General features: G+C 40.7%; 7 protein-coding genes across 8 annotated transcripts; 6 read left to right on the top strand and 1 right to left on the bottom strand.

Moving 5' to 3' along the window:
• The first annotated feature begins 21,499 nt into the window (after positions 1-21,499).
• LOC119735549 (double-strand break repair protein MRE11-like) lies at positions 21,500-57,381 on the top strand. The gene is made up of 20 exons (XM_038209284.1): positions 21,500-21,689; positions 24,399-24,494; positions 29,109-29,152; positions 29,928-30,028; positions 31,396-31,556; positions 32,315-32,402; positions 34,027-34,168; positions 34,755-34,869; positions 35,546-35,731; positions 37,624-37,789; positions 40,029-40,109; positions 40,742-40,868; positions 42,343-42,446; positions 43,307-43,474; positions 45,001-45,066; positions 45,853-46,117; positions 46,763-46,803; positions 48,674-48,753; positions 49,991-50,039; positions 51,035-57,381. The coding sequence occupies exons 2-20, from the start codon at positions 24,451-24,453 to the stop codon at positions 51,113-51,115; spliced, it is 2,109 nt and encodes a 702-aa protein (XP_038065212.1). The 5' UTR covers positions 21,500-21,689; positions 24,399-24,450; the 3' UTR covers positions 51,116-57,381.
• A 3,017-nt stretch (positions 57,382-60,398) lies between these two features.
• LOC119735548 (adhesion G protein-coupled receptor L3-like) lies at positions 60,399-112,931 on the bottom strand. The gene is made up of 20 exons (XM_038209283.1): positions 112,786-112,931; positions 110,102-110,230; positions 89,954-90,048; positions 84,703-84,891; positions 82,739-82,810; positions 77,673-77,796; positions 77,295-77,396; positions 76,327-76,414; positions 75,338-75,502; positions 74,567-74,672; positions 69,356-69,456; positions 68,271-68,373; positions 67,354-67,446; positions 66,222-66,346; positions 65,686-65,752; positions 64,086-64,177; positions 62,710-62,836; positions 62,161-62,202; positions 61,417-61,764; positions 60,399-60,706 (listed from the first exon to the last, which is right to left on the bottom strand). Exons 1-20 carry the CDS (start codon positions 112,841-112,843, stop codon positions 60,605-60,607), a joined length of 2,328 nt encoding a protein of 775 aa, XP_038065211.1. The 5' UTR covers positions 112,844-112,931; the 3' UTR covers positions 60,399-60,604.
• On the top strand, positions 94,764-96,004 carry LOC119735546 (otolin-1-like). Its single transcript, XM_038209281.1, is given in 3 exon segments — positions 94,764-94,932; positions 95,388-95,882; positions 95,884-96,004. Coding segments are annotated over 3 exon segments (603 nt in total). The 5' UTR covers positions 94,764-94,920; the 3' UTR covers positions 95,980-96,004.
• Positions 98,999-101,052, top strand: LOC119735545 (otolin-1-like). The gene has a single exon (XM_038209280.1). The coding sequence runs from the start codon at positions 99,338-99,340 to the stop codon at positions 100,139-100,141; it is 804 nt and encodes a 267-aa protein (XP_038065208.1). The 5' UTR covers positions 98,999-99,337; the 3' UTR covers positions 100,142-101,052.
• LOC119735547 (pulmonary surfactant-associated protein D-like) lies at positions 103,647-104,281 on the top strand. Its single transcript, XM_038209282.1, is given in 2 exon segments — positions 103,647-104,130; positions 104,132-104,281. Coding segments are annotated over 2 exon segments (492 nt in total). The 5' UTR covers positions 103,647-103,734; the 3' UTR covers positions 104,228-104,281.
• Positions 106,317-108,339, top strand: LOC119735544 (collagen alpha-1(VIII) chain-like). The gene is made up of 2 exons (XM_038209279.1): positions 106,317-106,546; positions 106,954-108,339. Exons 1-2 carry the CDS (start codon positions 106,535-106,537, stop codon positions 107,785-107,787), a joined length of 846 nt encoding a protein of 281 aa, XP_038065207.1. The 5' UTR covers positions 106,317-106,534; the 3' UTR covers positions 107,788-108,339.
• A 149-nt stretch (positions 112,932-113,080) lies between the features above and the next one.
• Positions 113,081-128,145, top strand: LOC119735539 (double-strand break repair protein MRE11-like). Of its 2 annotated transcripts, none has more exons than XM_038209275.1 (8): positions 113,081-113,184; positions 114,927-115,094; positions 115,768-115,833; positions 116,832-117,096; positions 118,949-118,989; positions 120,411-120,490; positions 121,968-122,016; positions 123,214-128,145. In XM_038209275.1, the coding sequence occupies exons 3-8, from the start codon at positions 115,798-115,800 to the stop codon at positions 123,292-123,294; spliced, it is 552 nt and encodes a 183-aa protein (XP_038065203.1). In that variant the 5' UTR covers positions 113,081-113,184; positions 114,927-115,094; positions 115,768-115,797; the 3' UTR covers positions 123,295-128,145. The 2 variants fall into 2 exon arrangements, with proteins under 2 accessions (XP_038065203.1, XP_038065202.1); XM_038209274.1 differs by lacking the exon at positions 113,081-113,184 and adding an exon at positions 113,904-114,102.
• The last annotated feature ends 2,300 nt before the right edge of the window (positions 128,146-130,445 follow it).

The following is a 130,445-nucleotide window of genomic DNA, read 5'->3' as shown; positions in this document are numbered from 1 at the left end:
GGCTACAGCCGCAGCTACAGACATCACGTGAAGATCGTGATGGCCCAGTTGAATGTTCGATTAGTCCAGCTGTCATAGCTAACGTCTCCCTTTACAGAGTCGATCCCAGTGAGCTACTTGAAGGCACCCTATGATTTATTATTCAGTGAATAAATACACTGTAGTACAATACAGACCCAGATGCTGATGGGGTAATTATATTGAATGACTGAATTAAAAATCAAAATGATAATAGCAAGTGCATACTTTGCTCAGTTACAAAACTTTTAAGAATAAAAACAGCTGTTTCTAAACTTAATTTTTGGCTCTATTGTGTTCTGAAGTTCAGTTTAAGTAAACAGAGTGCCCCCTAAAAAAATGGAACAGTTAGGATTTTAGGAAACTGAAATGGGATTGTAGGGAAACGTAATATTGTCATGATATAAATTTGGTACTGCAAGATGCGCTAGGGCATTATCTTCAATATGACACCAATTGTAAGTTGATCCTTTTCCGGATGGCCGAGTACTCATTGTTTGACTATGGTCTGAAATGCCCACTGCCGCATTTTAGAAGTGGTTATCTGGATTTCACATCTAATATAAAAATCAATAACCTGCTTTCAACAGGAACAATATGAATGTTCACTTTTATCACTCTGTCAAAAGAAGAAACAAGTCTTGATGACACTGCGAACAGTTATTTGGAAGTCTTTTTGCCTATATTCTCTTAATCCTCCACATGTCCAAATGTGGCAATTTTCATTTTATCGTACATCAGTTAAAAAAAAATTGCTCAGCCAACCGGAAAGAACATAAATTGCAATTGGTATCCAATCAAAGCTTATGGTCAAGTGCACTATACACTACCAAAGTTTATATCATCATAGTTTCTTGATTGTTCATAATCACAGTTTTTGAAACTGATGCGTTTTTGGAGGGACACCCTATAACAGCTGTTGAAACTGCTTTTGGGCAGCCAGGGGAGAGTCGGATTCTCAAAGGGAAAACAATGGTGTACATTGAGAAATAAACTCTTCATATGTTCATACACCACACAACAAACATTTCTTATTACAGCTTTAACAAGAAAAAAGTTCTCACTAGATAGGAAATCAGATCTTCATCATTCAAACCTAACTATGAGGTGTTTCACGCGAAAGGGGCTGGGGGGGGGGGTAGAACTTCCAATAATGACTTCTTTTATCAAGTGGTATTAAATTTTTGTTTCTTTTTGTAGAAACCAGTTAAGCACCATGTTTCACAAGCGTTAAAAACATGGTTAGATTAACAACTTTTTTCTTTTTTCATTCTTGCAATAGGTTTCATAGAATTCTCTGAGAAGTTGCAGTTGTTAAGGGAAGAGTTCAAAAATGAAATCTGATGCTTGTCCAGTAGCTTCACAGGAAATCCTGTTGCCGAACAAGATTTGGTCATTGAGTAAAGCCATAATTTGTGTCAAATTAGCATTTTAAAGAGATTTTTACACTTTACATCAAACATTTGTTTGAAAGTGATATTTATTACAGCATATGCAATACAGCAACAGTAACACCCTTGAGAAATGAATTGCCCTATTTGATCATACTGCAATATTCGGTCATTTTGTCAGGCAACACAACCTACATAATGACACACTAGCAGGGCCAATTCATCAAGGCAGCAGAAAGGGACACAGGGGGAAAAAGTGGCTTGAAGAAATCATAGAAGACCAAGCTCTCAGTGAAAGATTTACTCAAACAGGAAAGAGGTACAGCATATAAGGGCAGCCAGCCTCCAGACTGTTATGATGGAAAAGAACCCGTATTTGTACTGTTTCAAGACATGCCAACTTAGTTGGCAGGAAAATGAGCCAACATAGACATTGACTACATCCGTATTATGATTTGCAATGTGTCAAGTTACAAAGACAATTAATCCTCATGACAAGAACAACTTTGCATGAGGTGATTCAAAAGTAGAGGCCAACAATTGCTGTGTTATTGAGTTTTCACCAAGGAGATTAAACATTTATCTTCAGAGATATTTTCTCTTCAAAATGATTAAAACATGTGGCACAGTCTTACCTTTAAAGTGAAACCAGCAACTGGGGCAAGCTCATGTTTTCCATGACTCCTGGTCTCCATTCTGTGCATCATCAGTGACAGGAGATGCTAGTGAGACGAGAGAAGCTGGGGCTATCCTTGAGGGCTGGATGACTCCTGACTCCTTGGCTATGGAGATGCTCCTCACAGAGTACAGTCAATCATTACTGCTCCTCCAGTGAAGGTCAATGAAGCAGGTCTTTGTCCCTGGACCCAGCACAGGAGTAGGATGCCATGGGTATAGAAGACCCGTAGGCTTGCTAAAGTGGGGAAACATTGCTATGGGTGCCGAGTCCTTGGGTATAGGTGACCCATCGGACTGTCCAGTTAGGATGGGCTAAAGCATGTCACCACCAGGAAGGCGATATCTTAGTAGTGGCTCAGCCATAGGAACCAGTGTCAGCTTGCTGCCAATAGATCCTTGCTGGTGCCAGGTTGGGCAGTTTATCACTATCCCGTATCTGCCAAGGGATCTTTATTCACAGAGTCTCGTAGGTGATGTCTTGCACTGCACCACATTCGCAGCAGATTCTCCAAGTCTGTACTTCAGGTCCTGCTTGTCCTTGTGGGATTGTAAAAGGCTGTGAATACTGATTAGTGTGCATGGATTAAATAGCATAGCAAACCACCAAACAACTGGCCAGTGGTAAGGTGGTCTTCCAACTGCCATTCAATGTGGCACAATGCAGAAGGTTCATTGGAGTCAACATTGATTTTAATTTGTTGACTCTCAAGCAATTTGATTGTCAGAGAAAGCAAACCCCAACTTAAGTAACCTACATGACTATTAAGACCTGTTCTGTACCAATACTCCGGTACAGTAAAATGCCACTTTGAATATATTTTCAAAGAGTATGGTGGCATATTGTTCTTATTTAATCAATGTTCGCAGTAACGTTAATCCTTCATCATTGCCTTCAGTATTATTCCCATGAAATATTCACATGCAACTAAACTTTCAACATTAAGCTGATGAGTATAAAGTATTGACTCAGACATATTCAATTTGACTATAAAAGGACTATAAATATTACCAGATCATGCTATGAATCATCAATTATGCGTATGAGTAAAACTGTTTTGAAATCAGTTGAGTACTATGTTATTCAAACATTTCCAGAGTTTTCTAATTTATAAGAATAATTTCACATTTTACTGGTATTTTCAACGGTTTTTGATAGTCGTTATTTGAAGAAAGTAAAATATTTATGGTTAGAAAGTTGGCACAAGATCCATATATCAGAAGAATTAGATTACCATTTTTACTTGTCAAGGTAGGCCTACAGGTATATCGCGTTTAAATGAAATTAATCAGAGAAAAGTTTCCAAATTATATTTCAATGAAACACTGAGGCACACAGAGTACAGTGGCATTAATGTTTAATCTATTTTTGCAGTAACATTAACCCTTCATTGCCAAAGGAATTATTCCCACAAAAATGTTCACGTCCATTTGCAAAGTTAAGCTGGTGAGTATACAGTATAGATTCCGACATATTAGACTTGATGACTATGAAGTGTGTGAAGAACTGCTACCAAGCGCGTCACCTGTTCAGTTTGGTAGCGCACGATCATTGAGGGCGTACTTGTGCGAAGAAGAGGCGTTGCGCATCAGTCTGTGCTAGCAAGGGAAAAGAGCGCTGCATAGACTCAAATTGGGGTAATAACACACCAGGCCCGTCATTTTTAATCCTTGTTTTGTTCTTTAAGTATATTTTACTTTTTTAAGAATGTGGTTTTTTTGGTGATGTGAACATTTTTTTTTCTTGTTTTGTTTTGTCTCATAGTGCAATATTTTGGAACATGTATCTTCTGTGCATAATTCTTATAATTGACTGTTTTACTGTATTGATGTCCTTTATATTATTATATTATTATTGTAACATGTGTGTGTTACTATTTATAGCGACAGCTTCCTATGGTTGTGAGTCCTGGGCCATGACAAGGGCTAACTAGCATAGAGTGGATGCCTTTGAGATCTGGGCGTACAGACGCGTTCTCCAAGTGTCGTGGATGGAGAGGAGGACAAACTGCTGGGTATTGGATACTATATAGGGAGTGAGTTGATGCAGAGACAATAGATGGCTGTGCAGAAGATGCGTTTCTTTGGCCACGTCATGCGCCATGAAGGAATCGACAAAGAAATAATCATGACCAAATTTACAAGCACATGTGCTTGTAAATTTGGTCATGTTTATTCATTAACATGTGACTTTTATTTACACAGGGCCATGGATTTCTTTGCCAACATGTAAATAACCTACTATTTTGTTTAGCAATACAGGACTGACAGGAGCAGTAGAATTCTCTTCCTTTGTGTTACCCATACCAATAGCATGTAATGCCTTTTGTGTTTAAAGGGAATATACAACATTTGCAAACATCGAAAAATAAAACTAACAAGTTTTTGCAAAATACCTTAATAGGATGTTGGTAAATGACAGTCTAAAGCATCCTGTAAAATTATGGCACCTGGTATACTGTCATTTTCAAGAAAAGTGGTATTTTTGTATCAATTTCCAACGCTGATCGGCCGATCAGCGTTGGAAACAACTGGCTTTTTTTTCAAATACTGGCCCCAATTGACCATTGCACTTGTTTGCAATCGATTACAAACCTATGAACGGGTACGAGCCAGCTAGACTGGTTCCCTGACCTTACAATTCCCAAATGTATGTAAACTGCTCTGTTTCTTCTTATATGGAGTCAGGGAACCAGACTACAGGAAAATGATCGTTTTTCTTGGTTTTTATAGCATTTTCGAACCCAAAACCTCCAAAAAGTCAGTGTAACTATATTTGCTTTATATTTCCAACCCCCCAATTCCATCCATTTCTGAAAATTACAGCAAAAGCAAATGATGTATATTCCCTTTAATCGAATAAGCTTATCGAAGCCTTCCCCAATCTTTGTGTTTGAATTCCTTGAGGTTGTAAATGAATGAAGTGGAATGTTAGGTATCAGGTTTGGTTTGCAGTGATTGCTGGTATAAGAGAGATTTTTGGTTGTGCCACGGCAGAGCACATTTGATTTTTGATAGAGATAGATGTCTTGCAATTGATCCTCTGAGCCGCGCGCTTTTTACAAGCCGGTGTAGCTGCCGCATTTGCTGCAACTTGCAGAAGCAGATATTACAGACTGCTTATAAAGGCAAATAGTGGTGTGGAGCTGAGACCAAGAGCGGCTGGATCAGCGAATCCAAGATCGTGAATGACAAGGAAACTGTGAGTTATGTTTATGTAATTATCAAGGAGGTTATGGTTTCTTTTTAGTTATTTAACATGTATCATTGCAGTAAATAATGACCAGTGCCACCTTAAGAAGGTTTTGATGGAATAATTGACATTATTGAGGAAGTTTTTTGTACATATATGCAAGTGTAATTCTTTAAGTTAACAGCCGATTTGTTGTAAAAAAGATTGGAGATTTTGAGGTATTATTGCCTGTATTTTTTGGACAATCTTTCATTGAGTTATTAGATGGCCCTTGGCCCTTGTAGCCTGTAGCCCGAGGTGCATGTCAAATTGAGGTAGATGGTTGATGTGCCGGGATGCTCAAGACGTTGATTTATGCAGTAGCAACCGTCGAGTTTGACGTAGAGTCGCAGAGACGACAGAGGACACCGGAAGGGCTGTCATCTCTAGTGTAACACCACTGAGAGGCTGAAATCAGCAGCAGAACACCAACGTTTTAAAATACGGTGAACTGTATTATTTCTTATTATTTGCAATAACATTTAATTGTTATTGAAATCTATTAAGATAGATTTGTTTGATCATCTTGATTTACAAGACATTTTTTTTGTGATTTATAAATTAAAGAGGTTTTTTTTGTGGCCAATTTGACTGGAAATTGAATTTGGAAGTAGTAGTTAACTGGTCATTGTTGTGTTTTAATAGATCCTTTGGAAAACATCCAAAGTTAGTATACATTGTTTTTTTTTTATGACTTAGTGGACAAACGTAGAAGTGGTTTTGAAAGTATCCACACCTAGTTCAGAAAGTAAAACCAGAGATTCCTTTAATTACTATTTTTTTGGTTGAGTTGTGTTTCAAGTTAAGAGTTTAAAACTGAGAAGAAAGAATACATATAGTTTATTTTGTGAGATACTTTTGTTGTTACCGCATTAATCATCCATTTTATGACTTAAGAGAAATGTATAATCCTTTTTTGACTTAAGGAGAAATATTGTAAATACTGCAAGAAGAAGTGGACTTATAAATTAAATTGTAAATAATAATTGTGTAAATAGAACTGATCTTGTCCATTGTTGTGATTATTTGGTGTTTGCAATCTAATCATTTTATCTTTGCAGCAACAGTCCCTAAAACAAAAGGGTAACTGTGACACATACCTACTCCTGCTAAACCAAACTACAAATCACTTGTAAGTGACCTAAATACCTTCAATCGAGACTTAGAATTGCATTTCTAATGTGTAACAAATGCTCCAAAAACCATCCCTTTAAACTATCGTCAAACTGGCATCCAAAATCATCCCTTAGTGCAACACTAGAAGAATATTTGAAAGCCACAAAATTCAAACTGGCCCACATCAGGCTATTGAAGATACCGAGCTGATACTTGCTCCATGGATATATCGGATGATAACTTACTGCCCGTTTCAAACTTTGCCTGAAACTCCTGGAAGATATAAAAGACCATATCGACACACCAAATGAATATGAAGATTGCAAGATTCTGGTGCATTCTTGAAGCAAAATGGCGACAAATTTTCAAGGCCGGATTTACATTGCATGAACTTGTTATTTCCCTGCAACTTTTCTTGGACACCACGGAAAGGGCCAACAAATCTCTTCAGGATGTTAAGTTCTTGCCAATAAAGTATTTCTAGGACTGCATGCTAGGCATTGAAACACCATAACAAGATTGAGATATTATTTGTACTGTACCTTGTCAAAACATTGCATTAACTGTGCAACATTTGTATTCTTGAAACAATAGCCCTAACAGTCCTGAATCCTCCAATTTTAATATGATTTTGCACAACCCCCGATGCTGATGCAAACGGGAATGTAGGATCGGTGCAGTTCTCTCACTAGTTCAGGATGGGAAAGAAAGAGTTATCACTTATGTAGGTCTGGCATTGTCCAAACTAGGTGCACACCTATGTTCCACAATACATGTTTCCCAACCCTAACTCTTCAGCATCTAACCCTTAAGCATCTTACCCTAATCATCTAACCCTAAGCATCTAACCCTAATCATCTAACCCCTAATCATCTAACCCTAAGCATCTATAAACTTTAATCATCTAACCTTAAGCATCTAACCCTAACCATCTAACCCTAAGCATCTAACTCTTACCCTAACCATCTAACCCTAAGCATCTAACTCTAACCCTAATCATCTAACCCTAAGCCTAACCTGAGGACCTTGGGGAACATAGGTATTGGGGAACATCGGGTGGACCCCATCCAAACCCAAACCTAATTACTGAGTAACAAGGCGTAAATTGCTGGCTGTTGTCCACTTCCTCAACCACTGCAAGCAATACCTCTATGGGCGTAAGATTATAATCCAGACGGATCATGGCTCCCTATCATCCTCACAAGCTTCCGTAATCAAGAAGGGCAGTTAGCATGATGGCTACCACTACACCATCATTCACCGACCATGATGTCAGTGTGGAATGGCTTTGGAAGAAGATATATCTGGAGATGCTGATACCATATCCGAGTCACCTGCACAAGAAGCCATGCAGGCCTGATCTCTACATGCAGAGCCGATCAAAACAAGCGACGCCCTAAGGGAGGCCCAACTAAAGAACACCACCAAAACCTGGGTCCTGAAGGAGAAAAGGGCAGCAGTCAACCAGACATGGGTGCTGTATCAATTAATGGTCCAGCAGCAAAAACTATGTCCAACTGGGACCACTTCCAGTGAGCTGGTGCCAGACATCGACCTTGAGGAGACATTGAGAGGGACTGTTACCAAGGTGACATAAACATTCATCGTCGGCAAGTTTCAGTCCTGCATCGCAACCAAGGAACAGAAGAGCATGTGGGTGTTTGACGTCATCTCCGATGCCAAGCTTAAGAAGACATAAACTGTTAGGTCCCAAATTATTCTTTTGGAGTACTGCTCCCATTAGAGACGTTCCATAATTAAAAAGATTTATCAAAATGTCTTAAATTGTTCTTAAATTATTCTTTACTTGTTAGGAAAACATTCTTAAATTGTTCTGAAAATGTCTTCAAGTATTCCCTTAATATGTGCTCATAAGTAAAGCAAACTATAAAATTGTAGGACACCTCAAGTACCAAAATTAGTAAGAGGTACCTCTGTATATTGGCAAAATTGTAATTTTTATTAATGTAATTTGTTAGTTATTTTGTTTAAGATTTCAGGTCTGGACGCACTGGCTTAAAGAGGGGCAATTGTAACGCAAATAACATCGCTACTAGTGTTGCTATGAAGCCGTCACGTGATCAGTGGCGTAGTGCGGCGCTTTCATTGCTAGCCAGGGCATGGAGCACACAAAGAGTAGCATAGTGCGCTTTCATTGAGGGCATATTTGTGTGAAGAGGCGCAGTACATCAGTCTGGTGCTAGCCAGGGCACAGAGCACACGAACAGTTCATCCGACGGTAAGCATATGGTACGCTATGAGGCATACGCTGTACTGCGTAAAGCTGGAGGTCCAGACTGCACCGCCGTATCAGTGTGATGGGCCAGCATGCTTATTGGTCAGGCCTGTGAGTGCGTGGCTTGGATGCACTGCATAGCGAGTGCTGCATTGACTCAACTGGGGTAGTAGCACATACTGTTGGAGGCATGCAATCGAAGCGCGAGTACATTTCCAAACAAGGCTGCTAAGGATTTCATCTATTGTTTTTTGCGTTACGTTATTTAAATGTGTTGAATCTAGTAACAGCTGTCACTGTCTCTTTATTGCATTGTCCACCGACTCATTCAGTTTTCTTGCCTATAGATGGGGATATGTTTTCTCTAAACGGTGAGAATTACTGGTGACCAACTCAAAAATACTAGTTTCCTAATTCATGTAACTGGAGGAACATAGGGAGCAAATTGCCAGTTCAGAAATATTTTTCAAGCGAAATAATCAATTGAAATAAATCATGTTATAGCCTAACATTGTACTGAATCATTTCTAAAAAGTCAAATAAACCCTTTTGAAATACCGTGTGCCTCAGTGTTTTATCAAAAGATATTTGGAAACTTTTTTCCTAATGATAATGATTATTCAAATGTTCATGTACGTTTACTGTTTTCAGGCATGCAACTTGGATTTTAGAAGAAAAAAAAACAAGGAAACTCCAAAACCACACAAGACTTTGTATGGTATTTTTATATTGTAATAGCAAATTTACGAAGAGTTAACAAGGAAATCAGCAGATCCGAGGAAAACTTGCATGCCTGTGTTTTGACTTAAGTTCAATTTGGTTTTTACTGATTTTTAATACCAAAATAAAATGGAAGACGAAGTAAAGTAATAAACTGCCGACAATTATTTAAATTCGGTCATTACTGTTGAGTAGACTTCAACACTAATTTTTGTTTGATCGGTCACAGACGGTCAAAATTTCAATTCGTTTCCCCTGCCATGCCTTTTACACAGGCTAGTCACCAACAGTCAGATCTTGTTTATAGGCACTGTGACAGTCCATTCCATCAACAGACAAAAGCAGTAGATTGAAAGATGTTCAAGTCACAGTTGGCTTATCAATATACTACAGTCAAAGCATAGCTGTATCAAGTAACATAAACAGTCACAGCCAGTCAATCCTGCTTTTACGAAGGCACGGATCACTAAACTGTTAAAAACAGTCACTTGCTGGGCTGGACTTGCTGAAATTCCCCTCTAGAGAGGGAGGATTCACTGAGCATTTGCTTATAAATATGCCATTCTAAAATGTTTTTTTTTTAATCAGAAATCATGATTTGTTTTTGACATCTATGCCCTCGCACTTACTACGTGGACAAGCCCAAAGTTTTGACTTGAGTAGGCCTACTTGAGGCAACACTTACACTCAATTATTAAGCTAGTGAAAACAGCATAATCCTTCCTACATGTACTTGGGTTTGCCTTCTCTGACCCCAAATTCTTTAAAAGATCAAGAAATGTCAAATGACACCGACAAATTGCTTATCAAAAAGTAGCCAACAATAAAAAGTAACACGAATTTGAAGTTAAGACAAAAAAAGGATTGAAAATGTTGAATGTATTTAAAAAGTAAAGGTAATTTTTTATCAAGTATCAAAGATTTAACGTTGCCATGCTGAGTCACAAAATCATTGGTAGGATAAGGGGAGGGGTGTTTTTTTTTGGGGGGGGGAGGTTCATAGTCCTGTTTTTTATTCTTTTTCAATTTGTTTCAAACAATTTCTTTTTCAAGAGCTCTGGTGAACATGTTTTTCAAAGGAAGTGACAAAATTAAGTTGTTACTCACCATACGCCTGCATGTGCATTACTTGTGTGGCCGTCCACATGAAAGGCAACTGGTGCCAATGGTTTAGCTTTCAAGGTTTACCTAATAAGGGTGATGACCTGCTTGCAACAGCAATACTTGTATCCAGCACAATTAATTGAAATAAAACAAAGTAAAGGGCTGTGGCTTTCAGGGTTAACTTTTAACCAATTTTCTTTATTATGACTACAAAAATTAGCAAGGGATAACTGTAAATACATCTAACCTAAAAAAAAACCTGTTGAACTAGACTTTCAATCCAATCATTGACCTGAAGGCAACTAATTGAAGAAAGAACTACCGGTAGCATTGTGTGTCTAGAATGGAGTGTACAAGAGGCAGCTTCGTTTGGAGCAACATTTCTCACATAGTTATGACAGTATAGGTAAGAAGGGGCATGTTATTATGGCAAGAATGGTAATAAGCCAATGACAAAATGGTGAAAATTGGCACTTAAGCACGAATTGGCAATTGAGCAAGATACTGGCACTGTAGTGTAAGCAAGATTTTGGCACTACATGCAAGATATTGGCACTTTAGGCAAGATATTGACACTTTTAAGCAAAATATTGGCACTATAAGCAAGATATTGGCATTTTAGGCAAGAAATGGCACTATAAGTAAGATGTTGGCACTTTAGGCAAGCTATCAGCACTTTGGACAAGATATCAGCACTTTAGCAAGATATAGGCACAATAGGCAAGAAATGGCACATGAGCAAGAAATGGCACTTAAGCAAGAAATGGCACGTAAGCAAGAAATGGCACTTAGGCAAGATATTAGCACTTTAAGCAAGTTATTGGCACTTTAGCAAGATATTGGCACATTAGGCAAGATATCAGCACTTTCGACAAGATATTGGCACTTTAGCAAGATATAGGCAAAATACGCAAGAAATGGCACATGAGCAAGAAATGGCACTTAAGCAAGAAAGGTGGCAGGCAAGACGGAAATTTACATATGGCAAGAAAGGGCAATTTTTGTTCACTATAGAATGTCAAGTGAGTACATGTACATGATTTTAACTTACAGAGCTGAGTTTTGAGGACAGAGACCCACAGACAAAACAAAAGGGGAACTAGATGTTAACTATTGGTGGAGTGAGTATTGGAGGCCTGTGGAATATTGAGCTGCTAGAACAGCAAAGGACTCCAGATATCGCTGATGATGAAACTGATGTCCTGCAGAAAAATCCTGTGCCAGACATCCAAGGCCTTTCAGACTCGGCAAGGATTGTGGCACTCAATACTTACGATGAGGTGTTATACCCATTGGTGAAATGCTGAATTGTCACAAAATTTCCTGCAATCTCCTCAAAGAACCATGCGCTTTGTGTTCATGAGTCCAGTGCTTAGATCCTCACCGATGTACCCAATGCAGACCTTTCTGTATTCACAGGTGTTACATCAGGTTAGGTCTCTGAGTCTTACTCATCCTTGTAGGCTATTGCAGATCATGTTAGGCATAGAAAACCTAGATGCCAGTGTCATTCAGGAAGGACTAAATGCAATGAGAGCTGCCTATGAAGGGAAGTGTAATGGACAAGATGAACCTGATGGGTAGACCTTGAGTATACGAAACACTTCAGTCGGTGAAAGACTTCGGATCAAGTGTCTCAACTCGATGTGCCCCAAATCGGTTGTGTTGGAGTGTTGCCTTGACATAGCAAAGTTGTCGCCAGAAAGGATCGTGGTCAACGATGAAGGATTGCCAGACAAGGGTGCCAATGACTGATGAATAGATCCCAGGGCACTGGAAAGATTGATTGTGGAGATGCCTATCAATGTGTGTGGCTCTCTGATAGACAAAAGGGCTGAGGGTACTGCCAGACTGCCTGGAGATCTCAATATCCAGGAAGAAGATTCGATCCAAGGTGAGCCAGATGCTGCTGTGTGTGAACCAGCTGAAGTGTTTTAGGAACTGCTGGAGGTACTGTGCTGTGTGATAAAACGATGAAAGTGTCATCCACAAACTGAGGATAACTGTTGCTCTCAAATCCACGAAAGCAGCGCAGAACTATATGATGATATTGGCCAGAACTGGAAATGGGGTTAATCCTGTGGAAGTTCCAGCTGACTGCTTGAAGAATTGACCTGTCCACTGGATGAAGGACGGCAGGATGTAGATGGGTAGGAGATCACAAACCTAATCCAGAGAGAGGGCTTCACACTCACGCAGCTTGTCTTCATGAAGGTTTCCTGACCGAGACCTTGAGACATGCCTCACCCATGGGATTGGTGATGAATACCTGGAGTCTCCACTGAAGCTGCACATGGCTTTGTTGGGATCACGAGTGGAGGTGTTAGCGCAGCAGCAGCAGCGGCGGCGGCGGCGGCAGCAGCAGCAGCAGCAGCAGCAGCAGCAGCAGCGCAGCAGCAGCAGCAGCATGATGATGATGGTGATGATGATGGTGATGGTGAGGGTGAGGGGGGTGGTGGCGGCCGCCGGGGGTGGTGGTGGTGAGGGTGATGGTGGGGGTGATGATCCCAATGACACCATGAGCGCAACCTCACAGTGTTCCCAACTACACCATGGTCAACCCCGATGAAGGCTACCAGATATTCACCGCCTCCCCCACAGGCTACTCATGCCTCGGTGCCAAGGGGGACTCCGACTTGACTACGCCCTGCAGAAATATGAAGCCCTACACTCCAAACCAGGTTCATGACCTCCGACCCACCTACATCCTGCTGTCCTTCTTCCAATGAACAGCCAGTTGTCCAAGCAGACTTCTGGAACTTCCACAGGATCAACTCTATCCCCAGTTTTAGTCAATGCCTTCATATAGGAGTACTGCCTTCGTAGATCTGAGACCAACAGTTTGTCTTCAGTCCACGGATGACACTCTCATCGCTTCATCATACAGCATGGGACCTCCAGCAGGTCCTGAAAGACTTTAACTGGATTTACAGCAGCAGCATCTGGCGCAGCAAGGATCAGGCGCCTTATGAATCTCATCCCTGGATGCTAAGATCTCAAAACAGTCTGACAACACCTTAGACCCCTGAGTCTATTAGAGATGACCGACATACACTGACTGGCAACATCGACAACCAATCCTTCCTGCACCCGGAAATCCAAGCATCAGTCAAAGAGCAACCTTGTCTGGGAAGCCTGCATCGGCAACCACAATCCTGGCCGGCAATAACTTTACCATGTCAAGACAGCACTTCAACACAACAGATTCAAGGCTCATCAAGTCAAGATGCAAGATCCAAAGTCTTTGACCTACCAAAGGGTCCCCTACATCCAAGGTCGAACCCACTAGGCTCACCCCGCCTATTACACAGCCCAACACAGGCAGTTCTCATCACATCCAGTACTTCCTAAATGACAAAGGTATCCGGGCTTTCCACACCCACAAGATCCACAATAGCCCACAGGACGAGCAAGCCTCCAAGACCGAACCTGATGCATCCCCTGCGAATGCAGAAGGTGTACACTGGGTACACCAGCAAGAGACCTCAACACCAGACAGCACAAACACAGAGCACATGGCAGATGGGGAGAATTACAGGAAATCAGTGAACATCCAGCACTCACCAAAGGGGACACCATCATCATGAGTATCAAGCAGCTACATCCATGCTCTGTCTGTCAAGCAATGAAGGTCAGCAAACAGACGATAATTCCACAAAACTTCAGCATCACCATCAGAGACATCTGTTACCCTCTACATGCACGTAGTAGCTCAAATATCCACAGACCTCCGATTCCCTTCCTCCTCCAATTTCTTAGACCTCCTCCTCCAATGTCTTCTAAGGATGTGACATTTTATTTCCTGAATGTTTAACAAATATTAAGAACCACTTCAATCAATGTTGAGCCATTTCACAAAGACTGGTGACTGCCCTTTGTGCAGACCAACATGATCGATGCAATAAATAAAAAATGAGTAACATAATAAAAAGAGGGCCGTCATTGAAATCATTCAAAAAATAAACATGTTTTGTAGCATTTTTTGTAATCAAGTACAGTTTTGGAAAAAATTGCAGATAGATTTAGAATTTTTTATCATTTTAAAAGTTCAAAGGTGTAAATTTTGTCACATCCATAATTTTCTCACTCCACCAATACATAGTTCCCCTTTTGCCTGTGGATTTCAGTTTAATGTCTCAGCCTACAAAGGATGAAATTACTTTTTGATATCAGATTTTATATATTTATTGAATTTGTTATAGCATGGGTAAATTGATGTTCAAAGTTTAACTGGCTAAACTACATTGATGATTTTTTGTCAAAGAGGAGTTTTGTTTATTTTCACCCTCTGCTTCTTGTTTTAGCTTACTTTCAATAATTTAATGTACCCACTGACACCCTATAGTGAACAGAACTTTAATTAATTATTTATTTCAAACCACCTTTAATGAGGGTAACCCATCCAGCAGAAGCTGATCATTTGGGGCCCTCACAAAAATATAAACAAAGACAAGATAACAAGAACAACGATAAGTAATTAAAAAAAAGTAATCTCAAGGACAATTAGTTAAAAATACACCTAGAATTAAAAAATTGAACTGAAACTGACTAGCCCCATCCAAGCTGATCATGTATAAAAGCATGATAAAAAAACAAGACCAAAAATGGAGTAAAAATTAAAAGTGATAAAATTAAACATGTAACAGTACAACTGGCCATTGCATCAACCTTGCGCTAGAATCATGCGTGGGTTTATTTCTATCCAGAATCCTGGAAATGTTTATCCCGAATTTGTTCCTGCATGTACACTCCATTCTAGTTTTTATTAAATATATGGCCACAACTGAAAAATACTTCAGACGGCCTAGGAAGCATTCATTATTATAAAAGATATCAGGTTTCATTATTATAAAAGATGTGAGGTTTTGAGTTGGCCTGCCCCTCTTCTTATTTGTCAACGTAAAAATATGAAGCAAATCAAATAATCCAGAATTATAGCTTTGTAATGGTTCTTTATTTTAGAATAATGGGACAGCCATAAAAAAATCAATGTCTTAAACAAAATCAGGTTTTCCTCAATTGAGCAACTATGATTTTTTCTCTCTTCCATAAAATTAACATGGCTTGTTATTCATGATAGTGGAGAAGAATTCAAACCAAGGATTTTTTTTCAAGTAAACTGTATTCCCCAACAGTGGAGATTTTAAATGAAACAAAATCAATATTTCTTTGGGCCCTATTAAAAAAAACCAGCATTATTTCCTTTAGAAACTTATTTTACCCTCTCTATAGAGACTAACATTACAGAGAGAGATATGTTGCAAGTATTGAATGAAGTCCCTGAAAGCCATCAGCCCTGCATTTGGTATAATAATTGTTCAATTATCATTCGATCAGGCCAATTAAATATGTTAGAGATTCAACATGAAAAAAAAATGCACCTATTGTGTCGTATGTGAGTAACCACTTGCTTGTCACTTCCTCATCATGTTCAACATCCAAAATGTTTAAATCACCTATTATAGTCTTAAGTTTGAAAATCTTAAATCTATGGTTAAAGGCGTTGGTGTATTTAAGGGCCTGGTTCCTATATAATGGAACACACCCACTTACAATTTTTGACCTACCAGTACCAAGCTAGTTGGCGACATTAAAAATATACAGGTGTGTCATAGATAGAGGGCAGGGTTTTAAATTTTCAAGGGAAATTTTGAGGTCAAATGACTATGATGACAAAATGCAACACGAAAATAATGATGGCGATCACCGCGTGATATACCGTGAATGCGCCAGTTGCGCTGTACGGCACCGACCGTAAACTGCATAGGAAAATCATAATTTCTACCCCAAGAAACTGTTCGAAAATATCAAAATGGTGTCATTGCATGGAGAGAAGTCTGCTTTAGGCTGACATAAACAATGTCAGTTTTTAGTAATAAAAAACAAATCTTGATTCTAATTTGATAGAAAGGAAAAAACAAACAGGGGCCCTACACTACACGATCGCCCAGTTTACGCGACAGGTTTGGTAATGCATTGCATGTGATTGCGAACACCGGACTTTGTGAATGCACATCGCCATGATCGCAACCTTGGTATGTGATACTTTCCCTCGGCTAAATACTCACGACCGGACCATGGACGTCTAGCAGTTTTCAGGTTTTTATAACATTGGGTTGACGGCGGACAAAACCAACACAGATCAGCAGAAATACAACCATAACAACGGCTCCAGTTTCATGACAACATGGCGACAGTGCACGTACGGCGAGACAACGGTTTAAAAAAATGGCGGGCTTCAGCATGACAGCTATTCCATTGTAATCGTAATCTTTGTAGCGCACGTGCAATGACGTGAAGAGTAAAACAGGTCCCATTCATTTCGCTGCCTCTCACAAAACAGCAACACCTGTGCGCATACACGCGGGCAGTGGATGCGCATACCTTCGGATTTTTCGCAAACATCGGATTCGTTTGAAATTGGGCTTCCACTTCCAGAGATGTTATTTTGTCACTTTCACGATATACTGGTTTGAATCTTTGTTCTGCTTTGAAAACATGGAATATTTGTTGACAGTCCGAACGTTACAGTTGCTATGCTTGGATTGGACGTGTAATTAGCTGTCGAAATGATCACAGTCATGACTCAGAGTCCGAAGCTAGCCCAAAATTTCAGAAACGCCACTTTTTAGAGGGCGCTGTTAAAGTGACCGGTGTAGCGTGAATTTTCGAATCAATGAAACATGGACACATTAGTATTAGGCCAAAAAAAAAGTATCCGGTTTCTGGTATGCGCGCGCGTCGCCGTAGCCATGCGCGTCGGCAAAATGAAAAGGTTTTTTTTCAATAAAAGATGATGTCTCAAAACCGCCAAACTCACTGGTTTGACTGGAATCCTGCTGCAGCACAATTTTAACGTGTTTTTAGATGGGGGGTATGATCGAGAATAAGCTTTAGGCCAAAAAATAAAAGTATCCGGTTTCTGGCATGGAGCTTGCCCAAAAAAGTGGTGCGGCGACGCGGCTTTTTTTCTTTTTTTTACCTGTTTTTTTTTTTTTGCTTCAAATGTCGGCTGATGACTGCAAATAGTGCCCGACTAAACTTAGTGCAAATATATGGGAGTCCAGAGAGGCCACATAAAGATTATTCTCGATCATAACCCCATCTAAAAACACGTTAAAATTGTGCAGCAGCAGGATTCCAGTCAAACCAGTGAGTTTGGTGGTTTGAGACATCATCTTTTATTGAAAAAAAAACTGTTTCATTTTGCCGACGCGCATGGCTACGGCGATGCGCGCGCATACCAGAAACCGGAGACTTTTTTTTTTTTTTTTTTTTTTTTTGCCTTATATGCTATTTCAAGGATCATAATGGGAGAGTGACCTGTCACATTGCGAGGGATTAACCAATAAAAGGAAAAGGAGTGCTATTTTCATAGGAATCGGATTTTCATAAGACACCGGCACAAAATTTGTACCATACACTTTAGCACCCCCAAACCAAGTTGACTAGCCCCCACCCCCAGCCTCCCCCAAACTATGGGCTCTAGAACTACGCCTGCCCATCCACCCTTGAATCATGTTGCCGATTTCCAAAAAGGGAGCGGAGCTTGATTTTTAAAAAGGGGATGCAAGGGATAAAATACTGAGAACCATATCAAACATTCATTGTCCTGCTTTTTTATGCTTTGAAATAAATTTTTAGACAGGAGATAAAGCATTCTACCATTTCAACACTCATTGTTATCTGTCCATTTTGTGGGCGTGGCCTTAAGGTGTAAAAGGGTGGCGTATATGAGTTGTTTGATCCAATTGTGACAAATCTCGTGCATTTTGGTTGTATAAACCGTGGAAATTAGCGAGCCTGTTTGAACTTGAAAACAATAACGACATCTCTGGAAAACAGGACTCTCACACAAATGATTTATTTGTTATATATCAGCTGTTTTATTTTCAACCAATTAAAAGTGAGCTTTACAGAGTGAGATCTTATACCATTGTACAATATAGTTCAATTTATAACAAGAAAAAGTGCCCGAATTACAAAATGTAACATAATGTGGCAAACCACCGGTGACAGAAATATTCATAAAATGAGCAAGACGGGAAAACACACAGACTAACAAAAGGTTTCTGGACAGGAAAACAAATTGAAATGTGCTCATTATCTATACAATTACACCTCCCAGATTTTCCATAGCAATATATTGAAGATCATGCCCTATGCGCTAAAAAAGGGTAATTTTTTCCTACTAAGAAATTTCAAATATTTATGTTTTGTTTAACAAAATAAAATATTTTCTTCTGATTCTGGGCATATTTAACCCTCTGAAAGCTTTCATTTGAAAATGTAAAGAAATAATTCAAAAAAAGGGCCGGTCTCAATTCATATCTGGGACGAGTTCCAGACAAAATGCGGACATTGTATCGGGTATTAAATTGCAGGATTCACTAAACAACTTCTCCGCAATCTTCCCGCAGTGAAGCTACCAGTATTGACAAATTCCCCGGAATACATCCGGGACAGATGCAGAGTTTTTTCGGTACAAAGTGAACGATTCTACCTTACACTTGTCTGGAACTCCTTCCTGACATGAATAGGACTGAGACGTAATGACGTCACGCTTTTGTTTACACGTGCGCTTTCCTATGTAGTAGACGGTCCCCCCCCCCTTATCTGGCGTCCCGACTTCGCTCCCATAGGAAAGTGCATTATGTAAACAAAGCCATTACGTCATTACGTCTCAGGTCTATTGAGACGCAACCTCGTCCCCAGTGCTTACTTTATTTCCAACCTAGTTTCCAATAGTAAACCCTGGATAGAAAACTTTCTTCCTGCATCCTGATTCGACTCGATACGGCAATTGGCTAGTAATGGATTTTTGTCGTGTACTTGGTGTTGTTATTCACAACGTGCAGTACGTGTTTTCGCGATTATTCGTCCACGCCTTCTCGAAAATACTCATTTCCTTCCCAATTTGTTCATATTAAAATGAAATGTGATACTACATGTTGTCTCGGTAAGATCGTAACAATTTAATTTAAAAAATCGTGTTTTTCGTAACTCACGCCATGCTCGCGCTGCGACGAATTGACTCTGCTTTTACCCCAGACACCGCATACAAAAACAAACGCAAATGTAACGCACACGCAGGCACCAGACTATTCCTCATTTGCATACGTGTTAAAAAATCTTGCACATGCAAATGATTCAATACCAGGGTGAGAGAGCAGGTAGTGATGGGCGCGTACTGCTCGACACCCTGGGGTCGAGGTTGATTGAGACGGGCCCTAAATGCGGGGAAAATGTTTTGGTTTGATATGTCATTCAAAATTGAATAACTTTGATATTGCTAGGAAAATGGCGATTGAAAAAAAATAATAATTTGTTAAACTCGAAATAACCTGGGGAATACATGTATTGCTTTAATGACATAATTATTTGCTTTAATAGCACAGAATAAGCCCCTAATATTTACTTTTAAGACCATGTATACGTTTTCGCAGAAAATACTTCTCGGCTGTTAGTTTTTTTAAGCAGGCATTGAAAAAGTTTCATCCTTTGATTTTTGTTATAGCCTTCCAGTGCAAACTAAGCAAGATGATAATAATACAGGAGACAAAATATGGCCCACATATCAAGCCAATAATGAAAGTATTGCTTGGAAGATCATAAGTCACAAACACAAATCAAGCGAAATCTTGATGCTTACAGCGAGACATGAGCAAGTGGTGCATCTTTGTATACTACGTTAAAGAGAATACACGAGAAAGTGTGGATTCGTAGTTTTGCGCCGAGTGAATTCGTAATTAATAATCTATGTGCAATTGCTTCAAAGGGACGATACTTATTACTACATTTTTGTTTTGATTCTTTTTCTTTCAGCGCTTCCCATCAGCAGTGACATCTACTTGGAAACATTGGGGTTATGTAACCAACAAATTAAGCGTGACACAGTGAATAATTTCTTTGAGCTCAAGATTTTCAATATCTGTAACAGAGCAAGGCATGTTTCACAATTTGGATTGCAATTGGTTTAATACTTGACGACATGTCAAGTACATTTTTTTTGGTTTTTACTTTTATTTTACTGCCACTTGAAAATACTGCATCTTTAGGATCCTTAAAATATCCAAGACATGGGAAGTTAAGAGCGAGTATTTTTTTAATGATCTTCGTTATTAAGCTCTTTAATTTATAGTGTGGCTATCAAACAATTTTGCTGTCAAATTGGATTTGATTCTGATGGCGCATAAATTAGGGAACATTATTTTGGCAGTTCGTGACATTCATGGCGCAGAAAAACAAAATAATTGTAGGAAAAGTGCACAGGTGAAAGCTACATGTCACTTTATAGCACTGTCCTCTTATTGACAGATAATGCTCATGTTGTCCACAGTACGTAATATTTGAGACCATGAAATACGGAGTGCCCCGTTGCACTGCAATTTCCTGAAATGGTCTCTTCTGATGGTTCCTGTCAATTTTCAAGATTCTTGTGTCAAATATCATAGCAAAATATTAGAGGAAATTTTCTTTCAATGCAATGTGTTTATCTTGAGTTTCCCGCGCTTACAATAACTGTGTTTACATCGCGCCGGCGCGCGGTTTCCTTGAACTATATTGCATTCATTCTTGGCGGTTACCGTCCATTTTCAAGATTCCTGTGTCAAATATCATGGCTAAATATTGGAGGAAATTTTATTCAATGCAATGTGTTTATCTTGTTACTTTTCCACTGAGTTTGGGAAACATCAATTGTATCGTCTAATATGGGTGTTCTTCTTTGGGAGAGAATATCTCAAAAAGTCAATGATCAACCCACCAAAAACTGAAAAGAAAATGAAATATGACATGTTGATCATTAATTTTAAGTAGATCCTGATCACCTGTCAGAGTTCTGAGTATTTTTAAAAGAATTATGAAGAGCGGGCATTTATCATTGGTGTCTATGGGCATGATAATACAGGGTTGCGTCCATAATGTTTTCCTGATTTTCGGGGATCCCCCTTGCCTATCCTGGTACGGCGCCACCAACGTTGGAACTCGTCTCATTCGACACGAGTTACTGTCCGCGGCAATGTGCGATCGTCAGATCCCGCCAGCGAAAAAAAGTTTGCGATTTTCAGTCTTTTTATTTCTAAGATCGTGAATTGACGTACGATGTTATCACAAGGGAGACAATTTTAACCAACTAGCTAAGATAGGTTAACTTGGGACCGAGTTGACACCGAGTTGGGACCGAGTGGCGGATACTGTAAGTTGAGACCCAGTTGACTTGGCATGCTGCGCTTGGGACCCAGTAGATCTGGGACCGGGTTGACTTGGGACCGATTCCTATATCTGGCCCTCACTTGGGCGATCGTGAAGTGTAGTTTTGTTTTGATCAAATTCGAGTCAAAAATGTTTTGTATTGCTCAAAAATCACCCTTACAATCAGAGGCGGATCCAGGAATTTTCGCAGGTTTTTTTTTTTCATCAGCCCAAAAATCTGAAAATGTACACAGCCTACAAAATGTAGCTTGAGTAACTCCAGCTGACATGTTCCATATTCATTCACATGTAAATGAATATGGAACATGTCAGCTGGATTTACTCAAGCTATACACAGCCTAGTTTTCTCTGGACACTTGGCCTCCGTAAAATCAAAAACTGGGGCGGGGGGGGGGGGGGGGGGGGGGGGGGGGGGGGGTGCACCAATTTCAATAGGGGGCACTGTTCAAATTCGACGATTATTAACACTCATTACAGAATGGTGTACCGTACCGGTATTTTGAACAGGCGGACATTAGACCAGTATAATTTGGAAAAATTCTGCCAACCGGACACCACTTTTTTCAATTAATTTTCTAGCGCCAAAAGTTACCTCTTTTATGGTTATTCCCTCCACTTTCCCTCCTCTACTCTCACCCCCTCCTTTCCTTAATTTCTATTTATCAATCAGTCACTCACTTCATCGAGATTCGAACCTCGGACGCTTGCTTGATACACGAGTCTCTTAACCGCTAGGCCGCGCACGATCGCTGTTGCAATGATCAATCTTTGGACGTATTTGAAGTATCCATTGAAATAAACTAAATATTCATGAGAAAATAAATATTCATAATGACGTATTGCACTATCATTGGCCGGCTCATGCGACGTCTCATGCGACGTCATGGTTATCGATGTCATGCGTATAACGTACCGCTGTTCCAGACACTTCAATCAGTTTTGACCGGCTGCTTCAACTCGGATCTGCACTACATGTGCATGCAAAATGTGCTCCAAAAACACATTTTTACCAATTTTTTTTCGCATGTCCACTCATTCCTGGATTCCTCTTGGTTGAAATCACAAGGTAAGGTGAAAATTTGGATGTTTGGCGGCAGGTAAGTGGTGTCCGGTTGGCAGAATTTTTCCATTTTTATTTTTTGGGACAGAGCCGGGGGAGGGGTTGGGGTTGGGGGGGGGTGGGGTTTGACCCCCCAAACCCCCCCCCCCTCTGGATCCGCGCCTGAAAATCAAAAGCAGACTTTTCTCAATTCTAATGACACCCGTTTTGCATTTTTGAATAGATTCTTGGGGTAGAAATCACGATTTTCCTGCGCGGTTTGTACCTTGCGATTCAGCGCGCTGTGCGTGCTCACGGTACATCGCGTGGTGATCGCCATCTTTATTTTCGGGTCGCGTGTTTTCGCCGCCCAAATTTCCCTCAAAAAAATCAAAACCCTGCCCTCTATCTATGACATACCTGTTTAATGAGAATGTCGCCATCTAGTTTGGTAGGTCCAGCAGTGGATTTTTGAACCGGGCCCTACACGATCGCCATACATACATGTACAAAAATGTACACAAAGTGCAGGGACACGACCGTGACCTGCTTGGCTGCTGTTGATAAACAAACTCGGCATGCAGATCTGGGGATGCACCAATGACTTTTGCATGGCATGCCAATCACAGCACTGTATAAAAAATAATACATCGTTTGCAACTTCCTGTTATTCTTTTTTAATTGGTCATGATCCTGGCAACATTGGGCCGCTCGCGCGGTACAGTCGTCGAACGTGCTTGCACGCTATGCATGTTGCAGGCGTAATCTTATACCGCACCGTGTCATGAAAAGATGTGATACGTGCCCCGCACCAAAAGCCAGTGTCTTACAGAGCGGGACACATAGGGCCTATCGGGACATGAAACAGTCGTTGGAAAAAATGTTGCTACCTGACCATAGAGCTATATTAAATTACTAGAGCGCTAACTCGATGTACAAAGTAATGCCTGATGGGTGCATCCATGTTTAAACACAAGCCTATGGAGAACTGGCAATTTTGTATGTATTTTGTATGTCTATTTGCATATCTGCGTTTGTATTCCATACCGGTGCGTTATTGAAGCCAATACACCCAAAACCGAAATGCATGATCAGCAAATGAGCGTGTCATTTTGCTCTATGCAAACAGCGCAACGTGTGCGCGTATTCGCTGCAGATGCTTTTTGTTGTGAGGTTTTTTTAACTGTCATGACACGCTTAAGTTGTTTGCGTATGTGCTACTCGCGCATTGCATGTAGAATAAACTTTCAAAATTCAATCCATCTAATTTCATTATGTTCTACAAACACGCACATGAATTCAAAATGACTACGCCCAGGACGGCTTCAAAGCGTCTCCGCGCGCAAGAATGAGGAGTTAGTGCTCTATATCACTCGATGAATCTGACGCTACAATGTTCTTCAGCAGTTGTGTACAAGGTCTATGGAGAGTGAAGAAACAAGGAGTTTTGCAAACAAAATTTCAGCTGCTATATTTGGTATGCCATGGTACTCCCTGCACGTCATGCTTATCTGAGATCCGGGTACTTGCGTGACGTTCAACTTCCATTTTTAGCATTAGTGCGGAGTGCTATACATTTTCAAAAAGGATTGTAAAACTTTCAAAGAGGATTTTACTAGATGCTAACTGTTGCAAAATGTGTTTCATTTCCAGGTTCTGCCAACTGGTTTAGCTCAGTTGTTTTGAGTCGACGCCCATTTCCGTGATGTCATATTCCTTCTCAGACAAGGCGGGCAGTTCACTGCCGAGGTAAATACAAGTCACTGAAATTATCTGGAAAGTTTCCATCTCCCCTTGATTCACAATGCTGTGCACCACCAAGAGTTTGCCATGGAGAGTCCATTTTTCAAGTTTCCGGTCGAAAAAACACTGCCCATTTGAATGAGTGTCAGTAGACAACTTGAGCTAATTTGTTATAGATTGGGGCACAGTGTTCTGCTGCCTTACAAAAAACACCATATTGATACAAAGAAAAGAAAAGGGCAAACATGTACTCGAATCATATGCTTACGGCAGTACTGACGGGAAAAACGAACAATTTCAAATGTCCCGCGCTGCAAATTTGTTAATCACCTCCCACAATGCACTGGGAAAAATGAACTCTCCGAGGCAAACTCTTGGTGGCGTAATGCATTGTGAATTGCCCAAAATTACAGTTTTAGAAGTCTGAACTGTAGTTGGGATTTCTCCTATCGTTAATTGGGACAACGCTGTAGTTGGGACGTAACAAGTCTGTTGAGAGTCCCAAAATGTGAAAATGCAATCAATAGAAGAAAATAAATTGTCACATAAAACAAAGACTCAATTTTTTTCTCCTACAGTACAGCACAAGTCTAGAATTTCTAAACAAACCAAGTGTTCAGAAACAGTGTAAACATTTTGGGATATCTAGTACAGCATAATGTCTGTCTGTATCCTAAATACAGGGTTGTCCAAAAATATTGTTTTCAGACGCACATTTCTCAAAATTGGGGAGATATCTTGAACTTGTCTTAAGATATTCCTTAAAGGGAATATACATCATTTGCTTTTGCTGTAATTTTCAGAAATGGATGGAATTGGGGGGTTGGAAATATATAGCAAATATAGTGACACTGACTTTTTTGAGGTTTTGGGTTCGAAAATGCTATAAAAACCAAGAAAAACGATCATTTTCCTGTAGTCTGGTTCCCTGACTCCATATAAGAAGAAACAGATCAGTTTACATACATTGGGGAATTGTAAGGTCAGGGAACCAGTCTAGCTGGCTCGTACCCGTTCATAGGTTTGTAATCGATTGCAAACAAGTGCGATGGTCAATTGGGGCCAGTATTTGAAAAAAAAGCCAGTTGTTTCCAACGCTGATCGGCCGATCAGCGTTGGAAATTGATACAAAAATACCACTTTTCTTGAAAATGACAGTATACCAGGTGCCATGATTTTACAGGATGCTTTACACTGTCATTCACTAACAGTCCAGCAAGGTATTTCCAAATGATTTGGTAGTTTTATTTTTTGATGTTTGCGAATGTTGTATTTTCCCTTTAACTGACAAGATCTTGGTGGTGTATGGTGAAAATGGCATTGAAAACTGCCCTGAATCCTTCAAAATCCTCTTTGCCAAAGTGGAGGAATTTGAAGGATTGAGGTTACATGGCAATAGTGCGTTACTGATTCCATAGGATGCACTTTGTCAAGGTCTTGGGCCAGACCTTGTGTTGTTTGTGCTCAACCATGCATAAGGGCAATTCTCCATGGGAGAGCAAAAAATGTCAAAAATAAATATTTACATATTAAACCTTTTTTGTACTTTTTCCAGACCTCAATTAAATGTGGAATTCGGTTCAAAAAACGAAATTGAAAACAATACATATTTCTGGTAAAAACAGTGATTTTTGCAATTTATGATTAAAAACGTTCAGATTTGGTAAAAAAATAAAATTTAGTGTATGTATTACTTTCTGAATTATAGGGAAAAGATTTGATTTATTTTATGATGTTACAAGTTACTAACATTACTCAGGGTCATTAAAAAAAATTCTAAAAATATAAATATATATGTATATATAGTGTAGGCCTTCATTTAAAAATGTCAAAATTAGCACGTAATTCCGTTACCGAAAAAATGGCAAAAGTTACTTATTTCACAAATTTTCTTGTTTTTTTTCTTCAAATCATGTATGTTGAGAAAAGACCCTACTATAAACATAAATGAAAAATAAAATCTTTAAAATAGTAATTTCTTGGCATTTTTCCAAGTGGTAACGGAATTACGAAACGGTAACGGAATTACGGTAACGGAATTACGCATGCACAAAGTATGCACATTTCCTCCAGATTATGTACATGACATATTATTAAATAGGAGATTTGCTTGTAACCTTGGACAATAACTTTAAATACTAAATTACTTGTTAAATCATTTCCCTCTTTAATTTGCTATTATATAATTAAAAATAATCAGGTGTTCGATTGATATTTTTTACTTTTACGTTTTCTTTTTAACTATTTAAAAAATGCTAATAGTTGTTTGGATGCTTAAAGGGAATATATACAACATTTTCAAACATCAGAAAATAAAACTACCAAGTTTTTACAAAATACCTTACTAGGATGTTGGTAAATGACAGTCTAAAGCATCCTGTAAAATTATGGCACCTGGTGTGAAGTAATTTTCAAGAAAATGATATTTTTGTATTCATTTCCAACGGTGGTCAGCCGACCACCGTTGGAAAAACCTAACTATTTTTCAACTACTGCTCCAACTTTACACTCTTTCCAGTCCAAATTTTGTTTGCTATTTGTTACATGTTCATGAACGGGTGCAGGCCAGCTAGTCTGGTTCCCTTATCCTCCGAATTTTCTGGCATCTATAAATTGATCCATTTTACCTTTAGTGGAGTCAGGGAACCAGACTACTTGAACAGTTTTGTTTTTCTTGGTTTTTCCAGCATTTTTGAAAGCAAAACTTCAAACATGTCAGTGTAACAATATTTGATCTATTATACTAACCCCTCAAATAGTTCATTACTTAAAATCACAGCAAAAGCCAATGATGTACATTCCCTTTAAATATGTGTTGCCAAAGCCGTTGTCTGGTACCCACAGAAAATGTATTCCACAACAAGTATAAGTTGAGTACCAGACTGTACTTGTACTTCTACTTGGCTCCCTTGCTCAGAGATGCCAACCAGTGCAGTTTTATTGTATTTTCCACGATAAACTAGTGAAATACGATAATACAATTGTTCATAGTAAAATTAGATTTTCGGTAAAAAAAAAAAACATATACATATTGCTTTCATTTGACCTTGACCTTTGACCTAAAAAATGAAGCCCAGACATGTTTAGGCCTACATTTACATTTTGATCTGCTAATTTTCACTTAGCTTTCCCCTTGTGGCATTTTATAAACTTCTAAAATTTGTATTGTGATGAGTTTATGTTGAATTCAATGTAAAAGTATTGCATTTACCTATTACATGTAAACCTATGGCGTAATTCCGTTACCGCCCAGGCGTAATTCCGTTACCGTGATTAAAATGCAAATTATGAAAAGAGTGATTATTTTTTCAACTTTGTTCTGCATTGTAGTTAACAACACCCCTGAACTCTACAAATAACAGGTAGTGTCCAATTTTAAAATTTCAAAACTTCAGAGAGTTTTATTAATTTATGCAAGAACTCAAATATGCTTGTCCTCCGTCCGTAATTCCGTTACCGATATTAAGCTCCGCCCCTTAAAGGGTAATCTTGTGGGATTTTTTTTTTTTAGTGGTCAATCAATTCTATTGGGTCTTGGCTCCCTTTCCATGTTTAGATTAGTTGCCTAGCATAGAACATATTTTCTTGGGAAAGAATAATCCTTGACAAAGTGACAAAATTCCGTAATTCCGTTACCAAAGAATTGCCCATAAATATAGGTCTGGATTATACTTGAAATCCTCCGTACCGCTCCAGGATGTCACTGGCCAAGCCTCAAGATATTGACAGTCACTACTTCTCCTTCATTCATTCACATTCACGATGACTTGATGAGTTGGGCCCAACTGTCCCTGTCAAGCATAGTGTTGGAAAGAGGTGGACCGCTCAGACCAGTTTCCAGCGCGATGGATTTATTCATGGTCATGTTGTTGAGACGACCTTTATGACGAGGGGCATCAGGATTCCAGAGAAGAACTCAACTGGCTGATTCATCGCAGCGTGATTTTGCAGGATTCAGGCAGTGGTCACCCCTCCACGGACCATATTCAAGAAATAATGGAGGAATTTGCAGGATAGAGGCATGTCATTTTTCCATGAGGCGAATTGGAGGATTTTGCAGGATTGAGGCTACATCCTAGCAAAAAGGCCTAGGGAGTCAAGAAATGGTGGCCATTTGCAGGAAAATGGTCACCCGCTAGTTTGTTCACACGCTTGTATGAGATATGTTCATCGTTAAATTGTAATTTTTTGCACACGCAGTGCTATTGTTTCGACCATGTTTCATAGACTTGTGTGTGGACAAACTGGTTTTTGACTATTTTTCTGTAAATGGCCGCCATTTCTTAATTTAGGCCTTATTTTCAGTGCCATTTTTACCATATACAGCCAAGAAACTGCAATTCATGAAAATTTTAAAACAGCTTCAACAAGTCTCCCCAATTTCGCAAAATGTGCATCTAAAAAAGTGTCAACGTTTTTTGGACAACCCTGTACAGGCAAAAATAAGAAAATAGACTAGCAATCAGTCCACCACCTCTTCAATACGGCACAGGTAAAGTATGTCAGTGGAAGGTCTCGCTGCGAAATGAGCCGCATGCATTCACTGTCTGATGCAAAGAGATCTCTATAACAAATTTGGATTTTTAAACTAATGGATAAATTTTTTCCCCCTCATTTTAGGGATGATGATGAAGATGATGACAATACACTCAAGATTATGGTCGGTGAGTTTGTACGTTATTTTTAAGTTGCTTAATAGGCTCTAACTCTGCCTTTTATATTCAGAATACCTTTGATTCATGAATGTTAAAAGGATTAAACGGTTCCTGACGTTAACAGTTGGGTATTCTGGTCCCCGGTCCCGATGCACAGCCATATTTGCTGGATCTGAGCCCAATTTCATGGAGTTGCTGAGCACGTGATTTTCTGCTTACAGAGCCTCTGTCTATGTCATGGAGACCGTAAGCATAAGCACAGCAAAAGGCATGCTTACTTCGGAGGAAAAATTTGCTTTTAACCTAGTGAGGTAACAATAGAAATCTCCATGCACGCGCGACTGTTACCACGTCTTCGCCGTGAAATAGTGCTTAAGGTTAGGCCAAAAAAAGTTCTGCTTCCGATTACATGGCATTCTAAAATAGGGTAGGTAGTAGGGAATTTTAATTTTTTTTTGGCCAATTTTTGTGTGTGTGAACAATCATATGGAGGCGTCTGCGTGTAGTCAATGGTAAAACTTAGAAATTGATGGTTTTGGGTGTTTTTTTTTCTAATTTTTTCCATAAAAAAGTTAGGGTTGTCAGAATAGGGTACGTAGGGAAACCGAAAGCAGAACTATTTGTTTTTTTTGGCCTCAGCACAACTTTTCTGTTAACTGGTCAGCACCGTGAAATTGGACCCAGTACATGGAGACAATGTCAGCTCTGTAATTTGTGCTTCCTTCAGGTTTTTTTGGCTGTTAATACTTTCCCCACGTTTTTCTTCCTTCAATCTTGGAAACAGCGACGGATTGTCATGTGGGTTACGCAGAGAAAGACGGGATCAGGCACAGCGACTCGCTGAACACGTTTGAGGAGATCTTACAGCAAGCCAAGAAGAACAAGGTACCCCAACCAACATCTTAATTTTTTAACGTAGGTGGTTTGTCAGTCCTTCTGTTTTGAGGCGTGCGATCACACTCCCACGCCATCACACGCTTAAATGCTTCCTGAGAAGTGCGAATAATCGCACGCCTGAATCCACCAGTACCGCACACCTCGGCATACATTTATGGCATAATAAATACTTCATAATTTGTGAAAAATAAAGTACGTCGGTGAAGAGAATATGGCTTTATTGTAAACCAAGATGAATATTTTGAAAAACAATACCAGATTGTTCAGTCCCCGCTTGGACCACAGAATCACACACCTTGAAAATCACATGCCTAGAAAAATCACACACCTAGAAAAATCACACACCTAGAAAAATCCATGTGTGCGTTTTCCACCCACCTGTGATTTTCAAATCAGAAGGACTGGTTCGTGTATATTTTGAAAAGTATAAGTAAAAAGCTAATTCCTTTATTAATAACAGAACAATTGTCTAAACTGTTTAAACTTTTTGAAAACCTTCAAAAATCCTCTTTACACAGGGAGAGGATTTTGAAGGATTGAAGCTAAGCAAAAATGCACTTGGTTTAGGAGATGCATTGTGACAAGGTTTAGGCTGTACCCTGTGTTGTTTATGCTTAGCCGTGCTTAAATTTAGGCCGATATAATATTTCAAATCAACCGCACTGCTTCTGGATATCATCAGCACTGCCTCAGCATCTTAACAGTGATTGCTGGGGCATTTTACAAGAGGACATTTAAGATTTTGGAGGATTGAGGATGTATCCAATGTTACATAGAGGCAGCTGGAGTTTTTCAAAGGATTGGGGGTGCACTATTACCAAAAAAAAAAAAGGTCTAGGACATTAGGGTTAACATTGGATGTTTTACATCGTCACCGTTTTCACAAAGAGCCACACATGTGTAAATTTTTTCGATTTCAAGTTTTTTCACTATTTCACTTTAAAACATCGTACTTAACCATTTTGACATGCTTCCGTAAGCAAAACGTCATTAATTTCTCAATTACATTAATGATGCAAGGGGCAGGCATCTCAATTAGTGCATTTTGCGTTTTAATGAAGAGACACGAACATACATGTATGTGCCCCTTGAACGCGTACAAAACGTATTGGACGGAAAGGCGTAAAAGGTTATGCTTTGACTCCGGGTGAGTGATGACCACACTTTGCCTGTTTCGTCTGTTGGCTGAGCTTGACTTGGCACAGTGCTTGCTTGACATATGATCTGACTGTTGGTGACTATCCTTTGTTAAAAGTATAGCAGGGGAAGTAGATGGAAATTTTGGCGGTCTGTGACTTCTACATAGCAGGAGGGTTAAGCATGTTTAAATTGTTAACCTTTGACCTTTGACACAGGTTGACATGATCCTGCTGGGAGGCGACCTCTTCCATGAGAACAAACCCTCCAGGAAGGCCCTTCATGGTGTGATGGCGCTGATCCGCAAATACTGCATGGGGGACCGACCGGTGCAGATTCAGTTCCTGAGTGACCAGAGCTTGAATTTTGCTGCCAACCCGTAAGACTTTTTCCATTCCGTAAATGGGACCGTGCATCTTGTTATTAAATTAATATTAAATTATTCAAACTTGGACTTGATCGAATATTTAATTGCAAACTGCACTGATCAAGTTAAACAAGTGCAAGCCTTGCCACATGCACCTGCGCCTGTGGAAAATAGACAAAGAGCTTATTAACCCTACTCCCTAGACCTTTAGCTGGGATGTAGCCTCAATCCTGCAAAATCCTCCAATTGGCCTCATGGAAAAGTAGCATATATAGCCTCAATCCTGCAAATTCCTCCATTATTTCTGGAATATGGTCCGTGGAGAGGTATGACCACAGCCTGAATCCTGTAAAATCCTCCGGCTATGACTGTCAATAGGTTGAGGCTTAGCCAGTGACATCCTGGAGCAGTACGGAGGATTTTAAGCATAATCCAGGCCTATATTTATGCATGGCTGAGCATAAACAACATAAGGTCCAGCCCATGACCTTGACAAAGTGCATCCTATGAAATCAGTAACGCACTTTTGCCATGTAACCTCAATCCTCCCAATTCATCCACTTTGGCAAAGCGGATTTTGAATGATTCAGGGCACTTAGGGTTAAATCAATATATAGAACATGTTGCAGTGGCTGATATGTGACAAATTTTCCTCATGGAAGCTCCCAAGTCATGCGCGATAATGGCTTTCAACAAAAGTGTGGCATTTGACAAACAATTGAAACGCAGGAAATACCAGTGGCCTGATAATTTCATTTCTCCGTTGGCAGGTTTCCCGTTGTCAACTACGAGGACCCAAACATCAACGTTGAAATACCGGTTTTCTCCATCCATGGTAACCATGACGATCCAGCAGGGGTAAATAATATAGTGTTTTATAAAAGTCTCCCTTGCCCAAACACATAGGGACATTCAATGTATACAGTTTTCGAAAAATGTATTAAATGTGTCAATTGTGAAAATAACCCCTCATGTTGTGACTGTCAATTCAGAAAAAAATTCTACACCTCAATAGAGTACCGAAGTGTGGCGTCATTTTGAACCAGAAAGTGTAGTGCAAACGAATGGAGTATGCGCGCCTGTTGGTTCATGGGCTGAATCACGCGCTAATGACTTTTACACACATTTTGTGCGTGTGATGTATTCACTTCGGTACTCTATACATGTAGGAAAAATGCTATAATTGGGTCTGAACATTGAGAATTCAACTGATATTTTTTTGAAGCATCTTCATGTTGTAGTAAATACAGGGTGAGTCAAAAAAAGGCGAAACCCAAATGTCGGGACTATTTGTTTTAGTGAAGTTCTGCATGTAGCACTTTCAAAATCTAGGATATGAAAGCCCAATTCATAAGTTTTCGTTTAGTACAAGAATCATTCAAATCACTCATGTACTTTTCAAGTTACGGAATTTTAAACACAACCACCATTTTAAAGTTCTATCCGCGAATCAAAAGAAGGTAAGTGTTCTTTCAGCAAAACGAAAACGAATCACATAGGGATGTGTGTGAATTGGTTTAGTTTTGCTGAAGGAACTCACACCTTTTTTGTGATCCGTAGACAGAACTTTAAAACGGTGGTTGTGTTCAAAATTCCATAACTTGAAAAGTACATGAGTGATTTGAATGATTCTTGTACTAAAAGAAAGCTTATGAATTGAGCTTTCATATCCTACGTTTTGAAAGTGTTACATGCAGACCTTCACTTAAACAATAGTCTGACTTTTGGGTTTTGCTTTTTTTACTCACCCTGTAAAAGCACTATATACTCAGTGCTTTCTGAGAGCTAGCGAGAAAACAAAATCACAAACTGCTCATGCAGGACTTGAACCCACAACGTCCTGCTTAGAGTTGTACCTCTGGCACCACAGAGTGTGCCAGGCAGTGTTGTCATGCCAATCACAAGTCCCCACAAGTCCCTACATGTCAATCACAAGTGGGGTGCTGTGGTCCAATGGCTACGGTGTTCGACTCGTGTGTCGTGGTACGTGGGTTTGAATCCTGACGGGGAACATGGTGATTGTGTTCTCGAGCAAGGCACTTTACTATTATTGCTTCGTCCTTCGGATGGGATGTAAAGCATAGGTCCTGTGTGTTGTGTAATGCACATTAAAGAACCCAGTCACACTTATCCCTAAGAGAAGGGGTTCGCCTTGGTGTTTCTGGCAGTGGCTGCAATATGCACCGCAGCACCTTGTATACCCTTATAAAGGTGCTTCATTATGGGTCTCATATTTCTCGTAAACTTCATCTACCTGTATTTAAAAATAGACATAATAACAAGCGCCTTGAGTACCTAGTTGTTTGTAGATACGTGCGCTATATAAGACTCCGGTATCATTAAGTTCTTTAGTCTCAAATCAAGTCATTAGCTATTCAAACATTGCAGTAGTTTTTACCACTCTTATATGACAGAAGTTTGATTCGCGGTGATGCAGTTAAATGTTAGAATTGCTGTTTGTGTGTTTTTTGCTTACTGCTAGCTTGGCAATCTCTGTGCCTTGGACATCTTGAGCGTGTCGGGACTGGTCAACTATTTCGGAAAGTGCAACTCACTGGAAAGCATCGATGTGACGCCACTCTTGATTCAGAAGGGCTCAACAAGGCTATCACTGTATGGAATAGGTGGGTGTCAGTGGGATATGGTGGGTTATGGGTACAAGAAGTGTACTCAACAAGGCTATCACTGTATGGAATAGGTGGATGTCATTGGGATGTAGTGGGCTATGGGTACAACAAGGCTATCACTGTATGGAATAGACGTGTAATTGGGATATGGTGGGTTATGGGTACAACAAGGCTATCACTGTATGGAATAGACGTGTAATTGGGATATGGTGGGTTATGGGTACAACAAGGCTATCACTGTATGGAAAAGACGTGTCATTGGGATATGGTGGGTTATGGGTACAACAAGGCTTTCAGTGTATGGAATAGGTGGGTGTCAATGGGATTGAGTGGTATCTTCACTTCGTGATGATGACTGGGTTGGGGGATGGCCGCTGTTAATGGACCTAGCTGAAGGCCATCCCCCATCCCCAAAAGAGTACCATTGCATGAATCTGTATACATGTACCAGTAGGTACAAGTAAGATGCAGATTTTTGACGCTACCGTGAGTATCAGGCAAGGCAGTTTCCAGTGCCAGAGTGACTGAAAGGGTTAATATCATTCGCCATCATGATAAATTGACTTTCTTGTTCGTGTTGCAGGCTCCATCCGAGACGAGCGCATGCATCGCATCTTTGTCAGCAGGAAGATCCGGTTCTACCAGCCCAAGGATGAGGACAATCCGTGGTTCCACCTGCTAGTCTTGCATCAAAACAGGTGATGAACAGCCGCCCCCCCCCCCCCCCCTCCGCCTTCCACTTCTCTTGGACCATAAGACCGGGAGGACAGAGTATGGACTTGGTGCAGTAACCCTAACTCCCTACTGAGTTTTACTAAGAACAGTACCAAGTCCGCCAAAATCCATTATTTAATGCTTCAGGACCAGATCCGCCGAAATCCATCACAAATCTACCACTGCTATAGATGCATTTTGATGGACTTGGTACTCGTGGCCTACCAAAATGGGAGGGAATAGATTTTGATGGATTTGGGAAGGTTAGGGTTTAGCTTGTGATTCGAGTCATGATATACTTTTTATTTGACTTGTGATTTGATTTGTGATTTGACTTGTGATTTGACTTGTGATTGACTTGTGATTTGACTTGTGATTTGACTTGTGATTGACTTGTGATTTGACTTGTGATTTGACTTGTGATTTGACTTGTGATTGACTTGTGATTTGACTTGTGATTGACTTGTGATTTGACTTGTGATTTGACTTGTGATTTGACTTGTGGTTTGTCTTGCAATTGACTCTTGATCGTCTTGAGCATAATTCTGTCAGAGGGATCGGTGATTAATTGCAGGACAAAGTATGACAGAAAGTTGATTGTGAGTTCCAAACGAGGGACAATCTTTGTAATGATTTGCTTGTGCACATATGTCGCTTCAGGACCAAGCACGGAGAGACCAACTACATCCCCGAGCAATTCCTGCCGGATTTCTTAGACCTGGTCCTCTGGGGTCACGAGCACGAGTGCAAGATTGACCCCGCCTGGAACGACAGGCAACACTTCTTTGTCAGCCAGCCCGGCAGCAGCATCGCCACGTCGCTGTGCCAGGGGGAATCCGTCCAAAAGTAAGGGAGGATGCGAAAAAAGTAGACCATTCCAAGTACTAATGAATATGTCCAATAATAACATTCGCAACGCAGGCTTCTCACACAAGAAGCCTGCCATCATGCTGTCAGAAGTCTGGTCCTCTCCCGCCTTGACTCCGTCAATTCATTTTGTTTGGAGCGCGTAAACTTGACCTGAAGCGCCGACAACGACTGCAGAATAGGGCAGCGCGGCTAGTCTTGTCCTGTGGACCTGACCAGCCTTCTGGTGGCGTGCTGGCAGAGCTGCATTGGCTTCCTGTTAAAGAAAAAATTCATTTCAAAATGTTCACACTCATTTACAAAATTCTTAAAGGTATAGTCCATCATTTGTTATTTGTGCATTTTGTTCGTCTGAGGCAACAAAAGTGCTCAAAATCTAAAGAAGGGTCCTGAACAACTAACCTGATGAAGTTTCAGCTCAGCTTCAGCTGTTCATTTCGAGAAAAACAACATTCTAGGATCTCGATTTCAAATCAAAAGTTGCTGAATCATATTTTGAATTGGGCCTGAATTCAGCGTCGGAGACACGTTCTCACTGAGCCGATTGCCACGCCATGTCGCGCACTGATCTGACAAATTACTAGCAACCGCGCGCACATGTGCGTGGTGTCAATGCTTGCGCGCGCTTCGTCGAATAAAAAAACTACTAACGGAAATTCCCAACGGTGCTTCTTAAGACGCACCGTTGGAAAGGCCTTCTTTCGTTGATTTCTTCAAAATGACAGCTTGCCAGAAAGAATAATTTCATAGGGAGTTTAGTCTTCTTACTATCTTACTATGTGGGGTGTCATGGCCTAGCGGTTAAGAACACCGGACTCACATTCTGGTGTTTCAGAGGCAACAGCGACGTGGGTTCGAGCCCACCGGCGGACACTTGTGCTCTTAAGCAAGGCACTTAACCATTATTGCTTCGTCCTTCCGATGGGACGTTAAGCCGTAGGTCCCGTGTGTTGTATAAATGCACGTAAAAGAACCCAGTAAACACTTATCGCTAAGAGAAGGGGTTTGCCCCGGTGTTTCTGGCCTCCTGTATAAACTCTCACGTGGAGTATTTAGGAGAAGAACCAATCAAGAACCAATCTTTCAACCAAGTATGCTTTTCAACAATAATTACGTCAGTCACTTTTTGGATAGCTGCAAATGATGGACTCTGGCTTTAATGCTCAAGCTCCCTCTTACCTTGCTGATTTAATACACTTACATAACGATGCTGTCCCTGATGCACACAGGCATCGACTCCGCTAATCCTCAGACTTGGCTTCTAATACTCCACATGGAATCTCACACACATTGAAAGTCTTAAACACAAAGGACGTGTCTTAATTCGGGCGATTCACAATGCAGTGCGCCACCGAGGGTTTGCCACGGAGAGTTAGCCACGGAGAGTTAATTTTCCCAGTGCATTGTGGGAGATGGTCAACAAATTCGCAGCGCGGGACATTTGAAATTGTTAGTTTTTCCGGTCAGTAGTTTCGTAAGCGTGTGATTCAAGTAAATGTTTGCCCTTTTCTTTTCTTCTTATCAATATAGTGTTTTTTTTGTATTAAAGGCAGCAGAACGCTATGCCCCAATCTATAACAAATTAGCTCAAGTTGTCTACTGACACTTGATCAAATGGTCCGCGTTTTGTCGACCGTACACTTGAAAAATGGACTCTCCATGGCAAACTCTTGGTGGTGCACCACATTGTGAATCACCCGAATTGTTTGCACAATGCTTCATTCATAGTTGTAATGCTTTTTTAATATACATGTACATGTATGTTGAACAGTTGCTATTTTCATGTGCTTGTTAATACCCGGCTGAATTTTTTTCAATAGTTAACATAACCAAACAAGTTGGTGACCTATTTTTTGTGTCCCTTCCTGCAGACACATCTGCCTGCTGAAAGTGAGGGGCAAGGCTCTCAAGTGCACCAAGATCCGGCTGGAGACGGTCCGGCCCTTCTACATGAGGGACATTTGCTTACAGGACACCGATCTCAACCCAGGCCACGCTGGCATCAAGGACAAGGTGGAAGCCTACTGCTCGGAGAGGGTAAACAAAAATTGTCAAAACCCCCCCCCCCAAAAAAAAGTCTGAAATGTGGTGCAAATCTGAAATAGCATACTGCACTTAGTGACTTTAAAAGGCATTTAGGTACAGAACTGAGTATACAGTGTTATAAAACTTAAGTAAGATTTGAGGCTTTGCATGGTGGAGATACTAAATAATGAAGGTTTGCGAAAACACCATGTGTGAGTAATTTCTCAACTAAGAGAATGGTTCTGAAAAGAACCAGAGGTATAAACTCGACGTTCCGGTCAGTATGGTTTCCTGAAGACGGTCGGAGCATACTGACCGGAACGTCGAGTTTATACCTCTGGTTCTTTTCAGAACCATTCTCTTAGTTGAGAAATTATTCGCACATGGTGTTTCCGCAAACCTTCATTGTTATAAAACTTGATGACCAAAGCCTGAAATAAAAATTTACATCCCAACCAAAAAAATTCATCCAAAAAGACAATGTGTCCAAAAGTTAAAAGTGTTTTATGAAATATATATTTTGTCATATTTTGATGTACATACATGTGCAAATAGAATCGTGCCACAGTAATGCACTGTGTACCATAGGATGATGTAGTTTGTGTGTATTTTCAGTGAACCGTGTCGTTTGCCGGATACAAATTTCAACAACCGATGCTCAGAATAACATCTAAGGTCTCCCAATTTACCCCGATACATGAACATTTACTTTAAAGGAAAGATACAACATTTGCAAACGTCACAAAACGAAATGATCAAATTATCACGAAATACCTCACTGGATTGTTAGGGAATGACATTCTAAAGCACCCTGTAAAATCGTGGCTCCTGGTGTGCTGACATTTTCAAGAAAAATGGTATTTTTCCAACGCTGGTCGGCCGACCAGTGTTGGAGAAAACTGGCTTTTTTTCAAAAACTGCTCCTAATTTTTTATAATTTGTCATTCCACGTTTTCTTTGCAATTGATTACACACCTGTGAAGGGGTACAAGCCTGCTAGACTGATTCTCTGACCTTACAATTCCCCAAAGTCTATAAATTGCTCCGTTTCATCTTAAGTGGGTTCAGGGAACCAGACTACAAGAACATGATTGGTTTTCTTGATTTTTCCAGCATCTTCAAGCCCAAAACGTGAAACAAGTCATTTTAACAATATTTGCTATAACATACTTATGCTCCAAATCCATTTTTTTCTGAAAATTGCAGCAAAAGCAAATGTTGTACATTCCCTTTAACCAGAGTTGTAGTTTAGCCCATCACAAGTCAATCACAAGTTACATCACAAGTCATATCAAAAGTCATATCAAAAGTCATATCACAAGTCAGTCACAAGTCATATCACAAGTCATATCACAAGTCAATCACAAGTCATATCACAAGTCATATTGCAAGTCAATCACAAGTCGATCACAAGTCGATCACAAGTCATATCACAAGTCATATCACAAGTCATATCACAAGTCATATCACAAGTCATATCACAAGTCCAAGCCCAAGTCCAAGCACAAGTCATATCACAAGTCATATCACAAGTCATATCACAAGCCATATCACAAGTCATATCACAAGCCATATCACAAGTCATATCACAAGTCATATCACAAGTCATATCACAAGTCATATCACAAGTCCAAGCCCAAGTCCAAGCACAAGTCATATCACAAGCCATATCACAAGTCATATCACAAGCCATATCACAAGTCATATCACAAGTCCAAGCACAAGTCCAAGCACAAGTCATATCACAAGTCGTATCACGAGTCATATCACAAGTTATATCACAAGTCCAAGCCCAAGTCATATCAGAAGTCATATCACAAGTCATATCACACGTCCAAGCCCAAGTCCAAGCACAAGTCATATCACAAGCCATATCACAAGTCATATCACAAGTCCAAGCCCAAGTCCAAGCACAAGTCATATCACAAGCCATATCACAAGTCATATCACAAGTCCAAGCCCAAGTCCAAGCACAAGTCATATCACAAGCCATATCACAAGTCATATCACAAGTCATATCACAAGTCCAAGCCCAAGTCCAAACACAAGTCATATCACAAGTCATGTCACAAGTCATATCACAAGTCATATCACAAGTCCAAGCCCAAGTCCAAACACAAGTCATATCACAAGTCATGTCACAAGTCATTTCACAACACCATCAACGGTCAATTCACACGTCCAATCACAAGTCCACAAGTCCATCAGTCAATTTGGCCTTGTCTTAGCGATTTTCTTTCCTTTTTTTCAGGTAGAAGGACTGATATCTCTTGCCGAGGATGAACACACAGGGAATCCAAAACAACCCCTATTGCCACTCATTAGGTTAAGGGTAAGTTAGGCCCCCTCCCAAAATAAAGTCTCCGGTTGGCTCCAAAGTGGCTCCAAAGTGTAAAGAATGATCCATTACAGATTGGTTTCATTAGTGTCCATGTGCGGCTTAACGATATAACAAGGACCGACACACAAAGGGAGAACAAAAGATTCTTTCAGTCTTCGAGCATTGGGTCTTTTGTTGCAAATGGTCCTCAGTCGTTCGGTTATGTGGTTAGTCTATGGGAGAGTGTTATATTACAGGGACATAGTGTAACACAAAGCATTGTCCTTGGGCTTATGGGCTCCGTGCGCCAACGAAAGAGGGCGCCCTTTTATCTAGCCACGGCGTCCCATGGGCGGGACATTTCGCTGGTTGACGCGCACCGTTCCTTGTGTGTGACACACGTACACCAGGGGATTTGAACTATGCACACGCAGTGGCCGCGTTTCGCGGCAATGAATGGCAGTCGGGCAAGATGGCGTCGGTCGGTCACCCCCAACTTTACTTGCTTTGCCGGTGAGGGGGTACTTGTGAACGGAGCGGATAGAACTTCACGACTGTGTGTTCATCAAGTAGGAACACCAAACTGGCTAAAATGTGCAAGTTTTTTAGATTTGCGTATTTCTCTGTCAACTTCTCCCTGCTAGGTTGACTACAGCGGTGGGTTTGAGACGTTCAACGTGAACCGTTTCGGCCAGAAGTTTGTCAACAGGGTGGCCAACACCAAGGACATCATCCTCTTCCACAGGCGGAAGCTGCAGCCAGAGAAGAGGGGTGAGTTGGCGTGATTTGATTGGTTGGCGCAGGTCATGTGACTCGTAATTTTCACTGTGATTGGCCATTTTTTTTCCTGATGTCCTTTAACTGCATACATTGTACAGGGCGAGTGTGATTTGTTTTCGTTTTGCTGAAAGAACACTTACCTTTTTGTGATCCGTAGATAGAACTTTAAGTGTCCTAGGCTTTGTAGCTCACAAGCCTGAAGAAACATGTATAGAGGAGACAATGAGAAGAAGTTACAGTTTTAGAGGTGGGAGGAAAACCCACAAAAAATCAGGCAGGGACTGAAAACCAATCCAAGTGTTGGCCAAGATGGGATGTTTACTCGAGTCACAGCGTTGGAAGGCGAGAAAAGTAACCACTGCGCCGTGCCAGTCCATTTTCTTGCATTGCATGTTTTCAATACCGTAACATTCGGGACTCTCATAAGCAGTAGGGGCTCTGTGCACCAACAAAAGAGGGCGCGTTTTTACCACTTTTGCGAGCCCCTTGGACGGGACACCACGTGTGCATACTGGACTTATTTATCCTGAATGTGCACAATGCTAAGCCATAGCGTTGTCAGCACGCGAATGCGTTCAAATTGAACTTGCAATGGTCTCCCAGACTAATCCCCGCCAACAATAGCTTTGGATCATTCGAAATACGCAGTGGATGGACCGGGAACCAGTCTAGGTCTCCCCCAACTCTCTTTTCGGCTGTTGAAGGGGAACTTGTGCACGGAGCCCGTTGAGAGGCCCAAAGTTTTGCACTAATTCATGACTGACTTGGGCAGCATGAGAAATACTTGGCGAAGGCCAAAAGAAAAAGTCTGCGGTTTCTGGTATGCGCGCGTGTCGCTGTAGCCATGTGCGTCGGCAAAATGAAAAAGTTTTTTTTTTCAATGTAAGATGATGTCTCAAAACCGCCAAACTCACTGGTTTTACTGGAATCCTGCTGTTGCACAATTTTAACATGTTTTTAGATGGGGCTACGATCGAGTGTAAGTTTTATGTGGCCTATGTTGGCTCCCATATATTTTGCACTAAATTTAGTTGGGCACCATTTGCAGACGGTGTTGTAATTTTGTTATTGTGTATCTGGAAGCCAGACTGACGGAGCGATGGTTGTGTATCTGGAACCTGTAAATGCTTTTTAATTAGGTCAGTATACTTCTCATGCCTTACGGCCTTAAAGAAGTCACCTCAAGCTGCACTGTGAAGGATATTTTGAGAGTTTTAAGGGGATCGTCGAAGCGTCATCTGCAACATCAGCCAACATTTGAAGAGAAAAAAAGTTGGGTAAAAAAAAAAAAACATGCTTCGCCGCACCACTTTTGGGGCAAGCTCCATACCAGAAACCGGAGACTTCTTTTTTGGCCTAAGGCTTCCAGTAACACACGTATCTATGGGAAGTGGCTGTAGCCGTAGCAAAGAAATTTGGATATTGCCTTATTCTTCCTAAACTTTCTTTTAATTGGATGGTGCAGATGTGAAACCGAGTCAAGACATGGCCAACTACCTGAGGCCTGATGCTCTTGACGCTGGGCGGGTGGAGGACCTGGTCAAGCAGTACTTCTCCGATGCTGATGAGGTAAAAAAAAATCTCAGTTATGAGAGCCCATGAAATGGACTTTGTGCGTGGCAATATTCAAGTAATTTCGTGATTAGTGTTCTTCAAATACTCGGATCCCTAACTATTTACCAAAATGCAGAGTGTTCACTGTTTGCTATTTCCCGGGTTTGCAGCATTGCTTATGTTGCTAGCAGCGTGACTTGGGGCATGGTCCCTGGAGACTTGTAACGAGTCACTGATTTTTGTGACTCGAATCGAGTCGAGTCATTTTAAACAAGTGACTCGAGTCGAGTCCAGTCAGTAGGTCAAGAAGGTCGAGTCGAGTCACAGTGTGTAGTCGAGTCGAGTTGTATTTAGCTCAAATCAATTCAAGTAACAAATAGCCTTCCTTGATTCAAGTCTAGTCATTCTGATGAGGGACTCAAGTCGAGTCGAGTCATTTGCTCGCAGTGACTCAAGTCGAGTCGAGTCATTTGCCTTTAGGGACTTGAGTCGAGTAGAATCACCAAAAATTGTGACTTGAGACATTACAACTCTGGGTCCCTGGCTACATGGCGTTTACAGGTTTATGGCTTCTGACTAGCACCCCTTTAACAAAGACACTGACTAAATGGGAACCGCCAACATAGGGCTGGATAGCTCAGTTGGTAGAGCACCGGAATTATAATCATGAGGTCGCAGGTTCCATCCCCGTTTCAGTCAATTTCTTTGTTCAACCTTTTTGAAAAAAAATTCACTCAAGTCCCAAAAAAGTATCTTTTATATTTATACCTGATATAATAATGGGACAGGAAACAAACTATCATGCTTGAGAAATTAACAACTGTCGTCTTCTTGAAATACAATTTCTTCTGTTTGTTTCCTTTTTTTGTGTGAAGCACAAGCAGCTGAACCTCCTGTCGGAGAAGGGTCTGGGCCAAGCCATCCAGGAGTATGTGGACAAGGAGGAGAGAGACGCCATCGCTGAACTGGTCAAGTTTCAACTGGAAGGGACCCAGGGACATCTGAAGAACAGAAAGACTTCGGACACTTTCATCCTTGAGGAGGTAGGAGGTCAAGCTCCGCCCACAATAGACTAGTACTGCGATTGCCATTAGTAAGATGGCGTAACGTTCACACGCATGTCAACGCACTTTTCAATTTGATGTGCACGTGTAATTTGTAAACCCTGTTGATTCAGGGTGCCCCAGACATGGGGAAAAACCTGGAATTTAAAGCTGTCTTGGGAAGATAGGGGAAATCATGGAATTTTGTTATTTTTAAAAGATGTCATGATAGAAAATATCAGGGGAAAAGTCACAGAGTCCTGCACCAACCCATACGTGACGATGTGTAATACATATATGACCTGCTGAGGCTAAATGAGGAATGTCCCCCAAAGTAATCAGTGTCTGAAGTTACCTATGTGACGGTGTCTAGTTCGCGGGGCTTCACTACGTAATGAGAATTACACCATCTGATCGGACCACATTTTATGAATAGGCAATAGAGCATGCACTGTAAGTGTTGCTTCTTAGATACGTGAGGTGTTGCAGCACCGATCCAATCTGTGAGTGCATTTCAACAGCCTGCATGCTCAGCAACTGTTTACATGTATGTACGTACACATTGCACATAAAACTTGCAATGCACAACGGGCAATACACAACTTTTCAAAGCTATTTTTCTCAAAATGAGGTCGCGGAAGTTCGGCAACGCACTACCGACTTTCCCACGGCATATCTTTGGAAGTAAATGAGCTACAGAAATATATTTGGTATCATTTCAAAGCTAGAGAGTTGTTCTTTTACATGGTATATAAAACTCAAAAAGTCAAGGATGGGGGTTATTCCTCATTATGCCATTGCAGGTTACATATGCAGTTTCTGTAGTTGTAACAGTGTTCAGAGTATTGAAGTACCATGAAATGCCAAAAAAAGTGTTTGGTGACATGTAAGTTGAACAGCAACATGTGGGAGGATCGGATGGCTGTGAGGGCAGATAGAGACAGTCTTAAGAACCTTTGCCCTGGAAAAGTTATGGGAGTTCAGTTTACGATTTCTATGGTACATGTAACCCTGTAGTGCCATGGTTACCACCTGTGTGCAAACAGGCATGACAGGTGTATAATTTTGGATCCAAAGTAGGGAGGCGATTGCAAATGTGTGGTTCTCAAAAAAAAAGAAGATGGAAGGGGAGGGGATGCCTCATCCTTGGGGAGGTGAAGTCATGCCCTAGGACCCCACAGCGGGGGATCTAAAAGAAGGGCTGGTTGGGGTTGGGGGGGAGGAGGAGGGTTGCGAGGTTGCAAATGCACGAGCCAAATCACGTGCCAAATAACACGTCTGCCTAAATGGGAACGAACAATGACAAAGGAATGCCTGGGTGGAAGGTTGCACATTTTTCGGTTTTCAACGAAAGTTTGGGCTGGCAGCGAAATGCCTCATCCCAAGTGTGCTTAAGCCCAACCACACTTCCAATCAAACACGGCAAATGAAATATTAATATCAATAAACAGACATGCAAGTAAACATAAATCTTGCCAAAATGATAATTTTTAACGTTTCGACACTCTTCATATTGCTGTTTGCAGTTGAAACATTTCAAGGAGCAAAGGAAGAAGATGTCTGAGGCCGACCAATCCAAGGAAGTCAAAGCGGTGAGTTTATAGTGTCTTCCATTTTTTATTGGACTGAAGTGAAATTTCTATAAATCACGTTCACCCTAACCCTCCAGGTTATTTTGGCTAGAAACCCTGCCAAACGCAGCAACATTTGTCTAACTTGACAAGCCTGCCCAGTGCAGCAAGATCCATCAGGCCAAAAGTCTCAAGGCCAAACTGCCTCAGAGTCTGTGGTCCCAGAACGCAGCAGGATACAACTATGGCATTGTCCTATGGGACTAGCTCTCATTGTCTCAGAAGCGGCCGTTTATGCACTAGTGTTTGTAGCTGAATGCATCAAAGTCTACAGACGTTTCCACCTGATGCATTGTGTTGCGTCTGGCTGGGTTAGGGTTGATTAATGTAATATTTCAACTGTAACCAGACAATGGCATTGTTATACCACTCTTACATGTATTTGCCCAAAAAATGGCCTTTACTTGGTACCCAGAAGTGAAACGTTTATAAGTTGTCCCTCTTTGGCTGTTTTGGCAAACATGCCAAAACAGCCATTGTTTTCGTTAAGATTTGTTTTTGTTTTTTCTTTATTTTTCTTTTTCAGTCATCACGACTCATCATGTGACATGTGACATCACAAGTCAAAGCCCTATGACAATGTTATCACATATTTATATGCCACCATTTATTATAAACAGAACTACACATCCTTCCTGGATGGAACTTATACTTGATACTTTACATGTCACATGTCACAAAAAAAGTTGCCGAAATAGCCCTGTATTTGTCAACAAAAATAAGTCTATTTTTGGGGGTTTTTTTCAGGCGATGGAGAAAGCCAAGGAGAAGCGACTCCAGCGAGGAGGAGACTACAGTGACGACGACCGAGACATATCCACTATAGACTCGGATGATAGCGACCACTCCACAGCACCTTCAGGACGGGGCAGGGGAAGGGGCAGAGGGCGAGGCAGGGGGCGAGGTCAGGGGTCAACGGCACGAGGCAGCCGTGCTAGGGGAGGCAGGGCCGGGAGCCAGGCTGCAGGGAACCGGTCAAAGCAGAGCGTGTTGACGAGTAGTTTCGTCCAAGGTTGGTCCACAAAGGAACTCTGTCAGTTCAAACAAATGCAAATACTTGTAACGTGATCTGGTACACGGTACCCTGTGGAGACATGTGTACAATAGGGAACAAAAGATTGTATATGTCTCCACAAGGCAATTTTTATAGGTGAATACGTCTCCACAAGGTTATCACGAAATAGATGTGGATTTTACTCAAAAGCTGGGAATTTCCAAGGTGTGTCGCAAAAATTGAAGTATTTATGTAAGGGATATTAAGTCCAAATTTCAGCCCAGGAAATTAATTCTGGTTAAAATAGGAGCCTTTTGAAACTAGATTTTCAATTAAAAATTGTAGTACTTTTCAATTAAAAATTGTAGTAATTTAGTGTTTATAATGTAATTTACCAGCCAACGGCTGAAAACCACCAATCACAGGATCAGATAAAATGCTAAATGTTGACTATAATAGATTAAAGGACAACATAAAACACAAGAAAATTTTGAAATAAGGTACAAATACATATAAATAAAAATTAAAAAAACATATCTATATAAAGAACAATACTCCTAACGGATTTTGATTTATTCCTTAGCCAACAAAATTTGAAAGATGAAAGCATTATTTACATGGAGTTATCTGTATTTTGTTTTAAATATTCCATTTTTTTTTCAGCAAGTAAACCAGCCTCCAGAAATTCCCGCACATTTGGAGATGTAAGTACCAGTCTATGCAATCCAACAATATTTCCATTATTGTCTCTTCGAGTGACTCCAAGAATTTTTTTTTTAATTTGTCTTCTTGCATCTCAGATTCCATTGGCTTTGTACACAGTTTTATTTTTTTCTTACAGAACACTGGGCTCTACGCCGATAATAACCCTCGCTATTGGCTTGGCCCCAGGCCCCTAACCAGTTTTAAACGTACTTGTGTAACCAGTTTGCGCCGGGATTATTTTGACATTGACCGGACCCATGTGCGGGATTGTTTCTCATGAACCTCAATGCCAGACGGGTTTAGGCCGTCTTCTGCGGTTAGCACACCCTGATATTTCTGGCCTCGCTCGCTGCGAGCGGGTTGCAGACAGATATTTTTCAGCTTCGCTCGTTGCGTGTGTTTATCCGTCATCAGTTCTGAATACCGCCGACCTTTGCGTGTATACACGTCATCCGATGTGAACTGGTTAATACCGGCCATGCAGATATTTATTCTCATTCACAAATATTTTTCTTTTAGAAAGTCAAAACAAGTCAAAAATGATAAATTTCCAACAATTTCGTTCAATACGTTTACTTCATGTTTTGTGAAACACCCCTCTGGCCATGTTTATGGTATGTGCCTCATGCACGTAGTGCAAACAATCTCCTTATATGGAGATTGGTGTGCACGTGGCAAGTGCTGTGCTCATCGCGCAGCAGTGCTGGGAAAAAGTGTTTAAAACCAGTCGGTGCTTTATCAATCATTTAAAACCACCCATGTGATGGGCTGTGGACCAATAGGAATGGGTAAAAAGGTATCTACATGTATAAATGTGTAATTGGGAGGTGTTAAACACTATGTTTAACCCTAACCGCCCTGAATCCTCCAAAATCCTTTTTGCAAATTGGAGGAATTTGCAGGATTGAGGTTACATGGCCAAAGTGCATTGCTGATTTCGGAGTACGCACTGTGTCAAGGTCTTGGGCCGGACCTTGTGTTGTTTATGCTCAGCCGTGCCTACATTTAGTCCTTGATTATACTTGACATCCTCCGCACTGCTCCAGGATGTCACTGCCTCTGCTGCAGCCTATTGACAGACATAGCCGGAGGATTTTGCAGGATTCAGGCAGTGGTCACCCCTCCATGGACCATATTCAAGAAACAACGGAGGAATTTGCAGGATTTAGGCTATATGCTATTTTTCCATGAGGCCAATTGGAGGATTTTGCAGGATTGAGGCTACATCCTAGCAAAAAGGCCTAGGGAGTTAGGGTTTAAGACTGGTTGGAGTCTGGAATGCTGATAATTACCCGAGCCGAAGTTAAGGGTAATTATCAGCATCCAGACTCTAACCTGTCTTAAACAGAGTGTTTAATACCGACAAGGCACATATTTATTCCCATTCATCAATACCTTTTCGGTGAAAAAAATCAAACTTTTTGGTCCAAAAGTCAAAACAAGTCAAAAATTAAACTATTTTGTTCAACAACTTCACCTTCTGTTTTTGAACACACCTCTTCAGCTATATAATGGATTGTCCAGCTCATGAGTAAGACATACATATGTAAACAACTCCTTCTGTGGAGATTGGCGTTCACGTCATGCGTACTGTGCGTTTTTTTTAGGATTATGAAATACTCACTGGTAATATTGCGCATGCCTACGTGAGAATTGTGAACGTTCAACCAATAAAACGGTAAAAGGCACTGGATTTCATAGGAGTCCAAATTTCATGTGACACTGGAAAAGTGTTTAAGACCAGCCAGCCATGTCTTTATCATCCATTTAAGGCCGGCCGCGTGACGGGCTCTTGACCAATAGGAATGGGAAAACTGGCTTAGGTATTTATAAATAGAGAATAATTGGGTTTTGTTGTGTGTTTTGCAGAGTGACGATTCTGGGGACGAGAGTGTTTCCTCCCGCGCTACCGCCTCGTCCACTTCATCCAGAAAAAACAGCAACCAGAGGTATGCTTCTTAGATTTTCTGAACCAAAACGAGAATAGTGTTTATTTAAAACTCGAAAGTTAATTGTACCTTTTGCAAACATTCAAAATTGACACCGCCAAAATGTTAATAATAGTAAATATTAGAATCAAGCATCCTTGAAACATGGTGTCGTTTCTGAGGAAAAGGAAATTACAATCACATAAAAATTTTCGAATATTTCCCCAATTTGACTGAATGTTGTTTAGTTTTCATTTGGTCACAAATCCACGAATGAGAATTATTTCCTGAGTGACAAATTGGAGATCATACTACAAGAAGGTGCAAGTCATAACATGCATTATGAAAAGGTGGGCTTTCAATCAAAACCTTGCTTTGCATCAAGGAAAATGAAGATGTGTTTTCACAGCTTCCTCAAAAAGTTTCTTTGCTGCAGAAAAATTGATGGCTTCGTCCATGCAGTCTGACATTTTTGACTTATCGACGCTTACAGGCTAGGCTTGCAAGCTGGTCACGCGTGGCTCGGAAAAATTCTGTACAATATGTACAGAAACCTGACCAGAAATGCGCAGCAATTTTACGAGTACGTCAAGCCTGAATGCAAATGCGCACACAATTCTGCGAGCAGAAATACGAGTTTCCCAAGATGTCCGTCTCAGCTTGTTGGCGTGTATACGTAAAAGGGGCCCACTTCCTAGAATTGCTGTGCGCAGTCCACTAACCCATGATGAAACACCACACCGCGAAGGATGTCTTGGAGCCAAGACTACACACAAGTGTATTAGACAACCAGTTTTGAGGGCCCTTAAAGGGAATATACATCATTTGCTTTTGCTGTAATTTTCAGAAATGGATGGAATTGGGGGGTTGGAAATATATAGCAAATATAGTTACACTGACTTTTTTGAGGTTTTGGGTTCGAAAATGCTATAAAAACCAAGAAAAACAATTATTTTCCTGTAGTCTGGTCCCCTGACTTCATTTAAGAAGAAACAGAGCAGTTTACATATATTGGGGAATTGTAAGGTCAGGGAACCAGTCTAGCTGGCTTGTACCCGTTCATAGGTGTGTAATCGATTGCAAACAAGTGTGATGGTCAACTGGGGCCAGTATTTGAAAAAAAGCCAGTTTTTTCCAACGCTGATTGGCCGATCAGCGATCTGCCACCGCAGTCCCACCTCAGAAAATGGATGTCACTGAACAAGTGTTATACACCTCCGTCTTGTGTCTTATTGAGAATGTTTTGTTTGTCGCGCAGGAATGCAAAGAGAAGTGCAGTGCAGTTTCTAGACAGTGGTGACTCGGAGGTATGTACGTGTACTGCCCTTTGCTCTGCCCTTATCTGAACTTGAGTTATATTTTGGAAATCTAATTTTGGATAAAGGTGACTTTTCACATCTAACCAACTGTTAGGCTGGAAATGATATCTTTTTTTTTAGGTGGGTTGCTAGAACACCCCATAAAAATGTCTGATTCTGCACCCTCTGAACATACACTTATTGCAGAGTGTAGAGATGTAATAGATTTACATGTAATCACATGCCATTCATGTGTCAATCAAGTGTCGGTCTCATGTTAGTCTCGTTTAAGTCATATGTCAATTACATGTCAATCACCAGTCAATCACCAGTCGGTCACAGGTCAATCAAAATCAATCACAAGTCAGTCAAAAAGCAATCACAAACTCAACATTATAAATTTTGTACTAAATGTTTTAGCCCTTATGGAGTGCCGAAGTGTGACGTCATTTAGAACCAGAAAGTGTAGTGCAAGTGACTGGAGTACGCGCGCGTGTTGGTTCGCGGTCTGAATCACGTGCTGAAATATCTTTTACACACATTTTGTGCGTGTGACGTATTCACTTCGGTACTCCATTGGCTCTTTGCACAATTACCCCCTCAATGGTAAGAAAGGGAGAGTTTGAGGTGAGTTGAGATACTCGAACGCGGGGTCTACCCGATGTTCCCCAAAACCTATGTTCCCCAAAATCCTTAGGGTTAGGGTCAGGGTCAGGGTTGGGGGACATAGGTATAGGGGAACATATGTATTAGGGAACATAAGTATGCACCCCTCGAACGCAATGCCGTCTTTCCACATTTAGAATGAATATGGGGGGGGGGGGGGGGGGGGGGGGATGGAGGGGGGTACTTCACATTATACGTTTGCAAACCAGTATGTGCGTGTGGTTTGTCGCGTCCACTGAGCTGTCAAAAGTGGTAAAAAAGCTCCGCCTCTTGTTCGCGCATGCTGCCCATGGTCCTTGTTTTTACCTGCTCTTTCACTATATTTCTCCTTATTACAGGAAGGAGATGAATTTGATGATTTCCCACCAAGCTCTCGGAGGAACAAGCCCTCAACATCCAAGAGGGGCAGACGATACTAAAGTCAAGGTATATCAACCAATCAGATTTGTGCTTGTATAATGTATAATGCAGACCAATCAAATACCTTGTTATATCTGAAATTTGGGAGGGAGTGTTTCTTGTTGCGCACAGGGATGCCTTGAAAAAGGCAGAAAAATATATTTTGTGTCTGAATTGCTATTTTTTTCCAGCACTACAAATGATATTTACTTTTGAATGAGGCCAGGGTTGAGATTTGTCAGGATTTTTGTACTGATTTCAGCATTTGTTAAGAATCTTTTTTTTTTAAATCTGGATTTTCAGAGGTTTTACCGTAGAGGAGTTTTGACCTCTAAAGGTTTATACAGAGCAAAAGAAATTGGTATTTGTGACCGACTCTACAAAAAAAGGGTATTAAGTCGCCCTTAGCATTATTGTGTAATTGCCTGCTCAACATTGAGAGGGTGAAAATTTCGTCAAAATGTGATTTTCATTTGATGTCATGAATGAAATCTTTAATGCCTACAGTTTCAGATTTCTATCACAGAAATGTTGATTTTGATGAACAAAGTGGAAAAAACAACCATTTTGTGTGGATCATTCTAGTGTTCTACAACAAAGCCAGCTATTTCAAAGCCTTTTTTCTCAGTTGTACAATTTGAACTCTAAGGAAGAAATTAATATGCAAATATGCCATATCTCCAGAACGGGAGGGGCTACGGAGCTCTACTATATACTAAATGAAAGCTTATGTTGTGTTCTTTCCAACCATGTTTATAACTCCATTTCACTTTTCTGCAACATTATACCCTTTTTTTTGTGGAGCCGGTCACATTGAAGGGGTGGCTTTAGGCAAATTTGTACAAACATACACTGTGTACCATAGACGCTGCATTGCTCTGGGCCCTCGGCGACACTCAAACCTCTGCGGATATTTCGTGGATTGTTCATTTTCCCCAATCTCACCCCTGGACATCGAACAAAAAACTCTGCCCACCTTTGGTTATGGATTATTTTTTCCAGTCAACAAAATTGAATTATTTTGCAAACTGGCAATAGTTCAGGCTTATCTTTTGTGTGTTATTGGCTCAAAAGCAACCCAAAAATAAAAGCATGTTTTCAAAGGGTTGAAAATATCCAAAATGCAAGGGGAAAACAAAATGCTTTTTCCATATAAATTACATCATAAAAATTGAAAGCTTATTGGGAGAAAAAAATTAACATGTTGAACAGCATGCATGGAGCAATTTTAATGAAGCGTGCAAAATGTGTGAAAATTTATTTATTGCAGGGTGTTAAAACACTGGGCTGCGTTACATTCTCATGTTCAATAGCGTGAACAGTAGCAAGGCCCTTGTGGACATGCCAATCCCTAGTACAACCCAAAAAAATATATATATTTTGTCAAAATGGCAGTGCTACATTGCTTTCAAGTCTCACTGTTAGGAAGCTTTTTTTTTAATTCTTGAAACCTTAGCTATAGTGAAATAATTTCGCTTACGATTTGAATAATTTATTTGGGAGTTTTGATGTAAAAACAGGCACATTTTAGGCTCGACAGAAGCATGACATTCATTGCGTGGGAGTCGGCCATTTTGGAAAAGAACAGCGAGCGACTCGGATGGATCTTTCGTTGCTAAGATTTGCAAACTTGGTGGCAAACAATCATTCTCATTTAAAGGCAATGTTACCAAACATTAGCATTATCCACATAATGATGGTGTTTTCACGAAGTGAAAAGAACCTCAATATCCTGCAATAAGGTCATCCTGAGATAATCGCATTTGGAATTAATCTTTTTTTTTTCAAAAATCATTTTGGACTAGTTTGCAGTTACAGATTTGGGAAATGTTGGCATTGTCAAGTAAAGTATGCTTTGTTCTTTGCTAATTCAAGTTGTTTGTTAAAAATCTCTCTTAATTAAACAGTAATTCATGAAAGATCTTTTACCCTTTCGAAAACACCCATATGCAGAGGCCTTTATTATTTTTCCCATTACTTTGTACACACTCTCTGTCACTTTGTGAAAACATACAAGGTTTCGAGAAATTTGTACAAACATCAGTGCAGCCCACGCGAATCTGTTTTTGATCAACATCATTCCCTGCGTACTCGTCCATTCCCAACCTAACACGTGTAGAGAAATAAACTCTCTGGCCCTGCTGACGAGGTGACTTTTTGTCACTTTGTGAAAACAAAAAAAACACAACAATCAGGTTTTTGTCAAATGTTTGTTTACGATAATTACAAAAGTAAACAATATTTTGCTCTGAAAGCTGTTCAAATTGTTCTTTTTGTCAAATGCAATAAAATGGCCAGCAAAACTCATCATCAAAAAATTATTGATTTTCCAAGTTTGTGAAAACACCGACGGTAAGAGCAACACGCCCCTGAAAACTTACTTGCAACCCCCCCCCCCCAAAAAACCAATCACTTGGTTACTAAAATAGAAAAAATCTTTTGCAACCAAATTTCAAAACTTCCTGTTACAGAACTGAAATGCACACTTGATATCATTTCCAAACCCGAGGAAATTTAAGAAAAAAAACTGACACAGATAAAAACCAGTCATTTAAGACAAACTGAGCCGCATCTTTGACATTTTTTATTTCTGATATGAGATAAAAAGGATACAATTGTATGAATGAAAAGAGTTCTTACAAATTTTTTTTATAGCTTTGATTCCAGATGAATAAATTTGTCATTTAGTCATTCTTTTTTTTTAAACGACAACTTTTTCATTCACGTTTTGTTAACTATAAGATCAATTGATGTTATACATGTATATTTGTATTGCCGTAAAGTTGATATAATTTTTGTCAAATATAATCATCACCAATCGATTAAAATCTCATTAAATTTTGATCAAAAATTCTATAACTAGGCTCCTGAAGTACTTGATACACGTAGAGAATGATAGAAGATTGTCAATTTGCCAACTTGGCCACATTCCAGAGAATGAACACGTTTTTACAGTGAAATGAAATAACTAAATGTAATCACATCATTTTTTTCACATTCACATGCCAATATGAAACCTGTCACGACAAACTGAGCAAAAACTCAAAACTTTCGAAGAATTGAGACATTTTTCTTTCCGGATTCTGCAGAACAAGAGCTTTCTACATATGAGGGTACGGAGTTCAGTAACGGAAATGTAGACCACCAACTAAAATTGAAGCTGTTCAACTAATTTTTGAGAAAATGGCATTTAAAAATCCCACATTACAGCGAATGCATAATCAAATGAGAAACTGGGTTCAAAATTGGATTGGAAGAAGCTTGATGGAACAAAAACAATTGGGGGAAAAGTAGAACCACCCTTTTAAATGTCGGCTGCCATTTTGTCATCATGTGACTGGTCATCATGTGACTTTGGCATGTGTGCGGGTAATGTTGCCGTCTCCGCAAGGGTGAAAAAAAGGTACCGGTGCTCCAGTGATCTGGTGGACCGGTAAAATCGGAAAGTTGTGCGGCGGGCTTAAGTTTTTTGCTAAAAAGTCACATGCATTGGACTTTGATGGTGTCCTACTCAGTAGTAAATAGTAAAAGAAACATTTAGAGATGTATTAGTTTGTATAAGATCAATTATTCTTTCATTGTTTTGATTAAGAACAATGCTACAAAAATCAGGAGAGCCAGCAGATTCTTCTTCAAAATCCCTTTTTCAATGTTTTACAAATATTATTTATAATCAGTAATGAAATACTCTGTATCGATAAAAACTATTGCACAACATTTTAAACATTGCACATATCTCGCAAGTCCAAATTCTCACCAATCAAAATTAAAAATTCAACACAATGATACTTCAAATTTGACCTTTCACAATGACAAGACAAACTGAATCTCTTGTTAACAGGCACTTCATGTACAATTAAAAATTGGGTACAAATCAAGAAAAAAAAGACATGAAAAAAGATAAACTGTCGTAGAATAAAGAGGTGTACTTAAAACAAAAAAAAAGAAACAAACTTCCTAAAAAAAATATAATTTTTAAACAGGAAAGGGGGATAGCATATATTTTACAGCATAAAATTTGCTTATAAATGTATAACATTATTTCTTTAAAATCAAGTACATGAATGATGCACAATCCAATTGTACATAATTATTTTCAAAAAAAACCAAAACAGTTTTCTAATGACATCACTAGGAGTATATCATACAAAACTGCAACTTTCCCAACATTTTTTTCCACCGAGCTTTGACAATCTATATCGTCCTTTTCCCCTTTCGTCAGAACTCCACGTTTTGCAAATGTTACAATCGCCTTTTTTTATGAAGTTTTAATTATTGCTTACACATCATTTCATTTCATTTTCTTCATTTCGTAATTATATCAGTATAAAATAGTGGACATTTTTGATTATAGTTGAACAAATTTTGGTTATATTTTGTGTGTTATTTTTGATATAAAATTTGATAAGGTTATACAACTTTTTACATTGGCAAACTTAAGGAAAATGTTGACGTTGTAGAGGGTTTAAGACTGTGCGTCCTGTGCACGGATGTGGCTGTTTTGTGTTAAAATGACTTTAAAGTTGCTTTCCCCATGCTTTTTTGGTATTCTTGAATGTTTTTTTTCTCATAATAACTTGTTTAACTTTTACATTTTGTTCCAACGCAAAAAGCTTAATTTTTTTTTGAGTGTTCACAGCCTTTTGAAAAAAAAAAGATTTCATTTGGGGCACAAATAGTTTGCCTTTATTATGAGCTAACTGGTTCTCGGTCCATACATTATTGATACTGAATGTGGGGCAGGAACCAGCCTACAATATGAGAAAGAATTTTCAGGCCGCAAGTAATGCAACATTTTTTAAGTAATTCAACAACCAAATGAAGGCCATTTTCAGTCGATGTCTTATTCACAAGTGAATGCCAGAAAAATAGCAATTTAGACAAGGAATCTATGATTTGGAATGAAACTCAAAAGTAGAAGGGAAATTGAACCTTTATATGTAATCTGCCAGTTTTCATTAATAAATTGTAAGCTCTATTGCCTGTTAAAAGCTTTCTGTAGATGTGAAATGTTGCCCAATTAAGCTTTCTGCAAACATTGGGTACATGAGGTTAGAAAACTCTTTAAAACACTTTCAGGAGTTACATCAAACCAGGCTAGCAACTTTTCTTTGGATCAGCCGATTTCCATTTGTTTTCACTTCACCCTTCACGTACGCCTTCGAAATACACTGTAGGAGGTTGTGTAAAGCTTAGAATTTTTTTCTGTGTGTGGTTGGTTACTTTCCAATTACATGCATGATGAGCAAGAAGATATCAAAAGTGTACAGTTGGAAAGGGCAGAGTTCCTATCAAGTGAGCCACAAAAAAAGTCATATCACACATCATGGTCGTAAGTAACAGGATGAAAACATGTGACAATATGTCAAAACCCATGCCTGTGTCGCAGTTCATTGGTATAGCCTGTCATTGATTTAAGACGGACTTGTAGTTGTAATGGAACTTGTTAATGACATGATCAAAACTCTGGTACAAATTCATGTATATAAACATTTTCAATTACACATCATATTTTGGTGCTGCTGTCGCCCATCTTTGTATTCCCTATTACATGAATGCACAATACCACAGTGATGCGCATAGAGAATTGTTAGACCTCTGTTTTGAATACTGTACTTTCATTGGCCTAGAACGATCACGTGTTAAGTTTATAAAAAGTCAAAGCACACTGCCATGCGAAGACTTTGTACGTACGGTGTGAAACGCTTGTATAGTTGGTACCCACGCTATTTTCACCATGTTTTCACCATGTTTTCACACCCCTAAATTCCCAGTTGCATGCCTGTAGTTGCCAACATTAATAACCTACTCCCCCAGCTGAAAGACATCACAGTATTCACACTCTCTCTGGGAATTTGTGCCATGAACCGTCCCAAACCCTCCACAATCCAGCAAACCAAGTGGCAAATTCGTTGCACTGTTGAAGCTTTCATGGGCCATCAAGTTCCATGTAAAGTAATAGTGGCCGAGTTCCTCAATCTTTCAAAATCCTCTGAACGTCTCGTTGGATTTTGATGGATTTTGAAGGGTTTAGGATTAACACTCCACAGTTGCACCAGCGCTGCTTGATGTACTTATCATGTAGGTTTATAGGCACAAGTTTCTAGTGGCTGCAGTAGTTGCATTAGAGTAACCTGCTAAGAGACAGCAAAGATGGCTACAGCATTGTAAATAGCCTGTTTATGTTTATCATCTCATTGATTTGTAAGAAAGATAAGACCACTGCCTATGTACATACATGTAGAAAGACTTGATATAATAATAAAAGTTTTCTTTGTAAAGTTAATACAGCTTTTTTGCCACAAGCTTTTTGACTACGTGTACATTTGTGCGAGTGCAGTATGAAAGAGACAATTGATAAAGTTGAACAGTGTACGTACATCTAAAATGGATGGTTTAAAAGACAGGCAAATCAATGATTCATTGGTTGTAATTATTATGTATACATTCTTGGAATACACATGCATCTATCGAGGTGTGTACAACAGTGTGGTAGTCGAGTATTTTTTTCCGAGTACCGAGTACTTGGGTTGCCGAGTACGAGTATGAGTACAAGTTCTGTACTTCCGAGTACGAGTACGAGAACTACTACTTGTATTTCCGAATACGGCCACACGGCAAATGGTTCATTGTGCGTCATAGGCCAAGGCCCAGTCAGACTGATATACAGAAATGTGCTTGTCCGGACGTGCACAGAGGAAAATCAGGAAACTTTGATTTCTCCACAAGCCAATTAACCAGTTCAAACTGAAAGTATCGATAAAATAAGGCCATGGTATGTAAAGTCAAGCTATACCATTCTTCCCACGAGTGCTGCTATTCGAGTACGAGTACTTTAAAGATCGAGTACAATTTTGACATGTCGAGTACGAGTACTTTGCTGCCCAAGTATGAGTACCATCATTTCGAGTACGAGTACTTTGAAAATCGAGTACGAGTACGAGTACTCCAAAAAAATACCCGAGTAGTACTCGGGTACGAGTATTGGGTACGAGTACTACAACACTGGTGTACAATTAACATACACGGATTAACATTTTAAGGTTTTTACATCAGAAAATTTGCACACATGCTTCATGGCGCATTGTGGAAAAGAGTTGAATGATGGCACAGAGAACTGGGCCCAATTTCTTGGCTCTGCTAACCGCTGGCGAAAATCCCTGCTTACTGCAGCAGAAAATTCCGTGCTTACGGTAAGCGTATTTCACGGGTTAGAGAGGAACTTTGGCTTGTGCGCATGCATACATCCTGTAACTAGGGATTCTGTGCTTACTGGGTTAGTGCAGAATTTTTCTTCTAGCGCTGTTAGCGCAGAATGATGCGTGTAAGCGCGGGATTGTGTGGTTAGCAGCGCCATGAAATTGGGCCCTGATGGGTTTGCTACTGGTACATGTACATGTAGTTCGTATTAGATTTGTATCTTCAGGAATTTTTAAAGGTGGAATCAGTTGTCATTGTCCAAATGACTTTTATTTGTGCTGGTCCCAGAGAGGGCCAACCTGTCGTCCTCCTTGTACACGCACTGACTCACCGACTCACTGTGGCTTGTGAGCCGGGCAGTGCTGTTGTATAGGATTACTCCGTAACGCCAATGAATGGGCTACATATGGCCCACTGTGTACACAGTATGCAGGAAGAGACTTCCAGTGAATAGCCATGATGAATCAAACGATGGGACCAGCTTTCCTAGGCTTGCCCCTGTCTTTTGTTTTCTTCTTCTTTTCATATCTGTTCTTTTCTAGCTTGCGCTACGGGCAATCTATGACAAAGCTAGGTCTTTGCAAAAGGAAAACTGGTAATAACTGAGAATGAAAGTTTGTTTCCTGTCCCATTATTATATCAAGTAAATAAAAGATACCTTTTTTGGGACTTGAGTTACAGAGCTCGTATCAGGAGCTTGCGACACTATCACGTGTCTTTGTCAACTGGCGTCCAGACCTCAAGATATGTGGCCTTGTATACCAAACGTCGTGTGGTGGCTGTGAAGACACTTATATCGGGGAAACAGCGCGCACTCTGCAGACCCGATGCAGAGAACACACCAGTAGGTCAGCCCCCCTGACACTAGTTGGTGAACATATATCCACCCCAGGACATAACATCTCCATGGACGATGTTAAGATCATCACCAGGGAGGACGACCTCTACACACGCGAAATCCGAGAAGCTGTGGAAATCCGCAGGCACCGCCCCCATATGAACAGAGATGGAGGGTACGAGCTGGCCCACGTACATTCGACCGCCTCCTGTTGTGTGGCCAAGCTTGGTCACGTGACGGGTCACGTGAGGGCCTCAACAATGCCGGTTGACCAAGACACCGTGATGGTGTCGCAAGCTCCTGATACGAGCTCTGTAACTCAAGTCCCAAATATTTACTTGCTGATAACCGATTTTCGAATTTCTTCATTGTTCAATGTGCATGTATATTGCATTTGAATAATGAACCCATTTAAAAACCTTTTTTTTTAGTGTGCAGAATGAAGTGCCAAAGTGAAAAACAAATACCACAAACACTGCACTGGCTTCATCAAAACAACAATTAAAATTGATGGAAAACAACATTTCATACAAAAATAATTTTTGTATCAATCAATGGATTAAATATATACAGGTTTGCTTTGTGATTATGTACATATACATTTTTATTCTGTACAGGGATTGAATTGAGTTGCGGGCAATATAAGCTTGGGATATAATAGGTATTTTTGAAACACTGGTTTCGTTTCCAGTTCTGACTTCATCTCTGTCTTCAGAAGCATCTAGAAGCCTTTAATATTGAGACCCATAAGAATTTCTCTAACTTTTACACCAATGTATGTTAAATGGTATATAACATTCTGAAGCAGAATATTGACCAATATTGAACCACAAGGGGCCTCAAATCTTCTTAAGTCGAACCCAGAGACGCCGCCGATATTTCATAAACACTCAAAGTTCTTGTTACTTGTTGACTCGTGTTTCCACTGTTATCATTTTCCTTGTAAATTTTTTGAAAGTGTCTAGTGGATGTAACAATGTACCATTTTCCATTTAGGTACATAGAATGGCCATTGTAGAATGCACACACAAGTTCTAGAACCTCAAAGCTGCTGAGTTCTTGCAAGCCGTTCCAATGTTGATGTGGAAATGCTACGTTGTGGCTCATGAAAAACTTCCGTTACAGTTTGAGTTCGAAATGATAACAAATTGTAGGGGAAAAAAAGTAGAGGGACATAAAATCAATGAGGCAAAAAAGGTACTGTCATGAATTGAGTCAATCTTTTGTTATTCGGGTCCGGTCGTCTCCCCTTCCCCCCCCCCCCCCTCCAAAAAAAGAAATTCTATAGATTTGCATAAACAGACACCTCGGTCTTGACGTTCTCCCTTTCCTGGATGATGATTGGCTGCAGCTGGAAGGACACCGTCTTTGGTGGCACTGTTGATAACGATGGCGATGACGAGGGTGACGGCGCCCTCTTTGGAGCATGGTTGGTTATGGAGCGCGGCGCTGACGAGGTGTCGAATGTTTGTCATCTGTGGTTGTCCTGGCCCTGCCTGGCGGCCGACGGTGACTGGGCCCCCGTGGACGGGGGCTGTTGGTTCTTGCGGAGTGGGAACACCTTGAGTTTGGTCTGTGTGAAGGGAGAGTTCAAATAATGACGATAAAGTTGGTTTGATATGCGACGTTTGGATACATTTGCACAAAGTCTACGAGCAAATGAAATCTGTACTTCTGTAGTATGGCAGATAGGTGATGGGATTGTGCCATTGATAATTATGATACAAGCATGGAATTTGGTACACAGTCAGAGTATGTGATGAGAAAGATGTTCGGCTATAGGACCATAACAGATTTGTCCTTTGAAAAAGAAATAAAGATAGAATAATAAGCTGTATGGCAGCCATTTTGAAAATGTGGACATACTGGTACTTGGACTGTGTGCCAAATTCCATGCTTAATCAAACTCAAAGGCACAATTCTTCCAAATATTTCTCCTATCTGCCGCATACGGGTTGAAGAAAGGCAAGTGGAGGTGGAGAGGCTTGCCCAAGGACACAACAAATGACCAGCACCTAGATATGAACTCCCTCTGTGATCATGATTCAGGAACCCTGACCACTAGGCCGCACTCCCGTAGCTCCAGAGCGGTTCCAAAAGCAGCGTCTACCCGACATTCCCCAGTACCAGTGTTCCCCAATACCTACATGTATTTTCCCCAAAATCCTTAGGATTAGGGTTAGGGTTAGACTTAGGGTTAGGGTTGGGGAAAATAGGTATTGGGGAACATAGGTACATGTATTGGGGAACATACATGTAGGTATGCACCCCCAAAAGCTATACCTTTAACATGAAGGAGGAGGAGAGGCTGGACGCAAGGTGGTTGGAGCCCGAGACGTCGTTGAGCTCTCGGCCATGAGCCAGCACGTCATCCACTTCCAGCCCGCCGTTGTTGATGCCGCTGCAGCCCGCCACGGCGCTGTTGCCTCCTCGGCCATCAGTGGTGGTGCCGTTTGCCCCCGTCACCGTGGCCGTGCTGTCCATGTCTCTCAGGATGGAGCTGGCCTCCCGGTACTGGCTGATCTGGCTGATCTCGTCTCGCCAGCCCGGCCGGGGCGAGTCCCTGACCGCCGAGCTCTTCTTGTGCTGCCAGCAGCAGGGTCCAAAATGCTTCTCATATTCCTCCACAACCTTGCTCCATGGAGGGGAAAACGTATAATACATACCGATATCACAGTGCTGTAGTCTAGATCAGCACAAGTTAAGTCACAGGGAGCAGGGGATGAAAGGTAACAAAGGATTGTCTTTGTCACAGTTCATTTGAATGACTTGTGATGGAACTTGAACTGGATGAGTTGTGAATGACTTGCGATGGTTTTGTGAGGACTAGTGATGGGGTTGTCCTACTATAGAACCTCGAGACACTTTGTGGCTATTAAACGGTGCCATGGTTCTTGTTAAAGTATCGCATCAAATAAGATTAATAATCATGGTGCCGTGCAAAAGATCAAGGCCTTTATAGAGGGATTTATAGAGGGATTCAATTTAACAATTTCAACGGATCAAGCACAGAAGAGTGCCACTCACCTCCGAACTGCTAATCCCGTAGAAGAGCAGAATGAGTATACTCTGAATATTTTGTCAAAGTGGAAAAGAGAAGAAATTGCATCATTATCACACACACACCTTAAAATATTGCCTTAAAAATTATTCTCTGCAATCTGGTGTTCACTATTTTAAATAAAAAGTTCACATTGGGGCACTCTCATCGTGATGATTATTTGCTAAGGTTGAACTACAGAATATTATTTTGTAGATTGTTACCATAAGATGGACTTGATGCATAGCTACACTCAAGGTCCAACATTTGGTCAATCTAATTTGCTTGTACTCTTGTTTCTAGCTTCATAAATCATTATGGGAAATTTATTGTGAGTAAATTACTACCATGATCTATGCGTAAATATTCCGCATGTACAGAGCAGTCTTGACGGCTCTTAAGAATTATCCGCCATCACCACATTGATTTGGTTAGGTATTGGGTATGAGCTTACTATCCAATATATGAGCTAACCGTGCTTTCCAAATGTACAGTGTATTTTGGTTAATGTGAAGGGTAACTGCGTGTGTACGTACCATTGCTAGAGCAGAGAGTATCCAGAAGACATCAAAGATGACATCCTCGTACTCAATGGACAAGGCGGAAAATACCCACTCGCAGATCTCAAGTGGGAGAACTATCAAGCATGCACGGATGTTGGGTCTACAGAAAAGAAAATACACAGAATAATAATAATGATAATGCAGTGCTTATATTCACCGCTTACGTAACAAAGTCTTATAGTGCTTTACAATTGTTACCCATGAGACAAGTATTCTTTGCAGCATTGAGATCTGCACAGTCTGGTCTCTGCCTTCACCCATTTATTCTTTGTGTGGAGGGAATTGTAGTAAAGTGTCTTGCCTGAGGACACAAGCACCATGGTCCCTATCAAGGTGTGAACCCATGTAGGCCTACCATTAGTCGGACATGGTAACAATCAGACTACGGTACTCGATATGGAATGCTCTTCTACCAAACTTATATATTGACAGGGATACTGATGTACTGGTATGTAATGATGTTGCATTTGCAATGTGTAGGAATCTTTGAACATCTGTGTTTTGGTCAAATTATCCTCAAGTGACTTCTTGAGGACCCAAATGTACAAAACGCACGTCTGTTTGTGTAGCTGTGGTTAGCAATGCACTGCAAATGCACTGGTGGAACCCTGTGTACACTAAAGCGCCTTTCAAACTTTCCAAAATGTCCATGTCAGACATGTGTCCAACACGGAGAGTTTGGGCACCCCTTTCACACCAGCAATAATCCAACATGGCTTCGGTTCCAGCGCTCTGTACAGGTGAAACCACCCAGTCATGTTTGACTATACTCTCGAGGACAAGACTTTGTGTTTTCCTTTGTCCCCGCAATAATACAAGTAACACTCTCCGATAGACTAAGCACGCACACTCATGATCGAGACCGTTTCCAACAAAAGATAAACGCTCGAGGACAACAAAGAAACTGTTGTTCCCCCTTTGTCTATCTGTCCTCGGGGTGTATGTTATACATGTACACACACGTTCGTTTATGGTGTAAATCGAGAATGTTCTTTTGTTCCTCTTCCCTTTTCCTTTGCTTATACTCTAAATGTTTCACAAAACGGCTCTCATTGGTTAAGTACACGTTTTCCAACCGAGGAGTCCTCAATTCGGTTTCTGTCCTCGATAATTCGGTGATGTTGCACGTGTGTGTCCTCGATATACACCATAAACACACGCACAGTCACATGTAGTGATTGTGTTGACTTGGTCCATATCTGTTTCAATAATATAAAGAAGTTGTCTTCACAGGGACTGTTAATAACTCTGCAGGCATTTGCAGTTGGTTCGATCTGCAGATTGTCTAAAACGAATAAGTGTTGCAGGCGAAAATTGCCGGGAAACTAAAGAATACTGTCGGTACTTACAAGATTCTGCTCATGTAGCCAAGGCACTTTTTGTCGGTTTTCTTTAAACCGTAGTAGCAGTAAAATGCGTAGAATAAGCATACAAAATTTGTCTGGGGAAAAAAAGGAACAAAAGCCTTGAGTTATAATAAAAACAGGGAATTTAATTATATTTTATTGATTTCTCAAACACAACACTTTACACCCCAGAAAAAATGTATCGGTTCATTTTGTTTAGACTTCATATTTAGCCAAATTCTACCTCTGATATTATTTGGAAATTACAAGACATTGTTTCGATGACTAGCATATAAACCTTTTTTTCTGAACTGTTTTCGTTTCAAAATAGTTTGCAACATGTGTATATCTAAGAATGTTGCCTCTCACAGGAAATGTACTGCCTTCCATTAATTGAAAAAAAATGGAGCAAATGCAGTTACCTGGTATAAAAAAGCAACAATTGACAAAATTGATCCATCTTAAAGCTAAAGTCCATCATTTGCAGCTATCCGAAAAGTAATGCACAGTAAAAATGCACAAATTACTAATGATGAACTAAAAAAGAGTATGCTGAATTCGTCAGAAAGCATTGGAGCCATTTTTTGCGGTGGTACCACGCTCACGCGCATACCGCGCGCGTTATTTAAGACTGGGCGCGCGTGCATCCCGGCGACCCTATTGGTCGAAGGAGCCCGGAGTGCGTGCAAACTACCTGAGCGCGACGAGTGCGAGCCAGGGCCCAATTTCGTGACACTGCTTATTAGCGGTTAGCAGAAAAGTTGTGCTTAATGTAGCAGAAAGATGTGCTAACCTTAAACACTATTTCATGGTGTGGGTGTGGTAACAGTCGCGGGCGCATGGAGATTTCTATTGTTACGTCACTAAGTTAAAGAGGTTGTGGAATGCTCGAAGACATTTCCGTCATTTTTCGGGTATATGTTGCCGAAGGTGTGGTGAAATAAAAACGACTATTGTTTCTGTCATAAAATGAATACAGAAGGTACTTTTTAGAGCTGTTTTTCAAGTCCTGTCATGCCTGTTTCGACCCGATTGTGCAATTTGTGTAAAAGTCGTCGTTGCGGGCAGCAAACAAAACACAGTAAATCGTGACGTAATAAACAGGACTCCCATAAACGAGTCCTGTTTAGTACGTCACGATTTACTGTGTTTTGTTTGCTGCCCGCAACGACGACTTTTACACAAATTGCACGTTCGGGTCGAAACAGGACCTGAAAAATAGCTCTCAAAAGTACCCTTTGTACTCATTTCATGACAGAAACAATAGTCGTTTTTATTTCATCACACCTTAGGCTACATATACCCAAAAAATGACGGAAATGTCTTCGAGGATTCCACAACCTCTTTAAGAATTTTGTCCTCTGAGGTAGGCGTGCCTTTTGCTGTGCTTACTGCTTACGGTCTCTCTGAAATAGACATAGGTTCTGTTAGCAGAAAATCGTTTGCTTATTTAGCAGCACCATGACATCGGCCCATGGTGCCACCGCAGGAATGGCTGACGCATATGAAACGGCAAAAAATAAAAAGGCAAGTAGTGAAGTTTCCACCAGCCTATTGCTAACTTTTGTTTATATATGAACACATGCCATGTGGATTTACTTACGAATCCAATTAGTGCCACGGGGGTAATGATTGCATACGAAATTCCCGAGCCAAGGGGAAGTGCACAGCTGCAAAGGAATCAATCAATAAGACAGTAATCAGTTTCCCAGACTTACGACTTAATAAAAATGTGTGGTACCTTCGAGGTTTTGATTTGAAGTTGAAATCAGATTAGCACCCTTGATTTGGCATTAATCTTGATGTGACATCAATTAAGTTGGCACCCTTGAATTGACGTTTATCAGTTTGGTACCCTTGACTGAGCATGAATCATTTGGGCACTCTTGATTTGACATGTTTATTAGTTGGCACCTTTGATTCGACCTGAATTAATTTAGCATCCTTGATTTGACCTAAATTGTTCAGTGGCACCCTTGATTTGACTTTAAGACACTCTTGATTGAACATGAATCTTTTAGACACTCTTGATTTGACATGTTTATAAGTTGGCACCCTTGATTTGTCCTAAATCGTTTTGGCACTTAATCTACTAAATGATAATTGAAGTGATTTTAAAGTGGCTGATCGAAAACTTACTAGTTGCCTCGGCCGTAGCTTTCAACATAAATCCCTGCTGTGCCGGCAACGACAAACAACGGCGTGATCCACCCCAGGGCTAAAAACTGAGCAACCGTGCCGGATTCTGTCGTCTTGTACGTCATCTAAAAAAAAAGAGGACAAAAACGTGAAACTTAAAAAATATTCTTAAAAAGTCAAGGTCGTTCTTCGTTTTGTACGTACTGCCCTATTCAAGGGCACTGGTGCCGGCAAATTATTGTGAGCTACTTATTGTTTAACTGGTGCCCGGCCGGGCTAACACTTCTACTTGAGGTTGCAGACTATTGTAAATAAACTGCCATAGGCCATAGTGATAAATACGCCCACTTCCCAAATTCAGGAAAAATACTCACAACTCTCCAATTGAGACACGCATCAAATTAAAGCTTATTTCATCAATTTTTTTTTGGGGGGGGGTAAACTATGACATTTGGGAGGATATTCCATCGAAAGATTATCAGCCCTAAAAGTAGTCCTGGGAGTCCATCGCCATTTTAAATAATGATGCCTGCGCTCATTGCAAAATGGAGCAATTGTGGGGCCCAATTTCATCAGATTTTCACAGAAATACGAGCTCGCATCCCTCTGCACGGCTTCCACCCCCCCTTTTTTTTTTAAACAAACCCTCAAGCTCATGGTCAACAAAATGCTGCAATAGCCGAACAAAATTGAGGGCATGCACATCGTGATTTGGCCGGCGTAAAGAGCATTTGCGGGCCTATTTACTCGCCTGAAACCTTGAGCATGGAATGTAAGAACATGAACCGTGCCGATGAGCTACGACAATGCTTTGCCTTTTCTTTCATATTATTTCTTGAAAGAGATAACTGGTACCGCAGACCTTGGAAAACTAAATGGTCGGTATACATACGTATTGAGCGCAAAACTTTGCAGTGTCACATACAAGAACATGTCTGGGATAACTTCTAAATTCCCCCCCCCCCCCAAAAAAAAATCAGATATCCGTGAAAGGGATACAAATGTCAGTGGATTGATGACCAGTAATTTCTTTTTGGTGATACAAACGACCTTTTGTGTAAGATCACGATTGATGTCTTCATTCGGCTAAAATGAGCGCAAGTTTGGTAATTGCGCCTACTCCCTGTCTCACCTTCAGCACTATTTGCACAGCTTGGGCCAGCATCCAGAAGGAGTAAGACAGCTGAAAGTAATGGAGGAGTAAGGCTACTGCGCGGCAGGCATCCTGGCAAAGTGAATTTGGAAACAAAGAAATTAGAACAAAACGGCAAATTAGAAATCAACATATTCAAAGGAAAATGTGTATACCCGTCAGCGCCAATAATGTGCATTGTTAAAATAAAGGACTACAAAACCAACTAAAATCAACCTGTACTCACGCAGTTCAACCTATCAAAACCAGCCAAATCATATTCAAACCATGCAGCCCAATTGAACCTCACCAGTCCCAACAAATCCCAGTTCAGCCCAGTCCAGCCCAGCCCAGCCCAAACCCAACCTAATTTTAACCCCCCCCCAAAAAAAAAAACAAACACCCCAACCATCCCCAACCCAACCCATGACCCCAACTCAACCGACCCCAACCATACCCAACCATACCCAACCAATGACCCAAACTCATCCAATCCAACCCAACCCAAAGTGTGTATTTGCCTGCAATCGGAGACCCCCTATTGTCCCTTTTTTGTACTATAACTTTTTAGGAAGACCTCCCATTATGTTTTGTACACCGTGGAATCCAAATTGGAAACCTCTCGGGAATCGGGGACCCTATTGTCCTCTATTGTTCAACGTCCCTACTGAATGCAAAAACAAACTCGTATACCCAACCCAACCATACCCAACCCACGACCCCAACTCAACCGAAGCCAACCCAATCCAACCCAACCCAACCCAACCCAACCCACCCACCCAAGCCATACCCAACCCACCCACCCAAGCCATACCCAACCCATGACCCCAACTAAACCCAACCCAACCCAACACATTCCACACCATGCACCTCAACCCAACCTATCCCAACCTGCCATCATACGTCACAATTCTTACCATGTTATCTATTGCGTAGACTCCTGCAACAAGCGTTATATGACCGGTTAAAAGGGTTGCTAGGAAACACAGCACTATTGAGGCACGATCTGATTCAAATGTTCTGGAGGTGAAAAAAAGACATTTTGGAGAAAAAAAATCACTTCTGATTTTCTTATCCGTCAAAATACGTTTTAGCAACGAATAAGTCCCAACATTGTTTCTGCGTTGATCAATAATTCTGCTGGTAATCTTCAACAACAAAAAAAGACGCCCTCAACGTATTTAGGGCGACTACAACAATGATATTTTGATCCAGGGGGCCAAAGGGGGCCATCCCCCCCCCCCAAAAAAAAAACCCAATTTTTTTTTAAAGTGACGTCGCAATAAAGGCAGGCACTGCGTTCACCACCATCTTTCCCTTAAAAAAAAATGTTAAAATTGCCTCAGACCGCACCACAGAGCATCAAGAATGCAAACTTTTTTACCCAACGCCGTATTTTTTTTTACTAAGTTTTTGGGGGACCAAAATTATTTTCGGCCCCTGCCCAAAAATTGTGTTCTGGATCCGCCCTTGTGACTTGAACGAACTTCAACGTTAGCTTCTCAGTGGAGTATTGCAACCAAGCATGGCCCAGTAACTTCTGTAGTTTGCAATATTGTGGTAATACGAAATAACTGTAAAGGCATATAGGATCATTTGCTGTTCATGTATTTTGTTTGTGTCACAATAACATCACTCAAAATCAAAAGAAGAATGTCAAAAAACCTTTACCTGTTGATGTTTCAGCTCAGTGGACATTACACAAGTTGAGAAAACTTCGAAAATGCATCTTCAGTTTTCTGGACGCAAAGCATATAGGTTTGCTAGGAAATAATGGTAGGCTAATTCCTCTTTTCTTGAAAATGAAAGCTTGCCAGGCGCAATGATTTTACAGGACGTTTGATCCTACTATTTACTTAAGTCGGATATTTCACAATATTTTGGCGATTGCATTTTTAATTTTTCTTGATCCAATTGCCTTATATAGTCTATCCAAAGTTTCCAAACAGCATTAGTTGTACTCTGCCTCAAAAATGATCACCACAAAGGTTTCCTGCTTTACCTATTTGCATAAAGTAGAAGGCAAAAGGTCGCTGCTATCAGAACCAAGTATAAAACCATCGAAGCCAGAAGGACATTTGGTAGCTTCCCTCTCGTGTTGTACTGTAAGAGAGAAGAGAAGAAATTGGCTAAAGTTCACTGCTCTTCTAATCACCGAATTTCCTAAATACGGTCGCTATTCTTAGTCAGGTGGCTTAGATCTAATTTTCGTCAAGATCGTGACCGACTGGTCCAAAGCACCAAACTTGGCAGATAGATTCTTATAGACCTAGAGAAGATATTTAGAAGGGGTGACACCTGAAATTCTTTTTGGAAGGGTGCCTAATTTGCATAAATCGTTAATCCCTGTCGTGTAATATATTTATTCCCATATTTGGGTATATTTTTATTTTTTTATTTTTTTGAAAAGTGTATTTTGGGGATTTTACTTACATATCTTTATTTAAATAACATTTTCCAAAGCATATAAGTGACTGAATAATTATGAGGACATAGTAACGATCCAAAATGGCTACTATAATGCACTAAAATTGCGCGCATTTACCTTGTCTCCAGATATCATCTATTAGTCTTGCCAAACATCAGCATGGATGAACTTCAAATTCACCAAGTATCTTACTGGTGCAGTTACCTTATTAAAACTTTATGCAAAATCATGTGAACAATGATAGCATTGTGATATTTAGCCCAGAAAACAAAAAATGGGAAAAAACGAGGTGTCCATAAATTAGGCTAACAAGTAGGTGAAGGGTTGCCTAACATGGAACACTGGAACAAGTTCAAGGAAATTCCCAAAATTATTGTTGAGAAAACGTTTTGGCGTAGACAAAATTATTGTAAACAACAATATTCTCTTATTTAGGGGGATTTCGTTGAACTTGTTCAAGTCCCAACGTCACCCTTCCCGTACTAGCCCAATTTACGGACACCACATTTTCTCCCCTTTTTTTGGTCTTTTGGGCTAAGCTTCAAGATGTTATCAATTTTCACTTGATTTCCCACTTATTTTTGTTAGGGTAACTATGCCAGAAAGTAACTTTGTGAATTTGAAGCTCATCAATACCCACGTTTGGCGAGACTAGTTGATGAAATCTGAGGAAAAGGTAAATGCGCATAACTTTAGGGTAAAATAGTAGCAATTTTGGTTCTTTACTATGTCCTCCTTATTATTTAGTCACTAATATGTTTTACAAAATGTTATTGAAGTAGTATGCAAGTAGAATCACCAAAATACACTTTTCAAAAAAAAGAAAAAAAGAAAAATATACCCAAACATTGGAATAAATAAATTACACGGCAGGGATTAACGATTTATGCAAATTAGGCACCCTTCCCAAAAGAATTTCAGGTGTCACCCCTTCTAAATATCTTCTCTAGGGCTATAAGAATCTATCTGCCAAGTTTGGTGCTTTGGACCAGTCGGTCACGATTCCGACCATATGCCACCTGACTATCTGTGCTTACAGTGCTTGAACATGCGCCAGCAACTTATGCTTACAAAATGCTCAGTTGGGACGAACGCGTACGCATGCACACCTGCCGAACTGCTTTTGCTTGTCCGTAAAATAAGCTGACCGTCCCGTTAATTGCTTATTGTAAGCAGAACAAGGAAAGTGGGCCTTAAATTGATTTAAAGTTAACTACATGTACAAGCAAGCACCAATTTTTATTACGGTCATTTGAAATTTATACACGAACACGATAAAGATGTTTCCTCCAAAGTAAAGTGAAGGTTTACATAATTTAAGTGCCTGCATTGCTTCCACGTGCTTGCGAACCCAATTTGAAAGTCCAATCAAAATGCCGCGAAACCATTCCTGTTATTGTTGAAGCATTTTTTTTATTCCTTAACTTTTTAGTAACGTATTCAAGAGAACATAAGAGTGAACTTGAATAGCTTTTGGGCAGTGGTTTTTTTGGAATGCGCCATTTGGTAGCTTTATCAATCCATACCAGTTAGGTTGTGTATAGGCCTTCTGCATGATTATAAGTTGGGGCCAGAATGTATATTAATTTCTGCATCACATCGTGATCCGTTTGGTGTAATGTCTGAAATAAGGGCGAAATGAAGGTTGTAGGCCACTGAATATGCGTGTGGTGTTATATGTGCCGTGATATGACCATCTTGGAAAGTTGTGAGAGTTTTCCGAATTATTTGAAGTCCGGGTTATTTATCATTGGAGTCAATGGCAACTTTATACTATGACTACTAGTAGTATCCACCCTGAACGATCTACTGAGGATCACTTTTTAATTTAACAGAGTCATCTTAATGTATAGTAAACTTTTTTTAATTATTGTTTGGCCAACAAAATCGTTGAGTAAAAAGTGTATGATGTTACTAATTACATTCATTAAAAATCTTTCTGTACAAATCTATTGTTCTTGGAGTCGTAATATGGCGGACGGTGACTTCACTTCATACAGCCAATGGGCTGTTCAGTTTTCATATGGATATCAATGGTTCTATTCCATACCAAATTTTCCTAAATGGGCGCACTGAGAGCCAATGAGGGCGCCGAAAAGCGCAGGAAAATGCTGCAGTCTGGTGCAGGCAGGATGATAATTCCGGTTCCCTGACGTACGTCACCCGTATATGTTTTATGCACGTACACGTCTCGGAGGCGTAGGCCCTTACGTACGTAACACCATTCGTCTGTTTCGAGGCGTGAAATTAATTCTAATTTTCTACCTATCTGGAGAGTTGGAATAGGACAGTGACATTGGGAACACTGTTTGACGAGAAGGATCATTACGTATGCATTGGCTTTAATTTAATATTCAAAACACTGGAGAGAGATTCGATGCGAAGTGAATGCTAATGATAGGAACGGACGTCTCGGCGTGCTGTCAATATGGACAGCGTGTGGGCTGCATGCATGGATGGACAAGACACGGCTGTGAAAAATTGTGAGTACATGTAGTCATTCACTTTTAAAGGGCCAGGTGGCAAGACAACATATCCTCGTTCCCACCACCCTGGCCGAGTGAGCTGGTAAACCTCTAATTTCTTTGAGATCTCATTGGATACATATAGGAAGTGATCCACTGTTCACTGCCAGTGCATGCAAGATACGCATTCACATTGTTAATTTCAGGTGTCCTATACCTTCGCCAGGGTGACCGTAAGGTAATGGCAAAATTCTGCTAGATGCACTTCAAAAATCTGCTAGATTTAACAAAAATCTGCTAAATCATCTTGTACATGTATAACACGAAATACGTTATAAACAATGTGCTCACATGATGTACATGTTACACAATTTTCTTAAAAAAAAATCTGAAAATTTAATTCAATTTAATACAGAATTCTGCTAGAAATCTGCTGAAAAAAATCATTCTGCTAAAGTTTCTGTCAAACCATTTTTTTTTTTCAAAAAAAAAAATCTGTCAAATTTAGCCGAAATTCGGCTAAAACGGTCACCCAGACCTTCGCAATGCTGGCTTTCCTGCACAACCGAGGACGGTCCGGAGCGAAATAATTTTTGATGTGTTCGAATAACTTACACGTGAAAGTAAACATTTGCGCGAGCGCGTTCGATTAAACACCACGTGATACTCGTGTCTGCCCCGGTGTTATACCTCAGAAGCTCGCGAGCGGGTCTCTGGTAGCTGCCCGGTTGCAATGACGTAGCGGGACGATTTCGTGGCTCGATTGAAGATAGCGGGAAATTAAATTGAATACTATGTACAGATTTAAGACTCAAACGTAATGCAATTTACGTTCACGTGATAAATTGAACAGAGCAGAGCAGAGCATATCTTCCTAATTAATCCAGCAAGTATTGATCTGGTTGCAATGACACAACAAGAATGCAGGCGAGTACACTGCACCTTTCGATAAGCCTCGTTGCCTGGCTTTATCGAGTGTTAACCGCGTGTATACATGGAGAAGCTACTCGAACGCACCTATTGGGACCTGCTCATGTGAACACTAGAGGGCGCTATATAGCCCAACAACGAGATTTTACCACTGATCTCTATATAAAGACTGGATAGCTAATAAAGAGCCGCACAATGTACGAATTTGACGCCATATTGGTGAGACCGGCTGGTGATCTACAAAGGACAAGTTGCCGTTTTTATAGACAGCTTGATTTCTTTTGTAACGTCGCGGCTCACTTGACTTATATTTTGGCCACCACCACTGACCAACTGACCAAGGTTTACTACAATTTTTCTAACGTAGTGGTTACTTTTATAATGCCGCAAATCACTTTTTCGGCGTTTTTGAAATTATAATCACTACGGAAATGTGTTCCTTTTAGAACATCATAATATGTGTACGTGACCAAAATGCGCTTCAACTGTTGATACAACGCGCGCGTATTTACACGTAGAACGTTCGTATTGTAACGGGCGCGAAATCACTGGTTCAAGTACTAGATGACTAGAGACTAGACAAGAATTCTGACTGGAGAGATCGTGTTCTTCTTCAAATAATAATAACGGTTGTATTATCTTCCAATACTGTTGGTACACACTGCGCCCGATGCGTATAATCTAATGTCTATGTGGATAACGATGAGGCGGAGCGCCAATGTGCATTGCAATCGAACGTTGAGTACGACGCGCTCTTTCTTTTATGTGAAGTTCCTCACCGGGCCAGAACCAGTCACGATCTGAACACCGAGCCCCGACTTGGCTCGTCTTTTATAGCGTTTGGGCGCGTACATAACGCAAGGAGCTAGCGCATCATAACAATATGTCTCTTGCAATGCTCTGATTGGCCATAAACCACTGCGCCAAATAATATTCTTATTCATAATAATTATAGCGTCTTGACCTATAAAGCTTCGATGAATTAAACTTGCACAAGTCATTTCATTTAGCAGTTATTCTACCATTAGATTATCGTAGGACCTATTATCAGTACACAGTCAACTGTATTGGCATTAATTCTTCTCATTGGAATACAAGTTATTAACTTTAAACTTATCTTCTTATCTTCCGTAAGTCCTATCAATTAAGTTTATGAAAGGAACCTGTATCTTATCAGAGTGAAGAATAAAGTGTGCTTAACTGGAAATTAATCATGACTTGCATTTTCGTTACATTATTATACGCGGCCATCTTCGTGAGACCGGGGGCGAATTGGTCAATATGCAAAGTCTACTGTGTGAATGTTGCATGCATATCCGCTATCCAGTCTGTATATAGAGATCAGTGGATTTTACTCGCGCTCTTGCTTTATCATGGTAGGCCCACTCACCTTGCCTATAACGGCAAATGTCGTCAGATGGGTACAATGACATGTCACCGTGCCATCGTCGTTGAAGACCGGCTTCTGGCATCCTTGTAGGTCCTCTTTCCAGACACTGACGGCGACAAAGGCAAATAGATGCGTTAGTGACAAGCTACGTCCGGGACAGTGTTGCACATTATCCAAGTTACAGTTGCGTTTCAAGTATTAGACTCTACCAACTGTAACTGGACGTTTCTTGCCAAGATACAATTGCTTTACTCTGGCAAACGACAAATCATACAAACATGTGCATTAGCATAAAGACTACCATGCACACTGGTAAATATGCATTAGTCAATCCGGCAAGTGCACGCAAACACCTATGTATCACCACGCATTTCTTTCAGCCTTTTCTGGGTAAGCTGGGGACGGTTGGTCTAGCGGTAGAGCACAGGATTCATGATCGTGAGGTTGTGGGTTCAAGCCCCGCCGTGGTCATGCGCGTTGTGCCCTTGAGTAAGGCGCTCTACCTCAATTACTCCTCTGAACCCAGGTGTTAAATGGGTACCGGCATTATTCAATGCATGCTGGGAAGGTAACAGACTCGCTGTGGAGGAGGTGTGGCGATCCCCCCACAGCAGTATATGAGTCTGGCCCGATCGCTAACGAAAGAGAGATGGGCACTCCGTTCATGTGAACACAGGTTCGCCCCCTCAATACCTTTACACCTTTACCAGGTGAGCTGCACAGTGAAGGTGCATGTTTATATTTTGAGACATAACAAATTCCTCAGCCTACCGATCAAGTTTGCTGTATGTCAAGAATGAACAGGTGGAATTGGGCAGCACGGGGTCGTTCTTCATCTGTATCGACACGCTGTCGGCGAAGGTGTCGGTGGTCGGGGTGGGGAATACACTGCAGGAAACCAGAACCGAACTGATGTTCTGGGTGTCAATGTGGATCCTGCCGTAATGCATAGATAAAAAGAAGAAAACATAAGTCAATGGTTGACTTCTGAAACGCTTGGTGGCAGCACACACACCGGTCCTTGTACGGAAATTTATACGCCAATTAAGCAGTATTCGTATATACCTAACACCGGCTGGCTTGTCTTAAACACATTTCCAGTGTCATATGAAATGTTGACTCCTATGAAATCCGGTGCCTTTTGCCGTTTCAATGGTTGTACGTTTACAATCCTCACGTAGGCACGCGCAATACTAGCAGCGAGTCAGTATTTTATGGTCCTAAAGCCAATCTTCGTATAAATTAAGGAAAAGGTAGAACTTGAAGTAAAATTGTTGAATAAAATCGTTGGAAATTTATAATGTTTGACTCGTTTTGACTTTTTGACCGAAAAATTTAGATTTTTTTTTTAACTTAAAAGGCCTTCGGCTCGGGTAATTATCAGCATCCAGACTCCAGAAATGTGTTATTCCCAAAGAATCTCATTCAGGAGTTTTGTATAGTCTGGCATGCTAGGTGAAAATAGAAACATCTGCCACAGCCCCAAAGATGTCATCAACCTCTGGCAGGAGCTTCTACATGTCACTTGGTGGTCGGTCGGTCGGTCGGTCGGTCGGTCGGTCTGTCTGTCCCGAAAATTGACCTTTTGGTGTATGGTGTTCCATATGTGCCATCGGCGTCGCATTTTTCGGCGTCGCATTTTCAGCTCTTGCAGGGATCATCTTGAACGACTTCCAGAGCTTATTGTGCACTCGGACTCGTTATTTCGAGTGCAAACTAATGTATTTTCTACTAAATTCAACAATTGTGGGATCACTTACTTGGAATTTTGCGACTGTGAAGGAAACAGGCTCACAATTGTTGAGGCGAAGACCACAGTTGCAACACTGGTATTCCTCGTGGAACCTACTGTAATAATAAAACAAATTAGTCAGGTTGCAATATGGTTGACAAGTATATATTGTAATTACACAGGAAACACAACCATCTGTTAATTAACTGTTCCAAACTGCAGGGCCTGTGTTACGGGCCGTGTCCAGTTGGTATTTAACATCCATTATGATACGTGGTTGTTAAACTTTAAAACCTGACACTCTGCAAAGTGCACTCTAAATCGCCAATATCAAGTGGATTGTGTGTGTGTTCAGTCGGCAACTTTGCATTGCAGGCTTGTCAATCAAATAACAACAACATATTAGTGAGCTTGTGACCATATGCCACACTAGTAAACGTTGGTATTTGTCCGACCGCAGTTATTATAAAGCAATACCGGTAAATTCCACCTAAATACCGGTAAATTTTATAGACACTTTTTCGAGGGAACAAATAAAGCCGCTCTTAACTCACAATTTACAAATTTTTCCAACATAACTAACCCTAAAATTCAAACCACAACCGAATTATGTGTAAGTTTGTCCAATGTCGCCCCCTGAGGGCGTTTATCTTTGCCATTTCACTCGATCATCCTCACCGTACCGCCCCATCCAAATTCTATATAGGGCACCCCTCACCGCCGATCCGTTTTGCAAAATCATGTCTAGGAGACGCTGACGCCGCAAAGCATTGCTGGTACACTTGCCGTTAGCAAGTAAACGCAGAATGCCGTGCGCACGGGTCACACGTCACCGCCCACGAAAGTATCCTGGCTCACGTGATGTACAAAAATCAGTCCAATCAGAGCTCAAAGAAAATTAGACGTCACTTGCACCTTTGGATAGGGTGGTAAGGACGAGCATAATAAGGATTCAAGCAGTTTTCTCCCCTTTGTACTGGGGACGATGTTTATTACCTTGTTTTGCGAGTACCGTCCCTGGAATGGTAACTTTAGTGGAGTAGTCGCTAAATTCATGAACTAGCTCCTGACCGCCTGTCACCACCTCATAGATTGACTCTGTGGAAAAGATGAACGTTCGGTATGAACTATGGTGAAAATGGTGTCTTAAAGTCAACGTAAGACCTATATTGGACCGGTTTTACTACTGGTGCGCAGACGCAGAACACGTCACCAATCAGCCAAAGTTGACTACTATGTTTCTCTCTCGAACTGGCTCTTTATGAAGGTTAAATCTTAAAGACTCGTTGCAGTGAGACTTGGAGAAAATGTAGGGGTCCCACTTCTATACCTCGGCTAAGTATAGAGTTAAACGTCAGCATTACTGAAACTTACGGTAGTTAGTGGTGGATTTCAAGGTCAGAGGGGCGTGTCCCCTGTCGTCCAGGTAGGAGGTTATCACGTCCCCGTAGTTTTCAAAATCCTCCATGAACCTCAAGAACAAGTCGGCATCTTTGTACTGAAATAAGAATGAACCAATGAGAAATCAGGCGTATAGTTTGGCACGCGTGAGAAGCGTGCAACGAATGCCTTGGTTCAAGACATGGATTTGCAGTTGGTTGCCCGTTATGCAGTTGGTGTAATGTAATTCTGTTCCCCAGGGGCGGCTGAACCAGGAGGGGGGGGGGGACTTGCCCCCAGATTTTCCACGGCCAACAAAAGTGCCCCTCTCGCTGTCAATGTGCCCCCTCGAGATGAAAACAAAACTGCCCCCCAAACGCACACACATGAAAGCATATGATCGCGCTACAAATAAAATTGTCTCCTCTCTTGTAATGCAAAACTTCCCCTCAAAAACACAAGTACCCCTCTCGCATGAAGAAGAGAATTGTGCACAAGTTTTCAAAATGGAAAACTAACCCTCGAAAGCACAAATACCCCTCTCGCAATAATAAAATTGTGCCCCTCAAAATAATAGTGCACTTCACGCGAATGAAATTGTCACTGAACTGGCCATCAAAAGCAACAGTGCCCCTCTCGCGATAAAAAAAATGGTCTTGCTACATAACTATGGGTAAAATAAATACATAAGCAAGATGGAAAACGTATTCATAATTTGTTCCTCTTCACATAGGTTTATAGCGAAATGAACGGGACCGTATTCTTTTCCTCCATTTTCACACTGATGGAAGGTGCCCCTTTTTCTGCGCAAATGCCCCTTTTGGTGTTGCCCCCCCCCCCCCCCCCCAGTTTGAAAAGCGTTCCGCCGCCACTGTGTCCCCCTAATAAATCTAGCCCCCCCCCCGGACGGATTGACCGGACTGCGACCCGGTAAATCTGTCCGAGGGTGGGCAAATTCACCTGGTAGATGCTGTCTCTTTCCAGGTTAGACCGTGTCCGAATTACTTGGCTACAGCTTGACATGCGGCTGCAGCAACCTCCCGTATACTTGTGTGTGATTTCAAGCCGTAGCCATAAGTAATTCGTACACGGCTTAATATTCTGTCCCCTAGCCAAACAGAAAATGGGTCCGCCTGGTGAATGTGTCTCTATTTGTAACGCGTGATGTGTAGCACCAAGACGTCTTTCTTTTTCTTTTTTTAATATGGCTTTCAACGTGTGCAATAAATCTGCAGAAGACGATTGCTGCCATTTCTGCGAAAGGCCATAAGTTCATTGTGATAGCTTCACGGAGGGCAGACAAACCCGAAATGTATACCCTTTGGAGTGAATTCATCAAAACAACATACTGGAAGAACGGGCCGCGGCAACACTAGGGGGGGGGGGGACAAAATAACATGAAGAAGGTCAGAAGGAAACTTTCATCTGGGTAATTTTGTCCTCCTGGACAATTTTACCAGGGGATAGACGCCGCGTCTGTATAGGGTTGTATCAACAAACACAATGTCATTAATTAGCGATATGCTCTGAGTGTGAACAATAATGGTATAAACGAATATCATACAGTGTTGCAGTCGATACTTTTTCACAAGTGCGAGTACGAGTACTTTGCCACGGGTACGAGTACGAGTACATTTCCATGAGTACGAGTACGTAACGGAAAAAAGTACTGAGTACGTACGAGTTCGAGAACAAGCCTACACAAACTGCTATGGTGTTAGATTTTCTTGCATAAATATTTCTTAAGTCGATCATCCAAAAACTTAAACATTAATTTTCAAACGCATGAGACAAATAGTCGTACTTATGAACTAAACCATCACTTACAAAATCCTGCATTTATAATTTTGTTTTTTTAACATTAGGATGAAACCCTTTCTCATAACGTGAACTATTAATGGGCACATAGGTCTGGTTCGAATCTCAAAATCAAATTCAGTTATAGGAAAGCAACATTTGTTTTGAAGGACGAAGTGTACGTTCGTGTATGGGCAATTTCATAATGCCAGACACGGCCCGAGCAATGCTTCACAATGTAAACAGTTCGTTTCTCACAGGGGAAAAATTTATCCGATTTCCCATCCTTTTAAAAGCCTTTTATGTGAACATCCATAATGTGTCGTGTGCGTAAGTCTGTTTCATCTCCCTCAAATTGATGGATTTTCTCTACTCATGCATTACGATGTGACTGTTGCTAAACATGCTGTAACCATCATCTCGTGTTGCTTTTTACGTCATCACTGACATTTTTGAGGATTCGTCATGACGATATTTGTGGGCATACTCTAAGGGTTACTTGGGAAAAAAACGAAACAAAAGGAGATACTTTTTTTTCAAAATTTCTTAAAACAACACAAGTCTAGGCAAACCTGGAAAACTGGGTCAAGATCGCCAAAAAGAAATCAATGAATAAGAAATGGCTAAAATGCTTTGCTTGTGTGAGCTTTTTTTCACTGAAGTTTACTATGACATTGCGGTTTTGCTCATGACTATTATGTAAATTGAATTAGCATAAACATGTATTTGGTTCCGATACACACTAATGCATTTTTGCATCGCATGGGCCCTTTAAATAATTCAATCAAGTTCGTAGACTTGGACGCTATTTGCATGTGTGCGATACGCACCACGGAGCACGTAAGCCAACCCCTGGCCAGCGGGTCGACGCGGGAAAGCCCATGGGGAGTAGCAGTGCGTTTCCCCCGGTGGTCGGTTGGCGCCGGCCTAGGGGCATCATGATAATGCGGAACTGCGATGTAACACTCGACCGTCGTACTCATCATGTAACTTGAGATACTTTCTCACACACTTCACCCTCCGTCCTTTGGTTGTTTTTTTTTGGGGGGGGGAGAGCTCTTGAGAGTGCTTGGAAAAAATCTCCCCTCCTTTCAAATATCAGTCTTGTTTATCCGGTTTGAATAAATCAGCTTAAGTTTAGTACATAGTAGAATCTGTGCAGTCTGTTTGTTTCGCAGACGACTTGGATAATCATCCGAAGTTCATTCGATGTTCATCGTACGCCAGCCATGTTGGTTTTGTTCTTATCATAACACATAGGCGTGGCCAGCGGAGGGGGGGATGATGTTTTTCTACACAACGATCTGCATGGGGATACACCTCGCACTTTCAATGTACTTTCCTATGATTGGGAGCATGGTTTTATCGCCATGCTTGAGTGGAGACTAGTAGTATTCATCTTGTGCACGTAGGCCTTAATGCTTAAAAAAATATCCTCTGGAGCCGCGATTCAGAAAAGAAAAAGAACTTGTCTGCTATAAAATAAGTATCCGGCTAAAACATAATACTTCTAGGGGAAAATTCGAAACTTGTTGGAAAAAAAGAAAAAAAGGAGACTTTTTTTATGAGAATCATAAAACACCGAGGTAATAAGTTTCGAAACTGTTTTCGTGTTGCCTATATGTTGTCTATATTCTTTTAATATGTTCCTTTCTTGGATAATTCACAGTCGATTCTAGCTAATTCACTTCATTGGAATCGAATGGTCTACGTGCTTCTTACGACTATTCATTGATAAAAAGTACAGACTATACTCAGCACACGCTGTTTCACTGAGTATTAGTGTTGATACAAAATACGTCTGAAAGGCCCGTCAACCCAGGCTAGATTGAAAATTCAATGTGCTTTAACATTTGAACCAATCACTCTACCAGATGTACGAGAGCAGAAGTCGCTTTTACATTTTCGAGCACTACATCAAAGTAATTACACGCTATCTTTATGTATGACTCGAGTCGTCTCTCACGGGAAAGGCCTTGGCATTAAATAATGCGAAGTCCGCGGCGCGTCAGCAGTAAGTGCGAAATTCTCCCATAACTCATTTCAGTGGACGTCATTAATGCAGCACGCGCATTCTAATTGTACGTCATTAACGCGCCCGACTTGTTAGAATGCATTATATCATAATTACGGTTGCCGATGCAGTGTTGGAAGTCCGCAAACATTGTGATCCCAGGAGATATAAGCTCATTTTTGAACAGGTTCTGAGGGTAAATAAACATCACACTTTCTGACGATGCATATGTGAAGTGCGCCCTCATTGACAAATACGGCTCAACTTTTTTCTGTTCAAAATCCCTTAAATATACATCTGTGTCCATTTCAATGGCTCATGCAGGATTTTGCTAGCGGCTTGGGGGGGGGGGGGGGACATTGTCTTTGTGCTGGAAGGTAGCCAGGATTGGTTTCAGTCAAAAAGTGGGGTGGGGGCTGGACACATCAGGGTCAGTATATGGGGGCGCTGTTCATAGCTGTGGATCATTGGCAATATGGGCAAGGTGTGGCGCTCTACGTTACGGCATTCATGTATTAATTTGCCGACACGGTTTTGAAACTTCTCAAAACACCCACTCCAACACACCCTCTCTACCGACGCACGTGGAAACACCTTTTTTTGGTTAACAATTCTGTTGGGGGATGGCATTTCCGATTGTGTTGATATTAACGCAGGGCATATTGTACGCGCAACTATACAATTAGGTCAATCTTCAGTAAAATGCAGTTTAAGAACGAGTAGTTGAAGAGGGCCCAACGCCATTGAGCATTAAAGTACAAAAACCATGGTCATCAAAGTTATGTGTTTAGCAAAATTCATCGCGGTATCAGTCCTTGGTAAGAAAGTTGACGTTATACGTTCGGTTGGTAACATTTTGCTTACTCCTTTTCTTCAATTCTTTTGGCAACAATTCCCCGATAAATGCCCCGATTTGTAATAGCCATTCTGTAAAGCAAGTAAAATCACAGAGCCATGGGCGTCGCCAGGATTTTTTCTAGAGGGGGGCAAAAAATGTTTTTGCCAAAAAATGCTTGTATTTCTCAACACATTTTCGATGTATCAGTTTTAGAGGGGGGCAGGGACATTTTGTCCCCCCCCCCAACTCATCAAATTTACACCAATTTGTCTTCGCGCCTCTTTTTCTTTTTTTTCTTTTTTTTTTCTTCTTTTTTTTTTTTTTTTTTTTTGCTTTTCCAGGGGGGGGGGGGGGGGGGCAAGTGCCCCCCTTGCCCCCCCCCCTCGCGACGCCCATGCACAGAGCACATACCTGGTGAATGTTTGTCCACGAGGCTGCAAAGCTCCCAGAATCCAGTAGATTGTCAACTGAGGCCAACATATTCTACAAATGAGATCAAGAACAAATGTTAAACTGTAAAATGTACACTAAACAGTTCCGGATCAGATTTGACCCGGATTCCAGGTCGTATTTGACCTGGATTCCAGGTCTTATTTGAGCTGACACTTTTCCGGGTCAAATTGACACTCTTCCGGGTCAAATTGACAATATTCTGGTTAGTTTTTGACCCGACCAAAAAAGTTTTTTCGACCCGGTAAAGTGTCATTTCGACCCGCTAAAGAGTCATCTTGACCCGGTAAAGTGTCATTTTGACCCGGTCAAGAGTCCGGTGAAATATGAACCGGATTCCTGGTCAAATCTAACATGGGGCTTTTTAGAGTGTACAGTTACTGGACTTCCTCCTTTGAAATCTGCACTGCATGTTTTCCAACTTGATATCATTGTGAAAGCTCTTAATATTTGGTTAAGAAGCAGGATAATCAAATTTCCCACAAACAGACGTCTAGTTATCCCGCCGTAATTTTGGACAAATCGTTCTCCAAATTTACCTCAAAAGTTACAGGAATTAATGGTGGAAAGCCACCTTGGTATTACATCACAAAAGGTTTGCAATTCGGATCGGTCTGTAGACCCGTCCGAGCGCGCTGTTTCTGTTCACTCACGAAGGCACCCATCAATGGCAAAAGAACTGTGCAATGTGCCAGTCATTGTTGTTGTCTCCGGTGTCAGTGGCATGAAACAACTGAGAATATTCATATTGCCCCACATAATGAAGCGGACATAAGCTCAAATACGCGGGGCGCTGCATACACACACTACAGAACACACGTTATACAATAGGCAGGCGCATTTATATACAATGTACATAAAACGCGCGCGCGCGTGTGTGGGTGGATAACTGTGGGCTAACCATGGGCTAACTAATCAAAACACTGACGGGCTAAATTTTTTTCAAGCCAAAATGGTCGTCAGAATTTATTTTCCAATTAGCATGTTTCTTATATCAGCATACATGTATAGAGAATTTTATCAACTGTATGAATGTCGTCACCCCAAGGTTGTTGACCTTTTTGTTTTGACGCTGTGGTAAAAAACACCTGGACATGCGTGCTAAAAAAACTAGTTTACGCTTCGTGGATGTGCACTATTGAATAGAAGCACAAAGCGTGGATGTGTTTTTTCAAACTAAAATGGTCGTTACGTGCCGAGCACTGTCATTGACAAATTCCATTCCTATAGAAAGCTGAAGATGTCTTCTTCCATGTTCTGATCACCCCAGATTTGTACGTTGCCCAGTTTAAAAGATATGCGTGTTTTGGTGTCTCAACAACGCACGCGCACACATACTGAGCGTGTACACGCAGTGTTGCGATGAGCAAATGTCCAAAACTTTTCATTATGGGATGGGACGCTAGTCTATCGCAGGTTACTCCCTCAGCTAAAAAAATGCCGGTGCCCATTTTTTACTCCTAGGTGATGAAGAGATGCGAGTAGAGGAGAAGTGGCTTGCCCAAGGGCACAACATATGGACAGAAGCTGAATTCGAACCTCCAACCCTCTGATCATGAGTCACAAACCATAACCACTAAAGGCCACAGTTCCCCGATACAAATAGGTGCACTCCAAAAACTGTGTTTAGCAGTTAATCACTTCTCTAAACACATTCTTCCTATCATGTTTGTAAACATGTTAATAATAGCATGTCAATACTTACAGTATTGATGGATAGCGTTGAGCAATTGAACATTGCTGTTTAGAATAGGACAGATATTGTTAAGCTTCTAAACATGTTAGCAAAGTGATAGCAAGATTGTGTTTAATTGCTAAACAGAGTTTTCGGAGCGTGGAACAATGCTCCCGCCATTAAAGGGGCCTTCGTGAATCTGCGCAGTGACAGCTATAGTGTTCTCGGATATGCATATCAGTGTCCATACCTGTATGTAGGTATCCGCTGCATCTACCGTAAGCCCAGTAAGGTCCTTCTTGGTAAAAACCTCCAGTATGATGTTTGTGGCCAGCGCTAGCTGCCCGGAGTACGCGATGCTTGCTGGCATGGTGCCCGTGGCTAACTCGCTGACCGATGTCGCTAGATCCCCGGTGACGGTGTTACTGGCATTTGAAACCTATGTATACCAACGACAAAACCATACAAAAATACTGCTTCAATGAAGACCACTGAAACCTTTCTAACTCTCGTAACTAAGAGAAAAAACCATAAGATTGTAGTTACCTCGACACAATGTGTCAATCTTATGACGGCATAAGAAAAAAGACTTTACGAATTTTGTTTGAAAATGTATTGGGCGACTCGTGATTTTTGTTTTATAAAATAAACGAAATCGAGTATCTTTGTTCCTCTAGACGCGCATCAATAGTTGCATTGTACTGCCATTCTCACTGGATTTGAATGACGAAAACCTGTCTTCGATGAGGGCGCGCTTTGCAAAGGGTCTATAATAAACGACCTCTACACAAATTGACGACCTCATCAAATGGTGACCTCACAAAATGGTGACTCACAAAATGATGACCTCACAAAATGATGACCTCGGAAAACGATGGCCTCACAAAAGGATGACCTCACAAGATAACATTACAAAATGGTGACCTCACAAAATGATGTCACACAAGGGTGACCTCACAAAATGGTGACCTCAGAAATGATGACCTCAAGACAAAAATAATGTTGCAAACCGAATGTATGGCAGATAAATGCACTCACATCAAATTTACGACTGCAGTCGGTATTTCTGTAAATGATTTACGGGCACTACCGCCTCCCTCGACGAATACAGGTAACTCGTTTATAAAGGACAGTGAATAGAAGCATGTACTTTTGACTTTCTCATTAATGAAGATAACCTTTTCATTGACAGCGAAGTGTGTTACACCGAAGTGTAACAAATGGGGTCCATTACCAGACCCGGCCTAATGGGAAACTGTACGCGGGGAATGTACTTTGCTTATTGACTTTTAATTGCAGGATTGTTCGAGTATCTTCATAAGAAGAGACTCGATCTGCAACCAAAGTGCCGCTCAAAAAAAACCACACGAGCGGTTCACGATAAAGAGGAACCGTCGTTGGTGGCGCAAATCCTGCTGTACCCGTAGTGCATCATGGGAAAGAGTCGACATTTGTTTATAGATTTTTGCTCAAACTCGCTGCGACGATTTTGCATTGGTGTTGTATTTATATGTGCAACTCTCTTTAAAGGTAGATAGATCATTTGCCGGTATCCAAAAAAATCCCATCAAAAACATTGTGAGAAAGCTTACTTTTTTAAAGATAGTAATGGCACTAAACTGCCTGTGAAATTATTCCTTTAATCACACTTTTTATGTCAAATACCAAACTGTTGGGGCGGACAGGCCGAACTACGGCGCAAATCATACTTTTAGAATTACAAATTATTTCATTGCAAAAATTAATATAACAGGAAATCACAAAAAACCTAACTGCAATTTGAAATATTCCTCTTGAAAATCCAGATCATAATTCTATTTTATTTCACGTTGTCAATGTACACGAATCATTACTGCTTGTCACGATCATAGAGTCCCTATAGGTTCATTGGCCATGAACTGAATTTCAGAAAGGAGCAAAACGAATAGAACTAATGTACATTATGCACTATCGGCGTCTTGCCCAATCCATAGCCACAGGCATGTCTTGGCCAACATTCATCATGTCACACATGATAATATAACAAACTGATGGCATTGACACGGGGTCAATAGCTTATGGGGCCCTGTGTCGCTACGGAGTCCTCGCTGTGACACGCCAGTCGACCCGTTAAAGTCCCCCATCCATTTCGGCTAATGTATCTTTGTGTCTCTACAAATGATTTTGGAAGGAACATACCGTCACGCGTCCTGACATTTAGGCGAGGTTAAAAGTAATTTGTTTGGATCTTTGGCACGTGTCCCAAGAGTATACCTACCGAAGTACCGTGAAATTAACCCGTCTGGCTTGCTGTCTTTTCAAAGAAGTACAGAAATTTCCGACGATCAGTCGATTGACTGATTTTTAGAAATAAAGAGTGCTAGCAACAAACTCGTGTTTCGTGATCATAAGGTTGTGCGTTGTTTTTAACTTTTTTTTCTCTCGAAAAGTGTAATATCCACTGAGCTGAAACTTCAACATGAAGGATTTTTGAGTGGTTATTATTAGAAACGAACAAAATGCTAAGAAAAGCGTATGCCTTTAAAGTCTCCATGAAAATATTTGTATATGGAAACATATTATGTACAAATATATATTTTCATATGAAGAATAGAAGGAAAAAAAATGAGAGACCGTCGCATGTTCAGGTGTTTTAAGTGCATTTTCTGTGATTAGTTTAAATATCCGTGCTGTTTGATGACAATTGAGGGCGCTATTGCTGTGATGTTTCTTTAGGAACACACTCAAAAGTGAAGGCAATTAAGAATATTAAGAACCTACAATGCAGCTCACTGAAAAAAAATATGTTCATAAGTTTGCTTACTGACTTGCTGTCACGCCGTGTACTTTATCAACAACGACAAAACTCGTGCAACTTTTGAAGCTGAATTGGAGGCTTAAAGACTAAGGTTTCTGCCCAAGATGGCATCATCGTGTTCCTTATGAATATGCAAATTTGCAAAAGGCTCCGAATAAGCTTTAAAATGACACTATTAATATTATCATTACAAAATTCTGTTAATATTCTATTCTATTCGTAAACGTCCGTGAGTAATATTGCATCTTCCGTCCCTGTTACTGCTGAAACTCACCCAAATGACTTTGTAACTGACCTTATAGAAAAATGCCCTGTGCTTTTATCGTCGTTCATTTCAAACTTTCAAGTGAGAGAAATTTATTTGGGGCACTTCCCCCGACGCGCCCGCTGTTAACGACGGAGCTAATGGGCCGGGATGTTTGCCTAAAACGTTGACTGTCGCGCGGCAACCCACCTCGATGCGTGGCAACGGTGGTATCCCCGCAGCGCGCTCAAAGGTCGCGCGGCAAATCGTAAAACGGTGCGCCGGTACTTCGCTAAAACGGGTTCGCCGAAAGAAAAAAAAACACCTCCCCGATTTACGTACATCCGTCATCTGAAGGCAACGAAACAGATTCTTTGTACACCAGAATCCATTGCCTTCAGTAGTTCAACAAAGATATACAACCATGCTCAACTCAAAACTCTGCTTAAGTCAAATTTTGAACCTGTTCCCTTGAGGTTTGACTTATCAAGATTTCACGGTACTGTATTTTGTAGGGATGGAAAGTGATATGATGTTGATTCTGGTTTAACAAAAAAGAGAAAAAAAAGCTCACAGAGTGACTTTGCACGTACTTGAAGTTGTCATTTGTGTCATAATTACGCAAGCGAAGAAACTAAGGGTTAGGGTTAGCACCCGAAACAACTGGCTGCGGCCGAGAATAACACACACGTCTATGGGAAGTGGCTGTAGCCACTAGCCATCGGCTTCCATAGGCGCAAGTGTTGATTTCAGCCGCAGCCACAACTTTCGGACACGGCTTTACTCTAAATGACCGATCCATCAAGTACCGCCCACTGATGACCAAATAAAAGCTAAGATCAATATCCGACCTGCGGCTGGAGTATGATGTAGTTAGGCAGTGAACAAGTGCATGTGCTTTTGCACAGGCGAGTAGTGGGCGGGGCCTAATTGATTGGTTATAGTCAGTTCCCCCCTTAATTAATCAGTTGTTGAGCGGGACTTGAACATGTCACCTCTAGAGCATCGTACCGAGGTCGAAGTCAGTTCCCTTTGCGGATTAAATGTTTTACTTACTTTCTCAGACTTCAGATATTGGACACAGTTTATTGAAATGGAAGAATTAAAGGTAGTTAATATTATGTCTCCAATTCCTACTTCCCGGCACTCTTTACACGAAATTTACGTCAAAGAGATTATAAGAATCATGTAAAAAAAAACTCAGGAAAACGAACTTAGTAACAAATGCCTCTACTCGAGCCGTGAAGAAACCCCAGAGTGGACCCCAGATTTCACCTGAACAATCCACTTCAAGATATAACGTATATATTCCACCTTTCCACTGTTTCGCATCATTGGAAGTGTTATTGCAAATTCCCGTCGTTTGCCGTCCAAAATCTGTTCATAATCAACCGGCAGTCACGTAAATACAGCCGCGTTTATCCAGCTGTCTTTGGATTTATTCGAGTAGCCTCCAGATGTATTCACTCAAGGAAGCCACGAAATTAGGCTAATCGAACGCGGCGGTGTATTCGCCTGGCATTCTGATCTTGTGGGCTGGCGGGGCTTAAAAATGTAAAACCATCAGGTATACCACTGTCTGCTGCGCTCCACTGGTAGAATTAGTTTTATCATTGCAACCAGAGGCGTAGCCAGGAATTTTTCAGTTGGGGGGGGGGCGCTGGGGGGGGGGGGCTGGAACATTTCATGGAGGGGCGTCATGCAGGGGCGTCAATCGCTTCTCAAAAGTGTGGGGGGGGGGCGGACATACCTTGATCAGAACTGATGCGAGTGCGAAGCGCGAAGCGCGAAGCGCGAAGCGCGAAGCCTTTACGGCGTGGGGTTCGGGGCCCGCTTAAGGGCCCCGAAAAATTTGGATTCTAAATGCTCTGTGGTGCTATCTGAGGCAATTTCTGACATGACCACTTTAACCAATATTTTCTAAAAATCCGCGGGGGGGGGGGCATTTGATATTTTGTACCCCACCCTTCCAAAAGTGATTGACGCCCATGGCGTCATGTAGATCAATGATATTTTTTTTTAGAAACTCAAAATCTCAGGGGGGGGGGGCGACTGGGGAGCGACAAGGTTTCATGGGGGGGGGGGGCGGTCATCCCCCCCCCCCCCTGGTGGCTACGCCACTAATTGCAACCATGTCAATAACTGGTGGAATCGGAATAATATACTCTGAACATATCCGATTCAATACCGTTAATGATTGGGAATATTTTGTGTCATAAATCTCTCCGTTTTAATCCGTATTCAAGTTCCCGCCATCTTCAGTCTAGCCACGAAATCGTCCGGTTACGTCATTACAACCGGGCAGCTACCAGGGACCCGCTTGTGAGCTGGGGCAGTGGCGGTTGATGCCAGCAGGACAGACCGATTATCACGCGATTGCTAATCGAACGCTGCGTTTAAGTTTTACCTACACATGTAAGCTACTCGAACGCAGCCTGTAGTGAACATTGGTCGGCTTACCTTGGCATAGAGATCCACGAGGGACTGGAGAGAGCAACCAGTGTAGTCAACTGGTCCCCACGCATTGTCGGCTCCGCATAGTCGCACCGCCGTACCTACAAAGCCGAAAAAGACAATCAAAAACAGATATACAGACGTACGTGATACCAGGTTGTACAGTTATAAGCAAAGTGAAGATATATAGTTCAGTGTGTTTACAATTTCCTGCATGGGGTCTCTACTAATAATATTGTGAATCTTGATTATTGTTTATAAAACTCTTGGATTTCAACACTCCAACTTGCCCCCCCCCCCCCCCCCCCCCCCCCCCGCTTAGAGTGAGTTTCTACATTTTATGGAACTGAGTTTATGACACTGATTTTATGGAACAAATGCTTTAAGGGATTATGTATAAACGGAGTTTTTTTTTAACGCAATCCTTGAAATGTACCTTTGTGGTGCATTTAATTTTATTTGTGAACTTCACGTTGCAAATTTCAGGACGTTATGCTGCCTTTTTGGTTATATGCTAATTGAAATTTCAATATTTATAAGCAAAACTGTGATGTCATTCAAGATAGAAACTTCAGTTTCACATCTCAGTGTTCTTTTAGAATCAAAAGTCACCAGAATTTGAGGGGTTTGCTGGGGCTGTTTTTCTGCTTTAAGTGGCTCGTTGTCGTTTCAGTATACAACAGTATTAAAGACAACTTTATTCACAAATGTTTTTAATAAGCAGAATTCGGGGTTTCAATTTGAAAGAAAAAAACCCTCATCTGAAGTGTATGTCCCTAAAGTGACATCACAGTAATAACGTGAAATAAGAAAAGTGCACTTTGCAATTAGTTTTTACCAAAAAGGGATGACTCATATACATTGAATATTCACTACAAATATGCTCCCGTGTAAAAAAAAATGGACCCTTTAAACATGACATAAGTATATTCAAGGCAGAAACAACATCTGGAAAAGGCGGAAAGTCCTTATTATTTTATTGCATTTCTCGAATTTTTATTTGGCACGTATTTCAGTTTCCCACGGCTGGTAGCGAAAGTAAAACTCCACGTAGACCAACTGGGGGATTCATAAAACATCTGATCTAGCCTAAAGGGAAATTTCTGGGTCAAGGAGGTGAAAGGAGCAAGAAGGTAGACTCATTACGGGTCTGGACTTTGACATCAACAAGGGTGCGTTCGAGTGTGTTACTCTTGCTACTCCCGAGTACAGGAAAATGTTGCGTGCGCATTACTCTTGGTGCAGGAGTATACTCCCGGCATGACGGAGAGTATACTCTTGCTAACCCGCGCGGGTCGTACTCCTGCCGTTCGGGTGCTCATAGTATACTCTTGTCAACACGAGTAGCACGCTCGAACGCACCAAGAGAACCGTGCCGGCAGGATTTTAACGCATGCGCACTAATCACAATCTATTTTCGCAGCTTGTTTCCGAATTATCATATTCTTCTAGCGGTTGTTGGCCCACATTTTTTTTTCTTCCTTTTTTTCTGAAAAGGTTTTACGGAACCTTGGAGGAAAAAACCCATATTTGAAACGTGGAGTTTGTTTTTGGTTCATTTGTTTTCCGTTTCTTCTTCTTTTTAGGCTAACGTTTTAAAGTTCCATTGCTTTAATTGTTATTATCTTTATTATTGCACTTAGGGGCAACAACGTTCTTTCGCACTCAATGCGTTTTAATACCATAAAGCTAAGTTTGCTTTCTTAAACGCTGAGTGTGGCAATGTGTGTCCTGCAATATGATGCGTACGGTACATGTCTGTACACTTTCAAATTCTTTACTACACGTTCGACTTCTCACGCAAGATTAATGCAACCTTTCTCCCAACAATGAACAGAGATGTAAAGTAATTGATGCCTAAACTTTATTTTGGTTGTATAGACAACCTTACATGAGTTCTTCCTTATAAACTCACTGTGTAGCGTGTTTTCGAAAGAAAATGGGACAACATTTCTAACACGGAACACTTTTACAAAAGACAATTCTGAAATATCTTTTTTACTTCTCTGGTTCCCGGACTACATGAATTCACAACGGGACGTTCTGATAAAAAAATGGAGTTGAGGTATTCAGGTCTGAAGTCAACTAGCGCATGATATCTTTTTGAATAAAACAAATCCCTAAATCTGAAAGTACATTCCATGTAATCACAATTGCCGATAAAATAATAAAATCCGTTCCCATTACAAAATGTTGAAAGGCGAGATGGTTTCAAAATAATTTATATTTGTCACGTCCTCTTCTGCCAGTACTTCATAAATTTATAAAGAAAATCGAACCCGTAGGTTCAACATTGTTTATGATACCCTTGTGTTTATAAACTGTTTTCACGAGCCAAACATCCTGTGAGAAATGAATTTCTCTGATTCCCACGATACCATCGTCGGCATTTGAACCCTATGTCATTTATCAGCAGGTAAATGTACGATGTACGTGTCATTGATATCAGTTCAACAATGTTTAGTCTGCTGCAGTCTTGACGTGGAATGTTGTTGATCTTCAACACAAACTCACCAGATGTTTTCAACGGATGTGTTCCTATTACATTTGGGAAGGACGACTTCTCCCCCCCCCCCAAGTCTCTTCCCTGATGGTGATGGATTGATTGGTGGGGGTTCAAACATAATATTGAAAACACATGTCATTGACATCAACTCAGCGTTGTTTGGTCATATAGTCTTGAATCGAAATCTTTCTCTCTCTCTCTCTGACGTAAATCATCAGTGGTTTTGAACGATTGCGCACCTGTTTAATTTGGTCAAGGTGGGGATTTTTTTCCCCTTTTTAATCCAGTTTCTTTCTTGGAGTTGATGGTTTACGTGGCAAAGGCTCATACATTGATATTGAAGACCCGGGTGGGATTTAAAGTAATGTGTTCTATTTAGGGCTGTGCATCAGAACCGGGTACTCGAGTACCCGACTGCTGATGTCAAGAACAGGCTCCATTATTGGATCGGGTATCCATAACCAACGTCAGAAAATAGTTAGTATAACTTCTCAGACAATTAAAGACAAGGTTTTGAATGTTGTTTGTGAGGATTTTTCAAAATGAAACTCAGACTACATGGAAAAGCAAAACATAGTCACGTTTGTGACGCTCGAAAAAGTTGCAGTTTACAAAGTAAAGTAATAAAGTTCACTTACAAGTGTACACTTGTATTTTGCTGTATTGACGCACCGATGTATTCTGGACCTTTATGTACAATCTGAACAGCAACTATCTAGATTTGAGTTTTAGAATTGGGTTTCTTTAACGGGTATCTTGGTATGCTGGGTTTCTTTAACGGGTATCCTGGTACCCGTGTACCCCTAGTTCTATTTCCTGTCTTGAAAATTGTACGAGCTTGGTTTCCAATAGCCAGCACTGCAGCAATTATCTTCTCTTGTTGCATTCATTTGCGAAAACCGGGGAATAAAACAGTATTTTAACTTCTTTTCATTCTTGGGGCCAACCCTGACAATAGACCTTTATCATGCTGCCACCATTTCAGTCATGTTCCCTGTATCCAATATAAGTACTGAATGATAATGTTTTTTGTGCAAAAAGGAACCAAGCTCTTTTCCCTTCCAGCATCGTTTTTGGTTACGTTGATTTGAATAGGAAAAGTTCAAGACAGACGCAACATGATAATGGTCTATATCCACAGCTCATTGGTTGTGTGTATTGCCCGGGGGGGGGGGGGTGTAAACACAGTTTAGAAGTCCTCTGTAACAATGTAGTAAGGAATGCAGTGAGAATTAACAGTACATAGCTTCAACAATGTCATTCTTGCTATCATGCCTTATAATTATACAAAATATTCACAAAGACCTAACCAATCAGATGTGAAACTTATTCCAGATAGCCAATGGGAAGACAGGGGTGTTACCATATATATTTTGTGTTTCGTTTACTGAATACGACAAGACTAGGTAAGGCAAGTAAAGCTGGTCACAGCCACATCCGGTCTATCTAAGGGGCCTTTGTTGTCATCTGAGTTCACTTTTGGGCCGAGGCGAGGCTTGAACAAGTCTACTTTACAAGGGACAGTGAGTCAACGACCGAGTGAGTGAGATATAATACAAAGAAGAATGCGCGCTGGCCTTCTGAAAACAGCAACATGAAAGCGAATTGATGGTACTCATTAACGCCTAAGAACCAAAAACTAACGCAAACATAATTATCTTCAATTCTGTTCATTTTTTGTGTGGCCAAAATCATCTAATTGTGCTTGCGTTCAGACTGTGAACAAAAATACCAACCCCGAATCTTCGACCTTCTCTTTCAAACGAGTGTTTAATGAACCTTTTTTTTTGGCGTTTCCCCCAGTCATTACGTAGCAGATTATAGATCATATGATTACATTTCCAACTTCTATTTCTCTTTAACAGCTATTCAAAGGCAGTCTCTTTGGTTTGACTGCCCCTAAACTTTTTGACCCGCCCCTTAACTTGGATCTGGAAAACAAGTTGCAAACTTCGGCAATGTTTTTCTGGTGCGCAAAAAAAAATAGTAAAGTGAGTGCATTGTCTCGTGATGCTGAATGAAGCCCTGTGATTGGTTGAATACCTTAACAATTAAGAGGCGTGTCTCTTTACAAAATTGAATACGAAATGACCTTTTACTCTCACACAAGAAATAAGGCGTATTAATATATTTTTAAGTTGGCATTTCATTGGTTCGTAGTTTGGATTGGTATATGTTAATTTTGTTGGATGATGTCATTTTCTGATATTGTCATTGGTTAGTAGTATTTCGGGCATCTTTTTCGGTGACCAGCTTCTTGGCGTTTTAAGTTCGGTAATTCGGGTGCAGAGCTCAGTTGCTTGTGTGGAAACCAATAGATTTAGAGTCCTAGATCCAATCTGCTTGTTGAGTTTATTATTGATAACTGACTGTGATCACGTTCAGTTAAACGTTCACCGTGTTGAACCCTGCAGTTCTGAGTCGGAGCTCTGTAAATTGTGAGCACAGCACTGAATGGAACCTAGAAATGGCACTGCAGGTAAGCATCTTCATAAGTTATCTTAATATAACACTAAAATATGAAAATAACCCCATGGAAAGAAATGATTATGAAAGATTGTCACTCATATGCAACAAATACCAACAGAAAAATGTAAAATGACTACAAAATGAACGGCTGCTCTTTTATATATTCTGTAGCCCTTTTTTTTTTTTTACCGATTTTTAGCAAATAAATACTATAATAAATAAAACAAATATATCAATGAAAAGATAAACAATCAGAGTGTCATTTTGGTGTAATAGTGTGAAACCGAAGAATCCTTAAACTCCACATTTGCTACATATTCTCTTTTGTCATTACGTAATGCAATTGACATTAGTCAACTTTAATAACCACTGACAATGACCAAGAAAATGTAGGCCTTAGTGTCCATGTTCATATGTGAACTATTGGTTTAGGCTAATGTGTTGTATTCTTCTGTTTATGTTCAGGTGAGAGTGAGATTTGCTGCAGTGCTCCTGTCCGCGTTTCTGCTATTGTGGGCCGTCTATCGTCCCTGCCTTGCAGTTGCACAACCCAGTGATTCCGAGATGTCAGCGGCATGTCCTCCCAAAGGATCGTGTTGCAGCGCTTGCTTCCAGGGTCCCGCGGGACCAGCTGGCCTGCCTGGGATTCCAGGCGTACCCGGTAATAACGGCCTCCAGGGGTCAATAGGTCAAAAAGGTGAGCCTGGCTCGGGTCTAACTGGACCCAAGGGAGACATGGGTGATCACGGTCAGAAGGGGGAGCAAGGAGAGCCGGGGGTTCAGGGACTCGTTGGTCAGCCAGGGAAGCTTGGGCCGGCAGGTCCTAGCGGAGAGAAGGGGGAGAAGGGAGGAAAGGGTGAGCCTGGAGAATCGACCTACGTGACCCCAACACCGCCCTCTGTCGTCGCTTTCAGCGCTAGCCTGGGTGGTGATTTTACAGGAAATAGTGGCGATGTGGTTATTTTTAACAACATCAAAACGAACATCGGAGACGCGTACGATTCGGAAACCGGAGTATTCACCTGTCTCACCGCTGGGGTTTATTTCTTCAGCGTGACTATCATGGGATATTCCTCAGGACCGAGGCCGAGTGCAAGGCTGGACATGAACGGACATGTCATCTTTGATGTTTATGACAGTCATCCAGGCAACCACCACCAGTCCAGTAATTCAGCGGTCCTCGTAATGGCCAGCGGGGATACGGTTCACTTAGACCTTTACGGTAACAGCGGACAAAGAATTGTTGGTAGTAACTATTCCTCCTTTTCTGGGTTTTTGATCCAAGCGACGCAATAAACCCATAGCAAGTCCAGATTTATGACAACATCAATAAACGTGATGGAAAGGGTGGTGTATCAGGACCAACGTGTCCAACATACTGCCGAAGGGGACACGAGAGTCACACAGCAATGTAATAGAAAGTTTAATCATGATGACTAGCTTTAAATTAAAAAAAGTAAAAGCTTCCTCACCAAAGTGCAGCGGCTGTGTATAGTGTTACTGCATGATCATTATGGTAAACAATTTTTTTTTATGATCAAAGCAGACGCGAGGGCAGAAATGAGTGTTTTCACGTAAAATGTGTTCGCTTGTTCTATACCGTTTGTTTTTCTATACACATATAGGTACACTACGCGAATGGCAACTATACGCGCATCCGTGTTATAACTTTGAAAGAGTCACCATCTTTAAGAGTAAAGAAAAAACGTAACTTACAAAGTTAGCTTCATGGTAATGCTAATAGCGACCCAACTTTCATAGGATGATTCCCGGAAAGCAGGACTTCGCCACAGGTCTTATCGACAAAAACTAACCTGCCGAGCATGATTGTTCGGGTTGTAGTTCTTCACTCTGAAAACCCAGGATATGAATTTTTGCAATAATGCATGGATGCATAGAAGTAAAGGTAAAGCGGATGTTATTACGAGCATGCATTAATTCAAAATCACAACCATCACCCAAACCACATCTGAAGTGTAAAATCTATCGTCGGGTGATTTTACTGCAAAGCATTATGACGATGTTAGATGTTAAATATAATTGTGAGTGATCTTGTGGGCTTTGGATGTGGTTTTAGGAGCCTATTTATAATAATTATCACTTCTTTTCTACCTTTCTTATTTCACAAGGGAGACAAATCGATTCCAAACTTTCACAGTGTTTGTATACCTTTCTCACGCTAAGAAAGCATGAGTAGTGTCAGCCTTGAACTTGTTGGAGCAACTGAAGTCTTCACTCATTCCCACGCTTCTCTCTAGGCCTATGACATTTTGCCTTGAGTTTGTCACCATGATACATTAACGATGTGGGAAAAAGTTCTCCAGTTCAGCAATGTTTAACTATAAATCGGAATAAGACTCCTCTTCACCTTATTAAAGTTCACCCAGTTGTTTTGAACGATTGTGCACCTGGTTAGTTCGGTCCATGGCAAGAATGCTGGCTTTTTATATTCAGTCTTTTATGTTCATTGTGCCTGTTTTCTTGGCAAAGACTCAAACGTGTGATCAAGTAGCAATGTATAATATTTGCTGTCTATAATAAAGGTTGCTGACGTGGTATCCTGGAAGCGAACCAGTGCGTCTGTCATTGAAGTTATTTGAGAAATTCCAGAGTCCCTTCGTTTGGCTAAACTTCTTGAATCGTTTGCTTTTTTAAGTGATAATAGGGTCAACTGTGTGGCAGACCCCACTTCGCTCGTTTGGGTGAATTGAGTCTGGGAGTCGTTTAGGGTTGTACCGAAGCCTGCCAGCTAATAAACAATTGCAAATGAACTGATGATACTGATTTCCATACTTTATTGATAATAAAAAGTACTAATCGACCAGGTTCTATCAGGCTCATTGTCACGTGCAAACTACTTTATAGAGACGTGGGGATGCTCAACACATTAACGTCTTACGTAAAGAGATTACATGAAATTCACTTGATTTAATTATCTTAATTTCCATACTTATTCTTGGGATAATGAAACAAACCTCAATCATATAGAGGTTATGTCCCCTGTTGCCCACCCTCACCCCAGATCCGTCGTTGATGTCAATCCGTCCATCCTTGGAACAACTCCAATCACAGCTGAAGGCATACTTATTTGTATATATACGTTTTATTTTTATGCAATGCTAGTACTACTGTGTTGGTTTTAATCGTATGTACCACTATTTTAATAAGACAAGCATAACTAATCTACGTACAATACCCCAACAATTTCTAAAATCAGTAACATTTTACTCTGTTTGATTCAACACGGCAGGCACTCAATCTTTGCATGTTGTCCTGTCAGTAAGCAGGACAACTATCGATACGTTGTCCTGTCAGTTTGTAGAAGGTTTATTTTTTATTTTTGAGATAATTTCATGACTTAACCAGAGAGTGGGGATACAAAAATGTATATGGTGGTACACGAGACCCGTCCCTTCGCTGGGTTGCTGAAGACAATACCTCAGCAAATGTGTATTTTTACAACTTGCAAATCAGGACTTCAAGAAACTGTACACCAAACAAAAGAAAGCAGTACACCTGATTGCACTATCAAGTGATGTGAAACCCTGCATGTGATTGGTTGAAACCGCAAGAAGGTGAACTTCCAACCGTCCGTGTATTTAGTAGAGGTTTAGAATGAGGCGTAGTCAGTGACGTCATTTAGTTGGGATTTCATATTGGTCGGTAGTTTGGATATCTACGCTAATTATGTTGGATGATGTCATTTTTTGATATTGTCATTGGTCAGTTGTATTTTGGGCATCATTTTCGGTGATCAGGTTCTTGGGGTTTTTAAGCCGTGTGTCTTTTCGTGCTATTCAGTTGGCTCCGTGGAAATCGATCGCTACAATTCCTAAATACAATCGTTTTGACCGTAAACTGTCTTTGATCACGATCAACTGAAAGTGCACCGTTTTGAAATCTGCAGTTCTTGTCTGAGACCCGAGATTTTTTTTTAGCGCAGCATTGATTGGAACGCCGTAATGGAATTGCAGGTAAGCTTGTGAAAAACAGTCAACACCGATACAGCAATAAAGCACTTATAGACACCGTGAATTATGACCTGAAAGGTTGTTCATCATGTGAATGTAATGCAGCATTAACGGCATTTGTGGGTGATGCAAAGTTATTAATTATACGAATATAGATTAACTCATACACTCGGAAATCGCCAGACGTGATTTCCCCTGACGTTGCACAGGTTTTTTTCTTCATGGCCGTCTAAGATCGACAACAGAACCCACGATCGACATCTTTCATCCTTTCAGTTTCTTTACAGTTTCTCCTATGTTCATTAGTTTATTTCTTACATTTTTTTTCATAATGTAGACTAATCGTAATGTTCCAGGTGTACATTTGATTTATCCTGACTAATTTGGTACATGCATTTTCTTTATCTCAACGCATAGGTGAACGTGAGATTTGCCGCCGTACTCATGCCCACGTTTCTGCTATTGTTGGCCGTCTATCGTCCCTGCCTTGCAGTTGCACAACCCAGTGATTCCGAGACGTCAGCGGCATGTCCGCCTAAAGGATCGTGTTGCAGCGCTTGCTTCCAGGGTCCCGCGGGACCAGCTGGCCTGCCTGGGATTCCAGGTGTACCCGGTAATAACGGCCTCCAGGGGTCAATAGGTCAAAAAGGTGAGCCTGGCTCGGGTCTACCTGGACCCAAGGGAGACATAGGCGATCACGGTCAGAAGGGGGAGCAAGGAGAGCCGGGGGTTCAGGGACTCGTTGGTCAGCCAGGGAAGCTTGGGCCGGCAGGTCCTAGCGGAGAGAAGGGGGAGAAGGGAGGAAAGGGTCAGCCTGGAGACTCGACCTACGTGACCCCAGCACCGCCCTCTGTCGTCGCTTTCAGCGCTAGCCTGAGTAGTTCTTTTACAGGAAATTCTGGCGATGTGGTTGTTTTTGACAACATCAAAACGAACATCGGAGACGCGTACGATTCGGAAACCGGAGTCTTCACCTGCCTCACCGCTGGGGTTTATTTCTTCAGCGTGACCATCATGGGCTTTACCTCAGGACCGAGGCCAAAAGCACAGCTGGAAATTAACGGGCAACGCATCTTTTATGTTCGTGACAGTCATTCAGGCTACAACCACCAGTCCAGTAATTCAGCGGTCCTCGTTATGGCCAGCGGGGATACGGTTCGCATCACAAATCAGAGTAGTAGTGGAACAAGTGTCCGTGGCTATAGTTATTCCTCCTTTTCCGGTTTTCTCATCAAGGCGATGCAGTAAGCCCATAGCAACTCCAAAATTCATCTAAACACCATTAAACGGGACGGAAAGGGTCGTCCATCGGGACTTAACGTTTCTAACATACTGTCAAAGGGGACATGCGGCTCATAAAATATTATAGCAAATATAGCCGAAAGATCCTTTTAACAAAGTTTGGATAATACATTCAAAAAGTACAAAATAAGAAATCGTATCAACAATTTATGAAATTGTATCTGTAAAGCGAATTTTTAAAAAGCGCTCTAGATAATATTATGTTATTTGAAACATAAGACACTTTTGTGCGCTTCTGACAAAGTTCATTGCTGCATGTTAGATGTGTTTACTTGATAGCTTCAGTTTGAAACAAACTGTCCAAGTTCTTTTGATAGGTTAACCTTCCATTTTCAGTAGCTATATACCACTAAACCCAAGCGGGGAAGTGTGTCACTTTGCATAGTGTTACTTTAAATATAAGGCAGAATGGCTTTTGTACGTTTTGTGTGTAACATGGCATAGCAATGAAATGCTTCGAGACGAGCGGTATAATCTGTTAAATAAACAAAACAAGCCATTCAGGTTGAAGCTCTTCAATGTGAAACCCAGGAGATGATTTTGTAATAAATGCATGGAAGGGAAGATAAAGCGGATGTTATTATACGAACATCTGATGAAAACCACATCTGAAGTGTCAAATCTGAAGTGTCAGATTTGTTTTAAACACAAAGGAGTATTTACGATTTCAGGTGTTGAAGATGATTGTGAATGATGTTCTTGACTTTGGATTTGGTTTAAGGAGCCTATTGATAATGATTGTCAATTCTTCTTTCTACCTTTCTTATTTCACACGCGAAAACAAAATGATTCAAATCGTTAACATTTAAAGTGTTTATACCTGAAAGTAACTGAAATTCTCGCTTGTTTTCATGCTACTTTTTCGCCATTAGTTTGTTATTATGATACATTACCCATGTGGAAAAAAGTGCACCACTTCAGCAATTTTTTAACAGTAACTCTTAAATCGGAATGTAACTGCTCTTCAACGCATTAAGGTTTACCAGCTGTCTTGAACGATGATGCACCTGTTTAATTCGGTCAATGGCAAGTTTGTTATATCCAGTCTTTTTTCTTCATGCTGGCTGTTTTCTTGGCAAAGCCTCAAACATGTGTTCAAGTAGTTATGTCTACTATTTACTGTTTACAATAAAAGTTTATGGCTGGCTGTTGATCAACGCATCTGTCATTGCAGTTATTTGAGAAATTCCAGAGTCCCTCCTTCTGTCTAAACTTCTTGTATCATTTGTGATTTGAAGGGCAAATGTGTTCCAGACCTCAGCTCGATCGTTTGCTACTGTGTCTGGGAGTTTTCAAGGGCTGTCCCGAAGTCTCCTATAGTAAAAAAAAAATGGTTGTTGAAATTGATAATACTACTTTCCTTATTTCATTTATGACAAATGAAAGCACTAATCCACCATGTTACATCAGGCTCACGGTCAGATTCAAAATAATTTATAGAGACATGGGGATGGTAAACACATTAACGTCTTACGAAAAGAGATTTTATTAGATTCACTTGATTCAAATATCTCAATTTCCACAACACAGCCTTAGGATAATGGAACAAACCCCATTCATATATCAATCAGTCCATCCTTAGAACAACTCAAATGACAGCTAAAACGTTACGTATTTGTATCAATACGTTTTTGTTTAATGCAATGTTATTACTGTATTTTCTTTATCTATTTTTCCCTGAAACTGTCATTCACTGTAGTCTTGTATTTTACCGTGCTATACCACTGTTTGAATAGGACAAGCATAACTCATCTACGTGCAATTCCTCAGAACTTTCGAAAATGAGGAACAAATTACTTTCTACCCTGTATGATTCGACACGGCAGGCACTCAATCTTTTGTTTGTTGTCCTGTCAGTCAGCAGGACAACTATCAGTAAGTTGTCCTATACCAATTTGTAGAAGTTTGTTTATTTCTGAGATTATTTCAAGACTTCACCAGAGACAGGGGATAAAAAAATTATACGGTGGTACACCCGATCCGTCCCTTTGTTGGGTTGCTGAAGACAATACCTCAGCAAAGGTATATTTTAACAACTTGCAAATCAGGACTTCAAGAAACTGTACACCCAACGGTGCCTGAAAGAAAGCATTACTCCAGATTGCACTATCACGTGATGTGAAACCCTGCATGTGATTGGTTGAAACCGCAAGGGGGTGAACTTTCAACCATCCGAGTATTTAGTATGGGCTTAGAATGAGGCGTAGTCAGTGACGTCATTTAGTTGGGATATCATTGGTCGGTAGTTTGGATAGCTACGCTAATTATGTTGGATGATGTCATTTGTTGATAATGTCATTGGTTAGTTGTATTTTGGGCACCATTTTCGGTGACCAGGTTCTTGGGGTTTTTAAGCTGTGTATCTCTTCGTGCTATTCAGTTGGTTCCGTGGAAATCAATCGCTATCAAGTCCCAAATCCAATCGTTCGTTGCGTTATTTGTCTCTGATCACAATCAGAACGTGCACCGTTTTGAAACCTGCAATTCTTGTCTGATACCCGAGATTTTGGAGCGCAGTATTGATTGGAACGTCGTAATGGAATTAAAGGTAAGCTTGTGAAAAAAAATAACACCTATATAACAATAGAGAACTAATAGACACCGTGAAATATACGGTTGTTTTTAGGCTACTTCCTCGGGCGCGGATCCAGAGCAGATTTTTTGGGGGTCAAAATCACATGCCCCTAACTGACTCATTTTTTTAAAATTCACTAAAAATAATGTGAAAAACCCCCTCCTTCCTGCTCAGAAACCCCCAAATAATTATACTGGTAATAATATACGTCTGTGCACAACATATGGACAGAGCCAGCTGGATTACAGGGGCATTTGTACATTATTTTGTAATATAGTGTGAACGATCGTCGGAATAGAGCAGCGCCCCAATTGAAAGTCTGGTACGAGCCCCCCTCCCCCCTCCCCCTCCCCACCTCCACACACCTATTGATTTTACGGAGGCCAAGTGTCCAGCGAAAAAAACCTGTCTACATTTCAACATCATTTTGCTGGTTCCCCCCCTACCCATGCACAAATTCCTGGATCCACCCCTGTTTGTGTGCATGAAACCTTAACAAAAACATGCAAAATGACATCCGAACCGAGCGACTGTTCATCAATGAACATAATGCAGTTTTGGGGGCATTTGTAGGTCATATGACTTAACCGGCCAAAATTTATACGAGTGAGGATTAACTCATACACTCGGAAATCGCCAGACGTGATTTTCGCTGACGTAATATAAGGTGTATTTTTCAAAGTCGTCTAAAATCGACAACAGATCTCAGGATCGACCTTTTATCTTTTCCGTTTCTATACAGTTGATATTCATTAGTTTATTTCTTACATTGTTTACTTAATTTAGACTTATCCTAACGTTCCAAGTGTATATTTGATATATCCAGTTAATTTGGTACATGCATTTTTCTTATCACAACGCACAGGTGAACGTGAGATTTGCCACCCTACTCCTGCCCGCGTCTCTGCTATTGTGGGCCTTCTATCGTCCCTGCCTTGCAATTACACAACCCAGTGATTCCGAGATGTCAGCGGCATGTCCTCCTAAAGGATCGTGTTGCAGCGCTTGCTTCCAGGGTCCCGCGGGACCAGCTGGCCTGTCTGGGATTCCAGGTGTGCCCGGTAATAACGGCCTCCAGGGGTCAATAGGTCAAAAAGGTGAACCAGGCTCGGGTCTACCTGGACCCAAGGGAGACATTGGCGATCACGGTCAGAAGGGGGAGCAAGGAGAGCCGGGGGTTCAGGGACTCGTTGGTCAGCCAGGGAAGCTTGGGCCGGCCGGTCCTAGCGGAGAGAAGGGGGAGAAGGGAGGAAAGGGTCAACCTGGAGAATCGACCTACGTGACCCCAGCACCGCCCTCTGTCGTCGCTTTCAGCGCTAGCCTGAGTGACTCTTTTACAAGAAATTATGGCGATGTGGTTGTGTTTGACAATATCCAAACGAACATCGGAGACGCGTACGATTCGGGAACCGGAGTCTTCACCTGCCTCACCGCTGGGGTTTATTTCTTCAGCGTGACCATCATGGGCCATAATACCTCAGGACCGAGGCCATATGCAATGCTGGAAATGAACGGACTGGAAATCTTTTATGTTTTTGACAGTCATCGAGGCTACCACCACCAGTCCAGTAATTCAGTGGTCCTCGTTATGGCCAGTGGGGATACGGTTCGCATCGTGAATTGGAGTAGTGGACAAAGTATCCATGGCGGTCATTATAACTACTTCTCTGGTTTTCTTATTCAAACAATGCAATAAACCCATGGCAACTCAAGCATTCATCCCAACACCAATAAACGTGATGTAAAGGGTCGTGCATCGGGACTTAACGTTTTCCAACATACTATCAAAGGGGAAACGAGGATCATAAAATAATGTCCACATTAATTAGCCGAAAGACCCTTTTAACAATGTTTGGATAAGATATTCAAAAGGTACTGCGGAAGAATTCGTATAACAATTTGTGAAATTTTAACTGCTAAGCGAATTTTTAAAAAGCGTTTTAGATTATAGAATATTAATAATGTTAAATAAAAGTTAACACTTGTGTGCGCTTCTTCAACATTTTATTGATGCATGTTAGATGTGTTTATTTGAAAGCTTCAGTTTGAAACAAACTAGCCAAGTTCTCGATAGGTTAACCTTCAATTTTAAGTAGCTATGCACATGTACCCCTATAACCAAGCAGGGAAGTGTGTCACTTTGCATAATGTTTTTTTAAGTGCAAGACAAAATAGCTTTTGTACATTATTTCATATAACATGGCAGCAATTTAATGCTTCCCGGCGAGCGGTATAATGTGTTAATCGGTCCGCTTATTTCAATGCTACCTTCTATAACATTTTCGACTTTACTTTGTCACCATGATTGCTTATACCTATGGGAAACAGTGCACCAGTCTAGCAATGTCTAAAACTGTAACTCTTAGAATCGGAAGTTGCCTAGCTGCTCTACAAGGTATTAAACTTGAACAGTTGTTTATAAAGATTATGCATCATTTTTATTTGGTTAATGGAAATTTTGTAAACCTTCATCAAAGCCTTTTCTGCATGTTGGCTTTGGTTTTTATTGGCAAGGGCTCAAACTCTGCTCGAGTCGTTATGTATGCTATCTGCTGTCAACAATAAAGGTGGAGGACTTGGCTTTCTGGCACTGAATCAGCAAATCTGTCATTAGAGTTATTTCAGAAATTCCAGGGTCCCTCCCTTGAGTTGAACGTCTTGTTTCATTTGGTCTTTAAAGTGATTTGAGGGTCAACGGTGTTCCAGACCTCAGCTCGATCGTTTGCTGCGGTTTTTTTTTTGGGGGGGGGGGGGGCTTTTGGGAGTTTTCAAGGGCTGTCCCGTATCCTCCTAGCAAATAAAAGATTGCAAATAAACTGGCAATACTTAGTCCCTTACTTTAGTGCTTTAACTGGCCTGGCTTTATCACATCTGAAAACACATTTTTATCATAGTTATTATTTGTCATTACCTTTTCCTTGAAATCAACTTCCACTTACACTTGGTTTTTTAACCGTGCTATACGACAGCCCGAAGAAGACACATGTGTGTAAACTAATAACGTGCAGACCCAACAATATTTTAAAAATCCATGACACATTCATGCAACATGTTACTCTGCTTGATTCGACACTTGCGGCCCTCATTTTTGTGTGTGATATGTCTTGTCAGAAGACAGCTTGGAACATTTTTGTTTCTGCGATTTTGTCAACAATTTATCAAAGAGAGAGGCGAAAAATATGGTGGTTTAAACACCCCGACACGCCCTTCATTGGGATGCTAAAGACAATGTTACAAAGCTCAGCAAAATATTTTTCTGAAACTTGAAACTCGATCAGGACTTCACGAAACTACACACCCAACGGGGCCTGAAAAAGCATGCAATACACCAGATTGCACTATCACGTGATGTGAAACCATTATTGGTTGAAACCGCAAGGGGATGAACTTTCAACCGTCCGTGTATTTAGCATGGGCTTAGAATGAGGCGTAGGCAGTGACGCCATTTAGTTGGGATTTCATTGGTCGGTAGTTTGGATAGTAACGCTTATTCTGTTGGATGATATAATTTTTTCATGTTGCCATTGGTCAGTAGTATTTTGGGCATCATTTTCGGTGACCAGGTTCTTGGGTTTTTAAGCCGTGTATCTCTTCGTGCTATTCAGTTGGTTCCGTGGCAATCAATCGCTATCAAGTCCTAAATCCAATCGTTTGTTGCGTTAATTATCTAATATCACTATCAGCTGAACGTGTAGCGTTTTGAAACCAGCAATTCTTGTTCGAGACCCGAGATTTTTGAGCGCAGTATTGATTGGAACGCCGTAATGGAATTACAGGTAAGCTTGTGAAAAACAGTCAACACCGATACAACAATAAAACACTTATAGACACCGTGAATTATGAACCGAACGGTTGTTCATCATGTGAATATAATGCATCATTAACGGCATTTGTGGGTCATGCAAGTTAATAATTATACGAATATAGATCAACTCAAACATTCCGAAATAGCCAGACGTGATTTTCCCCTGACGTTACACAGTTTTTTTCATAACCGTCTAAGATCGACACCCTAACCCAGAATCGACATCTTTCATCTATTCCCTTTCTTTACAGTTTATCCTATATTCATGTTTATTTCTTATATTTTTTCTTAATGAAGACTAATCCTAAGGTTCCAAATGAACATTTGATCTCTTTGGTAAAATTTGGTACATGTATGTTTCTTTATTTCAACGCACAGGTGAACGTGAGATTTGCCGCCCTACTCTTGCCTGCGTTTCTGCTATTGTGGGCCGTCTATCGTCCCTGCCTTGCAGTTGCACAACCCAGTGATTCCGAGATGTCAGCGGCATGTCCTCCTAAAGGATCGTGTGGCAGCACTTGCTTCCAGGGTCCCGCGGGACCAGCTGGCCTGCCTGGGATTCCAGGTGTACCCGGTAATAACGGCCTCCAGGGGTCAATAGGTCAAAAAGGTGAGCCTGGCTCGGGTCTACCTGGACCCAAGGGAGACATGGGCGATCACGGTCAGAAGGGGGAGCAAGGAGAGCCGGGGGTTCAGGGACTCGTTGGTCAGCCGGGTAAGCTTGGGCCGGCCGGTCCTAGCGGAGAGAAGGGGGAGAAGGGAGGAAATGGTCAGCCTGGAGACTCGACCTACGTGACCCCAGCACCGCCCTCTGTCGTTGCTTTCAGCGCTCGCATGAACAGTCATTTCACAGGAAATAGTGGCGATGTGGTCGTCTTTGACAACGTTCGCACTAACATCGGAGACGCGTACAGTCAGCAAACTGGAGTCTTCACCTGCAACATAGCAGGTGTTTATTTCTTCAGCGTGACCATCATGGGTCGTAATACTTCAGGACCGAGGCCAGAGGCAAGGCTGGAAATGAACGGACAAGTCATCTTTTATGTTCTTGACAATCATCCAGGCTACTACCACCAGTCCAGTAATTCAGTGGTCCTCGTTATGGCCAGCGGGGATACGGTTCGCATCGTGAATTCGAGTAGTCGTGGAACAAGTATCCATGGCGGTCCTTATACCTACTTCTCTGGTTTTCTGAACCAATCAATGCAATAAACCCATGGCAACTCTAACATTCATCCCAACACCAATAAACGTGGTGTAAAGGGTCATGCATCGGGATTTAACGTGTCCAACATACTATCAAAGTGGAAACGAGGATCATAAAATAGTGCCCGAATTAATTAGCCAAAAGGTCCTTTTAACAATGTTTGGATAATATATTCAAAATGTACTACGGAAGAATTCGTATAAACAACTTGTAAAATTGTAACTCCAAAGCGAATTTTTTAAAAGTGTTCTAGAATATTAATAATGTTAAATGAAAGTTAACACACTTGTGTGCATTTCTTCAACATTTTATTGATGCATGTTAGATGTGTTTATTCGAAAGCTTCAGTTTGAAACAAACTAGCCAAGTTCTTGATAGGTTAACCTTCAATTTTAAGTAGCTAGGCTACGCACATGTACCACTATAGCCAAGCGGGGAAGTGTGTCACTTTGCATAATGTTTTTTTAAATGCAAGACAAAATAGCTTTTGTGCATTATTTCATATAACATGGCAGCAATTTAATGCTTCCCGGCGAGCGGTATAATGTGTTAATCGGTCCGCTTATGTCAATGCTTTACCTTAGAACTATGACATTTTCGACTTTACTTTGTCACCATGATTGCTTATACATATGGGAAAAAGTGCACCGGTACAAACAACTTACAAAACTACGTGTATATCTGTAACGCGAATTAAAAAAAAAACGCTCAAGATATTTGTGCTTAAAAAACTTAAGACAGTCTTTTGTGAGTTTCTTCATAATGTCACTGTTGCATGTTAGATATGTTTATTTTATAACGTCAGTTTGAAACTAATTGCCCAAGTTCTTTTGATGGATTAATCTTCCATTTTAGTAGCTATAGATCACAAAACCCTAGCGGGACAATGTGTCACTTTGCATGTGTAACTTTACATGCAAGACAGATTAGCTTTTGTACATGATTTAGCATAATGTGGCACAGCAAAGAAATGCTTCCAGGCGAGCGGAATAATGTGTTAAAGAAACAAAAACAAGTCATGTGTAATAGAAGTTATATTTTTATGACTGGCTTTTAATAAAATAAATTTCATGTTGCCACTTCCTTAGGAGCTACATTATATGTATTCTTACAGGCATTACTGAAAAATAATACTTCTATTCCTATTCTCGTTATTCAGTTTTTTTACAAAGCAATCACCAAGTGCCACCCGCTTCCCAACCGCGGACAAGGATTTATAGAACATAACTTTTTCAAAGGTCTTTGTTTCACTACTCACACGAGGTCTTCCTCAAAACAGCACCTCGCTGTTGCAAGGGTAAGACAAATCTAAACTTACATTGTTATCCACAACAATTTTCACAAAGAAATTCAGTAACGTCATTCACACTATCATAAAATGATTCCCGGAATGCAAGACTTCCCCACGTGCATGTCTTATCGACAAAAAAAAACCTGATGAGCGCGAGTGTTCATATTAAAATTCTTCACTAAAACAAACCCTGATATACTTTTGTAATAAAGCATGTACTATGTCGGTGAAGGGGAAGCGTTATCACTTGAGCATACAGTGTTTCAACACCCCCCCCCCCCAACTCATCAATACCTCATGAAGTGTCAATACATATCGTCCGATGTTCTTATGCCACGAACTAGTATTAACATTTTAAGGTGTTGAAGACGATTCTGGTGTTGAAGACGATTCTGATATTGATGAAGATGATATTGTGGAGTTTGGATATGACTTCAGGAGCCTATATATTGATAGTCATTTTCAATCTTTCTTGTCAACCTTTCTTATTTCACAAGAGAAAACAAACTGATTCCAATCTTTATCAACATCCGCAGTGTTTACATTTCTCTCATGATTAGAAAGTATTCGTTGGGGCAGCCTTGAAACTTGTCAAAGTAACTGAAATCCTCGCTCATTTTCGTGCTACCCTCTATGCCATTTCAGCCTTGAGTTTGTGAACATGAGTCACGTTGGGAAAAAGGGGCACCAGTTTAGCGATGTTTCACCGCAACTTGAACTCTTAATTCGAAAGGTACCGGCTGTAGGCCTACACCGTATTAAAGTTCACCAGTTGTTTTGAATGACTGTGCACCTTTTAAATGTCGTCAGTGGTTATTTTGTTGGTCTTGACTTAGTCCTTTTCTGCATGCTAATTGTTTTCTTGGCAAAAACTCAAACATGTCTTTAAGTGGTTATGTATACCATTTGCTGTTTACATTAAAGGTTGATGACAATTATGGCTTGCTGAGAAACAGAGCATCTGTCATTGCAGTCTATTGGGCCAATTAAGTCTTGTAACCTGACTACAGTGATGGGTTTATCCTTACCTGGCTCGCCAGGGGCGCACTGTACGGAGACATTCCGTCCGGAGTCGGACTCGGGCCAGGCCAGGACGCTTAGTTGCTCGGCGGGGCACGTCGTTTGACAGGTTGCTTCCAGGAGAACTTGGAATAAAACTGTTCACAAAAGAAACCAAGCGATGGTCAGTCGTGTCAGCAAACACGGGTTCAAAACATGTAGTAAAACACTCAATAATGACTCAGTAAGTCATTAATACGGGAAATGGTACCTATTAATTAGGGAGACATTTATACCCAAACTGTAATGACACCTAACCCCAAATGACCTCCGTGACTTTTGGTATAATTATATGTTTTGGACCACGAGCAACCGATCTAGCCTATTTCCGACACCAAACTTTTGCCTCTAATGAGGACTTGTGACATAAGGGAGACGTTGAAATGTCTCTCTGATGTCCGGTGTCTCCCTAAGGTATAATTTATGATTTGGCAGGGATTGAGGCTATAGGGCAACAGTGTGCGGCTGATTTTGGAGTATGCACTGTATCAAGGTATTTAGCCGGACATTGTGTTGTTTATGCTCAGCCGAGCCGAATGTAGGCCAAGATTATACTTGACATCCTCCGTACTGATCCTGGATGTCATGGCTCTGCCTCAACATATTGACAGTGATTGTTGGAGGAGTTTGCAGGATATAGGCAGTGGTATGGAGACAGGATTGAGGTTGCATCTTAGCAAAAATGCCCAGGGAGTTAATAGGCCAAAAAAGTCTCCGGTTTCTAGTATGGAGCTTGCCCCCAAAGTGATGCAGCGACGCGGCTTTTTTTGTACTTGTTTTTCCTTCAAATGTCGGCTGATGACTGCAAATGGTGCCCGACTAAGTTTAGTACAAAATGTATTGGAGCCCAGAGAGGCCACATAAAGCTTACACTCGATCGTATCCCATCTAAAAAAAAAAACGCGTGAAAATTGTGCAGCAGCAGGATTCCAGTCAAACCAGTGAGTTTGGCGGTTTTGCAACACCATCTTACATTGAAAAAAACCTCTTTAATTTTGCCGACACGCATGGCTACGGCGACGCGCGCGCATACCACAAACCGGAGACTCTTTTTTTTGGCCTTAGGGTTAACATGAACCATATTTAATGTACATGAGCGGTCAATTTCTGCAACCACTTTATCACCTTGTATCGGACTGTATTAGGCCTAAAACACTGAGTGCTCCTTGAGATTTTCTTCTGCACCGCATAATTATAATGCAGTGATTGCTATGAGGCTCATTCAAATAACTTATCTAGTCATGAACGTGTCCGTATATAATTAAACACAAAGCTCATGGGAGTCATTGCTCTGTACTATATTTATTTGATGATAACAGTTTTGCTTTTTGTGCGTTTTTGTTTTCGTTTCCGATAATAACACCATTCAAATTTCAAAGAGGAATGTTGCAAAAACTAATCTGTTAAACTTTCAGCTCAGTGGGTATTACACTTTCTGAGAATACAGTTGGGGGAAAAAACATGCATTACATCATTTTTGCCAACTAGCACTCTTTATTTCCAAAAATCAGTCAATGGACTGATCGTTGGACATCACATACATCACTTGATTTCTTCTAAATCACAGCAAGCCAGACAGAATAATTTCACGGGGTGTTTTAGTACCAGCAGAATTTTTAATCAAAGGGAACTTTTTGTTAATAATTCGGTAGACAACTTTTGTAATAAATGTAAATGATCCTATAGCCTATTTCCAACGAAATAGTTGAAAGATCATTAAAGAAGAGAATATAAGAATTATGTCATATACCTTGCAAAGACGCGGTTAACGTGTAATCATCGCGCTTGCGGTCCTCCATTTTGGTCCTTTACAATCTAATCGTTGGTGTATGCAGCTATACAAGGTGTCTACCGAATTAATTTAAAATGCAGTCGTGTTGACTAACATGAGTGTTGACTAACATGAATAGTTGGACTCAACCTCTTTTCCAGTCTACTTTGAACCTAGGGATGATAGTAGTAGCTAATGTGAGCGTTCCGCTCAATGCCATGTGGACGAGGTTGAGTTTGACTGTTCTTATAGTCAACTTTGACCCGTAAACGTTGAAAAAAATAATACAAAGTTTAGACTTTACCGCCGTTAAATTAATTAACGACCAAGGGGTGGTGATGTATCGGTACGGACCCGTACGTCTGTGCGTCGGGGTATACATAATGCCTTCAAAATCTAGAATCATATAATTCTGTTGCCCCACAATCGATTATGTCTTAGTGAAAGACGTCTGATCTGACTGTACCGAAAAGTTATCTTGGAAGTTGTCTTAATTTTCCCATATCATCTCTCCGAAATTGTTTATACGGAAAAGAACGATCGTTATCTGACATTATTTCTTAGCTGTCCGCGCAAGCAGTGGCGGTTCCATGATTTTTCAAAGTGAGTTTGCTGAGATATTGGGGGGGGGGGGGCGTTTGGTTGCACTCAACCTAATGCCTAAAGCAATGAATCAAAATCTTCAATATAGTCTGCTGACGTTTTCATTATTTAATTAATTATCTTTGGTCAGTGCTGTGAGGGTGTGGGGGCGTGGTTAGCCACCCCAATCACCCCTTGGATCCACCCTTATTGAGCTCACGTAGTCAAAAGACGGAGATCCTAACAAAATTAAGCCAGAGAAAGTGATAACAACATTATTAATAACTATGCAACACTTACCCACACTGGCTTGAGAAGAGTCATGCGCATCTGTGAAAATCAAATGCCAAACAAACATACAGTTAAATCCACTCCATAGATATCATGATTCACATCGTATAAATCCACTCCAAAAATGAGATATCAACAACATCCAGGCCTATTGGGCTAACGACAGCAGAACTAGAATGGCACTGTATCGCTGTGGGCCGGGCGGTCTGTGCAGTTGCGCGTGTGTGACGAAGGTTACGTGCAAGAGGGCGGTATTGATGTTCTAGCTTCGCAACTTTCCAAACTATTGGAGGCGCTGCTACGACACTAGTTTTGGAAACAAACAGATGTGAGTAAAGTGAAAGTAGTGTGTACACAGATTTTTGAGCTGAGACATCGTAATACACTGAGTTCCTACTAGAGATCCTTGTGAGTAATACTTATAGAGATCTTGTTTCGGAATGTCATCGAAGGACGATAAAGAAACATTCAATCCAGAAAGACTCTTTGACAAATTCAAAGATTACTTCAGTTCAATCAGAAATTTGACAGTCTCGCCAACAACAAGAATAAGGATGATGACGTTGGATCAAACGAATTCAAAAACAAGCTAGAGGCTAAAGAATTAACCAGACCCGGTAATTCAGCCCAGTTGAGTTCTGCAGGCAGCTTGAGATTGCCTACGAGTACGACAAAATCAAGATTGCCCTCCTCAAGTCGGGTGATATTCAGCCGGCGATCGATGCGATCCAAGCAGAGGCTCTGGTACAGTGGTAGCCCCATAATGTGGCAAGTTTACTGGACTGCCTCCGTAAACATAGGCCACACGTCCACCATCTTGGAATCTGACTCGCCGAAATTTTGAAAGTGATTTCCACATTGCGACTTCAAACCCAGTTCATTTATGCTTTAAAAATACACTCACCCTCTTAATAACAAAATTAGAACCTGCTGCCAGTGTCAGTTGCCCAGCTGCTGCGTAATTTACGACATTTTCTGGATCCTTCTTGGCAACTTGGTCCAACCATGGAGCTATCTCCATGGTCCAACTGAACAATGCCCTCGCGCAGATCGTTCACCTGTCAATCACGCGTGCAGGACGCACGCCGCAGGCCCAGTGGTAGTCCGGTTCCCAGACCAAAAGATTCTGACTATTCCTAGGATCAGGATCAGAGGAGGTCCTAATCAATCATCAGAAGACAAGAAGAGAGTTCAAGTCGCAGAAGAAGCAGCTTTGAAGGAACTGGAGGGCCGAAAGAGACAGAAACGAGACCAATCATTCTTCCAATATGCTAGTTGCTACTATTACTAAGACTGGATCTACTGCAGATCATTATCTTTTTCGAGGTAATTACCCTCTCCTCTATAAAACAAAGCTTTGTGTTTGTTCATATAGCAGCCAAACACCGGCTTACTCCCATGCTTTAATAAAATATCTGAAACAGAAATATCTTTCCAAACAGTGTCATTATTATTATTCTGCTGTCCATTAGAATGAAACTGTTTTTCATGCATATGAACGCAGTGAAGTAGCATGAAATACGTGTTTTCATGATCATTGTTATTACATGTATAACATCCACGCCTTCTCAAAAATACTCTTTTCCTTTCCAATTTGCTCATATTAATATGAAATGTGATACTGCATGGTGCGACGAATTGATAGTGTTTTTACCCCAGACACCGCATACAAAAGCAAACGCTAATGTAACGTACAGGCAGGCACCAGACTATTCCTCATTTGCATACGTGTGCAAAAATGTTGCACATGCAAATGATCCAATACCAGGGTGAGAGGGCAGGTAGTGAGTGGGCGCGTACTGCTCGACACCCTGGGGACGATCGAGGTTGGTTGGATGCAGCAGATAAAATGACGCGATTTTGTAAGAACAGATATTAACTAAGGACATAACGCAACTAAGGACAATATTAAGATCATCGCCAGGGAGGACGATCTCTGGGAACTCAAAACATGAAGGCCTCAACAACGCCAGTTGATAAAGACACGGTGATGGTGCTGCAAGCTCCTGATACGAGCTCTGTAACTCAAGTCCCAAAAAGTTACTTGATATAATAATGCAACAGGAAACAAACTTTAATGCTCGAGAAATTAACTACTTGTTGTTCTCTTGAAACACAATTTCTTCTTTTGGTTTCGTTTTTGTGTGAAGCACAAGCAGCTGAACCTCCTGTCGGAGAAGGGTCTGGGCCAAGCCATCCAGGAGTATGTGGACAAGGAGGAGAGAGACGCCATCGCTGAACTGGTCAAGTTTCAACTGGAAGGGACCCAGGGACATCTGAAGAACAGAAAGACTTCAGACACTTTCATCCTTGAGGAGGTAGGAGGTCAAGCTCCGCCCACTATGGGCTCCGTGCGGCAACAAAAGAGGGCGCCCTTTTACCTAGCAACGACGTCCCATGGGCGGGACATTTCGCTGGTTGACGCGCACTGTTCCTTGTGTGTGACGCACGTACACCAGCGGATTCAGTTGTACTATGTACACGCAGCGCTAGTGTCGGCCGCGCGTAGCGGCAAAATTGCAGTCAGGCAAGATGGCGTCAGTTGGTCACCCCCAACTGTACTTTCTTTGCCGGTGAGGGGGTACTGGTGAACGGAGCGGATACAGTGTATATAAAAAGATGCAAACAAAATATAATAGAAGGCCAGACGTAGAATGTGTAACCAACATAGAAAATATAGGTACTGTTTGAAAGATACGCCTTTCCACTTTAAAATGAGACATCAAACGTCCAAATCTGACAATTTTTGACAGAGTAAAGAGTAATTTTCCAAGAGAGTTCAAACTGACCATGGGACCAACTTTTCAATTTTAGGCGTTGGAACAAAGGTAGCCTTATTGCCTCTGGGTGGATAATTGCCTGGCCTACAAAAAATGTATTTAGGGAATAAACAACTTAAAACGGCAATACCAATAAACAGAATGCTAGTAAATCTAAATCTTGCCAAAATGATCATTTTCAAAGTGCGACACTTTATTTTTATGTTTGCAGTTAAAACATTTCAAGGAGCAGAGGAAGAAGATGTCGGAGGCCGACCAATCCAAGGAAGTCAAAGCGGTGAGTTTATTTTATTTCTTTTTCAGGTAATGAAACCAAGGATTCCTCAAAAGCGCCCTAGGCACTGTGGCTCGCAAGCCTGAAGAAACTTGTGGAGAGAAGACAATGAGAAGAATGTACAGTTTTAGAGGTGGGAGGAAAAGCCCAGAGGAATATTCTTAGGAAAACCCACGGAATCAGGCAGGGACTGTAAACCCAATCCACATATGGGCCCGGTGGGTTTTGAACCCGGGTCACAGTGATGGAAGGCGAGGAAAGTACCGCTACGCCAACCTGACTCCCCTGTGTCTTCCATTTTTTATTGGACTGAAGTGAAATTTCTAAATCACTTTCACTTTCACCAGGCAATTTTGGCTAGAAACCCTGCCAAACGCAGCAACACTTGTCTAATTTGATAAGCCTGCCCAGTGCAGCAAAATCCATCAGGGCAAAAGTCTCAAGGCCAAACTGCCTCAGAGTCTGTGGTCCCAGAACGCAGCAGGATACAACTGTGGCATTGTTCAATGGGACTAGCTCTCATTGTCTCAGAAGCAGCCGTTTATGCACTAGTGTTTGTAGCTGAATGCATTAAAGTCTACAGAAGGTTCCACCTGATGCACTGTGTTGCGTCTGGCTGGGTTAGGGTTAATTAATGTGTTATTTCCACTGTAACCAGACAATGGCATTGTTATAACACTTTTACATGTATTTGCCCAAAATTGGCCTTTACTCGGTACCCAGAAGTGAAACGTTTATAAGTTGTCCCTTTTTGGCCGTTTTGCCAAACATGCCGAAACAGCCATAGCATCACGACTCATCATGTGACATGTGACATCACAAGTCAAAGCCCTATTACAATGTTATCACATATTTATATGCCACCATTTATTAAAAACAGAACTACACATCCTTCCTGGAACTTATACTTGATACTATACATGTCACATGTCACAAAAAAAAGTTGCCGAAACAGCCCTGTGTTTGTCCACAAACATAAGTCTATTTTTTTTTTTTTCCAGGCGATGGAGAAAGCCAAGGAGAAGCGACTCCAGCGAGGAGGCGACTACAGTGATGACGACCGAGACATATCCACTATAGACTCGGATGATAGCGACCACTCCACAGCACCTTCAGGACGGGGCAGGGGAAGGGGCAGAGGGCGAGGCAGGGGGCGAGGTCAGGGGTCAACGGCACGAGGCAGCCGTGCTAGGGGAGGCAGGGCCGGGAGCCAGGCTGCAGGGAACCGGTCAAAGCAGAGCATGTTGACGAGTAGTTTCGTCCAAGGTTGGTCCAAAAAGGGACTCTTTCTTTTTTTCAATTTTCTTTTTAATTTACTGTCGACTGTAGAACAGTTCAAACAAATGGGTATACATGTTATGTGTTTTTGTTTATTTATTGCTGTAGCAAAAAGTGATGAACAATTTTAATACTTACACTTACATGTATTCATTTATTAAATTTTCCAGCCAACACCTGAAAACCACCAGCCACAGGCTCAGCTTAAAAAACTATGAAAAAAATGTTACTTGAATAAATTAACCCTTACTCTCTGAGGGTAGTTTACTGCATGTCAGTTGGTTATGCCAATGTCCTCCAGCTGCAGTTTATTGGAGGATACTTTGATGTAGCAGTGAAGGCTCCAATTGGCAGGAGTTGGAGGCCCTGGAGGGTGCCTGATACTGACCAGCTGGGGGCACTTGATTGTTATCAGAGGACTCTCATTGTTCTCTGTGGCATGTATTGGAGTGCCTGTCCAGTTACCCTTGAAATGACATGGCAGATATTGGAGGGCCATGCAAAAAACATAGGAGATTTTCTTGAGGCACATATTGGCATGCGTTGGAGGGTCTAGTAGGGTAAGGGTTAAAGGACAACATAAAATAAAAGAAATTTTTCAAATTAGGTACAAATGCATATAAATAACAATTATAAACATATATCTACATTGTACACTAGAAAGCACTCAGAGAGTGCAAACCTCCGACAAGGCGAAACAATTCCCGTCAATAACAACGTTCCAGCCTCGCGTAAAAACACTCGAAATTGTCACGAGGCATGTACGATTTGCACGAGCACAACTGAGATCACGCACGTTACGCTGGTACTCTCAGTCAAATACGCCTGAAACGGTAGGAGCCCTCTGGTACGGGTGCTTGCATAATAACGTGCGGATATATGTCGAGTGTGTTTACGTGACTGTGGAACGTGGAGTTGTTATTGATGCCATGCTTACGGGTCTATACTCGCATGAATGGTGAAGAATCCTTAAAAAAAATCCTGGATCCAGACCCAGATCCGGATCACTACCAAAATCTAATGGATTTGTGTACTTGCACCAATGACCACCCCTAAACAAAGTTTCATAAAAATCCATCCATAACTTTTTGAGTTATCTAGTTAAAGAGAAGATACAACATTTGCAAACGTCACAAAACGAAATGATCAAATTATCACGAAATACCTTACTGGATTGTTAGGGAATGACGGTCTAAAGCATCCTGTAAAGTTGTGGCTCCTGTTGTGCTGTCATTTTCAAGAAAAATTGTATTCATCCAACGCTGGTCAACCGACCAGCGTTGGAGAAAACTGGCTTTTTTCGAAAAGTGCTCCTAATTTTCATATTTAGTTAGTCTGCATTTTCTTTGCAATTGATTACACACCAAGAGGTACAATCCGGCTCGACTGATTCTATGATCTTACAGTTCCCCAAAGTCTATCAATTGCTCTGTTTCATCTTAAGTGGGGTCAGGGAACCAGACTACAAGAATATGATTGGTTTTCTTGGTTTTTCAAGCATCTACGAACCCAAAACGTGAAACAAGTCAGTTTAAAATGTTTTGCTACAACATGCTAATCCTCCAAATCCATTTATTTCTGAAAATTGCAGCAAAGGCAAATGTTGTACATTCCCTTTAACAGACAAATCAACCAACCAACCAACCAACCAACCAACAAACAAACAAACAAACCAACCCTGATTAAAATATAACTTCCTTGGCGGAGGTAATAAAGAAAAATACTTTTAATGAAGTTTCAATTAATGCTGTAGCCGAAAAAGTTTGATAGATGAAAGCATTATTCACATTGAGTAATCTTTATAACTTTTGTTTAAATATTCCATTGCTTTTTTTTCCAGCGAGTAAACCAACGTCCAGAAATTCCCGTACATTTGGAGATGTAAGTACCGGTTTATGCAATCCAACAATATTTCCATTCTTGTCTCTTCAAGTGACTCTAGAGATTAATTTTTTTTAATTTGTCTTCCTAATCTTTCATCATCTTTCATCATTGGCTTTGTAAACAGTGGTATTTTTTCGGACAGAACTCTGGGCTTTACGCCAATAATGACCCTGGCCATTGGCTTGGCCCCAGGCCCCCTAACAGGTTTTACTTGTTTAAAGGGAAAATACAACACTTGCAAACATAAAAAAACAAAATGATCAAATTATTACGAAATACCTTACTGAATTGTTAGGGAATGACAGTCTAAAGCATCCTTTGAAATTGTGGCTCCTGGTGTGCTGACATTTTCAAGAAAACGCTGGTCGGCCGACCAGCGTTGGAGAAAACTGGCTTTTTTCAAAAATTGTTCTTAATTTTCATATTTAGTTATTTTGACTTTTCTTTGCAATTGATTTACACACCTCAGAAGGGATACAAGCCTGCTAGACTGATTCCCTGACCTTACTCATCCCCAAAGTGTATTAATTGCTCCGTTTCATCATAAGTGGGGTCAGGGAACCAGACTACAATAACATGATAAGTTTTCATGGTTTTTCCAGCATCTACAAGCCCAAAACGTGAAACAAGTCAGTTTACCAATATTTTCTATAACATATTAATCCTCCAAATCCATTTATTTCTGAAAATTGAAGCAAAAACAAATGCTGTACATTCTCTTTAACCAATTCTCGCCATGATTATTTTGAAATTTACTGGACCCAGGCGTGTAGAGGCAGGATTCCAGTCAAACCAGTGAGTTTGGCGGTTTTGAGACATCTTACATCGAACAATCTTATTTTTTAACTTTGCTGACGTGCAAGGCTACGGCGATGCGCGTGCAGACCAGAAACCAGAGACATTTGGGGGGGGGGGGGCCTTAGGTATTTGTGACTGGCTCCACAAGAAAAGGGTATTAAGTCCACTGTGCATTATCGTGTAATGGCCCGCTCAACGTTGTGAGGGTGAAAATGACGTCAAAATGTGACTTTCATTTTTTGTCATGAGTGACATCTTTAACACCATTTTAAGGTTTCATTTACAGAAATGTTGATTTTGTTGAATAAAGTGGAAAAAAAAGTATTATTATTTTGTTCTGTCGTTCTGTTGTTCTACAACAGAGCCAGCTATTTCAAAGCCTTTTTTCCTAGTTGTGTAATTTGAACTCCAAGGAAGTAATTAATATGTAAACACGTCATATCTCCAGAACGGGAGGGGCTATGGAGCTCCATTACATTGTATATAGCAAATGAAAGCTTACGTTGTGGGCTTTCCAACCATGTGTTTAACTAAATTTCACTTGTTTGCGACATAACTTTTTGTGGAGCCGGTCACATTTATGAATAGAGAATAATTGGGTTTTGTTGTGTGTTTTGCAGAGTGATGATTCTGAGGACGAGAGTGTTTCTTCCCGCGCCACCGCCTCGTCCACTTCATTCAGAAAAAACAGCAACCAGAGGTATGCTTCTTAAAGATTTTCTGAACCAAAACGAGAATAGTGTTTATTTAAAACTTGAAAGATAATTGTACCTTTTGCAAACATTCAAAATTGGCACCGCCAAAATGTTAATAATAGTAAATAATAGGATTAAGCATCCTGTGAAACATGGTGTCGTTTCTGAGGAAAAGGAAATTACAAATTTCCCCAATTTCACTGAATGTTGTTTAGTTTTTCAATAGGTTTTGCCCTTCACCGACGTATAAACACTGTATACTCAGTGTATGCAAACCTAATTTGATTTACATCACCCCAACGCAAAAATATGAATAGTTTTCAATCTGTTACAAATCCACGAATGGGAATTATTTTCCTGAGTGACAAATTGGAGATCATACTACAAGAGGGTGCAAGTCTTATCATGCATTTTGGAAGGGAGGGTTTTCAATGAAAACCTTGCTTTGCATCGAGGAAAAAGGAAGATGTGTTTTCACAGCTTCCTCATAAAGTTTCTTTGCTGCAGAAAAATTGATGGCTTCGTCCATGCAGTCTGAAATTTTTGACTTAACAACGCTTACAGGCTAGGTTTGCAAGCTGGTCACGCGTGGTTCGGAAAAATTCTGTATGTACAGAAACCTGAACAGAAATGCGCAGCAGTTTTACGAGTACGTCAAGCCTGAATGCAAATGCGCAAGCAATTGTGCGAGCAGAAATACGAGTTTCCCAAGATGTCCATTGCAGCTTGTTGGTGTGTATGTAAAAGGCGCCCACTTCCTTGAATTGCTGCGCGCAGTCCACTTACCCATGATGAAACACCACACCGCGAAGGACGTCTTGGAACCAAGACTACACACAAGTGTATTAGACAACCTGTAATTTACTGTAATTTTCAGAAATGGATGGAATTGGGGGGTTGGAAATATATAGCAAATATAGTTACACTGACTTTTTTGAGGTTTTGGGTTCGAAAATGCTATAAAAACCAAGAAAAACAATCATTTTCCTGTAGTCTGGTTCCCTGACTCCATTTAAGAAGAAACAGAGCAGTTTACATACATTGGGGAATTGTAAGGTCAGGGAACCAGTCTAGCTGGCTTGTACCCGTTCATAGGTGTGTAATCGATTGCAAACAAGTGCGATGGTCAACTGGGGCCAGTATTTGAAAAAAAGCCAGTTTTTTCCAACGCTGATCGGCCGATCAGCGTTGGAAATTGATACAAAAGTACCACTTTTCTTGAAAATGACAGTATACCAGGTGCCATGATTTTACAGGATGCTTTACACTGTCATTCACTAACAGTCCAGCAAGGTATTTCAAAATGATTTGGTAGTTTTATTTTTTGATGTTTGCAAGTGTTGTATTTTCCCTTTAAGTGTGATTGTCTAAATCTGAGGTGGCACTGCCACCGCAGTCCCACCTCAGAAAATGGATGTCACTGAACAAGTGTAATACACCTCCGTCTTGTGTCTTATTGAGACTTTTTTGTTTGTCGCGCAGGAATGCAAAGAGAAGTGCAGTGCAGTTTCTAGACAGTGGTGACTCGGAGGTATGTACGTGTACTGCCCTTTGCTCTGCCCTTATCTGAACTTGAGTTATATTTTGGAAATCTAATTTTGGATAAAGGTGACTTTTCAAATCTAACAAACTGTTAGGCTGGAAATGATATCTTTTTTTTTAGGTGGGTTGCTAGAACACCCCATAAAAATGTCTGATTCTGCACCCTCTGAACATACACTTATTGCAGAGTGTAGAGATGTAATAGATTTACATGTAATCACAGGTCAACCATGTGTCAATCAAGTGTCGGTCTCATGTTAGTCTCGTTTAAGTCATATGTCAATTACATGTCAATCACCAGTCAATCACCAGTCAGTCACAGGTCAATCAAAATCAATCACAAGTCAGTCAAAAAAGCAATCACAAAATCAAAATTATAAATTTGGTACTAAATGTTTTAGCCCTTATGGAGTATTGAAGTGTGATGTCATTTAGAACCAAGGGCCAATTTCATAGAGCTGCTTAAGCACAAAATTTGCTTAAGCACAAAAACGTCTTGCTTAATATAATCAGGTTACCGGCCAAAACTCCGTGCGATTGTTATGCTAAGTAAACGACAGCTAAATACCGGTCACAAGCAATGTACATCACATGGAGTTTTGGCCGGTAATCTAATTTTACTAAGCAGCTCTATGAAATTGGGCCCTGCAGAAAGTGTAGTTCAAGCGAATGGAGTACACGCGCGTGTTGGTTCACGGTCTGAATCACGTGCTAAAATATCTTTTACACACATTTTGTGCGCGTGACGTATTCACTTCGGTACTCCATTGGCTCTTTGCACAATTACCCCCTCAATGGTGAGAAAGGGAGAGTTTGGGGTGAGTTGAGATACTCGAACGCGGGGTCTACCCGATGTTCCCCAAAACCTATGTTCCCCAAAATCCTTAGGGTTAGGGTCAGGGTTAGGGTTGGGGAACATAGGTATAGGGGAACATATGTATTAGGGAACATAAGTATGCACCCCTCGAACGCAATGCCATTTTGCCACATTTAGAATGAAATAGTGGGGGGGGGGGGGATGGAGGGGGGTACTTCACATTATACGTTTGCAAACCAGTATGTGCGTGTGGTTTGCCCCGTCCACTGAGCTGTCAAAAGTGGTAAAAAAGCTTTGCCTCTTGTTCGCGCATGCTGCCCATGGTCATCGTTTTTACCTGCTCTTTCACTATATTTCTTCTTATCGTAGGAAGGAGATGAATTTGATGATTTCCCACCAAGCTCTCGGAGGAACAAGCCCTCAACATCCAAGAGGGGCAGACGATACTAAAGTCAAGGTATATCAACCAATCAGATTTGTGCTTGTATAATGCAGACCAATCAAATACCTTGTTATATCTGAAATTTGGGAGGGAGTGTTTCCTGTTGCGCACAGGGACGCCTTGAAAAAGGCAGAAAAATAGATTTTGTGTCTGAATTGCTATTTTTTTCAAGCGCTACAAATGATATTCACTTTTGAATGAGGCCAGGGTTGAGATTTGTCAGGATTATTTTACTGATTTCAGGATTTTTAAAGAATCTTTTTTTTTGAAATCGGGAATTCCAGAGGTTTCACCATAAAGGAGTTTTGACCTATGAAGAATTTGGTATTTACATGTAAAGGGTGCCTTGAGGCAAATTTGTACAAACATATACCATAGATGCTGCATTGCTCTTGGCCCTTGGCAACCCTCAAACCTTTGCTGATATTTCGTGGTTTGTTCATTTTCCCCAATCTCAACCCTGGACATCATGTGAAAACCACCGCCCACCTTTGGTTATGGAGTATTTTTTCCAGTGAACAAATTTTAATTATTTTGCAAACTGGCAATAGTTCAGGCTTATCTTTTGTGCGTTATTGGCTCAAAGGCAACCCAAAAATAAAAGCATGTTTTCAAAGGGTTGAAAATGTCCAAAATGCCAGGGGAAAAACAAAATGCTTTTTGCATATAAAATACATCATAAAAATTGAAAGCTTATTGGAAGAAAAAATTTAACATGTTGAACAGCATGCGTGGAGCAATTTTAATGAAGCTTGCAAAATGTGTCAACATTTATTTATTGCAGGGTGTTAAAAACACTGGGCTGCGTTACATTCTCATGTTCAATAGCGTGAACAGTAGCAAGGCCCTTGTGGACATGCCAACTCCTAGTACAACCAAAAAAATAAAAAAATAAAAATATTGTTTTGTCAAAATGGCAGTGCTACATTGTTTTCAAGTCTCACTGTTGGGAAAGCAGCTTTTTTTTTAATTCTTGAAACCTTAGCTTTAGTGAAATAATTTCACTTACGATTTGAATAATTTATTTGGGAGTTTTGATGTAAAAACAGGCACATTTTAGGCACGACAGAAGCATGACATTCATTGCGTGGGAGTCGGCCATTTTGGAAAAGAACAGCGAACGACTCGGATGGATCTTTCGTTGCTAACATTTAAAAACTTGGTAGCAAACGATCATTCCCATTTAAGGGCAATGTTACCAAACATTAGCATTATCCACATAATGATGGTGTTTTCACGAAGTGCAAAAAACCTCAATATCCTGCAATAAGGTCATCCTGAGATAATCGCATTTGGAATTAATCTTTTTTTTTTCAAAAGTCATTTTGGACTAGTTTGCAGTTACAGATTTGGGAAATGTTGGCATTGTCAAGTAAAGTATGCTTTGTTCTTTGCTGATTCAAGTTGTTTGTTAAAAATCTCTCTTAATTAAACAGTAATTCATTAAAGATCTTTTACACTTTGCGAAAACACCCATACACAGAGGCCTTTATTATTTTTCCCATTACTTTGTACACACTCTCTGTCACTTTGTGAAAACATAAAATGTTTCGAGAAATTGGTACAAACATCAGTGCAGCCCACGCGAATCTGTTTTTGATCAACATCGTTCGCTGCGCACGCGTCCATTCCCAACCTAACACGTGTAGAGAAAGGCATAAACCCTCTGGCCCTGCTAACGAGGTGACTGTTTCTCACTTCCTGAAAAAAAAACCCAAAAAACTGGAAATTAAGTTTTTGTCAAATGTTTGTTTACGATAATTACAAAAGTAAACAATATTTTGCTCTGAAAGCTGGTCAAATTGTCCTTTTTGTCAAATGCAATAAAATGGCCAGCAAAACTCCTCATCAAATAATTATCGATTTTCCAAGTTTGTTGTCACTTTGTGAAAACACCGACGATAAGAGCAACACGCCCCTGAGAACTTACTTGCAAAAAAACCCCCAAAACAATCACTTGGTTACTAAAATAGAAAAGATCTTTTGCAACCAAATTTCAAAACTTCCTGTTACAGAACCGAAATGTACACTTGATATCATTTCTAAACCTGAGGAAATTTAAGAAAAAAACTGACACAGATAAAAAACAGTCATTTAAGACAAACTGTGCTGCATCTTTGCTATTTTTTATTTCTCATTTGAGATAAAAAGGATACAATTGTATGAATGAAAAGAGTTCTTACAAATTTTTTTTTTATAGCTTTGATTCCAGATGACTAAATTTGTCATTCAGTCATTCTTTTCTTTTAAACGACAACTCTTTCATTCACGATTTGTTAACTATAAGATCAATTGATGTTATACATGTATATTTGTATTGCCGTAAAGTTGATATAATTTTTGTCAAATATAATCATCACCAATCGATTAAAATCTCATTAAATTTTGATCAAAAATTCTATAACTAGGCTCCTGTAGTACTTGATACACGTAGAGAATGATAAAAGATTGTCAACTCGCCAACTTGGCCACATTCCAGAGAATGAACACGTTTTTACAGTGAAGTGAAATAACTAAATGTAATCACATTATTTTTTTTCACATTCACATGCCAATATGTAACCTGTCACGACAAACTGAGCCAAAACTCAAAACTTTTGAAGAATTGAGACATTTTTCTGTCCGGATTCTGCAGAACAAGAGCTTTCTACATTTGAGGGTACTGAGTTCAGTAACGGAAATGTAGACCACCAACTAAAATTGAAGCTGTTCAACTACTTTTTGAGAAAATGGCATTTAAAATTCCCGCATTACAGCGAATGCATAATCAAATAAGAAACTGGGTTCAAAATTGGATCGGAAGAAGCTTGATAGAACAAAAACAATTGGGGAAAGATAGAACCACCCTTTTAAATGTCGGCTGCCATTTTGTCATCATGTGACTGGTCATCATGTGACTCTGGCATGCGTGCGGGTAATGTTGCCGTCTCCGCAAGGGTGAAAAAAGGTACCAGTGCTCCAGTGATCTGGTTGACCGGTAAAATCGGAAAGTTGTGCGGCGGGCTTATGTTTTCCACAAAAAAAGTCAGATGCATTGGACTTTTATGGTGTCCTTCTCAATATTAAATACCGGTAGTAAAAGAAACATTTAGAGATGTATTAGTTTGTATAAGATCAATTATTCTTTCATTGTTTTGATTAAGAACAATGCTACAAAGATCAGGAGAGCCAGCAGATTCTTCTTCAAAATCCCTTTTTCAATGTTTTACAAATATTATTTATAATCAGTAATGAAGTACTCTGTATCGATAAAAACTATTGCACAACATTTTAAACATTGCACAGTTGTCGCAACTCCAAATTCTCACCAATCAAAATTAAAAATTCAACACAATGATACTTCAAATTTGACCTTTCACAATGACAAGACAAACTGAATCTCTTGTTAACAGGCACTTCATGTACAATCAAAAATTGGTTACAAATCGGAAAAAAAGACAGGAAAAAAAGGTAAACTGTCGTAGAATAAAGAGTTGTAGTTAACAAAAAAAGAAACTTCTTAAAAAAAACAAAAATTTAAACAGGAAAGGGGGATAGCATATATTTTACAGCATAAAATTTGCTTATAAATGTATAACATTATTTAAAAAAAAATCAAGTTCATGAATGATGCACAATGTACATTGTACATGTACTGATCCAATTTTACCTAAATATTTCAAAAAGACGGTTTTCTAATGACATCACTCGGGTTTATCATATAAAACTGCAACTTTCCCAACATTGTTTCCACCAAGCTTTGACAATCTATATCGTCCTTTTCCCCTTTTATCAGAACTCCACGTTTTGCAAATGTTACAATCGCCATTTTTTATATCAATGTTTAATTATTGCTTACACATCATTTCATTTCATTTTCTTCTTTTATCAGTATAAAATAGTGGAAATTTTTGATTATAGTAGAACAAATTTTGGTTATATTTTGTGTTGTTTTTTTATAATTTGATAAGGTTGTACAACTTTTTTACATTGGCAAACTTTAAGGAAAATGTTGACGTTGTAGAGGGTTTAAGACTGTGCGTCCTGTGCACGGATGTGGCTGTTTTGTGTTAAAATGACTTTAAAGTTGCTCTCCCCATGCTTTTTTCGATACTCTTGAATGTTTTTTTTCTCGTAATAACTTTTTTTACTTTTATATTTTGTTCCAACGCAAAAAGTTCAAATTTTTTTTTGAGTGTTCACAACCTTTTGAAGAAAAAAAAAACAGATTTCATTTGGGGCACAAATAGTTTGCCTTTATTATGAGGTAACTGGTTCCCGGTCCATACATTATTGATACTGAATGTGGGGCAGGAACCAGCCTACTATGTGAAAAAGAAATTTCAGGCAGCAAGTAATGCAACATTTTTAAAGTAATTCAATAACCAAATGAAGGCCAATTTTTTTTTTCAGTCGATGTCTTATTCAAAAGTGAATGCCAGAAAAATAGCAATTTAGACAAGGAATCTATGATTTGGAATGAAACTCAAAAGTAGAAGGGAAATTCAACCTATATGTAATCTGCCAGTTATAACGATTTTTCATTAATAAATTGTAAGCTCAATTGCCTGTTAGAAGCTTTCTGTAGATGTGAAAGGTTGCCCAAGCTTTCTGAAAACATTGGGTACATGAGGTTTGAAAACTCTTTAAAAAACTTTCAGGAGTTACATCATACCAGACTAGCAACTTTTCCTTGGATCAGCCGATTTCCGTTTGTTGTTACTTCACCCTTCATGTACGCCTTCGAAAACACTGTAGAAGGTTGTGTAAAGCTTAGAATTTTTTTGTGTGGTTGTAACTTTCCAATTGCATGCATGATGAGCGAGAAGATATCACAAGTGTACAGTTGGAAAGGGCAGAGTTCCTATCAAGTGAGCCACCAAAACAGTCATATCCCAAGTTATGGACCTCATGGTCATAGGTAACAGAGGATGAAAACGTACAGTGTATGTGACAATATGTCATCATTCATTTGTGTGTGTCACAATTCCTTCCCGATAGCCTGTCACTCAACTCGTCCCCAGTGCTTACTTAATTTCCAAACTCATTTCCCAATAGTAAGCCCTGGATAGGAAACTTTCTTCCTGTATCCTGATTCGATACCGCAATTGGCTAGAAATGGATTTATATCGTGTACTTGGTGTTGTTATTCATAACGTGCAGTACGTGTTTTCACGATCATTCGTCCACGCATTCTCGACAATATTCATTTCCTTTCCAATTGGTTAACATTTGACATGTGATACTGCATGTTGTCTCGTTAAGAGCGTTACAGTTTAATTAAAATTAAATCGTGTTTTTGTTACTCACGCCATGCTTGTGCTGCGACGAATCGATTCTATTTTTACCCCAGACATCGCATACAAAAACAAACGCAAATGTAACGCACAGGCAGGCACCAGACTATTCCTCATTTGCATACATGTTCAAAAATCTTGCACATGCAAATGATCCAATACCAGGGTGAGAGAGCAGGTAGTGGTGGGCGCGTACTGCTCGACACCCTGGGGACAAGGTTGCCTGTCACTTGATTCGAGACGGACTTGTAAATGACATGATCAAAACTCTGGTACAAATTCATGTATATAATCATTTTCAATTTACACATTATTTTGGTGTTGCCATCGCCATGTTTGTATTCCCTATTGCATAATAAAGCACAATACCAGGCCGTGTTTGAAAGATGTGGCTGCGGCTGGAAATAACACTTGCGCCTATGGAAGCCACTGGCTAGAGGCTACAGCCACTTCCCATAGACGTGTTTATAGGCACAGGTTTCCAGTGGCTGCAGTAGTTGCAGTAGAGTAACCCACTAAGGGAAAGCAAAGATGGCTACAGCATTGTAAATAGCCTGTTTATAGTGTTAATCATCTCACTGATTTGTAAGAAAGACCACTGCCTATGTACATACATGTAGAAAGACTTGATATAATAATAAAAGTTTTCTTGGTAAAAGTTTATACAGCTTTTTTGCCGCAAGTTTTTTGACTACGTGTACATTTGTGCGAGTGCAGTATGAAAGAGACAATTGATAAGTTAAACAGCGTACATGCATCTAAAATGGATGGTTTAAAAGACAGGCAAATCAATGATTCATTGGTTGTAATTATTATGTATACATTCTTGGAATACACATGCATCTATCGAGGTGTGTACAACAGTGTTGTAGTCGAGTACTTTTTTCCGAGTACCGACTACTGCCGAGTATTTGGGTTGCCGAGTACGAGTACTTGTACCTCAGAGTACAAGAACAGGTCTCCGAGTACGAGTACTTGTACTTCCGAGTACGAGTATGAGTACGAGTTCTGTACTTCCGAGTACGAGTATGAGAACTACTACTTTTATTTCCGAATACGGCCACACGGCAAATGGTTCATTGTGCGTAATAGGCCAAGGCCCAGTCAGACTGATATACAGAAATGTGCTTGTGCAGACGTGCACAGAGGAAAATCAGGAAACTTCGATTTTTCCACAAGCCAATTATTAACCATTTCAAACTGAAAGTATTGATAAAATAAGGCCGTGGTATGTAAAGTCAAGCTATACCATTCTTCCCACGAGTGCTGCTATTCGAGTACGAGTACTTTAAAGATCGAGTACAATTTCGACATGTCGAGTACGAGTACTTTGCTGCGTGAGTACGAGTACCATCATTTCGAGTACGAGTACTTTGAAATTCGAGTACAAGTACGAGCACTCCAAAAAAACACTTGAGTAGTACTCGAGTACGAGTACCGAGTACGAGTACTACAACACTGGTGTACAATTAACATACACGGATTAACATTTTAAGGTTTTTACATCAGAAAATGTACACACATGCTTTATGGCGCATTGTGGAAAAGAGTTGAATGATGACACAGAGAACTGGGCCCAATTTAATGGCTCTGCTAACCGCTGGCGAAAATCCCTGCTTACTGCAGCAGAAAATTCTGTGCTTACGGTAAGCATATTTCGCGGGTTAGAGAGGAAATTTGACTTATGCGCATGCATACATCCCGTAACTAAGGGGTCCGTGCTTACTGGGTTAGCGCAGAATTTTTCTTCTAGCGCTGTTAGCGCAGAATGATGCGTGTAAGCGCGGAATTCTGTGGTTAGCAGCGCTATGAAATTGGGCCCTGATGGGGTTTGGTACTGGTACATGTACATGTACATGTAGTTCGTATCAGATTTGTATCTT

Source organism: Patiria miniata, unplaced genomic scaffold, assembly GCF_015706575.1.
Source record: "Patiria miniata isolate m_02_andy unplaced genomic scaffold, ASM1570657v1 HiC_scaffold_29, whole genome shotgun sequence".
Lineage (NCBI taxonomy): Eukaryota > Metazoa > Echinodermata > Asteroidea > Valvatida > Asterinidae > Patiria > Patiria miniata.
This window is presented reverse-complemented; position numbering and strand designations above follow the sequence as displayed.

Bases quoted from the DNA above. Each gene is read 5' to 3' on its own strand.
- LOC119735549 (XM_038209284.1), top strand. From the start codon at position 24,451: ATGTCATATTCCTTCTCAGACAAGGCGGGCAGTTCACTGCCGAG. The intron at 34,870-35,545 runs GTGATGAACAGC...ATGTCGCTTCAG, and splicing joins CTAGTCTTGCATCAAAACAG to GACCAAGCACGGAGAGACCA. The intron at 35,732-37,623 runs GTAAGGGAGGAT...CCCTTCCTGCAG, and splicing joins CAGGGGGAATCCGTCCAAAA to ACACATCTGCCTGCTGAAAG.
- LOC119735545 (XM_038209280.1), top strand. From the start codon at position 99,338: ATGCCCACGTTTCTGCTATTGTTGGCCGTCTATCGTCCCTGCCTTGCA.
- LOC119735548 (XM_038209283.1), bottom strand. From the start codon at position 112,843: ATGTTTGTTTGGCATTTGATTTTCACAGATGCGCATGACTCTTCTCAA. The intron at 90,049-110,101 runs GTAAGGATAAAC...TCGGCTTTGTAG, and splicing joins GTGCGCCCCTGGCGAGCCAG to GTACGGCGGTGCGACTATGC. The intron at 68,374-69,355 runs GTAAAGCAGGAA...TTTCACCTCCAG, and splicing joins CTTCTACTTTATGCAAATAG to AACATTTGAATCAGATCGTG.
- LOC119735539 (XM_038209275.1), top strand. From the start codon at position 115,798: ATGTCGGAGGCCGACCAATCCAAGGAAGTCAAAGCG. The intron at 117,097-118,948 runs GTTGGTCCAAAA...TTTTTTTTCCAG, and splicing joins GACGAGTAGTTTCGTCCAAG to CGAGTAAACCAACGTCCAGA. The intron at 118,990-120,410 runs GTAAGTACCGGT...TGTGTTTTGCAG, and splicing joins ATTCCCGTACATTTGGAGAT to AGTGATGATTCTGAGGACGA.